Source organism: Haemorhous mexicanus, chromosome 20 (assembly GCF_027477595.1).
Source record: "Haemorhous mexicanus isolate bHaeMex1 chromosome 20, bHaeMex1.pri, whole genome shotgun sequence".
NCBI lineage: Eukaryota > Metazoa > Chordata > Aves > Passeriformes > Fringillidae > Haemorhous > Haemorhous mexicanus.
Window position 1 is genome coordinate 44,566 of NC_082360.1, and position 127,191 is coordinate 171,756.

The following is a 127,191-nucleotide window of genomic DNA, read 5'->3' on the forward strand; positions in this document are numbered from 1 at the left end:
ACAGCCAGATCTCTGCATTAAGTCTGTTGCTTGCAAGATTGCCTGCTCATTTCTGCAATGTACCTAAACAGCAGCTGCACATCCCAGCTGAGGAGCCATCTTTAACATACTCCAGGATGTTCAGGAGTGGTTGGGACCCGGGGGTTTTGGTCATGTCTATCTCTTGGTCCTGTAGGATCCTCCCATACCCATGTTCATTGGGGTTTTGATTTAAGTCTCTGTATAATGACTCCCAAGCAAGGATGGAAGATACGACAGCCTCCTTTTTAATGAGTGATGGACCTCAAATTAATATTCAGAGCATGAAAAGGAAGGACTCTTGAAAGAGTGTCTCATTCTTTTTGATGTCAAATGCTTACAGAAAAACCCAAGATCACAGAAGATTTGGGGAAAGTGAATGTAAAGTTGGGTTTGTGGGTGGTCCTTCATCAGTGGTCTGAGTGGGGAGGTGATTAGCTGAGAGTGCACAGTGATCTATCTGGGCTTTGACTAACTTGATGATGAGAATATGATAACCAACACCATGTCTATCTCACCTGTCACCCTTGCTATGTGCAATTTATCCACTGAAATTTAAATCAAGCAGAGATGCATTTTAACGTAATTTTGGACTTGGGGTGGCAGCTGTGGAAACAGTTAATTATCACTGATTTTCACTGAAATTCTGAACTGATTCAAAGTTCAGGATCCTTCTAGAAAATGAGGAAAATACTCAAAGCACCATCCTATTATTTCTAGTTGTAAAATTTTGATGGAACTGGACAGTTAATAAATGCATGAACCTAAACTCAGCAGCCTGTGAAACCAAAAGCTACTGAAATTTCACAAGCCTTGAAGAATAAAGTTTGATTTGGAAAGTTTTGATAAAGAAATGATTGAACTGATTCTTGCCAGGACAAAAAGCATTCCTGTGGTGCACATTTCACATGAAAAACAGCGAGGGTATCTGAGCTACCTGGCCCTGGAGCTGCAGTGATGTCGAGCTGCCCACATCCAAGAAGCATCACCTTTCTGCTCATTGGTCAACTCATATTCTAAATCTGAAATTTTCTGGTTGAGGCAAATTTAAGCCAAAAATATCTCTCTGACAATATGCAACAGATTTGGCAAAAAGTACTTCTGGCCAAATACAAAGAAAAAGCAAATATCTTCCATTTGGAAACTAAATACTCCAAATCTTCATTAGGCGAAGATTTTTAATACTTGAATTTACTTCCATTTATGTTTCTTTTAAAAAAATCATTTCAGGTTGGGCAAAATGACCCAAATTGATGTCTCTTTCTGGTATTTCATTTCTGAGCAGCTCAAATACCATTATCTGAGAAAGGATTTGTTTAATACACTGAAACAAAAGTCATACTTTCAAAGCTCTCTTTTGTGCCACAAGATGGGCTATAATAACCCATCATCCAGTAAAATGTCTGTAATTCACATCAGCACTAACAAAGTCAGGAAGTTCTTTCTGTCTCTGACAAACCTGTGCATTTCTCAGTAACTCTTCCTGCCTGGAAAGAAGTTACCAGCCTCAAAACTGCACTACTCGTCCTTTTCACTTACTTGTCAGAACATGATGGTTTTGGCATAAAACCCAGGACCCAAACCTCTGGAGACAGTGTGAGATTTCAGTGTGAGCTTCCCTCAGGTCAGGGAAGCTAACAAACTTTGCCAAGGCAATGGATAAACAACTTTGCCAAGTGCCAGAGCAGAGGACTGCGTATCTACATTTGCTGTGGCGTGGAGTGGGTGGTGGGGAGCACTGTTTATCCCAGTCCGATTCCTCCCTAGAGGGGCGGCAGAGGGGCTGCCCATGGCAGTGCTGGGTTTTCTGCAGCCACCCGGGCAGAAATCCCCCATGCCTCTGTTGGGAAGGCAGTTTGGGAAGGCACATTTGGAGTTTTGTTGCATACTAAATCAAGGCCATGGCAGGTGTGTAAAGCTGAGATTTCAGAGCCATTCAGACAGCTAATATATGTGGCAGTTGTTTATGCAAAGGAGTGACTGCTGAAATGAGGTCTGGAATGATTTGTTTTGGTTTTTAAATCCCCTTCTCTGAATTCATGTGATATTTGCACAGCCACGAGGGAACAACCTAGTAGAATTTTCTGAGATGTGCCATCTCACTACAGGAAAGTTGCTCTACAAATTCTTCTCTGAAGGCAGAAATGGTCTCAGTTTCTTCTCAAAGCCAGGTCACTCCATCATGCTCTTCAAGACCCAGACAGAAATTGCAAAGGAACTGAAATATTTTGAGGGAGAATTCTGGTAATGCATTCCTTTCAGAAAAGAAATTATATATTTGCAGTGTGAGCTGCCCATAGTCAGGCTGCCCTCAGTCACAGTCCCAGTTCCATTCCCTAATGCCACCTCAGTTATTCTATGTGCTCTCCAGTGACAGAAGCATTTTTGTGGTTGTTTTAAAAGCTGAGCAGACCAAGATGATGTCCTAGAGTATGATAATCCTCTCTAGGAAGAGACCTCAACTCATATGGTGGTTGTTTGTCTTCAAGGATCATGAGTTGGGACTGAGGGAGATTTTGATGATTGTTCTAATGAGACTGCATGTCTGAGGATTTGTTTGGCAGCTGCCTGGAGGCATCTGCTTTCTTGGCAGGCACACTTAATGGCATTTTCTGTGTTTTCTTTTTAAGAAGAAACAACTGAGACCAGCACAAACCAGCGACTTTTGTGCTTTCCAAAGTCTGGTCCTGTGTCTGTGTCAGTGATGCTACAGAAACAATGATAAGCTCTTGGCTTCACCAGTGTGGTTCTTAGAACCCTGGAGAATGAATGTCACTGTAAAGATAAGTGCAGCCATGAAAGAAGGCAAACTAGGAACAACACAATCTAATAGTGCATGCTCCTTTCCATCACCCCAACTTGTTTTCCTTTCCACAGCAGTAGCAGGTGCTCCTGTACTATTGCTTTGCTGTCTTTGTTCCCCTCGCTGCCTTAATGTGTGAAACCCACAGAGGGTGAATCACTAGCTGTGCTAAACTGGTGATTAAGAAGAAAACGGACTATTTCAAAAACTGTTACAATGCAAAAGCTATTGCTGGGTGACATCCGTGGAGCAGGCACATCTTACGATGACCAAGGCATTCACCTGAATAGGTCTGTGCTGGAAACTGTCTGTGGGGTCACACCTCAGCAGTGATGTACAGAAGGGCAGTGGGAGTGTGGGTGTCCAGGGTGAGCTGCTCAGAAATGTCCCTGCTGTTGACAGCCTTCACTCCTGTGACCTACTTGTATTGCACTCTGTGGGCATTAACAAACTGAATTTTAGAAAATTCAAGAGGTAAAGACCACTGTCCCTGCTCTAAATTGAAGCAGTAAAAGCAGACCGAAGTGCACATCAGCCACTTCCAGACACAGAAATTCCCTGTCTGTACTTTTGTAAATGCCTTGGGAATGCCATTCATTCTGTGAAAGTGTGTGATTATTTGGGGAAAGAAAAGCTATTGAAGACATACTGCCAGCATTTGGCTTCATTACAAATGCAGAAAGGAAACTGTCAAGTAACCGGTTGTGTTTTCAGATGTATCACATGTGATTGAGGCCATGTTAGAAAACATGATCCATCCCATGTAAATCATGAACCACTGAACAAAAGTCCTATTTGTAAATTTGAATATTGGCATCCAGCTTTCAAACTCTCTGTCTTGAAAATATTTCTGTGATACCTTGAGCAAGCACAGAAACGCAGTGGGACTTCACCAGATTGCCTAGACCTTGCAAAATTTTGACTCAAACCTTCTTTGCCTGCATAAACTAGGAGAAAAACCAGAGTAAGGACCCCAGACTTGGCTTGACATACACATGAAGCAAAATCTGGCTGTAGGAAAATTTATTCCAAACAATATAATCTGTCAGGCTTACCATATACTATAGTCTGTATACTGTAATTTTACAAGTCACTCTATCACTTTTGTAAATTATTCCTGTTAATTTGCCCATTTTGAGAACACATGAAAGAGAGCAACCCCATAAGTGAATTGAATGACAGCTTTTATAATGAGCGTTTTGAAAACCTCGTAATTCATCAGGCCTCTTAGTGTGGGCCAGAGGCTTAAGCAAAAAGGCTTCAAGCCAGAATACCATGTCCTGAGATAGCAGAACATCTACGGAGACTTTTTTTTATTTAGTGTTCTAGGAGCATACAAACTGAGAATTCAAACTGAAAGAAGAGAAATTTAGGTCAGATACAGAGAAGAAATTCTTCTCTGTGAGGATGATGAGGACCTGGCACAGGTTGCCCAGAGGGACTGTGGCTGCCCATCCTGGAAGGGTCCCAAGCCGGGTTGGACAGGGCTTGGAGAAACCTGTTGTAGTGGAAGGTGTCCTTGCCCATGGCAGGGGGTGGAACTGGATGAGCTTTAAGTTCCTTCTAACCCAAATCATTCTGTGTTTCTGATTCTGATCTGAACCCAGTGATTTCAGCACCCACCTGCCACTGCAGGCCTCTTACGAAGGTTTGGTTTTACTCTGGAAAGGAACAAAAGCAAGCTTTTATTCTTCAACCAGTTGTTATCCTCTGGGCAGAGCTACTCATCAAAAGGAGGATTAATATGGGCAAGCCAGCACTGAGCCATGAAAGTGTCACATCCCCAGCTCCAAGGATGAAAAGGATCCTTCCTGAACAATAAACCTCTTTCTAAAAATACAACTGAAGTAGGGATCACTGCTTTTTTCAGAGAGGCCTGTGATCTTGGATTCAGATTGCAGTGTGAAAGGTATAAGAATGCTGGGTCGTCACCCAAATTGCACCTTGCATGTAAACTTAAGCAAGTTATTTTTTCTCTCCATGCTGGTATTTATCCACGGAACTCTTGAAAGGTGTTAAAGTTTTCTACTTAGATGCGAAACCCATTTATTCCAAACTCCAAGTAATCTAATTTTGGAGATTTTTATTGAGCATAACTTTAAAGAAGCATTGCACAAACTTCAGCCAGGAGGGGGTTATTTCCATAATGCATAACCAGTAGCACCTAGGGGCTCCAGTGGCACTTGCTGAAAGAGGCCAGTTTTCTTTAGTGTATGGTGGTAGGGCTGGGCTTGAGACCCTGAATGCTGGGAGATTTGTTCTCTTCAGTAATTATTTGAGGTGTTTCTCTGGTTTTGAGTTTTTGAGTCTCTGGAGAGCTTTTGAATAATGAAGCAATTAAAAATCAACCTTGAAATATCTTAAGCTGACTTGATGGGCTCTTTATTTAACAAACTAATTAAACAGATCATTGAATAAGTTATCTACTCCAAGTTTCTTCCCCTTTCCTTTGGAGAATGTCACTTTGGCCAAGGACAGGGAGCATGATGAACCCATGGTTTGTCCTGTCCTGGTAATGCCTTGACCTCCAAATAACAAAGTATTCATTTTATAGTACAGAAATTCTTTTTATTGTCAGACTTTGTAGTTGCCAGGATAAATATTTCGTTCCTGGTAAACCTGCCAAGACCTGAAGGCAAGTGTGCTTTTATGTCTTTTTGCATGTGTAATAGAGTTTGTGAAATAAATGCGGATTATATTCTACTACTGTGGTGGAAGTGGCAATGATAACACCAGCAAGGCAGCCAATATGCCACTTCTCACCTGTTTTCAGTACCAGCCTTCCTCTCTCAGGCAGGTAAGGGTTTCTCTGATGTTATGAAGTCCCACAAGGCACCAAACCATCCCCAAAAAACCCCCACCAATCACTTTGAGATAAAGCTGAATTGAGTAACTAAGCTTTTCATCTGACATGAAAAGACCAGAAGCTACATTTGAAACAAAAGCTAAAAGTTTAACAAGTTACATTGATCAAAGAGTTTTCAAAGGAACATTCAATTATATCTGCAACACCTAAATGGAAGAGTTGTTCTTTTGCTTATTTATTTTGTGATAAAGAGGGTTATTAGGTCTTGTTATCTCTCTTCACTTTACTGCATTCTGCTGAAGCCCTCAGCAAAAAAAAAAAAAAAGAAAGCTTTGTTAACAGCAAAGTGACAAGTGAAAAAGAAAGACTAAAATTAGTTCAAGGATAAAAAAGAGTGTATATTTTACAGTCAACATCTCCTGGTTCAAGCATTGATGCATTCAAATTAAGAGAACAGATCTTTATTATGATGCTACTCCATCTTGCTGCACTGAGCGCCAGGCTGTGATCTTGCTGCAGACAACTAAAATGGCTTCAGAACTCAGAATTTTGGAAACAAAATCCCCAAACAACCCAGACCATACAAAAAGACTGCTTCTGGAATTGTCGTGTGCATCACATGAAAACCGAGAAGGTTGTGCCTGCTGGAACAAAACTGACAAGGGGAAACTTGGAATCATACATGTGGGAAGCTGAGATTTTCATTCCTGGGAAGATGCTGTATCCAGATGCCAGGTTATGGTTTAAAGTTACTGAGCAGTTGTGGTGAGAAGGTTCTCAAGTTTTACAGACCTTGGTTATAATCCTTTCCTACCTCCATATCTTTTTTTTCCGTGGACTCGTCTTATTAATCACAGTTTTTCACTCTTACAGCCTGATGCAAAGCCCAGGAAAATCAACGGAAAATTTTATGTTAACTTAGCTGATCTGTGGTTTAGACTTCGATAAGCTTTTAGTCTTTGACTCAGATGATGCTTACATGTTTTGCTAGCACAATTGTGAAAAAAATTCCTTCCCTAAATAAATATATGAATCTTAGGTTTGTTCTGTGTCTCTTTACATTGAAGCCTGAAAAGAAAAAGTTCTCTGACTCCAAACCAGAGGGTTCATATTCTGCTTTGCAGAGCCAAGTCTTCTCATAAAACGGAGTTTAGAGCAGCGTCACAGGCACACAGCACCCACAGCAATTCTATAGCTGCTTTCTACCAGCCTTTGTGATTTCCGTGGACTCCTCCAGGTGCCAGGAATACCTAAGCATGGACAACACAGCTGGTGAAGGGTCTGGAGCAGAAGTCTCATGAGCAGCAACTGAAGGACAGCTGGGGGCCTCAGCCTGAAGAAAAGGAGGCTCAGGGGAACCTTCTCACACCCCGCAACTCCCTGACAGGGGGTGCAGCCAGGTGGGGTTGGGGGGTCTGCTCGCACAAAACTAGGGACAGAACAAGAAGAAACAGCCTTGAGTTGTGCTAGGGGAGGTTTACATTGGACATTAGGGATTTTTTTTTAATTGAAAGAGTGGTCAGATAGTGACACAGGCTGCCCAGGACAGTGGTGGAATCACCATACCTAAAAGCGATCAAGAAACATTTAAATGTGGCACTTGGCTGTGCAATACAACACTTGGGGACATGGTTCAGTGGTGGACTTGGCAGTGCTGGGTCAAGGGTTGGATTCAGTGATCTTAGACATCTTTTCCAACCTAAATGATTCCATGGCTCTTTCCTGGAGGCTGAAATCCTCCAGGTGCTGGTCCTCTACCACTGCCAGTGATGCAGAAGCATCCAAGATGTTCACACAACCTCTCCTGCTGTATGTGTAAGAGCAAATGTTCCACAGGGCTACTATTTTTGGTGCTAGGTGAGGACAGCTGGTTTCTGGGGCCAAAACATTCCTCCAAAGCTCTATGACATTTCAGGGAGCAGAAGGGTGCTCCCCATACCACATTGTCCTTGCTTGGTGAGGACACTGCATCCTGTGAGATGATAAGCTCTCATGGTTTGAACTGTCCTTCCAGCTCACCAGAGGCCATGGCAGGTGGAAATATCACCCTTCAAATCACACATAGTCACAGCAACGTGGTTGCTGTTGTCTGTGTGAGCTTGGAAGGAGACGACATTGAGACATGGGAATAATGGCTGCGTTAAAAGGGAAAAAATGCTGCTCACTGCATTGATAGTTACACCTGATTTAGCTACTGAATAAAGAAGGAGAAGCCATGAAGACATTATACCTCTTATCATCCTGATGGAATGAAATTGAAAAGAAAAAGAACCTCAGTTATTTGGCAGCAAATGGGTTTATTAACTTTTAAAATGGTGTGTGTTTGAATGCGATAGGGAAAGCAGCATTTGTCAGTGTTCCCCACATCAAAAGACAAATTAATCCTTTGAAGAAAAGTAGCTTTTAAAAATCTCCCTCATTAAACAATCTATCAGGAGACTGAGCTGTGGAGCTAGACACTGGTTCCTGTGCAGGAAAAGGACCTACAGGTGACACATATGGCTGTCCTCCTGTGTCAGGGTTTTCTAGCTGAACCTTACAAACCACAATGCAGGACCCACTTACAGGCTGTGTTTTCCCTTCCAACTCTATCTTAACTCCTTTCCTGCTACAGCACCCACAGGGCTTAGGGAGTAGAGCCTAGGTGAGGTGGCATGAGGCATTTTGATGGCTTCCTCCCACCTCACCACCTCCCCATCACAGTCCCACCAGACTTCTCATGTCTCTGTCACCCTCTCCCTTTGGCAGCTGGTCAGAAATCACTGTTGGTGACTTTGTAAATATTCTTTGAAATACTTCAGTGAGTCATGTGTTGTAAAGGGCTCTCAATTTCCTCTAATAATAACGCTCGACAAGACTAACACAATTTTCTGTCATGGAAACTGGTGTTCTGGTTTCAGGTTTTTTTAGCTAAGATGCTCTGTTTTTCCAATTTGCTGCTTCCTTTGAGATGCCTTCTCCTCTCTGGAGCATTCCTCTGAAAGGCAGCCTTTGAGCAGCAGTGGCACAATACCCTCTGTCGCACTAAAAATGAAAAACATGAGTGACGTCTCTCCAGATGGGAAAGTAACATCAAATATTGTGTTAAGAGGAATTATGCAGAAACTAAAGATTTTGCTGCCTACTTCCTCTTGCCTCCTGGAAATCTCGTAGATACTTTCAGGCATCTTTCTATGCACTTATGGAGCTCCTCAGCTACCTCGACAGCTGCACTTTGTCTAAGACAGAGTCGTGACAGATAACACTAAAATCTCCACACCACAAAATGAGCTCATGCAGCCACTACTTTGCTGGCAGGTAAACCAGGCAAACGTCTGAGATCCTGGCATATGTCCACAGTGTATTGGATTTGCTGCAATTCCTGGTTGTTTCAAGGTATCTACACCTCTTTTAAATCCCTTCAGGAATTGTGACTCCACCTCTTCCCTGGGCAGCCTGTTCCAATGCCTGACAACCCTTTTGGTGAAGGTGTTCTTCGTAATATATAATCTAAACTGCCCCTGGCACAACTTGAGACCCTTTCCTCTTGTCCCATTGTTTGTTACTTGGGAGCAAACAAATGCCCTAGAGCCTTTGGTGGTGGCTGGGACACCCTACTGAGGCAAAGATTGTGTCCCTGCTGAAGACACATGTCCTCTGTTCGGAGAGGCACAGAACAACCTCTTACAGCTCAGGGTATCCTCATCCCTTGTTTGGCTGTATCTGACATTTGTCTGTAATTAGCACTCAGGTTTCAGATGATGAACAGTGTTTTGTCCAATGGGCCAGCAATGAGGACAGAGATACTACTGGACTGTTTTCTCAGGGCCAAATCTAAAGCTTGGCAAGGGTAAAAATATTCATTGTTCATCAGCTAAGCTTCCCTTTAGGCTGGAGGACAGGCAGTGGCTTCTCTTCCCATTTTACACATGTGCAGACAGGATGCACTGGAAAATGTAAAGGCAGAATTAGATCCCAATCCCATGAATTCCAGGCTTCAACTTCCAGACAGCTTTGCCAAGCATGGATAACAGGATAAGGCCACTCTTTTAGAAGAACTGCTGGGAGAAACAGATTTATCAGTTTTCTGAAGATAAGGTTCCAAAATGTTAAATCAGCTTTCCTTCTTTTCAGTGGGGGCTATTACAAAAAAATGAGGTCAAAACTGAAGCGTGTCCCTGTGGATGACATGGGACAGGGAGAGAGAAACAGCAAGCATTTCTCACAATGGCTTGTGAGAAATTTTAGGGAGTTGGAAAGATATCATAACCTGTTGACTATAAACAATTTGCAGGTGCTGTTTTTCTACCTTGTTTTTCTGTTTCTCTCAAGGACAGTGCATGAGAAAGATGTTTCTGTTAGTTAGCCAATAGAATAGAATTTATTGTACCAATCTAGAAAAACCGCGTGGTTCTTTCAAATAAAATTCTTCTTTGCCTTTGCTACAATCCTGCCTCTCGTCTGTTCCTGCCCCGACCCCGGTGCACGAATGTCATGTTCCCTTCCCCTATTTCTCACTTACTATGCATTGGAATGGCACAGGAGAAAAAACCCCAGAGTTAGTATCTCCAGCCTGGAAAGACCAGGAAGCCTTGAAGCCCTGGCAGTGCCAGAAGAGATTTGGGCACTGTGTTTTTCCTGGGTCCATCCAGGCACACAAACATTTCTGCAGGAGCTCAGCAGTATCTGGTTTCTGGGGTTTGAAATATTTTTCCCCTGCAGCCAAGGAAGAGAACAGCCCTTTGAAGAGGCTCTGAAATCCAAGTAGAGCGAGAGGGGGAGCATTTACTTTAAAGTACAATAATGTTTAGTTACAGACCCTAATTCCTGAGCCCTGTCCCAGCAGGGCGTCTCAAGGAAAAGGGCTTTCAGAGCATGGCCGGTTGCAAGTGTGACGCACGCAAAAGGCTCCCAGGGAAATGCTCTCACATTTTTCTGTGCAAAGATATTTTAAAAGCAAGAGCGAGATGTCTTGGGTGGGAGATACATCCTAACAGATTTGTAAGATCACTAAAGCTGATTCTAATATAATCTAAGCTGCAGTTTGGTGTATTAATGCTTTGTTTCTCTTTAAGCACAGATGTATATTTTTATTAGCATTACTTTGTTGAAGCGGCTTCTAGAAAGGTTAGTCCTGAGGGCAGATGTTTGTATATAGACAAAGTGTTTATGCTGGGGCAACTGATCAGAAAGGTGCAGCTTTTCTATGAAACTTCAATTAGAAAATTAAACCTTGTAAGCACAGGCAACTGGGATCTGCTGTTCAGTCCACGTGGCCAATTAGAATGAGTCACAAAAGCCCTTCCTCCACAAACCCATGCTTTGGGTTGGGTATCCTGGTCACCCTTGAGCTCTTCTGGGATTAACTCTGTGTCAGTGCTGTGAGAGGAGGGCTGGCAGTGAAATGGGGTGCTGAAGGTGCTGGGGAGCCAGGGAAGAACAGTAGATACTGGCAGAGGGATGGGTGCCCAGGGTCTTGGGTTTTTGGAACCTGTGATGTTATAATCAGGTACGTAATAGTTGGCTTTCGCTATAATGTATTTACTTTTGCAAGATATTATAAATTGTAATTGCCTGTAGATGATTATTGTTCATTGTATCTGGTTTTAAATAGATAGAATATATCGATATTTAGAATATAATTTGTAATCGCTTTTGCGGGTAGTGTAACTAAAGGTATGTATGAAGCAAGACCATCACAGGATGTAAATGGGTTTGCAAAAGATGTATTACAAGATAGGACTGCTTTGGTGAAGTGTTGTTGGGGGAACAAAATACCATAAAAGGAAAATACCGAGTCTAAAGTGGCATCAGAGGATCATCAGAGGACCACCCTGGACTGCCCCCCTGACGGATACTTGGACACTGCAACTGTGGACTTATGCTATGCTGTGGCAACCTGAGGCAGAGTTGTGGTAAACCAGCTTTGAAAATGCGCTAAGTCATTCGGTGAAATAATGCTACTGCAACAGTATAAAGAACTGCTTGCTAAAGAAGGGCATGTGGGGTGTGCCTCTGGCTGCTGCCATGCACCCAGCGTTGTTACTTTTCCTTTATTGATTTGTCCTTCATTATCCTGTAATAAACTCTGAAAATTTTAAAGGAGTAGGGTTTGTTTCTCACACGTGATTTTAGGGATGAACGCAGCTGATGCACAGCCCTGAGATGTGATAGGACTGGGACTACACAGAGATGAAGGGACTTAGTTGAACGTTCACACTGGAAAGAAATAGTAGAACTGCTCTTAAATACAGGGCAAACTGGCTTTTCACACCCACTGGTCTCTTCCGGAAATAGAACTCAAAATAAAATGTGCTGAAGGCACTTGTATTAGATCCAGACCCAGATGACTCGCTTTGCCAAGCATGGATAGCAGAGTCCAGACCCATGTGAGTCTGAGGTGGCTGCTTATTAAATTAGATCCTCAACTACAGATTGTTGGTAGTTTCCTCAGAGATTTCATTGTCCCTGTCTGAAGAGATAATACCTGCCCCGACCAGTGCAGTGGAAGACACCCTGAGCTTTCTCCAAGCCCGTGAAAAAGCCCCTAGTGCTGGTGATGGAAGAGCACAATCCTGATTTTGGCTACTCTTAGTGTGGCTTTCTCCTCTGCTTTGTCCCTGGGATCTGGGAAATGCCACAGCACCACCACATCTTCCCATGTAGGCTGGGACAGGAGGCAGTAACTCAGTTAGAAGGGAAGGAACAAGTCTAAGCTCTGGTTGTGTCATCCCAGTGTCTGAAGGAAAAGGCAGCTATTGCCCATTCTCAAGAGATTTTCTATTTTCTTTTTATTTTCTTTGCTTTTGCAAACATCTCCTAGGGTTTGAGACATGGCAGAAGCGGGAGGGCGAAACCCCTCAATAATGGATGATTTTGGGGAAGCTCAGTGGGAGAGAGGAAGAAGGTTGGGGGAAATCAATGAGCAAGGGTTAGAATATTTTGCCTGTCAGTCGCTCTTTACTTGAACCAGGTGATTATTAATTATCTCCATGCATTCACACAAGTTGTTAGTTTTCTGGGTAGGTGGGTCCTGTGCTTAGTCATCTCGGCATTTTTAAAAACAAATGAAGAATTACCCAGAATGAAGGGTCAGGAGTGAGAAAGATAAATAACACCAAGAAGCTGATCGCTGCCCATCTGTTATAAAATTTCATTAGTTTTGACAGCCTGTACATAAGCAATGAATGATTGCTAACTACATTTCCTTTGCATCTGCTTTTGCTCATATTGCTTACCTTGGAAAAAGAGCTGGCCAGACAAGCCTTGAGAATGAAAGGAGGTGCTGGATGATTCAACTGGATCAGGATGATTCTTAGAACAGGGATAGCAAGGCTATTATTTATTAGGCAATTCATTAGGCTTACTTTGCCAAGGGCATTTTTCACTAGGCACCACTAGAAGCAATAGATATTGGTCAGTGGAGGTATCCCAGAGGATGGTTCTCCTCAGAGTCCTGCAGGAGAATGAAGGAGTTGAGACCGTTTGTCATCTCAAAGCCAGATCTTTTGCTGCAGTAACACTTCCCCCAGATTGAAAACTTTGGGAAAATAAAGTCAGAGGGAAGGCAAACAGGACCTCAGCCATAGCCAGGTTTCATAATGGTGTGTTTCTATGTTCTTGGTCCATGCAAGAGCAGCTGGCCTGAAGCCCTGGCCTTTATCATCTATGCTTCAGGTGAAAAGTAACAATAGGTACCTGAGACTTTTCTGAAATATCCATCAGCCCCTCCTGTCAGAACTGCTCTTTATTTTGGGGCACGGAGACATATGAGACAAGTGAGGATTCTCCCAGCAGCTGTATGTAAGAGCTGCTGCTATCCTGTGCATCTTTGAGGTCCTTAGTAAATAAATATTACAACGTCTATAATAATGACATGGAATTAGATTTTTTTGATCATATTAATGTCTCAGGCTGTTGCAATACAGGATCACAAATCAGTGTTTCTCCTGTGACTGGCTCGGCCTCCCCGTGCACGTTTAAGCAGATGTGACCTTGATGAGCATAAATACGGGGGCTTTAGGAGAGCTTGCATGACAAATGAATGTGCTCTGGCAGATTTATGAGAAGCTATTCCTCATTGTAGAAAAATCTATCTACTTTCACCTAACTGCTCCTCCGAAAGTGACTTTTCCCATGTACAAAACATGAACAATCTGCAAAACTAGAGACAATGTCAAGAGGTCTTGAAGGAAAAATGTTTCTAGGGGCCTGGAGCAGAGAGGTGGCAAAGTGAAAACAGAGATGTGATCCATGCAGAACAAGGTGTCCTCATTCATTTATGGTAGTTTGCTCTCCCTGTAAATGAAATCCTGCTCGGACAATGTGGGTTCTTTCTTTTAATTTGTCTCTGCATGTGAAGAGATCTTGCAACTGAGACTCTTTCATTTCATGTCACCTTTCATCATGCCAAGAAAACCTGCACGAAAGGGGCATTTGTAAACATTTGTTTACTGAAACTACAGGTGAACCCTCCCACAGCTCTGTGTTTCAATTCTTCCTATTCTTAGGCAATGACGTCAGGCTTTTACTACTTCCTGATGGAATTAGCAACAAGAAACCCAAGCACTGAGGGTATGTGTGAGAGAGAACAAGACAGGAGATCTGCTTGGGACCAGGAAGAAAATGCTTTGCCTCTTTAACCTTCTGAAAAGAAAGAGCTGAAGTAAATCAGTAAATACAAATGATAGATAGGCCTAAGAATGACAATGCTTGTTGGCATATTTAAAAACTCTAATTAGCATCACTGCTGCTGGCATGTGAGTATTCCAGGGACCCATGTGGTTCTAAGGGCCTGGAGATACCCTCATAGACTTATGAAGGTCCAAACATTCAACAGGGCATGTTCTTCTGCCATGTTTCCCCTGGAGCCCCTGTCTCTATAAGCCTCATGCAGCAGCATGTCACAACTCCAGAGCCCATCTTTTGGAGTCATCTTTTAGGAGGTTGGTACATCCTCCTAGAGGTCAGTACTCACGTGGTCTCATAAACATTAAGGGGCCATTAGGATTATCCAGGACTTCTCTGGACTCATTCATGTCAGAACCACAGCATGCAAAAGCATTCTATCTGGACCTTAGAAATTCCAGTGATGGGAAAATCCATCTTAAGTTTTGAAAATTCTTCCAATACTTAATTACAGTCACTGCTAGAGATATTAAAAAAAAATCATCTTGGTTATAGTCTATTTTTTTTGTTGTTGCTTCAGCTTTCAGGTCGTCTGAGGAGAGTATTGATAAATGTCTCAGGGTAACTCTGGTTGAGAAGATTTTCTACCACTACCAGGTCCGAGAGGTTGAAACAAGTCATATTGGTCAGGTAACCTCTCCTTGAGAGGCCTAATTAAGATGATGGATGGGGTTATAAAAGGTTAAATCTCTGCAGGAGAAGATAGCCATCCTGGAGAGAGAAGCAGGGATTCCCTAGCTTGAGGGACTCTGGCACACAGCTTTGAATGGAGGGTGGCTGAGGTGTAGTTTTGAAAGAAGGTGTCAGAACTGGATATCTCTCTGAGGGGATGCAGTGAGGGCTTGTGCTAACGCACTCTGTATCAGCAGAGAGAGAGTAATGGAGGAAATTGGGCTGGGATTCAGCAAATGGGGTAGCCTGTGCTCTTAATTCATGGTGAGTCCTGCCTGCAGCTGCTGGGTAAAGGTGTTTCTATCTCAGCCCTTGAAAGCAGGGTATCTATGGCCAAGAGCAGCTGAAGGACCCCTGTCTGCTCCCCATCCCAGCTAGAGCACTCCCAGGGACACCAAGTGCTTTAGAGAGGGATTCAAGGACACAGAGAGACTCCATGTTGTTGATCACACAGATGTAGAAAACTCCCAACATTTGTAAACTGGAAACAAGACTGAAAAGAGCTACACTGATCTCACAAGGCAGGTGGGAGCAGCAGTTTCCCACTGCGTACAGTTTCTGTGGATTCTTGGTGCATGCTTACCAGTACCTGAACACAAGCTGGGCTGGCCCCAACCTCACTCTGCCAAGGCAGAGTAACAAAGGAACTCCTTGCACTTCATCTTGAGTGCAAAATAGACTTGGGTCCTGTGTTAATACACATGGATTCTGCCTGCAATTGTTGCATCCAGGTGTCTGGACCGGAAGGGAAGTTCTTTCCAAACACTTCTGTAATTTATTAACATATACATTACCACTGTAAGAAGCAATATCCCTTCTAAATCCTTGTTTAGAAGGATACTCTTTACTGTGCTATCTCAGGCTGATGTTAATTCACCCCACCTTTGATCAGAATCCTGAATAGTTCATTTTCTTGATCTTGTGGAAGACTTCCCCATGCTCTAATTCTACCATGTTACCTTATCCAGTGTAAGAAACAGCTGATTCTGATTATCAAAAAAAGTAGCCCAGCAAAAGTCAAAACAAGGTAGCACATTAGACAGGGTAGATTCATTGATTACCCAGTTTTGTCTTTAAACTGAAAATATCCCTAATTAACACTTTTCCACTCATGATGAATATCTTTTCCCTGACAGGCTTCAAGTTCATCAAGTAGGGGTAGTGACAGGGTCTTTCCTTATGATCACTGTACCTTCCATTAGCAAAAGTTTAATTATCAAAACAATAAGTTGTCCAATGTTGAAAAGCTGCAAGGAAAGAAAGAAAATATATTTACATTTGACTTTGGTCAATACATTTGACCTTGCTTCTGGGAGAGAAACTCCTGGCAGTCATTACAAGTCAACTGTGAAAGTACCAACGCGCTGATTTTAATGGATGCGTCTTAAGCGAATTCTTTCCAAGAGCCAACACTTTTCTGTCCTTCAACCCACACCAAAGGAACAGGGAAGGGAGGTTGTCTGCCACGGCAAAAGTCCTTTGCTTCCTTGGTTGTCTGAGAAGAGAGCAGAAGGATAAGTGGAAAGTAATTTATCAGACCTGCAGGGAAACAAAGTTCATCAGGATTTCCTCGCAATTGCAAAGACAGCAGCGATATATTAAAATGTGGTTAAATGACACACTCATTTTTCTCACTTAGGTCGTGGTTCTGGAAAACATCTCATAAAAAAGAATTTCTGTATGTGCTGATGTTTAAACCTGGGTGTGAACCCCATGCAGACTACTGAAACTCAAGCTTGTGCTTTACACATAAGCATGGATCCACTCAAGTGCTGTCCTCATTAGAGCTGGTGTTTAAGTGGCTCCTTGAGCTAGAGCCTCCAGTTTCGAAAAGGCTCTCCTATTCTTTGTGTGCAATGCAGAGAGAGCTAACTAAATACTTGCTTGTTTTCTATAGCACTGACCAGAACCACCTCAAGTGCCAGGGCAGCAGACATAAGCAGGAAAATTTACTCTGATCATCCCTGGAGTCATTTAACTAAAACACACATGTCAGTGGAGCCAAGTGTTCAGTGGAGCCAAATGCTTTTCAACTCCCATGGTGTCAAAACAATTAGCAGATCACAGTACCACTGATTCACTGGGGCTCCAAGAAAAGCATCTGGCCAACATATGGAAATTCAACACAAGCACTGAATAACCTCCTCCTTGCACCGTCAGCTGCCTGCAGGACAGAACCGTTAGGATGATTCTTATATCATAGGATTTGCAATTCAAGTTAGCCTTCTGAAAAGACATTACTGCAGAATTCCAATTACATATTTATATCATAAGCCTGCTTTCCATGCATTACCCCTGTAGAATTCAGAGAATATAAAATAGCCTGAGATGGAAGGAAACCCAAGAGGATAATAAAATCAAATTTATTTGTTTTGATTAAGTTGAGGATTTTGATTTAGATTAGATATTTGGAAGAAATTCTCCCCGTGAGGGACCCCTGGCACAGGCTGCCCAGAGAAGCTGTGGCTGCCCCATTCCTGGAAGTGCTCAAGACCAGGCTGGATGGGAGTTGGACCAATCTGGAATAGTGGAAGATGTCCCTGCCCATGCCAGGGGTTGGAATGAGATGATCTTCTAGGTCTCTTCCAATGCAAAATGTTCTGTGATGTTTCTAAATTCAAGACCTTCTGTTAATTTGTTATTGGTTACATCCCTACCCCACTTTGACAATTCCAGAAAGTATAATTTGGTACTAAAGCAATTAGTACTCTTGCTGACTGGTGAATGAGATCATGGCTGTCAGACTGGAAAAAAGCTGTAACACAATAATGAGCCTGATAATTTAAAAGGCAAAGGCAAGGAAGCAATCTCTGTGTGGATAGCAGGTAGCTTTGAGACAGTTATGCATCTGACATTATCATACAGAAACAGAAAAAACAAATGGGGATGTGGAGGATGCTTAGTGTTCTTGAGGGTCTTTCGTTAGGGAGGACTACAAACCCTGATGGTAGGATGGTCAGTGTATTTCCAGGTAATGTGCTTGTCCCCTTCAGTGGAACTACCATGTGTTCATCAAAGACATCCAAGGACCCCAGTGCTGCTACACAGGGGAATTACCCCAGAGTTCCCTGTGTTTCCAGCAAAAGGTGTCAGACGGGGTAAATGGCAGCACCAAATATGTTCCATGTATGGTTCTGTGAATAATATTCCCTCACAGTGAGAAGCAAAATGTATCTCATCTACTTTGGTGTAGTGTCTATTTCTTCTGATGCACAAATTATTATTCTAGCATGGGTGGAACAAACTGTCCGCACACCTTGCATCAACTGCTGGGTGACTTGCTACGTTGTTCCCATCTCCAAAGGGGATGAAAGGCTGCAAGTGACCTCCAGCATCTCCCATCAAGCCACTTATGAAAAAGGCCAACCAGTGAGCAGATCTTGTCAGACACATCCTAAAACGCTGAGCTGCAAATGCTTGCCTATCAGGAGTAGGACATGGATGGATTTTGAGATGATTATAAAAGTCCCATTCAGTCAGAAATGGATATCATTAATCAAATGCATTTTTTACATAGCTTCAGACCTGGATGAAAATGTTCCTTCTGATTTTATTTATTGGCATTTATTAACACAGCTATTAGCTATGTTAATGCAACCTCAGTGGTATTTTCATTGACTCCTAACAGACAGCTTTTGTGTATACCACATAGCAAATGTGACCAGAAGGAATTTGACACAACCAACCCTTCCTCTGGAATCAATGTGGGATCCAAAACAAACTTCTGGTGATCTCAGCATCACTGCCCAAGGAACGAGGCATCCTGCAAATAAATACTGAATTGCAAACCTGTGGCTAGTTGAGAATAAATCTGCTTCACTGGAAGTGGAAGACAACGCAGAGTTCAAGGCTGCTACTAAATTGGTGGCCAAATGCCAATACCATTCACTTTAGGGCAGTATAAAATCATTCATCTGACAGGCTGACCCTCCAGGCTGGGAAAATAGAGCCATGTAACTACCCTCTAAGTCTCACAATAGTGGTTCTATGCCCTGTTGAAAGGCAGCCATCTTTTTCCATGGGCAATTCACTCATGCAGAGCCCATGCAGGACCTCAGCAACACTTCCAAAATGCTGCTGTTTTTCAGTGTTGTTGGTGGGTTGTATTTCCACACCTCTTTCCTGTGTACTTCCTAGAGCCCCCTCATTGAGTCCGCAAGCTTCCTTGCTCACTTTCCCCATTGATATATACTGCTTCACTCAGATGCTTTTCAGACTGCTTTGGGTTTGGGTTTTTTACTTCCTTCTGTCCCGCACCATGCCCTGCCCCACAGCAGCAGCATGTGCCCATTAGCTCACCAGCAGCAAATGAACTAGCTCATAAAACATGCATGGGGAAGAAATTAATTACAAGATTATATGCCAAAACATTTCAGATCTGGATTTTTTTTTTTTTTTTTTAAGCCACACATGCAAGCACTGCAGTGCTATCTTTGCATGTAACTGCTATTTTTATCCCCTTCATTGTCCTTGTGGTAGGACATCTCTTGTCTTATCGCTAATTGTCCTCCCATGGTTTTAGCATCTCCCAAGAGCATCCTGCATCAATCAGATGTTTCTCTTTCTGGTATTCTCGTGATCCTTCAGTGTTCCCTGAGTTTTGCACCAATCACTGGCACCAATTTGCCCTATTTCAAGACCTTTGTTTGACTCATTCATCATCAGTGCAATAAGGTAATACCTTACAAATGGTGCATGGTGTGCTGGAAAAAATGCTGATATTGCAATTGGGACACCTACTAACATACTGGCACTGGCTTGGGTACCCACAGTCTTGTAGGACCCAGGTTTATTTAATCTTTCCCTTCACATAAATTTGTTAGCTCTTGAACATTGCATGTGTTCATGAAGGGTCACTGAAGGGAAAGTGAGACTGGGTTTTGCCAGTGCTCATTTTCAGGCCCTTTGGTACTTAGGCCTTCCTCTCTAAACTCCAGATAAAAAAATATTTGCGTTACTTTCTTTTGTCTAAATTGTCCGTTTAACATTAACATGGATGGACTTTTCAAGCCTTGGTACAGTACCTTGCCCACAGGTCCCATGTAGGGCTTCTGAGGCAACTTCAACATGAGTAACATTGTTTTCTTCCACATCACCCTCTTTGCAGACACCTTACATGTGTTTAAGGCATGAATTTGGGAGAAGAATTGATGTTTCCATGTTAGAGACCAGAAAAAATGGGGTGCTGGAAGGGATTTCCTCTGTATCAGCCATGAGATGCATGTGGCTATCAGAAATAGGACAAGAATAATTTATAGGACCACAAAATATTTCTTAACTGTGAGGGTGGTCAAACCCTGGAACAGGCTTCCCAGACAGCTGGTGGATGCTCCAAGCCTGTGAGTGTTTAAGAGGCATTTGGATAATGCTGTTAATAATATTCTCTAACTTTTGGCCAACTCTGAATGTTCAGACAGTTGGATTTGATGGACACTGAATGTCCCTTCCAACTGAAACAGTTCTATTCTATTCTATTCTAAATTTTCTTCACCATTTTTATTTGCTCACCTCCAAATCCTCCTTCCATCTTGAGCAGCTGTGCCAGACAGTCCCAGCGTTATGTTACCCTGGCAGAAGAGTGTTGGTTTGTCCTCATAGATTCTTTCAGCAGATTTTTAGTTTTCCCTCTGAGCTGCTTTCTTTGAGGTCTGCTCTTGCCTTTTGAAGCAGTTGATTCCTACAGTGCCTTTTCCTCAAAATGTCTTGAACAGCTTCAGAGTGTACTCTAGGGGGACACAGGAGCCAGCCCTGCTGTTTGGAGGAGCTGGTGCCCACAGGTGAGTGACAGCAGCACTGTGCAGTGCCCCAATACACCCACATCTGCAGCCCCATGGTGGCACATTCTTGTCAGTCCCTGCAAGACAGGCACGGGGATGGTTGGGCACAAATGTCTCCTGAGCCTTTTGGGATCTGCAGTTGAACAAGGACCCTATCTTCCTTCCATCCCTCTCCCATGCCATCTTGCACCTTTGAAGATGCCCTGTCATATGCCACTGATGCCCAGAGAATCCATCCTTTGCAGCTCCCTGGGCCTGCTGTATTGATTTTAGCATTACACCTCTGAAATACCCTCCAGATTTTGACACTCTCACTGTTCTTTACAATTCCCTTCTGCTTCTATTTTTATCTTTACAGCTGAAGGTTTTGCTGTTAATTTTTTAATTAACAGCAATGGCACCAGGTCAGATTTATCCCCAACAGAAGGTGTTTGTTCCTGATCTGTCCTTACAGCTCCTCTGTGCCCTGCCTGTATTCAGGTCATACTTTGCTGTTTTCCAGAAGTGCAACTGTTACTGTGTTGGATCAGACTGGAATCTGTCTAGCCCTAGCATCCTGTCTGTCACTGAAGGCTTTGTAGTTGCAAGAAACCCTAAGGTCAACATTTATAGGCCATCAACTCTCATCCCCCCAGTCTTGCCAGTGTCTCTGTCTCACTGCACTGCTATTTTTGCTCTGCAGTTCACACTGGCTCTAGTTCAATTTTAAATTCTGATCCTTTCAAAGAGAAGTACAGATGCAGTACTTCTCTTTGAAAAGATTTACTACTAATCTCTCTGGTGTCTGTGACAAAGGACGGTTTCTCAGCATTACCTCAAATGTTAAAATATTAATGAGGGAAGAGTCTGGTATCTGGCAAAGGTTGTCTGCTAGCACTGGAGATGGACTTAATGATCTCGTTGCCTTTGCTACTGAAAAATGAATATCTTACACAGGAGAGATTAGACAGACTTGACATCTTTAATAAAACAGGGCCTCTATTTCTACAGATGTATTTAAAGTCATTTTAATCCTTTAATGTTTTATGAAATAGCAAAGCTTTGAGTGAATCTATTTAGAATGGTCTCTAAGCAGTGTAGTAGGATTTTTTTGACCCAGCTCCCATTTGTAATGTGCTCACTCTTTATATCATATATATATAAAAATATATATATATATATATATATGTATATATATAATTCTTTTCTACCCAGATGACTTTTTGAAATGGATGTCCATAAAAAGTGCATGGTTGATAGAGCGACACACCAAGAGTTTGAAAACAGGCTGCCTGTGGGAATCTTAAATCTCCACTTATGAGCTGAAACAAGCAGTCTGGTTTTCCTGTACTCTTGGTATCAGTGATCCCACTGACCCCCATCTCTGCCAAGTGTCACCTTGTACCAGGACACAGCCACCGTGAGCACAGACATCTTTGAAGAGAGACTGGCCACATCCAGACAGTGCTTGGTGACCACTCTCAGCCTGAGTCAGTACCCAAAAAGGGTCCACAGGAGAGCCTGGAGGCCTTGCCTGAGTATCTGTACTGGTTTCCCTGGTTAGGGATGAGGATAAAGCTGCTGTGATTGAAAACTCTGAACATTCCCTCTATTTCAAAGAGGGAAGGCAAGGCAAGGTAAGCTTTAGGTTCCTTCTGGCATGTCCCTGCCAATCCTACAGTCAAAACACACTTTTGTTGGCACTGGGCTTCCACTGATTCTGCTACAACGTAATATGCCAGGAAGGTGGATCCTGCCCCTTAGGGAACACTGCTAACCTGTTCTTGAACGGAATAGAAACATTTCAGCCACTCACATAGAAAGTTGTGGCTCTGAAATGTCTCAACAAGCAAAGATGGGTCTGGAGCAGAGAAGCTGTCAACCACCTCCCTGTCCACAGGTCACCATCATCTCCATGCTGTGGGAGGAGAGCAAAGAGCGCTGCTGAGAAGGATGCTCACGTAAGCTCTCTGAGCTCGCTGCAGGGAGGTCATGGCTTTTTAATTCAAGGATTTTCCTTGTCCCAGCTGGGGTCCTGGTACAGTTTTCAACTGAAGAAGTGGAAAAGCCCATGCTTTGGGACAGGGAATAGGAGGGGAAGGCATTTACCTAGCATGCATTAAGGATAGGAGAGGTAAGAGTGAGGTCCTCACCCAGATGGTTTGACCTCTCCCTTGAGGAGGCAGGGGCTGTGTTGTCCCCACAGTGCAGAATGGTCCTGCATGGACGATCAGGGCTCAGCTCCATGGGCTGGCCTCAGTGAAAAAAACACTGACTGTGTAGCCCCACTGTGTATCACCAGGGGCTGTCTGTCCTCAGCCCTGAATTAAACACTCCTCAACCCTCTGCCCATGCAATACTGCGCTGGGTGGACATCTGTGAATAACCAATCTTTTAGTCAATGGCTAATTCTCAAAAAAAAGCCATCTAAAAGCTCTGTGGCTTCAGTTGCGTTCCCAGAATTCAAACATTTCTTCACAGAAAAGGAATATAATGTGCTCGAAAACCTGTGTGAAGGATGGGGACTCTCCCATTTCTCTGCAGCAGGTCAGGAACATGGGAGATTAAGTTCATTCCCACAACTGCCTGGTTACAATTTGAACGCTTTTCTCCCACAGTTTTCTCCCACAGTGAGTTAAAAAGGGCCGGCTGATATGTTGGGGCATTGTAGTGGGTCAAACAGCTTCTTGCTACATTTGTGTGAATGCTGCCATAAGGAAGGTTCTGCCATTTATTAGAAGCCATTCCCCTCATGCTGTCTTCAGAGGGTTCATCCCCAGCCACCTTGCTGTTTACTCCACATTGCCAATGTGTTTGTACCAGATTTGACATCAAATCTGATTGCAGCTGAATTTACTCGGCAAAGCTTTACCTAAGGAAAGGGTGGAAGTTTTTCACTTGAAGTGAGTAATTATACCTCGTAGGCCATTGCAGGTGGCAATTAAGAAACACAGGACTTGCCAAAAAATTATATCCCCCAGGGTCAGCACACGGCCACCTTGGACAGCTCAAAAGAGGCAGCAGTTTTTAGCTTCTGCTGATTTCCTATGGTATATTTGAATTCTACTTTGGAAAAGAAATCAGACTGGCATACTACTTCAGAACAGCGACTGAGTCCTGATCTACCAGAAGTACTAATTCACTTGTTCTTGGAAGCTTTAACTACTCCAAAACACTAGAATCAGGATGGTGGGAAGGTTTGGGGTTTTGATGTTTTTGATGTTTGTTTTTTTCACTTTTTCATTTCCATGCAGAGTTATTTACTGAGGGCAAGTATTTAATAACAGGGGAGTGTCATGTTTCAAGCTCTTGGTTGGTATCAGTAGACTTTGCTCCTGGTTGTGAGGTTTCTTTATTGAAGACCAAACTTTATACAGTACACAGAATCACACAATGGTTTGGGTTGGAAGGGACTTTAAAGCTCATCTCGTTTCACCCCCTGCCATGGGCAGAGAAACCTTCCACTAGACCAGATTATTCCAAGCCCCATCCAACCTGGCCTTTGATACTTCCTATGCTTCAATATTGGATTGATGTAAAAGCATCAGTGCATTACAATGCTGAATTGTAGAAAAACCCCAAAAACCCCAAAATCAATGGCAGTACAAGTGACTCAAAGAACTACTTAACTGATTATCAGAATCACTGGGAGTCTCTCAGCAAGAGAAGCTGTGACAAACTTTGACTCAAGATCTCAGGAAGGGTGTAACTGAGGCTCAATCAAGACGCCTTAAGCCATCAATCAACCTTCTATCATTAGAGTTTGGCCTGGCCTTTAATACTTCCTTAGCTCTTTCTATCTGTTATTTCTCTGTCTCTGATATTTTCAGAGTGCCCTTCAATTTGGACAACATTTCTTACTTTACATCTTGGGCCCCCAAAATCAAGCACAGTTGAGCTTCACCAAGTAATTGCTCTAAGCTCCAGCTTCCCCTGTGGTGGATTACTAGACTAAACACCAGTCTAAATTACTAAACACTAAACTAAACACTACAGTTTTGAAATGATCTGCAAAGGTAACCACAATAACAGCAGGATGCCATCTTATTTATTTTGCACTTCACTATCTGAAAGTACATCAAGTCTCTGTGGAGCTCTAACATCAATGCCACATTCTGTGAAGTAAGAAAAATAGAATATTGTTACAGTAGGTCTTTAAATAATTTTCTGACAACAAATGAATCTTACAAGAAGCCTTGTTGGTGTTATGCGTGAGATTTTGACATTAAAGTATAATAATAATTTGCCATCTCCACAAATTTGTCTTTTTGTGTGTCAAACTATTGCATTCTGCTGCTGAGATCTAATTAAACACCACCAATCAGATTTATGATAGTGCTAATAGGAAAAACGATCATATAAAGCTGTTAATATGTGCTCTATAATTAATATTAATGGCAGTTGTGTGGTTAAATGCCCCTTGCATCACCCTGAGAAGAAACCTGTAGGTGCAAAGTTTGTAATCAAGTGAAGCACTGCAGATGCCGAGCAACTGTCCATCTTGGCAACTAGCAAAATGTTAGAGATGCTTCAACAATTGTTCTGACCCACAATGGTGACCTTGGAGCCCTGTGACATGAAAGGAGAGTCCGACAACCCTCGTCCTGGTCCTGTGACAGAGGTACTGGGCTTTCATGAGCTAGATGGTGGGAGCTGAGTGGGGAGTGTGCTGGGAGCTCCCTGGAAGGCCCATGCTCCCCTTCTGTACTCCATAGTTCCTGGTGCTTTCTAGAGTATTTTCTGGTGGCAGCTCCTGTGGAATCAGCACTGTGCAGAGCCAAACCTTCAGCCAAAGCCTGTGGAGCCCGTTTGGGCTCAAATACAACTCTGACATATGGATACCTGTGTCCACTAAAATTCCTAAGGTTATATTATCTCTAGGAGTAGCTTTAGTGGTTCAACCCAAATGGGTATGTGACATTTTGTGCGACCTAAATCCTCATTATTGTCTCACAAGGAGGTATTGCTCTGTCTTGATGTCCATGGATAACATTCTCTTTAATTAGAAAAGTAGCATTATATCCCCTCTCTCCAGGGGTGCAATTTACTGCCCAAGTAAAAGACAATGAAAATCATTAAACCTTAAATCTCAGCTCTGACACTGAACACTCAATTACCTCAACCTTTTGCTCTCTGACCCAAGCTGCCCTAAAACCAACCAACCAACCAACCAACCAACCAACCAACCAACCAACCAACCAACCAACCAACCAACCATTCCAGCTCTCTAGGCAACTGTTGTATGTGTTTGCGGTCCGATGTTTTTTTTATTTTTGCAGGTGTAAATTTAAGGGCAGAAAAAAGGGCAAAAAGTAGAGAGGCAATATATATGCTCGGTGATGAGAACTTGAAGTAAAACTGGATCTTAATTGTAAGAAATGTGAAGTCCTAATTTCTCCCTAGCTCCCCAAATAGAAGGAAATAAACGCTTTGAAGAAGGATATTCTTAGTGAATTAGAGTGAGTGTTTTCATTTTATCTTCCTAATAATGATTTAAGATTACTTTTGCATGAATTTAAGCACTATAAAGATATGAAAGCCTGGGAGGAAGATGGTTCTGAGGGCAGGATGCAACAGGACAGCTGCAACAGCTCTTCAATATGACCCCCTGAAATGCATATTTTTAGCCAAGGAGTATAGAAACCAAACCTTCCATTTCAAAAATGACTTTAGAAACTAAATATGGTTTTTTTATATATAATCAAGCATTTGGTTCTTTAAAGCTTAGGTTCTTTTGGGAATGAGACTCCACAGAATTACAGCCGTGAATCATTTTTTATTAGCCCTCCCTTGGTTGTTTTACAAGGATTTTGCAATGTCCAAATGCACTCCTGGACACCCTCTTGCTGTGCCAGACACCACATCCTGGTCACAACTTTTTCCTGGGGATGAGCGTGGGGATGCAGCAGAGGGAACAGCCCCTGTGCCTGGCAGAGGCCGTGAGGAGGCTCCAGGCAGGACTCGGGGCACTTCTTCATGGGAAAGGTGACCGAGATCTCCCATCTGGCCCTAGCTTCCACGGAAAGCTGTCCCCTGTTGCTGTACCCCAAAAATGACACCCCGGTTCTTCACTCAGGCTCACTGGCTGGTTCGCTGAGTGAGAAACTGCTCTGGCACTTGTTCTTCAGGAGCAATCTCTCCCACATCTCCCTCCAAGAAGTGTTGTTCTTTGCCATATTAATTTTTTATAATAAAATGTCCTTAATTCAGTTTTGAAACTTTTTGTTTCATTGCTTGTTTCTCCATGGAAAAGGTGTGCTGACCACATAAAGTGTATAATGGTCATTTACATTTTCATCTCAGTGTTGATGATATATCTCATGCTTTGGACTTGCACAACTGACTTTGTTTGTACATCTAAATTTTCTTCCTCATTGTCTGGAGTGTTTTGTCCAGTTCTGTGCTCCTCAGAAGAAAAAAGACAAACTGCTGGAGAGGGTCCAGTGGAGACCACAGAGCTGACGAGGGGTCTGGAACATCTCCATGTGAGGAGAGATTATGGGAGCTGAGCCTGTTTAGTTTGGGGAAGGCTGAGGGGGAATCTCATTATGCATATAAATAGCTCCAAGGATGCCAAGAGGATGTTGCCAGACTCTTCTCAGTGGTGCCCAGTGACAGGACAAGGAGCAGTAGCCATGAACCAGAACACATGAAATTCCACCTCAACATGAAGAACTTCTTTCCATGGAGGGTGGCAGAGCCCTGGAACAGCTGCCCAGGGAGGGCCTGGAGTCTCCCTGTCTGGAGACATTCCAGTCCCACCTGGATGTGTTTCTGTGTCACCTGCTCTGGGTGACCCTGCCTTGGCAGGGGGCATTGGACCGGGTTATCTCCAGATCCAACCCAAACGGTTCTGGGAGTCTGTTTATTTTGTACTGCAAAAGCCTTTTGACTCCTTCCACGCCGCTTTTATAATTGGCCTCGGGAATTTCAAACTTCGGTATAAAAAAAAACCTCTAAGTACCTCGGAGCACGACCACCTCCCACGGGCAAGCAGCCCATGCACGGCGGCAGGACAGGGCGGACACGACCGCCCCCCTCGTCGGGACAGCCCCGGAATGGCCGCTCCGCCTCCGCGGCAGCGCCGACCCGGAAAGCGTTTGGAGGTCGCGCCGGGAAGATGGCGGCGCCCAGGCGGTGAGAGGAGAGCGGCGCAGCAGCCGCGGCCATGAGCGCCGCCCGCAGCTGCCGCCCGCCCCGGGCGCTCGCAGGTACCGCGGAGCCGTGGGACGAGAGGGCCGGTGTGCGGGCAGGGCCGGGGCGGCCCGGGGCTGCTCTGTGGAGCGGTCCCCGGAGCCTGCAAGGCTATGCGTGTGCGTGTCCCCGTGTGCGGGGCGTCCCCGTGTGCCACACTGCGCTGTGTGTCCTCCACACGTGTTTGACTTTAGTGCTTTTCTATGGCAGCTGCTTCCTCTCAGTGGTTGTTTGCCAAGATAATCTTGTCGATAGTGTATACAGTGGTGGAACAATACTATATTTTGCGGTGCTCCATCACCAAGGCTGCCTGAGCTCAAGCAGCGTTTGGACGACCCTTTCAAGGTCAGGGTGGGATTGTTGGGGTGTCCTGTGAAGGGCCAGGAATTGAATTCGATGACCCTTGTAGGTCTCTTCCAGCTTAGGATATTCTGTGAAAATGCGTTTTACTGGTGCTCAGGAATTTGGAAGAAACACCCAAAATTATTGGGACTTGCCTACAGTTCAGTTTTGGGCCCCTTAGGATGAGAAAGAAAATGAGGGGTTGGAATGTGTCCAGGGAAGGGAACGGAGCTCGGGAAGGGTCTGGAGCACCAGAAGCAGCTGAGGGAGCTGGGGGGCCTCAGCCTGAGGAAAAGGAGGCTCAGGGGAACTTCCGATTCTCCACGATTCCCTAACAGGAGAGTGCAGTTAGGTGGGGATTGGGCTCTGCTCCCAGGGAGCAAGGGACAGGATAAGAGGCAGCGGCCACAAGTTGGGCTAGGGGAGGTTTATTAGGCAACATTGTGTTGTATATTAGGCAACATTTCTTCTCTGAATGGGGGTCAGGCACTGGCACAAGCTGCCCAGGGCAGTGATAAGAGTCACCATCCCTGTAAGGGTTTAAAAAACCGTGTGGATGTAATACTTAGGGACATGGTTCAGTAGTGGACTTGGCCGTGCTGGGTTAATATTAAGACTTGATCTTAAAGGTATTTTCCATCTATAATGATTCTATGATTTTGCAGTGTCACGTCTTTCACCTGGAGCAACAAACGTTTTCCATTACCTGACCCTGGCTCCCATTTGTTAGGGTGTCCTCTGTCACAGCTGACAATAGGCACTGTAGTCTTAATTAGAAGCAAACTCAGTGGCAGAGAAGAAACTGGAATCTACTGTTACCTCTTTTTCTTGTTTCCTGTTAAACAGGATTATTTGTTTGGCGCCTGAGGAACGCTGGTGGACGGAAGATACCATGCCGGTTTGTGCACCTTTACCATGTGGCCAGCAACAGGTTGATTACCTTTCAGTACTTCAACTTTCTCAAACGAATGGTAAGTCGAGGAGTGTATCTCTCCCCTATTTCTCATTCATCCTATGTGATAAGTCAAAATGGAGATTAATTGATAAGAGTAATATTTTTCTTATCAGCCAAACTCAGCAAATTTAAGTGTCTCCATTTTTCACTAAATCAGAGTTAAAGCACTTGGTATCCTAAAACGTCTCAGGCTGCAGGAAACTTTTTGTAGCAAGGACAGTGCCTTGTGCTGCAAAGTCTCTGCTTGACAGGAGGCTTCTGTACCCTTGAAATAGGGCCCTCATCTTCTGTTGAGGAACTTGACATAACATTAATTTTAAATCATTATTTGTAAAAAAGTCACTTTTTATAATAAAGTCACATCTTGGCTAGCAGTCATACAAGTAATAGATGGAACTCACTTGTGGAGGTGGTGTGTTCTCAGTTAATTGGTTTATTTGAGTCAAAATTCCTGAGCTCATTAAGTTAATGGGTTACATTTACAGTGTGCTATTAGTTCTAGGTATTAAAAGAGCTGCAATTATCATTAAACCCCTTGAAATTACATCTTCTTCTTTGACCAGTTGTATCATATGTTGGTGGATGGTAGCAATTTTTTAAAATTGTGCTGCTGGTTTGAACTGTATTCACATTGCTCAGAGTTGCAGACCACTCTTCCTCATTGTAATTATTACTGTGTACTTGAAATCAGGATTGATTGAAAGTTCTCTCTTTCTATGCTTCTGAGCAAACAACTCTATCCTAATTTATTGTTCAATATATGTTCCTTTGAAATTTGTTGTCTAATTAATTAACAAAAAGTTTGGCATAAATAATAATAGACTAATATGTCAGATGATTTTATATCATAGGTGGTAGATTGTATTTTTTGGCATATTTTAAATTTTTTCATTTATTACATATGCATAAGTTTAGTACTTATGTTTGGAAGTTGAAGTTGTGTGGGCATTTGTATAATTCTCTGTTTAAAGGTGAATTTTGTTTGGTCAAAGGTTGGGCTGAATGACCTTGGAGATCATTCCAACCTTTATTATTCTGTGGAATTGATTCGTTGTAAGTCATGTTGTATTACCTGGTGGTTTTGAATATGAACAAAGAGTTTGCTGTTGTAGCTATTGAGGAAGAAGTAAACATTCAAATGGGATTCTCCAAGCTTACATGAACATTGATTCAGCTGTGAGTTGTAAAGCTGCTTTTGTAATATCTAAGCCAACTTCAGAAGTCTTTCTGTGTGTGAAATAAGTGTCTGAAATTCAGACTAACTCAGTTGTGTCATAGAAGTAATTCTCCTAACAAGAATAAAATAGTAATAATATTCTTGGTGTTAATAAAGGGAAATGACAGAAATATCTTTATCTATTTGTTTTAACATTTCTCATTGTATTTAGTATGTAACACAGTGCAACAAAGACCTCAGTCAACGAGCCAAACCCAAGTCCGATTCAATTGCATCTCCTTTTCATGAGCTTCAGCAATTGGATCAGGAAAAAAAGATTGTACACAAAATTAGCTCAGTTTCACCTGTTCATCAGTCGTGGTCTGAGATGGCAAGCAGAAATGAGTTGAGAGAAATGAAATCAGCTGCAGAAACTGAAGACTCAGTCATACCAGTGGGAGCTGAATTCAAGGAAGACAGACAATGGAAAGAAATGAAGCTACGGCTGGATGATTTGCCAGGAATTTTGGCACGCTTGTCCAAAATCAAGCTTACAGGTATTACTGGTAATTTTTTCTCATTTCTCTGCATTCTGCTTGAAGCAGAATTCTTTGGGATCTTACTGGTATGTTTTAGGTTTGCATGTGATAATTCCCACTTTACTGATGCTAAGTTGGATCAATTTCATCAAGTATGTGCTAGGAAAATTGTTTTATGGCAGCATTTAATAGTTTTCCCAATAATTTTGTTTAAAAACAATGAGAGGAGCTTGCATCCTGTTGTCAGCTAATTTCTGGGAAATAAGCAAGCGTTAATAAACAGACTACAGTGAAACTGGGTAAGGAAGTGAATTTACAAATAATGTGTTCGTATTTGAAGTTGCCTTGCTTAAGTTTTCCAGTATTTTGTCTTATTTACATACCTTTCACTGTAGTACTGCTGGTTGTGAAATTAGCACTAGAAGTCCCAACGGAAGGTAATCCAAGTGGTTTCCTATATTAGAAAGGAAAATGTTTGAGTCTGACCAATTAAATTTTGTAAAAGATCTGATTTACTTTTCAGTCAGTGATAGTGTTGTCTTTTCAGTGATAGTGTTGTTTTTTCAAACCAGCAATTGATTAAGCAATTGCCTTGCAGCCTTAACTACATTTTGTCTTGTTCAAGTAATAATACTTAATGACTTTAACTCCTTTGCCAATAGGAGCAACTATTAATTACCCCTTTGCCAATAGGTAGTGCTATGTATACGTATATTTCTAAAGAGGCTCTAATTATCTGACCAAAGCCTTGCATCTTGTCTATGATAAAAAGTCCAAGAACAGAAGTCCTTGCCTGGGTGCTCTCCAGTTGGTCAAGTGAATTCTTGATAACAAGACTGTTCCTTGCCCTAAAAATTTGTTAAAATGAATGTCCTGAATTCAGTTTACTTTTAAAAACCTTTTTTTGTCTTGCAATATGTGAGTTTTCATTGTTTGTTTTTCTGTGGAAAAATCTTGCTGACCACATAGAGTGTGTAATGATAATTTACATTTGCATCTGTGTTCCTGATAGATCTCGTGTTTTGGATTTGGCACAACTGATCTTGTTTGCGCATCCAAATTTTCTTCCTCATTGTTTTTAGAAAGCCTGAGGGCATTTATTTTGTGCTGATTAAGGGACCAGAGAGAGAAAATTGACTATTGTTGAAAGCACTTGAAATGGTTTTTTTATGTTTGCTGACGGGTAAGCTCATTGCTTGTACCACATCTCAGTGTTACTGGTGCTCCTTGAAATGGGAGTTTCAACAACTTCAGCAAGATGAGAGAGAGTCATTTTCAAGAGATATTTAATGAGATACTTTTTTATATGGCCTCAGAGTTGCTGCAAAACTCTTCAACAGTTCCTGGTAGCCTCTTTTAACTAGGCAAGCACCACTCTGGATTTAAAATAGGGTATAGAAGGCAAAGGTTAAGGAATTTCATTCCCTTCAGGACTGTTGTTTTCTATGACAGTGCCTTTTGAAGTGTAAGCTTGACTACTAATTTCTGAACAGCTGTACAATTTTTAATTGAGCTTGCATGCCTGTTGGGAAAGGGACTGTGATTTTAGTTTATCTCTGTCTTCTCCTGTGCTTGGAGGAGTTCTTGATCCTTGGTAAATGTGGTAAACTTTACCTATTGAGAAGGTATAGAGAGATACAGAAAAAATCTTACCTCTTTAGTCATTGATATCTTTATGTGTTTGGTGTGCAGATTTTTTGTAAGTGGAAAGTGTAAAAGAGTAAGTTGGATGAAGAAGACTTTGTAGAAGGGGAGTTCTATTTGTTGGTCTTCATCGGTCATGGGATAGGATAGGACATAAGCAGGAATAAGACTGCGTGTAATATGTAGAGCAAGGAAAATTTTTTGCAACCTATGTAATCATTTAGAAAAATTATATATTCTGTAAAGACTGTAGTGTTGTAGTTCTTTGATTTTTTTTTTTTTTAATAAATTCTCTGAGGTCAGTTTTTAAGTTGCAAATGTCATACAACTCAGTTCCTTTCACCCATGAAGTTGTGATAGGTCTCATATCCTGTGTGGTTTTTTTGGCAGACACTTTATTTATACTTTTTAGAGTATGAAATAACAAAAAAACAAACTCTGCATGATGCCAAAATGGGTCTTCCTTATCCTCTGTTCTTTTCCTGCTGCTGCTGGAAAGAGATTTTTTTTTTTTTTTTTTTTTTTTTTTTTTGTAGTATGAACTGTATTTCACCTTGGAAAGGAAATGAGTTTTGCTATTTCCATGCTACATGTAAACTGCAGCTTTTGTGACTCTGCCATTAGAAGCTCTGCCTTAAAAACAGGAATAGATTTTTGTTTATATTCTTTTGCCATAGAAAACAATTAGGGAACTTTTCATTAAATGTCACATAATCTACTTTTTTGGGTTAAATTTCCATCTATTCCCATCTCTGTGGTGTTTTATGTTGGCTGCTCTCTGAACAGCTGTATCCTACCACCCAGGCACTTGGAAAGCTAATGCATCTGTCTGATAGACTTTCAGAGTTATAAATGCATTGTTTTCAACTTGATCCTCAAGTTGCTGTGTAGCTGAAAATAGGAGAGAAACAAGGAAAGGTATGGGAATTAGAGGAAATTGTAATGATTTATAATGCGTGCACACAGTAGGAATTTCAGGTTGTCTCGTCTTCTTAAATTTAACTTCAAGTTTAGGTTTAAGTAATGTTTCCTCCAAGGATTACAGATAAAAACTCAGATGAACTATATCACAGGAAAACACAGGAAAATCAAAGTTCAGTTTTTAGTTTGGGCAAACTGAGGAAAGCATGATATGAAAAATGCTGAGTGTTCCCTTAGATAATGCTCTAGGGTTTGTGAACATTTCCTTGTTGTGGCTCCTGTAGCATGTTGGTCTTTCTGTGAGGACAAGCAGCTAAATTGGAATAGGCCGTTCCATCCCTGGAAATGTTCAAGGCCCGGTTTGATGGGGCTTGGAGCAGCCTGGGATAGATTCCCCCCCCCAGTAGGGGGTTAGAAGTAGATGATCTTCAAGGTCCCTTGCAACCTAAACGGTTCAGTGATTCTATGATTCTGTGATGTACAGCACCCTGTGTCTTTGAGAAAAGACTGAACATGGCGCTCAGTGCTCTAGTCTGATTGGCAGGGAGGTGATCAGTCAAAGGCTGGACTTGATGATCTTGGAGGTCTTTTCCAACCTACTTGAATCTGATTACATAGCACCTGTCTGAGATGTGGATCAACGTGTGCGGACAAATATGCTAATTTCTGAGCATTTTCAGTTTTGAAGACTAAACTAGAATTTTTTTTTCATGTATCTTGTTATAAGAAAATAATTCTGTTGTGTGTACTAGCAAACAGCTGGAATTTATTGGATGTATTGCTTCTGTAGGGATTTGTGTCTTTGGAATAGTGGTCCTCTAGCACAAATGTGCTGAACCTGAAACCAGAAACCTGAGATATTTGGTACTGATTAAAAGTGTGATTGTGAACATCCTGCTTCATCTCTTGTCTGTTGTGTATTGCTGACACGATGATGAAGATCCGGTTTTGCAGACTGACTCTTGACACTTACCAAACTGCAACAATGACTAAATAAGGGGCCTAGGTTGTGTTTGTAAGCTGAAAGTCTGGTAATAGCTGCTATAGTAAAAAAATGCATTTGCTTTAGTGGAGGTCTTATATGGTGCCAGTTGATTCTGGAATAATAGCATATATTCTTTAAATGAAAACTTCAGTATAGCCAGAAACTTTGAAAAATATTTCTTGGTTGTTGCTGTTCTGATTATTGCTAGTTTACCTTTATTAGCAGTTCTAAATATATTTAATGTACTCGTCAAAATAGTTCTTTTGTGATTATTAAACCAGTAACTATTATCCCATTAAAGAAACTAAAGCATTCTGGCAATTGGTTTTCCATGCTACAAGAAAAGCAAATGAAATAAAAAAAGCCATTTTTACAGTTCACTTTTAGCAAAGTACTTTAAAACTGTTTGATGGTAAGAGGTTATCTGCTCTGTTTGTAATATTGCACTTGAATTTTGTGTGATTTGGTGCAGACTTGTTTCAAATCATTGTCCCAAGTTTAAGTTTGCTTCAGGAGCATGGCCTTTATTAGTGGGCAGGTTATAATCTGTATCAAAACTTTGATGTGCCCAAACAAACCTGGGTTCACAAAGGACATGTTGGTTAGGTGGGAAGCACTAAATACTGCTGCTACAGTTGGCTTTCCAGAAACCGAAAGTGTGAAAACTCAGGAAGGAATATTTCATCAGCTTTTGGGAAGCAGCTTTCTTTAAAGGGCTATAGAAACTTTTGCAGTAAAGCAGTGAAATTGTTTGTTGAAAAAAAAGTAAAAATGCTTTTGCTTTTCTCCTTCTTTATGTACTGATATATCACCAGTACAGGAGTAGAAGGGAATTCTAGAGCAGGATTGATTTGCTTTGGCTTTCTGTGCTTTTTTTTGGCTTGGCTACTTTTTAATAATAGGTAAACAAAATATGGCATAATGATTCACGTGCTCTAAATACAAAGGATTTATAAAGGCAGAGCACATTGTGATGAAGTGGAAAAGGAATGTAAAGAACACACTAAACTTTTGGACTGTGTTTTTGTGCCAGAAACATTATAATTCACTCTTTGTCACCAATCCATTAGCATTTTCTTTTTCATCTACATTGACGTGGGAGACAAATGTCCCCTATTAATTTTTGTTAAAGCTAGAAATGTTTAAAAGACTGAAAATAAGGCTTAGGCTGAGATCATAAGTTAAATATTGGCCTCTTTTTGAAGAGCGTGTATAATGCCAGCTCCCATCAACAAGTCTTGAAAGGATCGATTTAATTTGTTGTGCAATAAGGTGAAGTTAATTTGGCCCCTAATGCACTAAACTAAGTGGGATTAAAAAACAAACAGAGTCAATGACCTCATTCCCTTGATGTGATCTCAATTAAATACACTTTTCCTACATGAGGGAAGTTGAAGAGTAAATGACTACTTCCGCAGTTAAAGAAAATAAACTTCCCAATCTAACGGGAGCATTTTCCTATTTACTGCTAATGTGCTGTATTGGAATATCTGGGTGATGAGGAAAGCAGGGGATGCCTGGTGAGCAAACCCTGCCCAAACAAGAAAAAGTACCTGCTTTAATGGGATAGGGGAGAGGATGTACTGGAGCCTTTTTAAATGAGATCCTGATAAGTCACGCTCAAATGACTGGCTAAAATTAATCTGGAGAAATCAATGGGGACTTTAATTAGTGCTGTAACTGTACAGTGTTAGAATTTCTTTGGGGTCAGGGTAGTGGTAATGTTACACTGACTGTTTGCCAATCCATTCCACCTTTCTTCTCCAGTAAATGAGTTGGTGTTTTCCCCTAATAAATTGGTGTAAAGTGCTCTCTAAGATAAGTTTTAATTAAATTCTTGTCTAGAAGCGAGCTTGTGATTTATTATGCAAAAGAAAATGAATGTAATCACTCTTGGAAATGCAAATACGACTGTTCACTGTCATTTTCAGTGGATTTTTTGAACTTTCTCAGTTGTACCAATGCATTTCATGTTTTCTTGTTCATTCCCAAGGAGGATTCAAGAGTCTGGAAACTAACATAGTGTTGTAATTATATAATAAATAAGATCTAGTCTTTCAGAATGACCAGTACCTTCATGTTCATTTGTCTGGCGAGGCAGCAGAATCTGTGATTCTTTCAGAGCTGCTCAGAAGGGTGAAGTTCTGTCATAGGTCCACTGTATTGTAGAAGAAGTAGCCTGTGAATCCATAACAAGGCTAAATAAGTAATACTTATTATAACATGCATGTTATTATAACAATATTCAGCTATCAATGGATTTTAATACTTAGAGAAAAGTTTTGATGAGCGGCAAGTTTTCTTCACTGTGTTTTCAGGATTAAATGCTAAGGTTCTTAGGCAGGCACAGTTCTTGAAATGAGCACTTTGCATGCGCATCCTTACTGGCAGGTCTCTGCCATGACATTTAGTATTTCATCTCAAGTAGTGCTGCTTAATAGATAGTCCTGGTATTTTCAGTCAGCAAAGATTATTTATTTGTCATTTAACTTCAGACAAAAATGAGACTTCGTAGGAATTAAGAAGATAAGAACATTTTGATGCTTTGATTTAAGATAGCTGAGGTCTGAAGCATGTAACTACATCAGAACATAATTTATATAACTTCTGTTTAATAACTAATAATTTCAGATTGTAAGGTTCAAGGTCATGAGCGAGATGTTCCATAAGTGTGCTCACTTTCATATTATTTGTCATATCATACTAGTTCTTGCCAAAAGTGAGGCTTTTGAGACCTATTATTTGGCTAATTACAATATTGGGATTAAAACTTGGGTAATTTTTATTTTAAGGATGTGATTTGCAGTACTGTACTAAAGTGACAATTTTGTATGACAAAACTTAAATGGATTTCTTATGAACCCACTCAAATTTTGAGGCCATTAAGTGTTGTTGGGTCTCTGTGATGATGTGATTGTTCTTTCAGCCCAAAGTGGGCACGTCAAATAGGAGCAGTGGGAACAGAGATTGTGCAGTGAAATTACTGTAGCTACATGCCCCAAATCTCTTTTTGACTCTGCACTGCTTAAATTCCTGCTATAATTTGATATAAAGCATGTATCTCAGTGTGGGATTTTTTTCTTACTGTTTTTTCTTCTGCGTTAGATTTTGCAGTGATGTGTGAGTTACTGGAACAAATATCTGAAGTGTGCATGTTGTGTAGGGCAGTTTGGTCCTGTAGCAAATCCATAAAATAGGGAATACAGAGACACGAATTGTATCCTCACATCTTCTGCTAATGTGCTGCTGCTTTTGTGTTTCTTATTTAATTTCTGGCAGTTCTCCTTCTCATTTTTGATTTTTTTATGTACAGTGTTTGTATTAATTGTACCCAGTTCCTGGAGCTAGTGTGAACCATAAAGATAGCAAAAAGTTAATCTGCACATGAGTTCTTTCAGGGTTTGAAAGCTATAACTCTGGTGTTATGTATGAAGATGGTTTCTTGTTGATGCTTTGAACTGTGCTCTCACTTGTGTTGCAGCGCTGGTTGTCAGCACCGCGTCTGCTGGCTTTGCCATGGCCCCGGTCCCTTTTGAGCTCACCTGTTTCCTGCTTGCCTCCCTTGGAACTGGCCTGGCATCCTGTGCTGCCAACTCCATCAATCAGGTCAGTCCATCTCTTCATCTGTACAGCAAACTGGTGTCGTCCTGGCTTCTGACATGCTGCCAGGAGTGTGACTGGATGGTCGGGAGTGCTGTGGCTTCAGCTGCTGCCTGAGCTCTGAGCTGCTAAAACTGACACCACAAAAGTAATATATGCCTGAGAATTCAAGTGGAGTTGCTAGACACAGTTTGTTTATATAGAATGGAGTTGATGAGGTTTTAAGCTTCCCAGTAATAATGTTTATCTTGGTAATACCCAAGCCTGGGTCCCTGGAAATGACAGGAAGAACTGGGTAATTGGAGTGTAAGAACAGTCTGTGGGGCTCCAGCCTTATGGGCTAGATTCTTTCATTGTGTTACTGTATGACCTTGTTGGATCTGTCTTAAGAGTGGCTCAGATCCACTTAAAACATTTGTAGTGGGACTTCAGTGGGATTTTGTCCAGGCTGGGATCATGGTATCTCCTGCACATCTGCAGAATGAACTGAGAACCTCCGTTTTGTGGAAGTTGTCCTATGCCAGAGATGTTCCAGGTGCCTGAACTTGAGCTTCCCTGTGTGTGTCAACATGCCTGTGGAGCTTGATGCTGATCTTGGCTCTCCTGCACTCAATTGTGAAGCACAGTGGCTCTTAGGCTCTCCCTACCTCCCAAAGGAAAGCCTAACTAGTGAATAGGTTGTAATATTTGTGGTGCTGAATGGTGTTTGAAAGTGTAATAGCTATGGTCACTTTCAGTTGTAAATGTGGCCTGGAAAAAGAAGGAGCAGCAGCAGTGCCACTATTGACAGCACTTCATGGTTTCAGCGACCGCTTGTGACTCCTGGGACTCTGGTAGTGGAGGTTTCCTGGGATCCACGCCCTGGAGTCAACTTGGTTGAGTTGGGCTCTTTGATGTTTACACTTTGTAACACCTCAGTTGAAGGCACATAATGGGTTTTTCGGAATTGCTCCCATCAGCACACATTTTGCTCAGCCTGAAGTAAGTCCTATTTACTGTTTTTACAGGTTTTAGTGTTTCTTTCACTGAGCTTAAAGCTGGGGCAGGCAGCTAACTGTTTTCTTTGCAAAATGGGAAGGACGATGCATGATTTTTAATTGCTTGGAAATGTTTAGGTAGCTTGCCTAACTTGGAAGCGCATAAGTAGCCTTGAAAAATAATTTTGAATAAGTCACGCTATTTTCTGAAGAATACACTTAGTTATCATGTACATATTTTTCACACAAAGGCTAGGAAGAAAGGCTGTCATAACTAAGGTGAAGTTTTTCTGGGTTTTGATACAATTTTAGATGTACCCTTCTTTCCTCCTTTTTTTCCTTAACTACCTTTTTAATATTAAAAAATAAATTTATGGGTTATCCTTTGAAATATTTTCTGTCATATATACCTTCACTTTTGATGTGGATACTACTGGACGAAGAGAATTAATGATGGCTTATCTAGACTCTTGTGCAACTTTTCTTGAGATCTTCTGAGAGGTGGCATTCCCACACAAGTAACTGATTGTCTTTGTCTTGCTCATTGTATTTTGTCCCAAAAGTAGGCACTTTTTAAACTCTTGGAAGCCATTTCTTAAACTCTTGAAGTACTCAGAACTACAGGAATTGTGTGCTGTAATTTGGAATTGGACACTTGGGATAGTAAAGGGGAGCTAAGAGGATGTTAAGAGGAGTTAAGAGGCATGCAGTAACTTTGTGCTGGGTCATGTAATTCACTCTTTACTCACTGCAAGTTACTCCAGCCTCACAGTGTGTCAAACTGCCTTTCACAATTTCAGCTGAACACTTTAAATTTTCACACTCGCTCATGTTGACGCACTTTCCTGTGTAGAGAGACCTTGAAAGCAGATTACTCCTACTAAAAAAAAAAAAAAAAAAAGGAGCAGAGTTGGTAAGGAAGCAAAAGGAAAGAGCTGTGCTTGGTGATCTATTGTTTATCAATGGATTCTTTCAGTCATTGAGTGTCTTTTTCCCGGTGTTACTGTGTCTGAATCGGCTGGGAATTTAATTTTCCGTAATTACTTAAAGCTTGGGTAATCCATCTTGACCATTGGGAAGGAGCACATTTGACTTGGAACTTCCTTTATTGCTACTTTGCTCTGTCCATTGCTCCCCATACACATCCACTTCTCTGGCAGCTCATGACTCATGTTTCCCCTGTTGCTCCTCTCTATCCCTTAAGGACCTTTTTTATATGATAACCGTCTTTCCGCTTCCCAAATTGCTATAAATCTGTACATCTTTAAGGGCAACTCATCTTTCCCACTCCTCGTTTCTCTGATAAATCTATGTGCACAATTTACAGTCCCCCGATATGTCATGGGAAGGTGAAGTGTGAATTGTGTAAGATTCTTCCCTGTTATTTGGGACAGGATATGAGGGGCCTGGTCCCGTGACAATGTAATGAAGATTCTGTAAAATTCATAAAAGTATTGATAGAAACTTGTAAGTGGTCAGGGTCTGAGGTTTGAGGGAGTTTTCCTTTTTTTTTTTTTTTTTTCCTTTTTCTCAAGTACTTGATTTTAACAATCTTGTAGGAGCTGAGACAGTTTTATCCCCAGTGAATTAAGCTGTATTAACTAAGTTGACTTAAATCCTTGGGTTGGAACCAGGCCAGGTCTAAATCATACACAGACACCAAAACATTGTGTTTTATTTCTTTACAAAGTTGGTCTGAAACAATCTTCTAATTGTCACTTCCTCCTTGTTTTCAGATAGTTATATGCCATACGTTAAACTTATTTTTTCCTTCCTGCAAGAGCCAGAAAGTTACAAAAGAGTGCTTAAGTGGAGATCCTTGCCTCACTTTCACTTTTTTTAACAAGAAAAAACATATTGAAGGTGCAGATTGACAACTTTGTATTTTTTCATTGTTTGTAGAAGTACAGTCTGAATATTTATCCAGCTGTGTGTTTAGAAAAAAGTTTCACAATTCACAAATTCTAAATTCTAGCATTGCTTTCCAAGGCAAATAGAAGGAATGCGTTTTGATGGTGATTCTGTGAAACTGGACAATGATTTTTTAAGGAGCTTGTGATTTATTGTTTTGTGACTTGAGAGTGGAAAAAGTTGTATTGGAAAATACAGACAAAAAATTAAAAAGGGAGATGTGGTGACTGCAGTACAACAAGGTCATTCTAGAGACATTTGTTTAGAAAATGTCAAGAAAAGTATCTTCGTATAATTTATGACAGACAGAAGAGAAACAGGAGAGAAACAGACTCGGGCTGGTGGAAAATGTTATGAATTCTGGGAATCTGGAATATCCGAGTGTCCTTGGGTTTTCCCGTGGAGTGTGTTGGGTCTGTGGGCTGTGAGGGAGGACTCTCCTGTGGGAAGGTGCCAGAAAACAGATAGTGTTTTATTTCTCTTGTCCTCTACCGGTGTTTCTGCCTCTGCCTCACTCCTTCCTATCACAATACTTCAGAGCTGTACCTCACACCTAATCCAGCATTGCAGTGGCTCTCAGAGCCAGTGCTCCCTGGTTCTCTTCCACATCATCCAACACCGCGTTATGTCCTCCGGCCCTTCGGAATTGTGCTGCAACATGTCACCACTTCTCAGTCCCACCTGCTAAAACAGCTTTCGTCTTTTTCCCCCTCTCTTTCTAACAGCATTCTTTCTTTTTTCCATCATTGAAGTAACTTAAAATTATTTCAGATGGGTGTTCTTTATTGGTGTTCTATCTTCTAAAAATGACTGTTATTTTACAGTGGGTTTTGATTTTAAAAAAATCACTTAATGTATTTATCAAGGAATGGATTGAGATACCTTGTGTCTGTAACATTACTAAGCTAGCCAAAACCTCCAGAAAATCTCATAAGAAGGAATCAGTCTTATTAGTTGCAGTTCTGGTAAGGAAATGGAAATATATTCTGGGGTTTTGTCTTGTAAACTGCATATTAATTTTGAATCAAACAAATAAATGCTTTAGTGTTGTTGCATTTAAGTTACAAATAGATTAAGTAAACCCTTAGTTTTCTGATTAGTGAAGACTAATTTTGCAACTTCTTTTTTGCAGTACTCCAGGCCATCATAGAAATGGAGTGGGAGAAATTTATATTTAGTTAATAATATTTTGCTTTTTTATAGCTCTGTTTTTTTTGATGATTTTTGGAAGCTCACTCAAGCTTCAAGGAGTAGAAGCTTACATTTATATTAGAAAGAAAACATGTCATTTTTGAGACTTCTAAGATAGTCACCTCTGATTTATGGTGAAGGAGATAAAACATGAAGAGATGTTTACAACACAATACACGGCATTAAAATGTTAAAGAAATCACACGCACGTTTTGTATGTCAAGTACATTCTTCTGTAACTGCAGCATGGTTAAAAAGTGGGAGAGAACTATAAAGATGAAAGCAGGATGTTTAAAGTGGCTTGAATTTAGTAACCAAGAGATAAAATGATGTGCTTGGGTTTGACTGATGGTACCTTGACAAGGAAGTACACTGCTCTGAATGTCTTAGCTGAGGTTAAAGAGCTGAAAATGAGGAATACTGTAAATATGTAACCCACCTTCACTCAATGCAGGCGGTTTTTGCTAACTTAACTCCTCAAAGTTCTTTCTTGCCCACTTTTGAAATCTCTGAAAATTTATTTTTTTGCTCCTTCCCCTCACAGATAACTGCACTGTCATGTTGGAATGAGAGAACTCATTTTAAATGCCAACAAGATTTGCTCCATACAATGTATATGAAAATGATGTAGTTGAATGGTTGAAGTGATTTAGAAATAGTCCAAAATTACTTTCCAAGGTTTTTTCTTTAGCACGTTTCCCCTCCTGCCTCTGGAATGATCCCACTGGCAGGCACTTACTCTTTTCATGGGAATGACACTCACAGTGTCAGTCAACTCAGTCAGGCTGCACTCCCACACTCCCAGTTGCTCATTTGGGATTCACACCTGATGGATCTCTGTCTCTCTCTGAAGTCCCTTTGTTTTGACGGAACCGATAGCCTGCAGGAGCTGCCTGGCCTTTCATCTGCCCCTCCTCCGCATTCCCACCAGTGATCAAACAACTGGCAGGAAGGGTTATTAAAACCTGGTGTTGAACTCCACACTTCAGGACTGTCAGTGGCAGAGGCAGCCTGGGATGTAATTTACAGTGGATAATAAATATAAGAAAAGTCCAACACTGGAAGTCTGTCTCATGCTCTAAAGTGTGTTGGTATATGCTGCTTTGATATTTTAACTGCTAGGCAGTTTTCAATAGTGGTCATTGAAGATCATAACTTACAGCTCCAACAAATGATTCATAATTGCAATGGTTGAATCAAGTTAGCATGGTGGAATCGTTGATACGGAGTAGGACTAGCTCAGCTTGCGAGGATGTATTTCATGAGTAGTGAGAATGATGAGCAATACGGAGAACCAACCTCTGAAGGACTGATAAATTTTAAATGCAAAGATTATCTTTGCAAAACATGAATCATTTGACCTACAACTGAAGCTTGATAAAAGGTCTTAGAAACATACTATAAATTAATGCATATGATGGTTGAAAGGAATTCTCTTTGCTCACATGCATGTTGTGTGAGTATGGTAGGCAAAGGGTCCTAAAGTGGATGGATTCACATGACCCTTCAGGACTTAGACCCCAGTCACCACTGTGATGTTTAGCAGAGACAATGAGAATGAGTATAATGACACCTTTTTTACTACTTTCCTGCCCTCTGTGGCTCTCACTATTAGTATAAAGCTTCATATTTTAGGAGAGTTGTAGTCTTACCCTTGTGTTGCATCTCATATATATTAAAATCCAACAATGACATAAACAGTGGATAAAAAAATGAATTTATTGTTGTGCCCCCTTTTTATGGATCATCCTTCTCCTGATTTGATAAAGATGGTTTTCTGTGGATGCACAAAGTAAGTATGTGCCATTGTTAACAGGGCAGACTTGCTTTCTCTCCCTGGTTGCATTTCTGATGAGCAGCTGATTTCCTAAATGAACACTGGCAACGTGTTAGGGTGGTAAAGGGAAATTTTTGGAGATGTCTGTGTAGGGACTGCAGTCCCCTTTGTCCTGCTGGGACAGAGCAAGGGCAATGGCCTCATGGTCCTCTGTTTTCTCTCCATCTGAAACCGTCCTTTCATCTGCACAGGTGTTGATGATAGACATGGGCTGGGAGTAAACAGACTCCTGTTATTCTGAAATACCTATGTGATGGACTGGAGCTTTTGGGTGCCAGCTTCAGAAGCCTGTTAACTTCTGTGCATCCAGAGATCCTCAAGATATGATGCATTTGAATGCAGCAGGATCATTAGCACCACACTCACAGGTTCTGTGGAAATACTGGGTGCAAGCAAAGTAGAGGGTAAGAAAGAAATCGTTTATTAAGTGATGAATTGTCAGGAATATTTCAGTGACATGGGGTTCCCTTTAGATCCAATGCCAGGTTTTCCCCGGAAACCCTGATCACAGGCAGAACAAAGGAATTTCAAAGGGCTGAAATGAAGGAATGTGAAAAGAGGACTAGACAAAAGGGAAAACCTAGTACTTAATGAGATTTATCTGGCCTTTTTGATCCATAGGGGCATTGCCTTTATAAGCTTAGAAGAGTGAAAATAGCTATTATTTTTTTGCTAGTCTATGTTTTGACATGCTAGTACATGTTTTGACATTTTCAAATAGCTCAGAATTCCTTTAGCAGTGCAAGTACTAAATTCTAACCTTATTAGATAAGTAGTGAAATGTAATTTTCTTTTTGTAATTTAAATGGTGCCATATTCAGCCTGTTTATTGCCTTGAATTAGACTCCTAACAGTTTCGGAAACAGCAATAGAGGACCTAGTGTACTGTGCTGTACGAAAAATAGCAACGATGTGGCAAAGTATGACTCAGACCGGTTAAGGAGAATTATTTCCTGATTCCCTGAAACAGCCTACCGATACCATTTCTTTGGGAAATAGCTTATTGAAACACAAATCCAGAGCATTCTTGTAGTCTTTTTCCTTTTGAACTGTTTTCAAATTTCCATAGTTAAAAAATACTACATAAATACCACGAGTTCAGATTCTACTTTGTCATCTTAGGAAAGGACTTACGTGCAGTAAAACCGAGTAAAAGTCCTCTTGCTTTAATTTTCCATGACTGCTGTCTCTCTTAACATAAAGTTTCATTCTGCTCTGACTTTTAACTGTGTTCCACACTCTAGTTGTCAACTGCCTGTGAAGTGTTGACCTGCCTAGGAGAGAGCTGATTGTGCTTTGCTGCAAGCCTGGGCTGGAGCAAGCACTTGAATGCTCATTTGTATGGGCTGCAAGAAGTTTAGTTATCTTGTGTGGCTTTTGACTTATTTTTTCCAAAGCTGCAAGGCTTTACAGGAAGGTGTAGTGCAGTGTTGGCTTTTCTGACCTGATCTGCCACAGCTTGGGACAGGCAGGTGTCCCAGTCATCCCTTTCTCTGCTGTAGCTTGTAATAGAGAGAAGTTAGAAGAGGTACCTCTAGGGTATGAGAAAAGGAACAGGGGGGGTCTTGGCACACCATGTTGTAGGAAAGAGGGATTATAACACTGGTATGAATAGAAAGCTGAAGTAATTTTTTTTTTTTAATTTATTTGTAGTGTTGAATAGGCATTTACCATTAAGTGGCTTTTTAAGAGGATTCTAAGCATAAGCTCTTTATTGAACAAGTGAACCACATCTCTGGGCAGCAATCCATTTCTTCTGGCTTTTATGAGATCTGTATGGAAACTGAAGAAGGAGGTTAGTTTTCAATACCAAAATCATTAGGTACATCATCCAGATTGAAAAGCTCAGGACATGTTGGAAGTATCATTAAACTAGGACAAGAAATAAAATGGGACACGTGGATGGAGATGTAAGAGTTATAGCAGCTTAATAATATAAGCTTTGACTTTAAACCAGATGTGTCTGCAAATCTCGGAGGTTTGGTATTCTTAGGTCACTAAAGGCTAACTCTGCCTGGATCTGTATAGATTATGTAAATTTTTGAAGTAATCCAGAAGATGAAAATCTGTCCCTATAATTCTCCTTTTAAGACTTCTTATTACAGTTGAGATTTATGTTGGTGCTCCCAACAGAGACATGACAATCTGTTGTAACTTCAGAGAGTCCTATAAAGGTGCTGGCATTTGAGAACAGGCTAGATAGTTCGGCCTCAAACTCATTTTTGTGTTCTGAAGTTAGATACTTTAACAAATAATAACCTTTTACAAGCTGCTTAAAGGCTTGGAATGCCTTGTGTTTATTAAAGGGCATTAAAAGCAAAATATTATCTTTGAGGGCCATCCATTATAAAAGTGTTTATCTGAAATGGCCTTAGGCAGCAAGGGAGCAGAATTGGGAGTAGAAAATAAAGTTACAGTGAAGGGAAGTCTCTGCTGTGTTTCTCTTGCTGCTTGTGCTGGTTGCAGCCTGATTGCCAAAGTTTTTTTACCATGATTCTTGGCCTCTTCCTGGCAGCAGGAGTGTGCAGCAGAGCCAGCCCTGCTTCAGACAGGCTTCTTCTTCTCACCCGGGTTTTCGTCAGCGAGGAAGGTTCTTGTTGGTGTGAGGGTAAGTAGCAGATCTTCGTCTGGAAGGGACAGATGGAGAATATCACCTGGCAGAGTTCCAGCTGTAATGGGAAGATGTTGAACTGTGATCTGTGTGTTGAGTTCATGTTCTTCATCCCTGATTAAAGTCTGCAGGGCAAGGACCACTCCTTGGGGAAATCATTTGTGTCTCCCCTGTAAAATGATGGTTGACTTCAACTCCCTACTGATCTGGATGTTTCTAAAGTTTCTTTTGAAGTGGGGCCAAGAGGTGATGCAGGGGCTTAAGAGCAGTGCAAGTTTTGTAGGGAGATTTCAAGCATTTTATTAGAGATACTGCTAGAGTCAGAGAAAATGAATAACCTGTAAAGCACAAACTTTGTTCAAGTCGTCATGCAGATGTGATTCCATAGCTCTGGTCATATCTGGGATTAACTTGGACTAGAGTTGAAGTAGAGTTGGTTTTGTGCCAGGACTGTTCAAGAATAAATCAGTAGTATTATTACAATGTCATAATTAATTTCTGAGTAGCATTAAGTAGGTGACAGTGAGGCAGAGTGTCACGAAGGGCTGTAAAAACACAACTGGCTGGGAGGTGATGTTTAGGACATGGTTATTTAGTGTCTCTTAAAAACAAGAATGAGAAAATTTAGGAAAAGGCAAGTTAGAAATGAACAAAAGAGCGTAGTTGGGCACTAAACAGGCTTCCCAGGGAATGGTCATGGCCCCAAGGCTGCCAGAGCTCCAGGAGTGCTAGGACAACATCTCAGGCATGGAGTGGGATTGTTGGGGTGTTTGTGCAGGGCCAGGGCTCCATGATTCTTGTGTCTCCCTTCCAACTCAGGAAATTTTGTGACTGCGATTCTTCAGACAGTGCAGTTACACTGCAAGTCCTCGCTCCGAGAGGTTTGGATGTTCAAGGTTTTGAACACCACCAGGTGGTGGTGCTTATGTCTCATTTGATATCTTTGGGATTTGCTTTGTTTATTTTTCAGTTTCCATTTCATTACTGACCACTTGAATTACATTGAGACAGAAAAACTGAACACAAGATCTAGGAAAACAATCCCTAACAACCCCCAACAGATACTGAAACCCCCAACAAATCCCACCCCTAACAAAGTGCTACTGAAAATTAAAGTTAATAGACAGCAAATAGCTTTTCTATCCAAAGATCTAGCCACTGCAGTCACTTGACTCTCAAAATCTTTACTTTTGCTGCTGTCACTGCTAACCTTTTGTTAGGTTAGCTTGGAAAACTGTAACTTTTCTTTTTAAGTCTGGATTTTGCTACAAGTGCTTGGGTGGCTTTTTTTGTCTCTTCTATTACAGGTTGTGCAACTTTTGTTGGTTTTTTGTGGTTGAAAAGAGAGGTAGGAAAGGCTGATTTTAAGTATTTGTCCCATAGAGAGAAATAGAACAAAGAGCCAAATGCTTAACTGCTTTGAAATGAAACATACTTATCACAAATGGCTCCTTATGTTACTGGAGAATAGGAAGAAGTGGTACTTGGGGATGCTTTTGGAAGATCTGCCCTATTCAGTGGAATCTAGAGCAGAAGGATGAGTAGAAATTATTGGTTACATCTAAAAGTAGAGTTTGTTTCTGTTTCACATTTAATTCTCTGTTACTGCTGAGAATATAAAATTTTAATCATGCTTCAGGCAGTCATAAAAGCTTCCCCCTTACTGCTTTGCTGCTCTTTCCAAGAAGATCTGTCCATAGAGGCCAAACTTGCAGAGTATTTCCTTAAGCCACTGTCTCCCTGGATCAGTCTGTTCTTCTGCTGCTTTGGTGATACAGATTCCATGTGTAATTGTGACTTCCTGCAACACTTTCAAAGAAACCCCTCAAATAAGTTATCCCATGACCTATTCATTGTATAATTTTGCTGACTTTGAATTTGCAGCTCAAGTGCAGAAGATTTTTTTTCTATGTCTCCAGACACTGGAGATATACTGGACACATATCCTTGGATATATTTTTTTAAATGCCTGTGAGTTCTGTGTGAGCATTCTTTCTGCAGGTGTCAGTCATTGTATTTCAGAAAGTGGCATTAATTGTGATAATGTAGCATAGAGCTCCTCTTTGTGAAATTCAAGTCTTTTTAACATCACCACCTTCAAAGACAATAAAAATTCCAGTCTACATTTATCTATTCCCATGTGAGGAGTTACTGCACTGTATATTGTATCATTCCATATGAAATTCTTCTGCTTAATAGTCTCATTTATACACAGTTGTCTGAGGTCAGTTTTCCATTTTGCAGTTGTCAAACAGCTGTCAAATTAAGAGACCAGATCCCAAAGTTCATTTACATTTTATGCCATTCTTTGGGTGCCTGTTTCATATCTTAATATAACTAATGATTTATCTACATATCTTTGTTTTCTCTCTGCACTTGCTCTTCACAGATGTTCACATCCTCTCTTTCTTCAAGAGCAGCCCTTAAAATAAAACTTGTGTAACATTTCATTTGGGGAGGCTTAGTTATACAGCAAAAGGAGGACAATTCTGTATCTTCAGTGTAGGCAATGAAAATGAAAACAGTTTAAATTCTGCCTCATATTATGATAATTTGAATTCTGAACTGAGAAATGGAACAATAAAAAGAAAGTTTTGAAATGTGCTGCTAGAAATTACAAAAGGGAAAATCTCTGTTTCATTCATTTATTGTTGGTTTTGGCTAATAATTAGCCCAGCTATCGATTTCCTCCTTTAACTTTAGATTTCTTGTTCTTCAGTGGGAAACCAAAGTAAAAAGGGCTTTGTTCGCAAATCATCTTTGTAGTAAAATGTACTCATTTTTCATCATGGGGAATATCAAAGGCTATCGCATGAGTGAGAACACAGAGACTGAATTGAATACTATTTGTGGTTTTGTGGTATGATGATTCTTACATTGGTGAGTTCCAAGCATAAATTTTTATGGTGAAGATTTAGAGGTTGTTTTCTTATTTATTTCCAGTGGTGTAATGATCAAAGGAATATCTCTATACATGCCACTGATGTCTTACTACAAAGTACTTAAATAGCCCGAGGTAGCCATCTACTTTATAAAAATTCCTTAAAGACAGGTAGGACCCTTGGGTGTTAAACGTATACTTTTGAGCTCGCTGTGTTGTCAGGGGAGGAAGGCAAGAGAGGTTGTAGTACGAGCCTCAGCATTTTTCCATAGCACTGAGATTTAAAGAGCTGTTTTAAAATGTTGCCTTAAATTATGGTCACTTGGGAAAGTTTGTCTGGGATATGCTGGGCTAGAGAATGTTCCTGTGCCATTTCAACATCATTCACTAACGTATTCAAGCAGTGTAACTTGATTAACTCTTTCCAGGTTTGGGGGGAAACATTCTGGTCCACACATATGTATTTGTAGCTGCTTTCCATTCTAGAAACAGACCGTTTCAAGGCTGTCGATCCTTCTTTGTGCCAGCCGCCTCAAGATGCTGTGCTTTGCTAAGGAAAGGGAAACAATATCCGCACTATTTGCTGCATTTCATAGGCAATTATTAGTCTTTTCAGTTGATGGGATCCGCATTGGGATTGTAATAAAACACAAGTCAATGTGAAATTGGATGCAGACTAGGAGAGAAGATAAAACCAAGTGAAAATTAATGACAGATGTAAAAGTTAGTGGTAATAACATAGTCATCTTCTTACAATCTTTTTCCAAACTATATTTTATTTCAGCAGATGTCACTTGAAATCTTCAGAGTAAATCATCTCTTTGATATTGATTATGATCTTCAATACTGAAAGTAGCTTAATTGTGATGGGTTCCGACTTATTTATGAGCAGGTTTTTACATTTGAGGGCAGCTGCTGAGTTGTTCTGAATGGCAGGATGCAGAGTGCTCCAGTGACCGTCTGTAAGTCTCTTTTAATGGCTTCAGGTACCACTAGTGTAAACTCCAGAGTCCGCAGAGCATCTCTGAAGCTGGGCATCTGTAATTGTCATAGCTGGGGTGTGGGGAGTGGTAGGGCTGATTTGCCTAATGTTCCCTAAGAAAAATTTGGGAAAGCTCAACTTTTTGGTACTTGTTCAGCACTAAGCATAAACAGCTCTTCTATAGGTAACTGCAGAAAGCCTTCCCTACTTGTTTTAAATCGTAAGCAAGCTTTGTTTTCTTAGTTTCTCACATAAGAAAGACCATCCTAGGGATGGTGAAGCCAAAGGCTGTCTGGTGCAAGGATTCTCTATTCAGCAGGATTCATGGATGACTCTCTGTCTCAGACCCATTGGGTCTTCTCATTAATCTCTTCCTGGCCCTGTTGCCTGTTGGCAACACTGGAAGGAGGATTCTGGGCATAGGAGCTCCTAGAAGCTGAGAATTTCTTCTTGTCCTCCACGAAACATAACTGGGCAGCTCCCACCCGCTCCCTGGGTGCCTGCAGGGATAGTGGGAATTCTTGAGGAGTGAGAGCCTAGGAAAGTCTGGTTGGTGTCTCCAGATCTTCCCTGCTTCTGCACTGTTGAGGTTCCTCCTCCTTTTCATTGTCCCTTGAGCTTACCCTGCAACACTTGTTTGGAGTTGAGATGGAAAAGGGTATTTTTCTTTAGAAGGTGAAATTCCATAACAAAATTGTATGGTAGTAGATACTTAAGATGTGTACAGACATGAGGGGAGAAGTCTCCAGAAGGCTTTCCAGCAGGTCTTTTGTCAGAGACAGCGGTGGTGTCTGTATCTGTGCAAACTTCCCTCCATGGATTTGTCCAGTTCCCCTGTTTAGCACTGCGAGGGGCAATGTCCACTCACGTCCCAGTTGGTTCTCCATGCCTTTTATGATTTTGTGGACATCTCTTGTATTCTTCCTCTCTTGTCCTTTTCCAGGCTGAGGAAAGCTGCTCTCTCTTGGTTCTCCTATATGGAGCTGTTCTGTACCTGTGCTTGTCTTCCTCTTTGCTTGGTTTATGAGCTTCTCTTTGGGAAAGGTGGACCCAACCTGCATTCCCAGAGGGTGGAGGCTCAGATACAGGATGGTGCAGGAGGGGAAAATAGCATATCCATTGGTGACCTCGTTGACAGAGCAAAAAAGTGTAAACATCAAAAAAGCTTAGGCATGTTAGATAGATTGGCTCTATTTGTTATGGTTAATTACTGAAATTAAAGGTATTAGAAAGGCAGGAACATTTTTCTCTCATGATTCATTTGGTTTGGCCCTGAAAATCCATGCTACAAACTGGATGCTGATAAATTATTTTTGCACAGATCAAAAAATTAACAGTATATTAAAAGGTATAAATTAGAGTGTTCAAATGTTATTTTTATGGCATATTAGGTTGAATTATTTTAATGTAAATGGTTTATGTCAAGGAAACTGTGAAATTGATAAATAAATCTACTCTGTTCAAGTGCCAAACATGTGAAATGTAATCTTCTTGAGTCTTACATCCCCAGGCCCACATCCTTGTGTTTGGAGTAGGATGTAGGTGCTACTAATGTGTGCAACAGGTGCATGTAATTTAGCTGTGGAACTAGTCAAAATACCTTTAGTCAGTTAATGTTAAGTCAAACCATATGTGTCCAGGCTGTTTTTCTCATGTTCTCCCGTCAGTGCTTTTGTGGCTCAGCGTCCTGCATCATCCAGCAGTAGGATGGAGGAATGACCTGGTTGCTGAAATTTTAATCTTTGTGCTCCAAAGTAACAGCTGTAGGTTCTAGAAGTACACAGTGATCTGTTTCAACTTTTTTGCTTTTATGTAGGCACTAGTTTGGGAAACTGCAGGGTTGTGAGTGATGCCCTGAGGAGCACAAAGACCAGCGTGTTTCTGGGACTGGGGAGCTGTTAAAGATGTTTCAGCAGCAGTCTGTGTGAGAAAAGTAGCTGAGACTTGAATGTGGAGAGAACAGGATGTTCGTATGGTCAGTCGCTTTCAACACCAAGTTTCTGGAGTATTTTAAAACAGATGCAGTGAAAACAAAGCATAAATATCATGGAAGATGGAACCACTCACCAAACAGGCTTTTCCTGCAGTGGAACAGCTTAGCAACCAGAAAAGAGCTTCAGTGCTTATCCGAGGCATGGATATGTTTTTATGCATGTAAAAGGCAAGTTGCTTTCTCAGTGTGGAATATTATTTTTGCCAAAGACCATTTCAACTGGGACAGAAACAGATTTGCTGCTGGACTGGGGTAGTGTGACCATCTGACAGCACTGAGAAGTAAGTGCGTCTAGTTTGTCCTTTTTGCAGTTGATGCATTTCTGCTTGAAATTATTTGCAAGGATTTAATTTTTCAGGCAGTGTATTTGGTGTGTGTATTCCCTGTTACCTGGTGCTACTGGAAGAGAGGTGTTCAATGGAATTGTCTTTCTGGGTGGTCCTTCCAAAGCCGTAATCAACGTATGCGCGACGGGTCTTGTCAGTGTGGGACTCAGCGCCACAGATTTGTCATGTAAGATAGCACCAGCCAGAGCATGTGGCCAAGGAGCTGTTCAAGGATCCTGTCTATAATTAATAAAACTAACTTTTGAAGTGACCTTTTTCTTTCATTTTATTAAAACAATTGGGAACATCAAGTTTTCCCTTTAAAGTTGAATTTCATCAGCTGTGCTAGTGGCCTTTATTTCTGTGGATCACAGATTCAGAAAAATCATATGATAAATTTACTCCTGAGATGTTTGTAGAATTTTTTTTCTGGAAAACTAACCTTAATTAACATTTAGCTTCATCTTTAGAGTCCCTCAGCAACTAGGTGCAAGCAAATGCGCACAAATAAAATGTTCCTTTTACAGGTATTTAAAATAGCCATGGTAGTAAGTACAGCATTAAACACAAAAATACTGTCAAAAATTTTTAAAGGCCATTTTTATACTATTTTTAATCCTTTTGCTTACAGGAAGTATTTTCAAGTCATTAATTTAATTACTTCCTCTTTTTTTCTGTTAATACAGTCTAAAAAGCAAATGTTGGTTACTGTTATTAAACTATTTTCAGAAAACTAACTTGGGAAGCTTGAGAAAATATATAAGATGGCATACTTAGGCAGGATCAGAGAGACACAAAATCATAAAATAATTTTGATTAAACAACTACCGGAAAATAGCTTTTGTTGCTGGTTATAGTAAAGAAAAAACAAGCCAACCCAGGAGAAAACAAGGCTGAACTGTACTACAGGGTGTGTGTGCAAGGATATTGGCATTTCTTTTATGCCCCTAGTGAAAAGATTTCATCTTCATTCTCTGCCCTCTGAGAAGACTTCAGCTCTAATGTTCTGGGTAGCAGAAGACATCTGCACTACTTTCAGCTTTTAAAGCATGCTCAGCACTTAAGTTGGGTAGACAGCAGCACTAATCACATTAAGCGCCGTCTCCGAAGGCCGGGCGAATGCAGAATTAATGCATTGTTTTAGGGTGTGGGGCTGGGGCGCAGGGCAGAGTGTGCAGCTCCCTGCCAGCGCCGGCCCAGCCCGGAGCTCCCTAAATCTTGTTGGTTACACCTCGAGCAGGAGCCAAGCCGTCAAGGAGCCCCCATTCAAGTGTTTGCCACACTGGGCTCTGGGGTAGTAAATGCTAATTTGATGTCAATTAGAAAAATGCCAGTGACCAGTGACGGGGGACACTGCGCTTAATCAGAGGTCCTTCTGTTAATTCCTGGGTAGGTGGGTTTATTCCCACTCCCTGTATTTTGTGCATCTCTCACCACTTTGCTTTTTCAGTTTTAAGCAACATCAGTACATTTTGTTATTTCATCTCTGTTGTAGACATTACTCCAGGTTTACTTTAAGCAGTATGTCCTTTAGTCTCCTAATGTAGTAGATGGTTGTACGCCCTCTGTTTAACCATTAAATGGCAGTATAACCCTTGTATCTGAGGGTTGTTTATGGTTGTTTTTTGAAGTCAATTACAGGATTGAATGTTAAAAAATGTGTGGCAGACTGTGATACATGAACGTGTGGGTACTTTGCTGATAAATTTACTCCAGAGTGAATCCTGGTTTGGCCTTTTATCCCCACCTTAACTTTCAAAAAGTTTAAAATGTATGTTGCAGATACATGGTTGCAGTCTGGTGTTTTTGATTTTTTTTTTTTTTTTTAAACATTTCTGTGACAACATTGTTTCTCCAAGTTAGCCAAGTGTTAACCTCAAAAATATTAGTTTTATGGGCAGTGTTGCCCTCATAAAAAAGAAATGAATGGTTAACACTTTAAAGAAAGTCTGCAGAGGAAAAGGAGTTTGAAATAACATTCAGCTCTGGATTTCTTGACTAATTTAAACTACCGTTATATTTTTGGTTAAAGGTTAATGTTCCTTTAATTGGCCTTTTAATCGGACATCTGTGTTTGGCTGGGGGGGGGGGGGGGGGGGAAATCACATTGAACGTGCCCTTACCGTTCCCATTTCTCCCTAGAAATCTCGAGGGATTCTCCAGCCTTTCTGAAGAGTGCTAACAGAACTAATTGCCTCCATGCCTGGAACAGTTTCTGCCAACAAATAGGATAATATTTTAGAAACTAGAAAAATTCTAGCATTGACTAGAATTTGAATAGCATATGTCTGAGCTTTCAGATGCTCTTTGGAATGATTTGGAGAAGGGGAATATAAAAGAAACTACTTTTAGTTAGCAAAATAAAATTTTAATAAAAAGTAACCTATGTATTTGATTGTATCATATGAAAGGTCTGAGAATTATTTTTTTTTATGTTTGAAGTTTATTTATGCCTTGTGTAGTTCTCTATTCTCTTGCTCAGAGTAGTGTTAGTTTATTGTATTTGCATTTACTTTAGTCAAAGTCTGTTTGGACAGAAATCAGTGGAAGATTTATGCTGCATTTAACAGGCATAGGATTGATCCTACAGAGCTAAATAGGAATATTGTTATGTGCCGCTTGAAAACAGGAGGGCAGTGAACCTCAAAAGGAGACATCTCATAGTGAAAGCATATTTAATTCATCCACCCATTGGCATCACTGCAAACACGGGAATGGCTTTGATTTTGTAATTGGAGTAATCAAAAGTGCTAGGAGACAGTCAACTTAATTTAATTTTTTTTATTTTATGTAGATCTCTGAATACTGATGTGCTTGGTGTGTAGCCAATTTCAGTTTCCTATTGAGAAGTATGTACTGTATTTTTCATTTGATTGTGTAGGCCTTTCTTTCGTTAATAGAGGACAGAGAAAGTTGGAAAAGAAATGATACATGTTAGCAGGGAGTCTCAGTAATTTTGTAATGCCTGAAATAACTTCTAACTGACTTAATGCTATTTATCTGTCCAGAATAATAATCTCTCTGTAGCATAATTAAAATGTGAATTAAATCATTGCTTGTCCAAAAAGATGGAAAACTTGTGAAAACTCTCTGGTAATTGCTAGAACTAGAGCTTTTAATTATAAAAAAATACTTTGGGGTGCCTGTATTTTTATGCCTGGTAAACACCAAGTACTTTTTGGTTTTGAAAACCTGAATGGTTCTGCTTTGTCTCACAGATTTATGATTTGCATTATGCCTATGCTCTGCATTTCTTATCGGAATAATGATTTGTTTATTCTAGTGAATATGGGGGCCTGGAAAATAAAAAGTTATCGTCAGTGTTATAAATAGTAATAGGGAGAAAGATGCAAATCAAAGACCTGGTCCAAAGCTCTTAAAATTTTCCTCTACACTACCATGGACAAATACAGCTCTATGTGAGTATTTTTTGCCCCCACTGAAAAATCTGCTTTGTGCCATGTGGGGCTGTGATTTCATACTACATGTTTTTTCTGTCCATGGCACCACGTACCTGACAGTGGCTGAAAGTCCTGTTCTGGGTTAGTTTATTACCAATTCACTACTGTGTAGTGTCTGATTTTTCTCCAGTGCCAGAACAGCCTCCAGGAAGCCACATTAAAGTTCAGTTCCTCTTCCCACGAGTGTTCTTAATACATTCCTAAGTCACATTTCTAATAGTGGTCTAAAGCTCCGGCGCTGTGTGTGGTTTTGGAATTACAGCAGCAAACCACAAAGACAAAAAGCTCCCAGCCCAGATCCTGCCGTTCCTGGATGTAAAGCTGACTGGCTTCCCTCCTTTTCTGTAGCGGAGAACTTTAAAAAGATTCTGTCAAAATAATTTAGGATCGTAGTCTAGATTGTGGAGTGCGGTGGAGGAAGAAGTGATTTCCTGAATAGTTTGGAAAACTTGGTTAAATAACTGCTGTAAGTCACTGGGGTGTGTTGTCCTCTATTACCTGCGCTGTAAGTGTGCAGAGGTTTGTGGAGGTGCCCACACAGCTGTTGCTGTCTGGAGCTGGTGGGGTGCATGTTGTGCTTGCACAAGCTGGATCCAGGCTAGAGCTTACTTCAAACTGAGAGAACTGCCCTGGATCCAAAATCCAGGGATTTTGGAGAAAAGTCAGGGCTTCTAGCAGTGTTTTCCCTATTTGTGTTAAAATACTCATACACATTCTACACACACTGCCAGAAACACTCTGTTGAGTATTTAATGTCTGGGGTTTCTCAGTATATTTTAAAACTTAAAGTACATTTCAAGATTATTTTTTTTGAAATTAACACTTGCTCCTTCTGGGAAAGTGTGCATCTACTGCTTAAACTTCATCCTGTACTGCTAGAAAGCCTCTGCTGGAAAAGGTAGCATAACTTTATTATTTCAGCAGTAAGAAGTAGTTGTTACCTGATCAGGAGAACTTGGCATGTAGGATACTACACATTTAGAAAACTTATGAAGATTTTTTTTTTTTTAAGTCTTAAAGTTATTTTTATTAACAAATTCATCTTAGAAGTGAGTTTTTTTCATGTATATAGTGGCTTGTTAGAACTATGACAGAGCTGTACTTAGCAGATGAAATTTGTTTATTCTTGCTGTAGTACCTCAAGCTGGCACTGCTGTGATCCCCACGGAGCCCACATTGAGGGGAAAGCTGCAGTATCCAATCCTGGGAATTTGTCCTCTCCCATCCCGGATATCTCTTGCTGAGCTTGCAGCAGGGCAGACACCAGTATCAGGATAGGTTCAGGGATATTTTGCTCTAGCAATGTGAGATCTTGAATCCATTCCTATGTATTTTTTCTTTAGCAGCCCCTTTGCCTTTTGTGGTGACACTGACAACTGTGCAAACCAGCCTCTCTCATGTGCACTTTGATACCATTCACCGATTTAAATCTGAGTGAGCACTGGAGGAAGAAAATCATGAGCTGCCTGGGTTAGAATACCAAAGCTGTTGCTCTACAGGGTGATGATGCCTGTGTCCTACACCTCCGGTGTTGTGGCAGGGCTGGGGGCCTGGGCACAGGGAACGAGTGCCAGGGAACGTGAGCGAGACACGCTGCTCTGGGCAATTATCCTGCTGTTGGGTGGTGTCAGCTTTTAATTCAAGTTAACAGGGTTCTTGCATGACAGTTGCAAAGTTATATTTAGACCACACTGGTGTATATTGCTTACAGGACTTCATTTTTCTATTTTAATTTATAGAAGTTCTCATCTTCACATATGGTAACATTTTCTCATTTTCCAGTAATATAGCCGTTTTGACTGTTACATTATACAGGGTATTATGGATTATGTACTTTTAGTTGATACCTTTCGTAAGAGCCAGGATTTCTGCACTGACTCTGACTGCTTTGAATGGTTAATTTGTGTGTGTTTTTAAGATTACAGCAAACCCTTAAATCATAGGTAGCTCCATACAGAATGAAGTGCTCAGCTTAAATTAACCATGTTAATTATCAGCTTCAGAAGAGAAAGTTCTTTGGTCTTAGCTCTGACTTCTTTTATGAAGTTCCTTTTCTTATGTGAGAGATAGTATTTTAATGGATAAAAGATGCAACAAAGTATTTACCATTCAGGCTTCTGTGGTTTTGCTTCACTGGCTGCTCGCTGAAACAGGACTGAATTTTAGATGAGAGCTGGGTACTCACCCATATTTCTTTACAACAGCCTTGGTGTAGGATTAAAAACAGACCACCTTTTTTATATCATTATATCAGCTCAGTTTATTAAATCCTTATGAGTTTTAATTTACAAATATTTAGGAATTCAGTCATTTAATCACAGAGGATGAAAGGAGAAATTCTGAAAATGGTTTAAAGGAGATTTTAAGGAAGCAGGATGTGTCTGTGTAAATACTTGGGTGTATGTCATAGGAGATCCATATGTGTGGGATACAGGACAAGGTTTCCCTTTGGCTTCAGGTGAACACACATTCACCTGCCTACTGAAGGACCAGAATGTTGTTCATCTTCTTTCTTTCATATCAACTCTTCTAAGGGATTGTCTGGACTGGGAAACTGGATCCCAGCTGGAAAATGTTCTAGATTTTAGGGGTGCCCAGGCAGAGTCACTCATGATTGACCCCTGGAAGGACAGTGGTGGCAGGAGTTGAGGTCCTTCAGCGTGTCTTCCCTGGAGCCTGTCCCAACTTCTCATGTGTTGTGCCAACATAAACTTTCCCCACCTATTTTACAAAGGGAGAATATTAAGTAACTTGGGGTTCATTGCAAACTTTTCAAAACAACCTTGAAGTTTCATGGGTGTGGTTCAACACTGAGGTCCAGTGACAGTTTTGGTCCAGTGACAATTTTGAAATTAATCCTTTAGAAAACTTCTTCATTTTAAGTAACTTCTACCGAATTTTTGCTCTTTCCCTTAAATCTCTTTCACATCCTGGCTTGATGTCTCTGGCTTGTGGACAGTGAAACCTCCACCTCTGCTTTGTGTAATTTCTAGTGAGAAAATGAATCTACTTATGGAAGAACTCTGCAGAGAGAAGGTGTAGGGATTGGTGAAGTTAATGTTTATTTAGTTTTTGCACTTTAATAATTGCTTTAAAAATGAATTTGCTGCAGATTTTAAAGAACTTTATAAACTAAGCTCACATCTTCTTGGCAAGGAGGCAGTTATCTGGATTGTGTTGCTCATCACAGAGTGGGTTTTTTCCTTGGTGTTTTTTTTTCTCATTTGGGAAGAATTATTTGTTAAGCATGAAATTTCATTTAAGCTGAGAAATGTTTCTTAGAATTAGCTTAAAAATGTGTGAATATGTTAGTGTTTTTTAAAGGATGGCATTATAGCATTTTTAGTTAATGTAAAAGATGCATCCTATAACTCAGAATGCTGTATGGAGACTTCAGGTTCTGACATCTGTAAAATATACAGAAATGGCATTTAATCAACCTCAGCTCTATTCTGTATGAACATCTCTCTGGAAAATGGGTTTTGTTCTTCTGCAGCCATAGGCTGGGAGGTGTTGTTGTTTATGCAATCTCCTGCTAGAAGTTTATAAGAAGTAAGATTTAAGCATGAAGGGGCTTGCTTGGAGCAGTCCTATGGTGAGCAACCACAGGTCTTGTATTTCCCCTTGATTAAGCAGTGTCAAGATCAGTTAAGCAGAACGACTTCTGAATTTTCAGAGTGCTGACCTAGCATTGGATGCCTAACTTCCACACCTCCACCAGACAGGAGCCTTTTTCATACTTGGTCTGTAGTCCATTGAAAATTGGGGATGGAAATCCTGCTGGGCTTCAGGGAGCTTGGAGAGCATGTCCTTTGTCATGTCCCATCGTGTGTGTGCAGGGAAGTGTGAGCTGAAGGTTTCTGAGAGGGAGTGGTGTTGAAAAAGTGTTTCTTGGCTGTCCAGCAATGGAGATGAAAAGCCAGTTCCTCTCCCAGACATAGTTTCCAAGCACAGTGGGGCTCTGCAGGGAGCCTGGGTTTGGTTTCTATGTGCCACAGGTGCATTCAGCCCTGGAAAAGGAATGCGGCTGCACCCAGGATGGCATCAAGTTTGAGGAACCTCTTGGTGCTGTACCTAGGGATGAGTTTAAAAAATTCGACAAGCTTAAAGCTCTGAAAACCAGCTCTGAATATAATCACCTGCGGCTTAAGAATGGAAAAGTATGTTCTCAGTGGCAATTTGATGGCTAAAGTAATTTTGCATCCCTGGGGCGTAAAAGGTGCAGTGCTGAGGGACCTGTGCTGCTTTTTTATCATTCAGGAGGAAAAGATGTGTCTAAAATCCAGATAATCATGTTCATAGCTACTAGCATTTCATAATTTAAAAGTTTAACCCTATAGCTGTGACCTGGGTAAAAGAGTTTCAGTCACAGAGCTGCTGTGGCAGCCCTGGTTTGTCAGCCCAGATGTGTTTGTCACACCTGGAATAACGCACAGCCATGCATGAGCTTCTCTGCAGTTTTAGGTACAAGTATTTTAATCACAGCTAATATGCTATTGTGCTTCAATTACTCTCCTTGGAAGCTTTTGTTACTGCTCTGGAGTAATAAGGAATTTTCAACTCCATTCCTGAAGTAATGCATTTATGACATTAGGTGGAGGCATTTGAGTAATGCAGCTATTCAACAATATGTTTTAATCACCGAAATCTCAATTTTTGCAATCAATCCTCTTATCCTTGCTTTCTGTTGGATTGATGTAGCTGTTACTTTGGGTACTGGAAGCAGAGGAGTTATCTTTTGGGTAGACAAGTGATTGATTTTAGGCATTAGACATTCAGAGCGAAGTTATAAATATTTACCTCTTCCTACTTCTACTTCGAAGTGAACTAGACGCTTTCCCAAACAGGTTAGTTGCCTCAAAAAGCTACTAAAACCATCTTTATACTTTCTTTGCCATAATATTTTTGAAGCAGGGTGGCTGGGCAGTTAGCTGTTTGGAGTAACTTTTCCTGTTCACCATATGTGCATAGCTCTCATTATACTCCTAGGAGAACTGCATGTGCATTGAGGAGAAAAATAGGTCCCGGGTGTCAGCGCTGTCAGGAATTTTTTCTTCCACTACATTGCTTTGCTTTCTTTCTACCTACAGGAACTTTGCAGCTTTTGCACCTTGTTATCTGCTGCCAGTCAAATGTCACATTTTCTAATTTCTTATTCTGAGCTACCATGGTGCTATGAAGGTTTCAGGAGGATTTCTCAACCATGTGTATGTTGCTCTGAAAATCCTGCACCACAACACAGAATTTCAGCTGTAATAGGAGAGAGATAAGTCAGAAACACAGGAAATACAACATTATAATTTGGTCTTTCCTATTCTGATATGACATACCTTTCTGATGCCCGCCTGACACCAAATGTGAGCAGCAGAGCTTCGTTTCCTCTCCTCTTTGTTTAAAAATGTGACACATAAAAATCTAAGCTATAAATAAAAATCATCTCTCCTACAATGTTTTAAGAGCTATTTTAAACACTCATATAAATAAAAACCAATCTGGTGTTTATTTAGCATCTTTGCCCTCGTAAGAACATTGGGGTCTTTTCAGAGAATCGTGCATTTGTGGAGGCAAGCAGAGATAAGTTTCAGAAAAATATTTGGCTCGGTGAGGTTCAAGATTCAGTAGGAAAAATGAAGCTTGACAGAAGAGGAGAAATATGTTTCTGTGACTGGAGGTTCAGTAAGAGCATTTTGTAATGCACCAAATTCTAAATATTTTTTTCAATAGATCTGGATTCATTTTTTTAAGGAAATGTGAGTTGTGGAAATCAGAGCTTTCCTTCTGTTGTCACTTTGCTCCATTCTGCTTAAAAAGATTGTTAATATGTCCGACACAACTTTCATATTATTCTCTCTTGCTTTCTTTGTTTCTTCTTGCTTTTCTTTGAGAAAGGTGAAATATGATTGGTTAATAAAATATATAATATTGATAACTGTTCACATTGCCTAGGAGAGTTCAATAACTTTGGTGGTTGTGCTGTTCGCTCTGGTGACCTTGGTCGACAAAAATGCAGTGGTTACTTTTAAAATATCTTTATCTGGTTTTGCTGATTTGACTTTGGATTTTTGGGACTTAGGTGATGGACATGAAAGGTTTTTCTTTCTTTCTTTCTTTCACCAGTAGCTGTGATTGCCTTTGGAGACATGAAACCACCATATCTTCAGTTAAATGCACTATGTGGCTTGTAAAAGAATTCCTCTCATTTGGAAATGGAGAAAAAAATCAGTTCTTAGTGGTTATCCAGGGCTTGGACTCAATTAGGGATGGGGCATAAGGTGTTGTTTATTAAATGCTTACTGAGTTTTGAGCTTTGCATTAGTATGACTTAATCCTGCTTTTTGTCTGATTTAACTCTAAGCTTTTACACTGACCGTTTAGCTTCCAAATCAGTTCTAAAATGTGGCTATAGTTTTATTGGGGAGAGAAGTGCAGGTCCTGCTTTTCATGGCAAGATTGTCTAGACCTGCCCTATGTGTGTGTTTCTGGCAGTACTGGTGCCCATTTCTAGCAATAGACACCTAAATGAGCAGTGTAAATTTAACTTCTGGATTTCTGCAAGGAATCAATGGTAGCACAGCTTTGTGTTGTATAAAGTATTCCTGGGGAAGCTGAGGTTCCTTGGGTAGTAATCAGGGTAAGGAGCACCATTCTGCATGGTGAGATAGCTGCAGGCAATTGAGCTAACAGAAAAATCAATACAATTTCTGGCCCCTAATGATGGTTTGCAAAGATGAGAGGTGCCCCCCTGTGCAATTGTGCTAATTGCTGCAGAGAGAGTCTGCATTAATGTTCTGCAAGTAAGCGGTATTGAGGGGGGAGTAAATCTGACAGGAGGTTTTATGGAAATACAGCAATTTCATACATACAAAATGTTGGGATTTTTTTGTGTGTGTGATAGTGTTGTAAGACTATATTTTCAGTGCTGAGGATTTGTCAGGCAGGTCATGGCAGAGGGTAACCCTGCCTGCAGAGAACAGCTCTGTATGCTCATCCCTGAGTGCTTGCAGGATAGAGTGCCACAAAGGTAATATCTTAAAGCCACTGTCAGATCCCACCAAGTTTTGGTGGTTTTATTTAGAAGTTAAATATGTGTGTTACTCACACATCCTCTTACATGTGAGATTTCCTTTAGGTTTTACTACCCATTGTTTATTCCGATGTTTTGCAAACACCTAGAAAACACAAATACGTCTTTTCATGTTTGATTCCCAAAAGTTTGCATAAGAAACTAGATAATGAATAAAACGGCTTAAGCTACCTTCCCAGTCTGACTAATATAAGATGATTTCTATTGGTTTTCACTAATACAAAACTTGAAAATTGTAGGTTCTGTATCTCAGGGTAAAAAAGCCGATAGTGTAACTTCAGCAGAACCTTTCCTGTCATCTGTTTTTCTACTTCTCTCTTTTCTATCAAGGCATGGCTTAAGAAATTCCAGGAAGAAAGCACGGATGTGAGGTATAAAAATGTTTGCTACATCAGTGATATCTGTAAAATTTATAATCTTGAAAAATCAATGACATTCAACCCAGAAATATTAGCAGATTACAAGCTAAATGAATTTACTGAGCGGAAGGAAGCGTACTACTACTGTCTCTTCTAGGCAGTGATTGAAAACTGTGAGCAAAGTTTTATTTTAAGGCTTGGGTTCTTAGAGTGTACAAAGCTCTTGAAATCAAGAGTTTTTGTTGCCTGCAGTTGAATCACCTGTCATGCAGCATTAGATGAGTTAAATTGATAGCCAAAATCCTATATTGTGGTGTAATTTAATTAGAATTGTAAATAATTTGGTCAAAATTATAATTCATTATCAGTTCATTAGTGTATGTGCTTGTATGAAAAATGTCTTTAGTTAAAGTTTTTTTAAATAAACCAAAACCTTTTTGTTGAGCAAGAGCTCTGGGAATTCCATTAGCTAACAGGAGAATCTTGTTCTATCTTCTCTGTCAGCAACTTGCAGCGTTTCTCAAAAATATGTGAAAAGCTACTGTTCCTATTAACATCTGCCACTTAATGTTTCTCATGCTCTGCTGTGTTATAAATAATTTATTATATTTGTGTATTTTTATTTCACTGTATTGATTGTATGCAGGGGATTATACTGTGAAGTTGCTATGTGGTGCAGTAGTGGAGGGGGTTTGGATTTCTAGGATTTGTAATAGTATTGTAGGGCATAAATCCCAATCCAAGTGGAGTCCAGAGTGATCTTTTAATTTACTTTTGAACTGATATTTTAATTGCCTCCTGTTAGCTTTGAATCATTTTATAAAAGATCATATATTATTGATAACTCTTGGTTCTACATAATTTCATTGTCGGTCTGTAACTATTTGCAGTTTTCTACAAGAAAGAATTGCTTCATGTGTAAGCTGCTGTGGTTCTCCCATATTATTTCTTGCAATGGCCAGTTTTTTCTTTGGGGTGTGCCATGTTGAACATAACTCCTTTTTAGGTTGAAACCAAGGTTTAAAACTATTGCAGTACCTATGACTGAAAAATTTCATTCATCCTTTCCCCTCTCCTCATAAAACTATTTAAGAAACCACAAAGACTTGGCCAAGAACTTTAAAATGACAAAATTGATTGCACGATTAGTGAATTTATAGAAATCTACATGTTGATTTTTAATACTCCTCAATTAGATCCATCTCCTTGTATTTACAAAGAGAAATCTCCTTCCTCACCAAAGCCTTGGCTGTAAATCACTTTCCATCTGTGTGGCCAACACTTGATTGCACATGCCATCACTGGGAAGATTTCAGCACTGTTCTTCATTATTTAATGATTGAAATACTTTTTTTACCTGCTCCCAAGGGCCAGAGGATTTATAATCTTTCGGGGACCTCTGGAACGACAATATTTCCTTTCACAGTTCCTCCTACTCTGATTGAGAATGGTACTTGCAGGGTAACTCATAGCATTTCTTCCTCCTCCTCCTACACTTTCCTGAAGCCATCAGATTTGTTTGTTTGCTCTTATGTGCTCTTGCAAGGCACTCTACAGCTCTGGTTTCTTGACTGACCAGATTTCACATACTTCCAGTTTGAGGGAAATGCCAGCATGGATTGGGTTTAGAGACAGTGCTCCCTCTTTATCCTAAAACCTTTGTTTCCTGTGCTACCTTCTATTGGAGTGGAATGGAATGTGCAAAGTATCCTTGAATAATGTCATGGAGTAAATCAAAAGTCACTAGCAAATTGTCCTTATATGTGTGATCCTTTAGTATCTTGTATGTGATACTGGAAATTTTATGAGTCTTTCTTCACTGCAGTTGAAAATTGTGAATCTGACGAGCACAATAATAATTGTGTTTTATGATTGTCTTTAATGAAATACCTACACAGCTTTGCATTAAGTAATCTTCAGCACTTGAATCAAATAATGCTTTTCACTCACTACAGTACCTGCGAATAATATACTAAAAATATTTGTAGCAGCTTCTGGTCACAATCATCAAATATTTTAGCAATCCTCTGAGGATTCCTGTTCCTTAACATTGTGTGCTCTTTGCATTTTTCTAAAGTCTTTCAAAATGACAATGAGAAAAAAGAAAATGGAGAAAATATGAAGAAAAGTAATATAAAGTATTGTGTTCAACTTGGAGATTATTTCTGGGAATGAAGCATCACCTCTTGGAAAACTTCATGAGATCAATGAAATTATGCAGAGTTGAACATCTTAGGTGAAGCATTTTAGGAAAATAAGTGCCAAAGAAATCCTTGTTTTAGCTGAACAACCAATGAGATGTCCTTTAAAAACATCTATAATCGTCATCTCAATGGTTGAACACCAAAATATGTTATCCGTAAGCTGAGATTGTTTTGAATGCACAGGAGTGGATTTAAGAGTGTGTGGTACTTGATTTCAGGATATGGGAAATCATGTGTCTGTAATAAGGAAAAAAAATCAACATCATGTTTTGTATATCATAAACATATCATGTTTTCTTGAAGGAATGAGCTTTCACAAAAAGGCATTGTGAATTCAATCTCTTTTTCCTTCTGCATCATCAAGAAACATTATTGTTAGAATCCTTAATCTTGTATATTTGTCTAGTGCTGTTTTACTCTTCTTTTTAGTTCACTTTTCAACTTGAGTGGTAGTGCACATACATTTCATTCATTTTTAGTATTTTATCACTCTCAAAATCTGTTCTGTTCTCCTTCCTTCCACATTGTGACACTGATCCAACCTCAGCCTCAGTCTTCTGGGTTTTTTAATTTGATTTGGATTTGAAAAACTGGAGTTCTAAATATTATTTTGGGTAACTGGATGTCATAAAAAGCGTAACTTATTAAGCACTTCCCTTCCTTAAATTTTTACACTAATATATAGGATTTAATGTGTTTTTTCCTGTGTATTTTTTCCACTATTTACAAATTTAAGCTTTAGTATATGGTACAGATTCCATTTCCTCATAACTTTTATGGATTTAATTATATTTGGGCTTAATTTGGTTTAAAAAACCCTGGTTTCCTCACTTGTGGAAACAGAGGATAAACAATTTTTTGCAGTTTCTGCTCCTTGTCTAAACTATCATGGTACACAAGGAGACTTCCTAAAATCCCACTGAACCTTTAACCTGGTGCTTTTGAGTGTCTTCGTCGTAGCAGAGGATAGGGGCAGAGACGCGGCAGTGGGTAACCAGAGCACGAGGTGCATGTGGCTAAGAGTAGCTTTTCCAGTTCCAGCAGAATTGAAAGTTTGAATCAAATATTTGGGATCTTGAATGTGAAAACTGGTCCCCAGTTTTTTCAGAACATGATTTGCTTTATTTGGGAATGGCAGGGAAAGGGCTGCTGCAACTTGGGTGAGGCTGTTGGATTGGGAAGGGCAAATGCCAGTACTCCCCTTGAAAAGCTGAATTCAGTTTTGTTTGTTTGAATTGGTTTTTTATTTAAGTTCTGTTCCAATCCATTATGAGAATCTGAAAAGCTTTATATTTTTCTATTGGTGCTGCTCAAATCCTGAAGTGTCTATGAAAATTCACGGATTCTTGAAGTTGTTTTGGTTATTAGATTTCAGGCAGTAAACTGCTGGCTGCCGCTGATAATTCTGTTCATTGTTTTGAGTTTGTATTTTAACTCGTATACATGGTATTAAATAAAAAGTGGCTATGCCTTATTTTGAGGCACTAAAAAGCTCAGCAGGTGACCCCAAGATCTGATCCATGCCAGTCGCATCAGGACTGGTGCATCCTTTACTTGGGCAGGTCTCACTGCAAATGAAACAACCCTTCCCCTGCCCTCCCTCTTTTTTTCCCATTATTGTGGAAGATGGTAACATATAACCGACTCTTTCAAAACACAGAACCTGTTCTGATACCACATCATAGAATTTCACAGGGATTTTTTTTTTTTTCTTCTTTTCCTCATTTTTTGAGAAGCAGGCATCAAGTACTACACAGGCCAGCTAAAATACTGGGAAAATACTCAGCATCCTATTCATTATGCATGGCAAGTGTCCTTCATGCTGTGGGACATATCAGCAATTTTAGACCTTTCAGCAGCTCCTCCTGTGGTCCCAGTCCTGCCCGTCTGTCACGCAGGCTACCAAGGTTGCCCCATCTCTCAATCATTTGATATGGGCTGAGAATGACAGGCAGGGGAGCGAGGGTGGCCACAGGCAGGCGGTGGGACTCTGAGTACAGCTGCTGAAAGCTGTCAGAATCTTGCCAGCTCATCCCCTAAATGAAGATCTTCCATTATGATCTTTCTCTGTGGCTAGAGACTTTTCCAAACCCACTGTGCTTTTCCAGAAGCCCTGAACAGAAGTTGCTGTTTGTAGGGATGAAAAGCATGGCAGAGATTTTCCCTTTTGTGCCTTCAGCATTCAAAGGCATCTTAGCCCTCTCATCCCCACACACCCTGGTGTTGTTCAAAGCCACCTTTGTGTGTCCCTTTACATCATGTTACCACAGTTTGCTTTTCCGTTGTTTATTTCATGTCATCCCTTACATTCTGGAAAGCTTCCCCAGTGCTGTTGGACAGCCACACCCTTTCTCTTTTCCCCCATCTCCCCTCGTCTCCCCAGACTTCTTTTTCTCAAAGTACAATTTGAAGTGAACTATAGCATTCCCCCATATCCTGCTCCCATTTTGCCTTACCCTGTTTTGCCTGTTAGGGCAAAGCCCTCCTCCTTTTTAATAACAAGCAGAATGCTGTCAATTAGAAACTTTTCCGTGTTGCCAAGAGTCAGGGGATTAGTTTATAAACCACTCTGTCAAAAAATAAAAATTAAAAGAAGTAGTTTGTGTTGATGTAGCATTAGAAATATATATTGTTATTTACGTCATAATCCAAGGCAGTAGTGGCTGGCTCCCACTCTGCAGTTTCCTTTTAAGCTTATGATAAAGGCACAGGACTTTTGAGTTGGAAAAAAAGCCTAAGGAAAGGCCCCCAAAATACCCAGCCTACTTGGTGTGGTGGGAGTGTTAGTGGGGCACCCTGTAACAGGGTGAACCCAGACCTCACATACCCATAGAAAGAAATATCTTGTCCCAAAACATTCATTCATTAAACTGTGTTTATCCTGCCTCCCCTACTCACCCTGCAGACTAAACTACTACAAAAGTAGTCCTATTTTTAATAGGAACATTCATAAATAAATTAGCCTCAGGGGAGGCCAGGAAGAGGTTACATCTGCAGTTATAGATGGAACAGCTCCACAAGGCCAGGATGATATTATTTACTGCTTGGTTCTGTATTTCTGCTTACGGCTTTGAAATGCACAAAAGTCACAACGACTTTAGCGCTGAGGGTGGCTTGATTTGCAGCTGGAAATCCTGATTTAAAATAGCGTCAGTACAAGTCCTGCATTTTGCTGGAAAATGGGCACTTGGTTGAGCTTTTTTCTTCCCTGGGTGCCCCAAGGAGGTAATGCTTGTGCTGATGATAAACCCAACAGGTGCCAGGGTTGGTGGGTACTGGAGCCAGTTGGCTTTGTGCCGGCAGCGCACAGTGGCTATATTGTGTCTCTAGGTTTTTGTGTGCTTCCATGTCCTTATGAGGGATGGTATAACCCAGTTGAAATACATACTTAAACTCCTGAGGGATTAAGTGTGTTTCCTTTGCTTTACAGTTCAGAATTTTACAGTTTCTTTGTTTGGGGGTTCTCAGATTGCTTAATGATTTTTTTCCTCCCGGTTTTGCCCAGATGTGTATAATAGCAGTATTTGAACCTTACTAGGTTTGCCAATTTTATTACTCAACATATGGTATATCCTTTTATTTTTGTCTAGTATATCATTCTTCTGCTGAGAAATCCCTTGGTGCAGGCTTTTTCCTTACTATTTTTCAATGGTTCAGTTTGTGACTTGTCTGTACTCCAAAATTCAGCTTTTTGCTAGTTATTCAAGGAGACAAAATGTCAGATGTTTTGCTTCTGTCTGAAAAGTATTGTTTAAGCTGTCACTTACTAGAAATACCATGGTCAATTATTGTTAAAAGAGCCCTTTTTCCCACCTCCCTGGGAAGCTGTTGCTCTGTGACATAGGAGAAGCATCAGGAGAGGGCCTGAGATGATGTGGGTGCTGCGGTGCTGCATCAGCTCAGGAGCACAGGTTGCATCCCAAGCCCACGAGTGGCTCCTCTGTGGGTCTGCTGTTGGCTGTGCTGGAGAGCCCAAACTTCCTAGTGAGGAGGATGAGCCCACATGGGTCTGCTCAGCCAAGGCTGCTGGTGTTTCAGATGCACCATCAGCCCCAGCCTAGATTCTTGCAGAGGTTTGGGAAATCAGTGTTTATTTCCACTTCTAAAGCATTCCCAAAACCAGACTCTTATCTGTTCTTCTCTTGGCCTTATGGGGAGGTTAGAAATGTGACTGACATGGGCAAGTTGGTTTCCCATGGTACAAAGATACATTCATTGCTCCAAGCATTATATCTGCACTTATGAGCACATTATAGTCCATCCAAATCCCTGTATCTGTGGCTCATCCCTACATATTTATTCTGTATTTATAGTCACCAGCATTTGCAGAGAATGTGAGCAGGGATTGTTTTCCTAGTAGGCTTGGGAGCAGATTCTTTTGCAGTTTACATCTCTATAACGCAATTAAATGGCATTAGGATATTCTTACATCAGCTGAGTTCTCTGCCCGGAGTCAAAGTATAATTCTTAATAATGATTTTTAAAAAAAATTTATTAGTGTTTTCTTCTGAGCAGTTTCTTAATCTTTTCTTCCTTTGTAGCAAAGTCTGTGTGTAAGAGACTTCAAACTATTTTGGTTGAGAGTCAGAGACTCAGAATAATTTGTGGTCTGCTGAAACTATCCCCAATATCCTATCTGCATAACTCTTGTATAAGCTTCCCAATTCAGTTGTAAAGGCACAGATCACTTGAATTCTAGAATTTGTTTCCTGTGCAATAGAAATAACACGTGGCTTTCTCTTGACAAATTGTTAAAGTTTGTATCTGAGTTTGAAAATTATAAATTGCTGTCTGGTGCTAATTGCTAACTGCCAATAATAATAATAATAATAATAATAATAATAATAATAGTAGCCACTGCTCAAGTAATCTTCCATATAATGAGAAATAAAAATTATTTCCTTAAATCATGCCTGATATTCACAGTGGAGTAGTATATGTCGTTTGAGAAAAGGAATAAAATTCTGCAGCTACCAAATACGTCAGTCATGTATCAGACAGGAAGACCCAGTTAGAAAAATCCTTTTCTTTTCAATTTCTTTAAAGAACAGGCAGAAAAAGTTGTGTTTTGTCGTTAAATGATATATTTTTCAAAGCACTAATAATATCTGGCCTTCCCTTGCCTGGCTCTCAACTGTTGACTTCCCATTAAGTCCAGTTATTTGGAAGCTGATGCCCAAACCACTGAGCTGACATTCCAGCATAATTATTTCCTAACCTTTCATCATGATTTGGTTGGCCGAGCTTTTGATTGCTGTACTGGGGTTATCCTACTGGTGATACGTATTGGGATGTCTGCTGGCTCTTTCTGCAGTTATTCTCACAGCAGACACTTGGGGTTAGGTTTTTTGCCAGACTTTTCTTTCCTACAGGCATTTAAATTAGTAACTGTGAATGAGGGTGAATACTGAAGACGAGATGAGACATAGAGACAAGTGGTAGGGAGCTGGACAGCTCTTTTTTTTAGCCATATTTCAGGGCAATGTGTTGTTAAGGCAGACAACTGGAGTCCGGAGTGTATTTTAAAATCAAGTAGGTCTTTCACAAAGGCACAAAGCTCGGGCAGTGTGACTGTGAAATACAGGGTTTGTAGGAGTGATAAGGAAGATGGATCAGGATCAGCCATTTCCTTCACTAAAACATTGTGTTGAAATTTCTCCTTAAGCTTCTTTCTCAACATTCCTGCCATTGTGAGAATTTTTTTTATCATTAGAAAGATACCCAGCATGTGTTGCAGTTGTACCAGGTACTGTGCTGCTGGAGCTGGGCAGAGCTGCTGGCTCTACCTCATGCTGCTCCCACCAGGAATTCGTCGGCATCTCCAGTCTGGGCTGAGGATGGGATTGAACCCACTGTTACAGCTGAAGCAGCATGGCATGAATAGCACACAGGATACATTTTTGCTCCAATGATAAGATCAAAAAATCTTTTGATATGTGTTCTGTTTTTAACGTGTCATTTGGAAGTCCTCCTGCCCAGCTCTGTGAGTGGGGAAGGTTTTTCCAGCTCAGATTCTTGGGAAGGCTCATCTTCAGGTGCTGGTACAAGTGCCAGCAAAACCTTGGGCAATCCCACAGCTCCTTGCTGTCTATTGCCACTCAGCTTGTGTTTTAAATGACTTAAAAAACCTCAAAGTGTTAGCTCTTAAAACTTTATCTATTCAGAAGTGCTTCTATTTAGTATAATTGTACATCTCATACTATTATATTTTTAATTAGCAGTATTAGAGACTGCATTTGGTGGAGACCTAGAGTTTCAGTTGTCTGAATTCTGGGGGTTTGTGTGTTTGTGGCTAAAATACAACCTTATGTGAGTGATGGTAGTGCTGCACTCTCCTAGGAGACATTAAATTCCCATCTGGATATTTGGCAGAACATAATTTGTCTCTGATAAACTGTTCAAGGCCAGCTGGGTGTTGCTCTGGGCAACTTGGTCTAGTGGAAGGTGTCCCTGCCCATGGCAGGGGTTGGCATGAGATGATTTTTAAGTTTCCTTCTAACCCAAACCATTCTGTGATACTGCAATTACTAATAATGCTTAGATCTCCTGTGCCCTATGGCAAGTCCAGAAGGATTGGTTTCCTCTCCTCAATATACATTTGGATGAGGTTTTTTTCTAGTGCTGAGGGTTTTTTTAACTTTTTGCGTATTTCGTTGTGATGACTGACTGACTATTATCTTGTATAATTTGTAAAAACTTCTGAAGAATATCCAAGAAGATCATCCTCTCTTCACAATTTCATTTTTATGGTGGGACAGCATGCTGGGAGCTTGGAGTAATCCTGACTAAAACTGTCCCTATCTCTTCTGGTTTTACAGCAGACATTGCAAAGTTCTCAGTGGATTTCTATCTCCCCAAATCCAGCTTGCCTTCTGATTTTCAGTAAATCTCACAGCCACTGCAGTCCCCAGTCCCCCAAAGGTTGCTCAGTAATGGACATTTATGGAAACATTCTCAAAAATAACAGAAAACTTGCAAGGTCCTGGAAGTGCCTTTGAATTTTGCTATAATTCAGTGAGCCATTAGCAGCTTGCTTTTTATTTACTAATATCACCCTATTTACATATACTTGTGTGGCTGTGCATTAAAATACATGTCTTTCCAAACAATGACAAACCAGGAAAATAATTGAGAGCTAGATTCATGAAACTTTCAAGCTTGGAAGGCATGAGGATTTTTTTAGCCACAGGCAGAATTGATTTAAGGCACTGGTGTAATTTAGATTAAGAGGTGATGCTTGGCCTCAGTGAGTTCTGCATTTAAATAGGTAAGTGTGGGAATGAAAAAATAAGAACATTAAATGACTTCTTCAGGATCATTCTGTGGGTATTAACACGTAACCTGGGTTAAAAGCCAGGTTTTTCCTTTTTAGTTCAGAGTTTTATCTACTCTTGGATCAAGCCTGAAGGTTTCTCAGGCAGAAGGAACAGAAAAGGAAAAAAAAACAATCTCCTTTTCTTAGAGCATCACTGTGCAGTAGTGCGAAAAAGGCAAATGCAATCTTGACTCAAGCAAGGCATTTCTACAGAGGCTGGGAACCATTAATGCCATTAGCAGATAGCCATCTGTAAAACTGCACTATTCTGGTCTCCCATATGCAAGAAAAATTAATTCAAATGGGGACAGGTGCTGGAAAGTACTTGCTGGGATGTGGGAGGGAACAAGGAGACAGACTTACAAGAGGCGGCTGAAAGAGCTTGGCTTGTGTGGCCTGGCAAGACTAAAGCTGCTGTGGATCTGATTGCTCCATAAATATATCCAGGGTAAGTACCAGGAGGAAAAGGACCTTGCTGTGGGTGGAGAGCAGTGTTGGCAAAAGAATTAGTGGGTTGAAATTAGCTGTGTGTAAATTTAAGCTGGAAATGGGATGTAGTTTTCCAGTTATCATAAACTTCTCTAGCGATTTATGAACCAGTGATCCCTTCTGTATCATGTAGTTCCCTGTGTTCTAGAGGCAGTGTGGCCCCATCCCCTTATTTAGCACTTTGTTCACTCTCGCTTTGTTCAGCCTCCACAGCAAGGTTGAGTAACATGCTCAAGCTTTACACCCAGCTGTTTAAAAAAAAAAAACTAACTCCCATAAAAGTGTAGCTTATTGTCTTGAATTTGATGAAATTACCAAAAAAGTATGAAAGTTGTTTAATAGGTCCATTATTTGCCTGTTTATTCCTCTAAGAAGGACTCATTCCATTTGGAAATCTAGTTTCTGGGGATTTTTTTTTCCCTGTGAGTGGCCCTGGACTGAATTAAAAATGTTATATATTTGCATCATACAGAGCAATAGCTATTCCAAACAGCTAAAATCTGTCATGCTTCTTCAGTCCAAAGAGCTGATGCATCTGCCTGGACCAAGAGAATTATCTAGATAAAAACTGGGAGCCTGGGGAAGCTTCCTTTGAGCCCCTTTCTTGGGGGCTTGAGGTTTGAGGTTGTGGGGTTTGCACACCTTCCAGATCATCACAACTGCTGTGTGTGAGGAGCCCTGCTCCCTGGCAGAGCTCGGAGCTACCGTCTCGTCCATCCCCAGGGTATCCCTGGTGCCTCCTCCACAGGCGCCACGGCAGCTGCTTGCAGAGACCCGAGTGATTGATGGTGCCACCTAATTTTAAATTGCAATTGAAGCCTTGTTAGTCTGTGATTGCTAATCAGAATTAAAGTTGTTTTTTGTTGGCTTTTATTACTCATTCCACTTTGTCCATATTAGTTACAGGCATAATATGATTTCTGCTCTGCTTTGCTGATGCATGGCATTCCCAAGGGATCCCCTTCACTAAAATCTAGATTTCTCTTTACAGCTTGACAAGTTGCTGTTACAGCCATAGAATGCTTTTCAATACTTTATAGCTCTCAATGCAAAGAAACTTTATGTTGTTTTCATAGGTGAGGGTGACATAAATGTTGAAATGCCTCCTGTTATTTGATATTTAATTATGAAAGCATCCGCTGGAAAAATAGTATGAGCCTGCTGTAATCAGCACTGGGGTAGCCCTGCTAATCTTTTCATTTGGTCTAGACATCAAGGATGCTTTGTACTAGTCTGGCTATAGCCTGATAATCTAAGACCTTCTGGACTAAATGTTTCGGTACTCTTTATGAAGGGAAAAACTCCTCCATAAAACCCCTTAGGTTTGCGTGTTCCTCAGGCTGATAAATGCCTGTTTGATTAGTTCATGGAAAAGTTATTTGGATGAACCTGACCATGGAGGCAGCTTGGCTCTGTGTTAGTGCCTTGATGTCTGGGAGAGCAGCAGCCCCTGGGTGTCAGGACAAGGGTGCTGCTCCTGCTTCTCATGCCTCTTTGAACTCAGATAATTTTGACTAGACAGCATTTCCACGTTACTTAGAAAATATTTTTGTAATTAGTTACATTCCTAAAGAGATCCACAATTCCTGACAATTGTTAGGAAGTAACAAATGGGTTTCCTTGCTCTTGTCTTCTCTTTCTGTTGTTAAGTAGCAACAATTCTTCTTACCTATTTTAAACCAATTCAATGATTCTAAATAAACACCAGAATAATTGCCAACAGTCTGTTTTCCAAGACCTATCCACATATCCACATTCTTATGTATCACAGTCCAGTTTTAATCTGTAACATGGTTTATGTCAGACCTCTGCATCTTTAATTAGGAGTGGATGGGAGGGCAGCAGCTGGAACCCCCTTCACCTGTGAGATGCATTGGGAAAGTCATTCAGGGTCAAAACAAAGAAATTCTGTCTCAACAGTGGCCAGAACTGAATGCCCGAGGAGGAGTATCATAACAGAAATGAGGTCTTGTGTTTTTGATGAGTATTTTAGTTCTTTGCATGGAAAAAATTAGATTTTATCTAGCCTGGAAGAATTCCAGTACTGTCAAAGGAAAACTCACTGTCTGAATAAAACCACAGTCTGGTCTGGCACATTGCTGGGAAGAGCTGGTGTGGCTCCTCTTTGGGGAAGTGGTGATGATGTGAGTGCTGGGATGGGTGAAACACGATGTGCCTGAACTCGCCTTTGCTGGGCAGGAGCAGGAGCAGCTCCTGGTGTGCCCGTGCCAGTTGCGCTGACCTGCCCCAGCCAGTTTGTATTGAGATAAAACCCAAGTCCCCTGTAAGCTGATGTTACTCTAGAAATAGAGAAGTGTGACTTCAGGGAAGTACAAGCTGGGAATGCATAGTGGGATTACTTTTTGTCCTCTGGATAGGAAGGCAAAGCCTGGCTGTGGCATTTCTGCAAATCTGTCACCATGGACTGTGCCCAGTGTGGAAACCCAAGCGAGGAAAGAGTTGGAACCCCACAGGGTGAGACAGAGCTACATTACCAACTTTGCTGGTTCATACTTGGTTTGATTTTGTGCTGCTTTCCTGTAGTACCATGGCTTGGTGGTGGTGGAAATACCAGTGTTCTGTGTTCAGAGAGTTCTGTGTTCATTTTTCTGTGTTCAGAGAGGTTCAGGGAAGGTGCAGATACACATAGGCACTCCTGGTCCCACTTGCCTATTTTCCTCTCCCAAAAGGGTATCTTCTGTAAAATGCAGATCATAATCTACTTATTTGTGGGGAGGAAAGACAAGAGGATACTGCAAAATTAAATAATGGTGGTTTTTTGTCTTTGCCTTGTTTTAAACAGTGAAGCAGGAGAAACAGCCCGTCTGAAATATATTTATATAGAGATGGTGAGGCCCTGGCACATGCTTCCCAGAGAGGCTGTGGACTTCCCAGCCCTGGAAGTGTCCAAGGCCGGGTTGGTTGAGGCTTGGAGCAACCTTGTTTAGAGGTAGGTGTCCCTGCCCATGGTAGGGTTGGAACAAGACTGGGCTTTAAGGTTCTTTCCAAACCATGCTATGAGTCTACAATTCTGTATCTGTAAAAATGGTTTCTTTTCCAGTCTATAACTTCTTGGAGCAACATTATCTTTTTTTAATCAAAGGCTGTGTTTGCTAAGAACCAAGTGGTGTTGGGCAACGGGATGGTTGACTAAGGTGAGGTTTGACTGAAGTACTCTGGAATGAGAGGAGAAACACCTCAAGCAAGGACTCAGAGCTTGACTAGGTCTTTCTGTGGCATCTCAGTATTTGCAGGACATCCTGCCTCTCCCTCTCCTCTTTCTCTCCTCTCTTTTCCTCTTCTTCTCTCTTATCAGATCTCAGTGCCAGATTATCTCCCTGCCAGGTTTTAGAAGCTCGGCTTAGTTGTCAGCAGCTTGTCTGCTAATAGGCACAACTGTTCTCCATCAGGGCTGTCTGAGCAAAGCATCTGGAAATGTGGAGATTGAAAAGAAATATCGCTGGTGAAACCCAACAGAGAAAACCTGTGCAGGTTTGGAGAGGAAGCTGCCAAGCTATGAATATTTATATACTAAATGCATATGCTGGTGTGTAAATGAAGTGCTTGTAAAGCCTATGAGCAATCTTCCAAACCTGCCTTGGGTATGGTTTAGTTCAGAAAATATATTTTAAACCTTTATTTGTATGAGCATATGTTTAGACAGACGCTGCCAAGGAGTGTGACAGCAGTAGGTGCCCAGCTCAAGACACGTGGAACAAAGTTCCTTTTTCCTCATGGCAGTTTTTGTTTTTCTAGTTGCTGGTCCTGGGATCACAATTGCAGCTATTTTGTAATTTCTGATTGTTTTTCAAAACTGGAATTTTTTTACATAGTGAAAGTGAGTTTACCCCAACTTTTTAGACAAGTGCCTAAGGATAGAGCTAATAAAAAAATTGTGTTTACTAAATCACACATTTCTGTGAGTTATTTTCCTGATTTGTTCAGTGTTTAAATGACTTGTAAAATGCACTTAGATGTCTTTCTAATTTTAATACTTCAGTTAAGTAAGTAGGTGGGCTTAGCATTACCTTTTGCAGCAGTTTGGATAATATAAATATCTGTGCCCAGATATTTATAATTTTCAATTATTATTTTAATTTTTTTCCCCAGTATAACATACAGATATAGTAACCATGTGCTTTGATCATTTTATTTCATGCTTCCTCAATAAATCTTCGTTCATAAGGCGCATTACTGAATGTTGCAATTCATTTCACCACTTCATATTTAATAATTATCATGTAAGAGCATCTTGGGACTTGTCTACACAGGAACTACAACGTAATTAAATGGGGGGATACATTTAGGGACTTGCCTAATAGGGAAATTAATTTGAATTTTAATATGATGTGAATTTTTAAGCATATTGTTTTTTCTTGGGATGTATTTTATGGGCATTCTTATTTTGGAGTAAGAACTTCTTGTTACAAGCTTGTTTTGGAATTGCAAATCTAGTGTTTCTCACACACTTTCATCACTGAAGAACTTGAAATCTGGTCAAAAATAGATGTTTCACCCTGTATTTTTGGTTGTAGAAGTATGGCAATATTTATTTGAGGATCAGTTTGTAATGTTGGTGGGGTTTTTTTAATTTTGAGAGTTTCCATTGGAGCAAACAATTTGGTTTTGCACTTCTTTTTTCAGAGGACCTAATAGCTTTTTATATTTTAATTTTTGTAAATTTTCCTTTTTCATAGGTGCGTAAATGTGTTGGGTGGTACCACATATGGATCTGAGCTTGGGGTTAAGCAAATTAAATTCTTTGTTTTATTGTCTACTTGTCAGCAATGATCAGTGTAACCTTGATGCTGGACTTCCAGTACTTTGTTTTCTTCTTCTTATGCAGAATCTCAGGATGGTTTGGGTTGGAATGCACCATAAAGCTCATCCAGTTTTACCTCCTGCCATGGTGGGGGACACCTTCCACTATCCTAGGTTGCTCCAAGCCCCATCCAACCTGGCCTTGGACACTTTCAGGGATGGGGCAGCTGCAACTTCTCTGGGCAGCCTGTGCCAGGGCCTCTTCACCCTCACAGAGAAGGATTTTTTCCTAATATCCCAGGTGAGCCTGCCCTCTGGCAGTGGGAAGCCATTTCCCCTTGTCCTGTCACTCCATGTCCTTGGATGAAGTCCCTGTCTGTCTTTATGTATTTATCCTTACTTGCCTAAATAGAAAGTTTGATCCAGGGTTAGATACTATAATGCACTTCCATTACCACAAAAAGATTTTTCATGATTCTGGGTTTAGTTTCATGGAAAGTGAGCACAATGTCCAAAACTCCCATGGTGCAGTCTGGCTTTAATGCCTTGCACAAAGAGCCTTAGTCAAGTGTCCTGCTGAATCCAGAAGATTTTTTTCCCTTTTTTTCTTGTGATTGAACAAAGCACTAGTCCCAACCATTCAGCTTTAGCAAGACCTATGTAGTCAAAGCTTCCACATCCCTGTGGTGGAACCAACAGGAAGGAGTTGGAAATACTCCCCCCAGAAGCTCTCGGATGGATGGATACTGGCACCTGAAAGAAATCAGGCCACTGAGGTGCAAGGTTGGTTGTTTTTTTTTCCCAGTAGATACTCAGAAAACTTCATATTGGGCTAACACTTAGCAAACAAAGGTGACATTTGAGGCACCTGGAAGACAAATCTGACAAGAGTGGCATTTCCGTGTCAATATTAAAAACTGCTGGGAGTTCACTGCTCTGGTAATATCCATGGCATGAGCTGTAGGAGCTTGAGCCCTTTGGCTGGGCAGGGAGTTCCTGCTTTAATAACCCTTTTCTTGTGTGCAGTTTTGGACACTTGCTTTGATATGGAAAAGTGCTGCTGTAACAGCACTTGTGAGCAAGAAGCTGCAGTGGGGCAGAAGGGAACAAAAGCTACCCCCGGTTCATGTGGAAAGCACTAATTTATTCCAACATATTGATGCTCATGCAGTGCTTAGAACAAGTCTTGCTTATATGTCATTATGTTTCTTATTTTGCTTCTATTTTAAGAATGGCCTTCTAAGATAGAGAGAGTTATCCTGTTTTGTCCATATCTTTGAATGCCTTTTGGCAAAAATCTTCCTGTTGCCAGAAGTCAGATTAAAATTAATGATGTTTAAACTTGTAAGGCTTTTGAAAGGATCAGTGGCACAAAATAAATAAATTTATGCAAGTGAATAGGCCATTATACCTTAAAAAGAGGGGAGGTAATTTGATTTTGGTTTCTTAATTGGTTTCCAAGCTAAAATTAATAGTTTGTGGAATCCCTCTTAGTAACATGACTCAGAACTATTTATTTTTCAATTCCTCTTTTCAGATTGATGGGTGTGTTATCTTAGCATTTGAGAGATGCAAGCAGTACTGGAATGACAAACATTTCTCGACAGCTTTAGAAAGATGGATGGTGTGATGACCCTGCAACAGGTTTGGGTGTTTGTGCTTTCCAGTGGATCATTGTGAGACTCTTGCTTACTTTCATTCTTAATGAGGGGGGAAGAAAAGGTGAGACCTAATTATGGATTTGAGATGTCTTTTTTAATCTGACTTCTCAGTGTACAGGTTTGTCATCCAGCCCTCAGCAGAAGAGCATAGTGATGGTCATCCTCAGTTCATGGTCCCAGTTGGTGCATTTTGCTTTTAGGAAAGAAGATGGTTACTGGATTTTAAAGCTGGTGCTAAGTGATTAGCTACACCTTGGATATTTGTTATTGTATTGTTATTGCAGTGTTACTTTATTTGGCAGTTCTACACATTCTGCATAAAATCATGTTTTAATGAAGAAAAATACCTTACCAAAACTAACCTATGATAGGTAAAATCCTTAGGCTTGACCAGGATCTTTAGATGTCTCCTGTGTCTTATAATCTGCAGAGTTGTGATAGCCTTAGGAGGAGAGAAAATGCTTTGAAAATACAACGCATGTGGTCTGCCACATCAAATATTTGTGAAATTATAAGAGAAAAAATACCTTATTAATATATTGATAGCTTTCCGGTAAGTTCTATACAGATGGAAGAGAGTGATTTCCTTTAATTTGCTTTATTGCCAAGATTTAAAACTAAATGGAACCATTGTCATACAAATGAAGTTACAACATTGCACTCATCAATGTGCCTGTGATATTCTCCCCTAAACAATAAAACTCTTCAGTGTATTAGAAACTGGTCTCCTTTTGGCTCTGGGAGCACACAGTGGAGGGAAGCAATGAGGCTGTTCTGCCAGTGCAGTGTAAATCCTGAAATGCCCCTCAGAGTTCCTTTGCTCTCTTTTTAGATCAGAGAGCAGATCAGACTTAGAGCAACAGGAGAAAGTTTGGTTTAAATTTTTTTGTAAACTCTCTCCTATAGTCTTGATCGGTTCCTTAAGTGTGCTGTGTATAAAAATATGACTTGAAGTTCTCCTTGATATCATCTCCTAATATTTAAAAGTAGTAATTACTGAGGAATTATTTTATTAGTAGGTTTGAGCTGTGGGTAAGTGGAGCAGGTCAGCTCTGTGACATTTGGACAATGTTGGCATGCTGCATTGCTCAGGCGCGTCAGTAAAGCCTATGCTACTTCACACCCTTTTTCACATTTAAACTTTTTTACTGATTCTGTAGCAGCATTCCTTCATTTCATCCATTGTGGGGTTTGGGGCTTTGAGTTTTTTAATATTTTGGCCAGAAGGAGCTGTAGATTTTCATTTTGCTAAATATGGCCAGGCCAAAGCAAATTCTCTTTCACCAATGCCAGGAACTTCAAGTATAAAAACTAATTTATTTCTGAAATGAAAAGATATTTTGTACAAGCAGTTTATATGTTTACATCTACTGAAATAACCTCTGCCTCTCCAAAAGCAGACAAGCCTGCTGCTGTATGTACAATGCTACTTTTGTCTGTCTTGTAAGAAGAAAAGCCTCACTAATAGGATGTGTCAGCCATGAGCAGTTTAAACTGACACATCTCCGTGTCATATAAGAAAGAAGTTTATGGATTAATATTCAGGTTCCTGGCAGGAAGCACATTGTGATGGATTAGTATTCTCATCATTTCAGTGACAATTTTTAAAAAGCTGCTTAAAATGACCTGGATCTGGGACACATGGGTTGGAGCCAGGAGATGTGTGGAAGTGATTTAAATCTCACCTTCCTACTTCCCTGCTCTAATCTCCTGGGCAAGAGCAGAGCACAGTGTGGCTGCTTGATTTGATAGCTCTCTAGTAGTCACAGGGGCCTGAAAGCAGCTGATACTGATGGTCTGGAGGGCTCTTGAGTGGTCTGCTCCTACATCTGCCCTGCCTAAATCCAGGAGCGCAGGATCCTGCTGTAGTTACTAGCAGAAATAAAGTCTTCACAGCTCCTGCTTCTGTTCTCACTCCTCTGGAGGAGATTTGTGTCTCCTGGTTGACTCGGGATCTCCTGCTTGACTTAAGCACTGCATTGAGCAGCAGAAATACTTCCCCAAGAGCTCCTCAGTAACAACTTTATTCCACCACAGGAATTTGTCTAAGCCATCTTCAGTGTCAGATTTTATCTGCAGTGTTGCTCAAAGCAGCTGCACTGTGTCCAGAGGACCTGGCCTGGTGTATTTTAGGACATATAGTAACTTAAACCAGATACTGACCTTGTGCAATACTATCTTCAACAAAGAGATTGTTATTTGAAGTTTTGTTTGTTTTTTAAATTATACGTTGCACTCATGGCATGCAGACATTGTGACAAATATGATTTAATGCAAAAGAATCTCTTGAAGAAAAAGTCTTTGCAAAGTGATTGAGGGGATATTTTGGTAAGGCATAAAGGTGGTTTGCCTTACCAAATAATGGTTCCTACTAATGGTTGCCCCTAATAATGGTTCCTAAAGTACATAGTAATAAAATAGTTCCTGAAGAAAGCACATTACAGATGTCACTTTCTTCTGACATCTATTTAGTGATGATAATTCTTCATTAAAAACTTGCAGGGGTAGGGAACAGATGTGGGGTGATCAGAGCTCGGTTGTGGAAGTGTTTGTGGGGAGGTGAAGTTTTCCTTTTTATTCCAGGGCAGCATAACGCAGATAAATGTTGAAACCCATTTTTTAGCAGTTTTCATTTTAAGTTGAAAAGGGAGAGCCTGACAGCAACAAAATCCGAAATGATGGAAAGATATTCAGTGCAGCGTGTCCTGCCCTTGGAAATTGCCTCCTTTGATCAAGAAGGAAAAAAGCATTGATGGGCAAGTGTCCTCCTGGAAGAGGGGCTCAAGAAAGGCTTGGAGAAAGGAGCTTTGTTTGTGGATGCATTAATTGTGTGCTAAATAAAAAGGACTTGGTGGTGGTAAATGTATAATATTATTAGGCTTTAGCAGCTGGCCAGAAAGCAGTATTCCTTCCCATGGAGGTTATTTCTCCAATGTGGATCACATGAGGTGGAGCCTGTCTGTGGTATCCAGCTTTCGTTTCCCCTGAAGCTGTGGCCTCCATGAGGCCTTGGGTATACACTAGTTAAGTGGCTCGCAAAGTCAGCAGTTTTCAAGATGGACCAGCTTATAAGGGCCTGCTTTTATTTTTAATATTTCATTTTTGTTACACTATCTTCCTAGCAAAATATGATTTTAATGAGAAGGGCCAGGCTCATCGGTGGTCACCTGACCTGCTTCTCATTTACTAAACCAGGAGATTAATGTCTTTTCTCCTATTTCAAGCTTTGGGCATCAGGTGCATTGAAAACGTTAGGTTAAATGAGCTAGTTTTTCATGCATTGGTACTAGAAAACTTGATTCAAAGATGAAGACAAGAAAATTTTTTTATGTGGAGTAAAGTAGATAAAGAATTTTGGTACAAATGCCATGTTATCTAATGTAATTGCTGTTAATTTTTAGCTCCTTGCAGTAGGCTTGGACACAGCAGGCCCGGGGTCTTTCCTTCTATCCTCACTGCTCTTCCTCAAGTGAGTGCTGCAAGCACATCCACGCCTGCAGAGCCCGTGGTTTGTCCCACTGGGCTTCCCTAGTTACCAGCAGTGCATTTCAGGATGTGTCCATCATCCTCTCCTCTGTCCCAACCCCTCATCACTGTGACAAGCCCCACAGATGCAGCAGCGTTAGGAGCATGTTGCTGTGACACTCCACATTATCACAGCTGCGAGCTTTTCAAGCTCCTTGTAATGGCAGTTGTGGTCTCAGCAAAGGATGTTGTTTGGCCAAAGTGCTGAGGAAGAGGCCCAAGCTGCAAGAACTCAGTGACCACTTGTTTTGTTGGTCAGAGCCACTAAAAGGCTATGGTTGAGCTGAAAACAAACATGGAGCACTGTGCCAGGCATGCCAGCAGCTCCAGCTGCTGTTGCCAGTTAAGGATACTGAAATACTAAATGCCATGTAAAGCCTAAAATGCCCAAATCTGGATACAGTGTCTCTGGGAATCCTTGGAAAGCCACACTTGTGAGTGGTCAAGAGAATAACAGCATCACCTCTTGAGCACTCAAAAGCAGAGCTGGCAGGACAGGTCGTTAGTCCAATGGGTCAGACAGGTGTATACCAGTGAGTCTGCCGTCTCCATGCTGAAAAACCTCTCAAGTCACAAGTACCAACATTTTCTTAGCAATTTCCTTCTGTTTCCCTGGACAGAGCAACGGGCTTTTAAATGCTGCTAATAATAGGAATGTGTATTTTGTGTGGGAAAAGAAAAAAGAAACTGTGTCAGATCCTTTATGTGGCAGACCTTTCCAGTTTTGTGGGACATGACAGTCTGGGGTTTAGCTGCCCTCCTCTGTGAGTAAGATTGTTCAGGCTTGCATTGATCTCGTTTTTAATTAGAATCCTCTTTGAGATGGAAAATATCAGAGCAGATCTATAGTAAGACTGGGAACTTCACTGCCAGAGGGTTTTCAGATACAGCCTTAAAAAAAAGAAAAAGAAAAGAAAAAAAAGCTATTTCTAATCCTTAAAATATTTGCCTTGCTTTATTTTCATATCTTGAAGACAAACAGGTGCTGTGTGCCCTTTATGGTTCTCAAATATACAATCTCCAAGACAGCAGTCTCCAAAGCCTTCCCTTGTTTGTACAATTAGTGTGGGATTTTCAGAATCACTCAGTGTTGGTCTGTCTCTGCTCTCATTGAAGTCAAACTGCCATTGACTTCAGTGAGAATCGTGTTAGATCAGCACGAGTGCTTTTGAAAATCCTCCCCTCCACTTTGTTTTTAGTCACATCTGTGTACAATTGAGTAAAAAGACTTTTGTAATATGCTTTAATTATTCTTTGTCGTTTTCATATAAAAGTGATTGAAAAGAAACCAGAAGGCAACCTAAAATAATCTTGACTTTGATCTTATTCACCGTGAATTATATGTTATGTTTTTCTTCTCCTTTTATGTAATTATGTATTACTTTATGACAATGTAAGATAAATCACTGAAAACTTGAGCAATAGAAATAATTAGGTAACACAGAGAGGAGGAACAGTCTCAGAGGAAAGTACTTGGCGCTTCGTGGTCTGGTGGGTTTCCAGTGTTGCTTGAAGCTACTTTCTTTTGGCTGCATGGGAAAAGCAGACTTCATGTGAAAGGCTGGGGCTGAAACCTGATGATTTGGAGGCTGCATGGCCGGCTGCGAGGAATGACTTTCTGGAAGTCACCTTCCCAGGAAACTGCAGATTATTGCCCAGGTATCCACAATCTGCTCTGCCACTGTGCTTTCCGCACAGTTTTGGTCCACCTGCTCCTTCTTGGTTCATGTACCTTTTTGGTTTCCAGCGTGTTTCAGTGGTGTTTCTGGTTAACTATTTGCTCTTGGGCAATACCAAAGAAAGCCATAGAGAATCAGAGCTTTCTGTAGCTCCGGGGAATTGGGAGAACCGCAGAAACACCTAATTCAACAAGATCAATATTTGCAAGGCTTGCCCTATACAGCCCAGCTTCACCTCTGGCTGTAGATATTCATTGAAGTGCTCTAGTGGGGCATCCAGCTGAAGTGGTGTTTATCTGTTTGCTTGGATCCATAGCAAGAGTTTTTAGCTGAGGAGGAGCTTTGCTCGTCACCTATAGCTCATCTCCACCTCTCGATGTGGTACAAATCAGGGGGGATTTTGGAGACCAGCAGGAAGAGGTGACTGCTTCACTCATTAGTGCTGAAAATTTACCTGAACTGCCCTTCTGGGAGTCTTTGAAGAGAAATATGTAGATCCAGAGGGTAATTCTGTTGGTAAAGAACACAGGGAAGCCTCCTTGGATTCAGGGGCGGTTTTGCAGTGGGAGGACCTCAGAGTTACCTTGAATTAAATTGTCTGCTAATGGCAGGGTTCCATTTCATCTTTAGATTCCTGGGATTATCAGTTCTGCTGTAAATATGTGTTTAGCATTAGAGTAAATGTTATGTCAGTACATGGCATACTGGTTGCCTGTTTCAGCTGCCACTGTTTCCACCACGTCACTGATTAGAGCTGAGCCAGCAGCCAGGCTGGTCCTTGATACACTTGAAATGCAACGTAGTCTATGAAAGATGTTTGTTAGCTGAAGTGTGGCTGATCTCTTTGATAAACTCTACAGCATATTGGTCCTCTTAGTGCACTTTGTTGGTGTTTTCATGTGAACAGGAGTAAAGGTGTTGAACTGTTGTAATTCAGTAGATGTGATCTCTCTTGCAGGACCATGGATGGCAAATGCAGCATGTGCTCAGGGCTCCACTGGCCTAATTAACTGAAAATTGTCAGGCCACTGTCTTGGGAAGCTAAATTGGTGGTCTTGGTGTTCAACACCCAGAGGGTGTTGAGGCACTGAACAGCCGTGGAGGCTCCCCAGGGAGTGATGACAGCCCAAGGCAGCCATAGCTCAAGGAGTGTTAGGACAACAATCTCAGGCACAGAGAAGGGTTCTTGGGATGTCTGTGCAGACGCAGCAGTTGGACTTGATACTCGTTGTGGGTCCCTTCCCACTCAGGACAGTCTGTGATTCTATGAACTGATGGAAGGAGCAGAAGTCGCCTGCAGAGGCCCTGGACACACTGTCCTCTTTCACTATCAATAGTCCTGAAACTGCCACCATCATGTAATCCGCAGCTGCAAGGTGTTGTTACAGAAATCTTGGCATAGTCTTAATAAAACTATTAGTCTGTGAGCCCTCTGGAAGGTCTGAGTGCTCAGCCACCCTTTGCAGGCACTTCTGGTTCCAAGAGGTAGCTTGAGATTAAGCATTCTTTAACATTTCACATATAAACAAAGTGGAAACCACTGTGAAGAAGCTGAAGGACAGAAAGGCCATGGGTGTAAACAGCTCTGAGCAGTAATGTGATAGCTATGCTAGGAATGGTGAGATGCTTAAGATATAATTACTCTGTATTAATGAGATGAGATCTGCACAAAAAGCATGATGAACTTGCCAGAGAAATAAACCACAGAGTACTGGGTAGCCTGATTTTTTTTTTTTTTTTGCCTTCATCATGTTTTAAATAAATGTTCATTCATACTGATTAAAATTTAGGTTAGATTCTTGAGAGCTGTTGCCCCATTTTGTCACTCAGGGCTTTTTAGGTGGTGTAGATTTAACCCTCAGTCTGCCCTTTTGGTGGCCAGTTTCCTAGATACTGAGGGCAAATAATATTCTGCCATGTCCAGCTGAACTGATGCATTCAGACTTCCTGGGGAAAAAGCCTCTTGAGTGCTTCTAAAGTATTTATTTTTCTAGGCTTCATCTTACTGAATTTACTGTTTGCTGAAACAGGCAGGACTCTGTTGGCCTGGCATGAGATAATATGTTTGACTTCACTCTTTCATTCTTATGGAATGATATTTGAGATGCATGGCTTTTTTCATTTTTTCAAGAATATCAGGGGAAAATAATTTCAAACGGAGAGAGAATTTTTCTGAACATCTGGGAGCAAAATGGGGAAAGTTTGATAAATGACATCTTGCTGACATGGAATAGCAGCTAGCTCAGTGAAGGAATCTAGGGCATTGCAAGTAAAAGGATTTTTTAAAATTTAGTTCCATTGGAAGTGTAGCACCATGCTGTATACATGCGCTTGACAGTAACGGATTATTCAAATTGTCAGATTTAAAAAAGCAAAAGAATTCAGTCTGAAGTCATGCAGTAGTCTTAATTTCAGGAGCAGCCGTGTCTTTATGCAATAGAAACAGACATTTTTTGACTACTTAAGTCAGCAGAGGAGATTGTTGTTCAAATTTTATACTCTGTTCAGAGGTTGATTGCTGTATTAAATATATGGAAATATTTGATACACTAAGCATAGGATCATCAGCTTATATTGATAACTCAACTGCATAAGTTTAAATTCTTTCAGGTCTTGACTGTTCAACTGTTCTTCATTTTAGCCATTTTGTGTCTGAGACACATTGAGTTTAAAACTTGTACACTATTTTGATTTTTTCCATTGCACACAGATACCTGTATGTATAAGCCTAAATACTGTCAAATAAGCAAAAATATCTTCACCTGCACCATTTTAAACTGGAAGTAACTCAAGGCAGTCACATCTTTGCAAGTAGAAATAAAACCTGTGACTTAAAAAAAAAAAGTAATCGTAGCCCAGATATTTTCTGGAGAACAGACTTTAGCCCTATAGAATTTTTTTTCCCCTTGTATTGCTCTACCAGTCTGATGTCAAATGTCTTTTTTTCCTCCATGTACTGTAATTGCCTCTGAAATACAACAATGAAACAAAACATTAGCAAAACACTGAGCTGTCAGAAGCAATCACTGGTTTCAGATCCAAATGGGGTGCTTTACTTGATCCGAAGAAACTTGAGTCTGTATCCTATAGAGGTTCTTTGTGAAACATCCAACACTTCCAGGTTAGTGTTGAAGTTGAGAAGATCTGACCTGTCAATCCAGCATGAATTTTCCCATAGGCCATGTTTAAAGTCAGATTGGGTTGTGACATTAAATAACGCTGTATGGTGTGTTCACTCCTCCTGCTCCAACTGGAGGCTCAGAGCAGTTCCAGTAGCGTTTTACAAGAGTTGAGTGATTTTGGGGTGGGTTATAGGTTCTGGCAAGGTAGGTGATCTTGGAAAAACCTCAGTATTTGTCTTTTAAAGAACAGAAGGTCTTCAAAGAACAATTTGCAAGGACAATTTGTATTAATAAAGAACTGCAATCTATATCATTTTCTGGAGAAAATGAGTCTCAGGGGGGGACCTTCTGGCTCTGCACAGCTCCCTGACAGGAGGGTGCAGCCAGGTGAGGATTTGGCTCTGCTCTCAGGGAACAAAGGATAGGGTGAGAGGAAACAGCCTCAACTGGTGCCGGGGAAGGTTTCGGTTGGGCATTAAGGAAAATGTCTTCATTGAAAGGCTTGTCAGGCATTGGGAGGGGCTGCCCAGGGAAGGTGGTGGAGTCACCATACCTGGAAGTGTTCAGGAAACCTGTGGATGTGACATTTGAGAATGTGGTTTAATGGTGAACACAGTGGTGGTACTGGTTAGACTGGATGATCCTAAAGATCTTCTCCAGCCATAACGATTCCATGATTTCCATGTGTGTATGCAAATGTAATTGTGTATGTCTAAAAGATGTGTCAGACCTGTTGAGAAAAGAACTTGGAATCAAACTGTACTTCAAATGATGGACTTTTGGGGTCTTGTGCAAAATATTTTTGTCCTCTGGGTGATTTTCTTTCTAAGGGGATACCAAAAGCATCAATGAGAGCTCCATAAAACCCATTTACCATTTTTGTTGTATCCTTGAACCTTCAAAAGGAGAGACTAAAGCACCTGCAAATGCAGACAGGACATTCCATGCATGGCATGTTTTTCAGTATCCTTTCATTCTGATTCTTCCTTTCTTTTTTTTTAATTACAGTTCTTTGAGGTTCCATTTGACTCAAATATGAACAGGACTAAAAACAGACCACTGGTGCGAGGACAGATCAGGTAAGGCAATATACACCTGCTCTGGCTAAGGAGGAGTAAATCTTTTATCTATTTCCAAGTTTCTCTCCCTCTTCAGATGATAAAAAGTAGCACTTTGAGACAAAACATTTAAGAGAAATGCACCTCTCTGTTCCTTGCTATTTCTTCATGTTTATAACTTCCGTGTGAGCAGTTTGGGCCCTCACAGCTGTAAAATACTGCATTTCTCAATACAGTAGAATTTCCCCTCATATTACATATTTCTTCATGTCTGATGACTCTGTGTATGGTGTGGCAGCATGCAGTTATGTTCCACTGAACTTTTGTTTTGTAATAATAAATCCTAAAATTTTCCCATCTAAGAACAAACACAAAAATGTGTGTTGCTTCTACATCTTTAGCTGGTTGAAAACTCATTGTGGCATCTTAGGAAATTGATTTAAAAATTTGTTATCATGAAGTTTATCATCATCTACAAGTAAATTCCTCCCCCCACCAAAAAAAGTCATTCATTAGCGTAGGAATTTCCTTTAAAAAGGTCCTCCTCCATTCCCTCTCTTTTCTGGATGATGTATCAGTTCAATTTCTCAAAGGCTGTTTGGCAACTAAAAAAGCAAAGTGAAAAAGAACGTAAAGAAAAATCCTCTAACATATTTGCAAACTGAAACTGAAGGCCCAATTCATAAATGATTCAACAAACAATTTTAGTATTGCATTTCCATGATTTGTGCCAAAGAGTATTTATTACAAAATTATGTTTTCCCTTAGGCTTCTGTGAACAGTTGGTCCTATTTATTTCTGTTATTTATTATCCATCACCTTTGGAGGACTGAAAAAAAACATGATAGATGAAACTACAAGAAAATTGAGACAAAATACTCAAGTGAACCTTGGGGGTAAATTCACTTTTGTGGTAGATAGTTAGAGCACTTCAATAAACTTGTTCTGATTTGTTTTCAAAGGTGGTGCTAACTGCAGATTTCCAAGTTAATTTTACTTAAAAAGATGTTTTAGGGACCACTGCAGTGAGGGCATCTGTGGCTGCCCCAACCCTGGCAGTGTCCAGGGCCAGATTGGACAGGGCTTAGAGCACCCTGGGATAGTGGAAGGTGTCCCTACCCATGGCAGGGGGGTGGAAAGAGATGAGCTTTATGGTCCCTTCCATTCCAAACTATCTTGGGATTCTATGATAAAACTAACATGCTGTGGAATTTATTGTTATTCTCCTTATGCAGATTATTTGTACTCAAGCTACTTTTCTATACACATGTAAGAGATTTAAGTATATTAAAATGGCAGAAGGTGGCACAACACAGCTAATGGCTTGAAAGCTTCAACAAAAATAAATCTTTGTGTTGTTTGATGAATATTTGTTCCAAGAATCCCATTAACCTTTTCCCTTAGCAATGCACAAGGAGCTGTGTTCTGTCTGTGAGCTTTCCACTTCTCATGTTCACAGTTGATGTTTTCTGCAGTTAATGGAGATAGTAACACTTCTACTTATTGATATTTCTGAGTGGAGTGTTGACTTGGCTCAGTTTGAACTGTAAGCCAAACTGTTGAAGAATCAGACCAAAAAGGGCTCCTCCTTTTTCTCACCAGTGGCTTATATTTGTGAATTGTAGTCACAATTGCAGATATGGAAGTTGGATGTTCGTGAACTAATAGAAAACTGCAACATGTGAAATTTTATTTAAGCACATTGTGACTCTAGACTATTTCTATATAATGTGGAGTTTTCCACTCTGATGTCTGTAGCATACCTACTATTACAGGTGTAACAAAAACAGTTCACACTGAAAAAAAGTGTGCATTTTTAAAAAAAAATTCTCCTGTAATCACTGTGGATAACTCAGGGTAATTAGCTTGTTTCTTTGCTTAACGTTAATGTAAATCAAGAACGTTCCTACTGAGGTTAGTGGAGCTGCATGGATGTAAAGTGAAGGTAAATCAATGTCCTAGGCTTACGCTGAGACCTGCGTTAAGGGTTTTGCTAGCTGTGGTTAAGCCAGAGATTTAAAACCTCCCCAGGGGTCTTGGTACAACTTTGGGTCCCCTTTAGAGCTCAGCCCCTGCTTAGCTGGTGGCTCTGCTCCCTTGGGTGGTCATTTCAGACAGGTTTCATTCTACTTAATTTAAAACAAATAAAACAAAAACTCCATAAATCTACAGTTCTTCAAGAATAATAATTTTTAGAGATCAGATGCTTATTCCCTGCAGGGGAACATTCTGATGCTTTGTTTAGAAAATACCTCATTTTAAAGGGACTGCCCTGAGATCTTTTTGAATGATAAAAATGTTTCTTTTTTCAGTGGGAGGCTTTCCTCTTGTTTAAACAGGGCACAATTCAAAGCAGACACCATCACAGCAGCCTTTTCAAGAATTTCTTATCCTGCTTGTATTCAGGCTTTATTAGTTAAAAACAAGTAAATGCATTCCTTCCCCACCACCACCCTTCTGCCTTCATTTTTTTCTACCGTGTGTTTTCCAGGAGCTGTCATTGACTGTGTTTGGTAAACAAGAAATTAAAAAGGCAGCTTTATATTTTTGACATGCACAATTGCTTGTAAAAATGCACTTCTTGCCTTTTGAACAGCGGGGTATTTTAAATTTTTTTTTCTGTCACGGTCATGTCACAGAGAGGTTTGGGGGGAGAAACCTTGGGGCTAAAGTATAGTTTAATGAGAATAAGACCCACATCAAAGGATGGTCTCATGCAATGATATAATACTTACTGTGTCTCTTTCCCAAAGGGGATATGGATGACAGTACTTATATTTCAATTATCTATTCACTGCATGGGATGTTCATTAAATGGTTCTAAAGTATTAGAGGCCTTTTGTAGAATGCACAGAAAAATGGTGATACTGCACATTCTCCTCAGATCAAAATGTGTGTTAGGAGGAAATTATATGGCTCTAACTGCATATAGATTTTGTTTCTTAGGGCAATAAAGAGGGTTGTTTTATTAACTCCACATTTAAATTTGTTTCAGTTGAAATGAAGCAATCACTGGTTCTCCAGCTAACTCCTGCCCAGGCTTCATTCTGTCACAGCTCCACCCAGACATTCCCTTGCATGCAGCTCTGTTTGGTAAATATAAATCCTGCAGAAACAGTTGACCCCTCATGCCTTGCTGCTTTTCAGCTCAGTCGATGGGTCTTTACCCCCAAATTATTTATCTGAATCTTTAATTGCATGCGGGGCAGTTGATAAATCAGAATACATTGTGCCTTGCCTCACATTAGGAAACATCCCACATGCTCATGTATAAAGCTGGAGTCACGGTGCATTTGGCTAAATAACTGCTCCATCTGCTTGTGGAGGACACTGCAGAGAAGTGATATGGGCTCCTAATGGAGTTGTCTTATCCTCTCATGTCAGCTCCTCGCTGTGGGGCTAGAGCCGCAGGAGCTGGAGGGAGCCGAGCCATTGTGTGCTAACCCTGCCATCTCTGTGTCTAATATGAATGGGCCTCTTGGACATTGATTGCAGCCATTGTCACTTTTCTTTAATTGACTAGCAATGAGTAATTTTCTCCAAAGGTGATGTTAAAGTGAGTTTTTACAAACAATATTTAAGATTGAAGCCCAAGATCCTTTCCCCATCTTGGGGGAAATGTTCTCCTGATGTCTTTTCTTCCAATATCTGTCAAACATTTCAGGTTCATGTTTGTAAATTCTGGCTTAATGTAGTCAAAACCCCAGCACTTTGTTCCTTGTATTACCATTGAACCTTGTCTGGTTTAACCACAACAGCATTATCATTCACCCTGTGCCAAGTGCCAAGTAGGAAATGTCACTGCTCAACAAGTTCATTATGGAGCTGCCTCTGATTAGAAGCTGCTATGGCCTGAGATCTGTGTACAGCGAGTCATGTTGGAAGTGCATTTCCCTCTGTGAAGGACAGAGTTTATCATGTCTTGTACAAGTTATAACTTACATGCTATCAGCTTCGCAAGTCAGATATCAAAAGTTTTTCTTGCACTTTAATTAGCTGTGTGAACACAGATGCTTGCTCTCTGGTCTCTATGACTAGAAAAGCTGCATTCCTGAGGTTGAGATATGTGGAGAACTGCTTTGATATGTTTTATTTAGTTATTTTTTTGCTAGGGATGTAAAATCACAAGGAATATAAAATTATGATTCATGCTGAAAAGGAGCCACAGGGACTCCTAGTGCTGCCTGTGTGACAATAATTATGTTCTATTCATGCACTGATAGTATATGAAGAGGTTTTCATTTTGTTTTTCCACTAAAAAAAGCTGTAACTCCAGATGGTAACTGTAGATAATCTACCTAGATAGTAATACATGAATCCTAAAATACAGCCATCCTCATCCTCTTCACCTCTCAGATGGGACTTGGCAGCTAAGACTTCTCTACAGAGTGTTCCCATGCTTTGGGTGTCAGAGGCATGTTTGCCGTGGTGCAGGGGAATCTGCAGATGGGCAGAAAGGATCTGGCTGAACTTGAAATTTGTCAGGCTCAATCTGCTTCATTGCTCTTCCACTGGCTGGTGTCTAGAGACTGATCCTCTTCCCATGGCAGACCTTTGCTTCTTGTCGGGCTCTGTTTTGCTGTAGGGAATAACTTAATTCCTTCATTTTCATTGCTTCTGGAAATGCATTTGGAAGCAGTGTTTAGAACCTCTGCTGAGATGACTGGACTATCTTCTCTCTCCTGTTTTTTGAAGAGCAGGTTGATAAATACCCTAGAACATCAGTTTTCCCTGTCTGAATGGGACTGAGATCTGTCCTGAGACTTCTTTACCACTGCTTTCCAAATCTTGGCTAAGGGCTCAGCAGAAGCACATGTTATATTTAATAATTTTAAATCAGAAAAATATTTCTGGAGAAACCAAATTATCCATCCTGTTAGTTAGGTGGTATCTGGCTCTTAAAGAGGGAACTGAGATTTTGAAGTAGAATAAATGGATCACTTAACTGCCACACTCTAAGGTTAGATCAAAGAGGAGGATTTTGTTTAAATATTATGGGGGACATTTTTCAGATTTACTGTAGGTTTGTCTTGTAAGCACTTAAAAAAATATTTACATTTTCATGACTGTGGGGAAGCTGTGAATGTTATTAGTCACCCTTTCACTCCTACCTAACAAAGCCATATACCAAAAGTGTGTTGACGCTCCACAGGGTTGCTCAGGGTTGTTATGATTAACATTCTGGTGTGGATCTCAAGTGTAATAAGAGCATAAACATTTTGTAAGTATAGGTCCTTTTCATTTGTACCTTTTATTTCCAAGTGAAGTGATGAGGTCCAGTTGGAGTGTCTGCTTAATAACAAAGGGAAGCATACTTTTGTCTGAACTACAAGTCTCCCTATGGTGCACTGAGACGTGGGCTCAGACCTCAGGGCAGGCTCATAAAAGCATGAAAAAACAGATCCTGGTATCATTTGCAGAGAGTTAAACTGGTTAAACTGAGAGCAGGAGATTTATAGAAGAAAGCTCGATGCTGAGGGTGGGACTCTTGATCTCCTTCTTTGGCTGAGTTAAAATTCTTGCATCACCTTCAGCAAAATCAATCAAGCCAATTTTGATTTGCTCAAGCATAAAAAAGAGAGATGTGTCCCTTTCAGGATGAAATTAGTCTTTTAAATCAGCCATGTTTGTTTATGATACTTTTAAAGCACCTTGTTCTAGCAGGGGAGACAGAACATCTGCAGCTTGGATTCTTGAGGAGTGAGGGGAACAAATTGCCCCCACTTTGTGTAAATTACTGTGTTGATCATGCTTTTGTACAGTGATACACACCTGTGACAGGGTGGCCTGGGCTACATACTTGGTCTGTTTCTTCTTTGGGAGAGAAATGAATTGATGCAGAAGGGCAGTATGTTATCCTAGTCCGTGTTTATTTACACTAAATGCACTTCTGAGCAAGAATATTTGATGGCAAAGCCAGAGCTGGTGACAATTGAGAGGCAAAACTCAAAAAGGCAACTCCATGATGAGACTTAGCCAGTGATACATGTTTATCCATCACTGAACTCCGTTTATGCCAAGTTCTCACTGTATGACATTTCTTGGGAGACTTAGACATCACTCACTGAATCGTTCCTTGTTTCCCTGTGGATTGTCCAGCTGTCATTCAAAATCACTTCCAGGTTGGTGCTAATGGGCCTGGCTGGGCCCTGTGGACAAAGGAAAAGTATTAGGGGTGATTCCTCTGAGAGTGATTTGAATTTTAAAGACGTGTACTTGAGGATTGTGTCTGTAAACTCTTTCTGTGCAGACATAATTGTTGTGGTGTTTAAGTGTGCTTAAATGCTACCAGTTAACCCAGCTCCTTAGGTTTTTGGGGAGCATCTGCCACTCTCATACTTCCTCTTAACACTGAATTCTTCCTCAGCTCAGATTTTATATTACAAGTTAGGTTTAGAACTTTTCCATTATTTTCCTCATTTTTTTTTTCCCCATTTGGGGAAAAGTACTGTCCAGTCTGAGATTAGCAACATCTTTATCATAGTCATAACCAGAAATCAGATGACAAAAAAGACACTTACAAAAACACAGGTGGGCAGAATTGCAACAAGTGTTTTCTGGCAGTCTTAAAAATCATGGTACACTCAGTTAAAGGGGATTTGATATAAATTTGGTATAAAATTCAATACTCATAGTACTTGTTGACCACAGCAACATGTTTTTGGGGATGAAATACCAGGCACTGACAGAATGTAGATACTATTTCTTAACCTGTGAAGACAAAATTAAATAATTAACTAAGAAAAAAAAGAACTTGACAAAGCTCCCCGTTTGTTTGTCTATCTTCGGTGTTAAATGATAGACAAGCTGTATTCTGATATTTGCAGTTGATGGAGAAAAATTGAATTCCCGATTAAAAGTGCAGTTTACTCTCACGCTTTAGTTTTAAACTGCATCATCCTTCATCCCTTGTCATGATTCATAAACTTTCTTGCATGACCGAAAGAGAATAAATGAATATCTATTAAGATCTTCCTCAACATTTTCTCCCTTAAAATAGTACCATTTTAGCTCATTGATATATATAGCTCTGTTTAATATAAGTCTGATTGTTCTGTTTAATATAACTCCGGTACTTTGCTAGTTTAAGCTTCAATCAGCAGGTTCTTGGGCTTTTCATAATATTCAGCCACAACGTACCTGTAAAAGAGAATATCAAAAGTGAGAGCATGAATTGCCTGTGTTAAGTAAAGCTTCTGACTGGTGCTGAATTGGAACTACATGAAAGAAATAGAGGTCTGGCAGTATGTCCATTCTGCCAGTGTTACAGCTATTTTTTTTTTTTTGTTTGTTTTAATTGGAAAGAAATCATTCCTTGAGACTAATCCAATCTATAATTGAAAGTTCTAGTTGAATCTAAAAATATTTTACTTTGAGTCCTTAAAAACCACAGCCTCCACACTATACTAATTAGAGGTCATGATGTATTAAAGAATCCCAGAAAGGTTTCTCTTGGGAGGGACCTTAAAGACCTTCTAATTCCACCCCCTCTGCCATGGACAGTAATGCCACCCACTAGATCAGGTCATCATGTAACCACTCTGATTCAAAATCTTACATCTGAATGTGGATATTTTTCTATCAGGTACGTCCTCAGTCTGTAGAGCTCTTTGAGAGTTTTATCTAAATTTTTTTGTAAAAAAAATTTATAATCATTTTAGTAAAGTCATCAGCAACGAAGCTACTGATCCATGGAAGTTAGTAGTGTTGTTACTATGATAGAACTTTTACTGCTGACAGTGGTCATGGATATGTTTTTTATTACTAAATATATAAATACACAGCCTGAAAGGATTTGTGTGGAAAGTTAAAATTTAATTTCAGAGTTGGTAGATTGCCATCATTCAGCATTCTGCTATGATTACTGATTTCTTTTGAATGCTCTGGGCCTTACCTTGAACATAGAAAACTGTGTGAGGCGATTTTTTAACTTTCCATCAAAAATAATTTCAGGGATGCTGCCATTGCTATCTGGGGCAAAATGTCCTTTTCCAGCCTTCTGGCTCCTTTCTTGCAGTCGGCTGAGTTATCGGCACTCACTCCAGTAGACGACCCAGTTCCAGGCATCTGTCCATCGAGGAGGCAGGGCTGGAAATGACACAAATTCAGTCCAGATGTGTGCTTGAAGGAGATGGGCCTGCATCCCCCTTACCTCAGCTGTGGGACCAGGAAGGGTTCTGACAGTCTTCATAACACCCTTTTCTGTCTTCTCCAGATGGGATGGGGTTGCCTGCTCTAACTCCTGTTTTTGATCGCCTTTTCCAGTTTTTCTGGTGGATCTCTAAAAGTTGCCGAGGAGAGTTCAGCAGTTCTTGGGTGCTGATCTTAAAGAAAGTTAAAAATCTTAACTTAAATCTTAAATCTTAAATACAAGTTAAAAAAAATACTTTTGGCTGATGCTCCTCCCACTGAGGGAGGTGACCAAGCCATAGCCCAATACTGTAGGACAGTCATGCTGTCTACAGGCACAGCTCCTGCCCTGGGGCTTGTTTTCAGCAACTCTTAGTGTTGCCTGGCTGCAGGAATTGAGAAGATGCCAGAAGATGAGCAAAACTAAATCAGCAGCTAAGGAGAAGTATGGTTTTCTGCATGGATGTAGGTAGAAATCTCCATTGACATCCTTTCCCCTTCATGACTGTGGGCTTCTGCAGCCACAGAAACCATCAAAGGGGTGGCACTTGAATTTCTGTTTGTGTAACCTCTCATTGCTGTTGGAAAAGGGTGAAACCTGCAGACTGATGCTTTTGTCTGAATTTGTAAGTGGCTTCAGAAGCCTTAAGAACTTATTGCTGACCTGGAAAAAATTAAGGAAAAGAGGAGGGGGCTTTCTCCAGCAGCTTTGTACTGACGAGTAGTCTGGGGACATTTTTAGTACCTAGAGATTCCAGAAATAGTAAGCAGCTTATGATGCTTCCTCCTGAAATCTGATTTTAATTATGGTTTTGGAGCAGCACTGGACTCGTATCTCGGCTTGTGATGGTGAAATGTGGTTGCAGATGAGGGTCACACTTGTGGTCTTTGTCTTCCAAAATACCTTCTCTTGAGCTTCTGCTATTTTCAGCCCATCTGTGCAGGAACCTGGTTCAGGCTGTCCCTCTTCCTATTACAACAAATTGTTTTGACACTATAATATACAGATAGAATTTGGGCCCAGAGTAGCAATATTTAAATTAATTTAATCCATCAGTCTCACCTCTGTTGTCTCAGCGTTGTTTGCCTGCCACCATGGAAGATGCTGAAGTCAGGTGTAATTTAGTACCATTTCTGTGGGTGAGCAAGGGGAAGAAGCACAGTGGTCTTACTGAACCTCTGTCTTGGATGACACAGAAAAATTACCAAAACCCAAACCCAGTTTTTGTCTCATCAAAAAGTAGGTAAATTGCAGTTTATTTAAAGGGCAGAGTCTGTGCAGAGTATTGTTCCATACAGAGGAACACAAGGGTAAGTATTTGGCTTCATTTGGATATGGAAATTACTCTAAATAAAGTTTCTTCTCTTTCCACCCTCCTTGTCTCACAAGCCCATGCCTGGATTCTTCCTCCACCATCCCTGTTCTGCTTATTTTAGAGCATCACCCTGCATTTGGCAGAACAAATCCATGGAACTGTGGCATGAGGGACAGTTGTCAATACTAATGAGTTCTAATTCAGAATAATCAATTGGGAATTTAAATGTTCCAAATCTGTTAAGGTACTCCAGGCATGCTGCAGCTAAATAAAAGAGCATTGTTGTTTGGGTTTTTTTTAGTTTACCCTTTTAGAAGTGAGTGACATATTTATGAAGGATTTTTGACAGACAGGGAGATGACAGGATATATTACTTTTTGTATTAGGCCTTGAATCTAATTTTTATATATATGCACTTTTACTTCACCTACTTTTTATGTATGTTTGTTGTGCCCAGTTTCCCACTGACAAATGGTCACAAATTAAGTTTCTTGTGTATTTACATAACATCTGAATGTGAATGGCATAGTACTGCTGATTGAATGAGTACACCTATTCAGGATTCATATGTGCTTTGTGTCTGCACTTGTATGGGAGTGTCAGTCTATTCACAGGAGTAGGTCAAAGCATTAGATGCTGAGGAATTTTCCATAATTTCAAGTACTCCTAGGTTTTAAGAGGGAATTGTGTTTTGCTCTTTGTTGGTTTTTTGATTTTTAAAAAAATTCATTAAACTTTTGCCCCATTTTTAACACTGTTTTTTTAGATTGTAGTTCAAACTCTGCTTTGATAGTCACCATCACAAAATGTTTTGGCAAAGACAGCACAGAAAAGCCTGTGTAAGTAGTCCCACTGTTAATCATTATAGACATGAAGCTTGCTAATGCTGCTGTGAAATAGGTAAAATACTACATTAATTTTATAGGTGGGCAAATGCTTTAATTTGTTTTCACCCCCTAATTTTTCCAAATAAGGCTGTGTGTCAGTAAGTACTATGATCCGTGGTTCCGGATCCTGTTAAATAAACTTATTTTCTGCACACGTGTGTAAGCTCATTATTTGCATATAACCAGAACATCTGTAAGTGGCAACTAGTTTAGGGATTGTATTATTGCACATGAATTAAAATACACTGCTGCATCATCCAAAGCCTCCTCACTCCTCTGGATGAGGGTTCACATGGATGTCTCGTGGTCATGTGTGTAGGAGATACCTGAAGAGCACCCATGTGGAATTCCTCCTGCCTGTTCCCCTTCCCTCCAGCAGCCCTGAGCTGTCCTTGAGCAATCCTCCCCAGCCCTACCAACAGCATGTCTCCAGAGTTGAATGAGGAGAATGTGGGCCTCATCTTTCTCCTGCTTCTCGTTCTCCTCTTGGATGCTCTCAGCGGAGTGTGACTGGGGTGGAGCCATCTTGGGTGAAATCCCTGGGAAAAGAAATGACAACACATTTCCTTTGCATCAGGAAAAGTTTGATTATTCACTAGTCAAGCTGAAATTCTAAAAAGCTTTTAGTTTAAGGTGGATGTGTTTTAGCACTTTTATTAGGTAGATTTTAGTGTATTTGTTGTCAGTGGAAGAGAGAAGAGGGACAAGGCACAACTACTAGGTTTTGGTTTGCCTTTAGGAGGTGCCCTATGTGGTGACATACTGGGTATTTTAGAGTTGAAATTTGAAGAGAACTCATATGACACTTGCAGTATTTTTCCAAAGCCTGATTTTAATCAGCCAAATAACTGAAACCAACTCCTCCCAAGAATCCATCATAAAACCTAGTTTCTTACTCAAGATGTTTGCTTTCTGAGCTAGCTCCTTAGCCAGTTTTCCAATGGAAGATTGCCTTTTTTCCCATGGGAGTGACTCCCTCAGCAAACATGAACGCCCAAGTGAAATGAGGCCTATGTACCAGCATCTGTCACCAGCCTGCACTTACTGCATGGGATGTTTTATGGATGAAGAAGACCATCAGAGACCCCTCAGCCACTTTTGAGCACTGTGTGAGAATTTTGTGGCATTGGGTTGCCCAAGGCTGACATGGGCAGCATGGTGGCATGAGGCTGTAGTGGGAGGAACTGTGTGAACATCAGGTGGTGGGGTAAATTCAGTGACAACTCAGTGTCTCAGCCTTTCTCCTGCTCCAGGACGATCTGATCTCCTATGGGCCCTTGATGAGATGTGGGGCAGCCTGGCAAAGGAGAGTGCACCCCACGTACCTGAGTACTAACAAGCAACATGAGTGTGGACATGCACACTGGTCCCTAGAAGACATAAACTAGTGGAAATCAGAATACCCTTTAAACCTAGGCTCAGTATTGTCTTAAAATCTGCAGTGTCACTGAAGCAGAAGGAGCTTCACCAGTGACTGAAATCTCTCTACGTTTTCTTCAAATATTTTCTTTTTTGCAGTGAGGAGTTGCTTATACTTCTCCTAAACCTTATAAACATGACAAGTTTACATGAGAATGAGCTGAATTCTCTTCTACCTCATTATCCACCATGAAAGAAAAGTCCTGATTTCTCATTGCAGTGTCTCTGTGATGTGAAATAGTATTTTAAGAGGCAGAAATAGCAAAGCTGAGTCATCAGATCACAGTATGACCTTCTAATCTCAATTGGAGTTTTAGCAACAGGCCTTTGTAAGTCAGACAATTAACCTTCTTTGTTGAGGAAACACTAGAGAGAAATAGAAAATGTGATGCTCTCAGGATGTCTGAAAGTGAACTGGTTCAGATGCTTAAGAAGAACCACCCCACTGACTTTATGCCCTCACCTGAGAACATTAGGACAATTATAGACACTGATCAAACTGCCTCAAATTGCCCAGAGAAGTTGTGGCTGCCCCACCCCTGGAAGTGTTCAAGGCCAGGCTGGATGAGTCTTTGAGCAACCTGGTTTAGTGGAAGATGTCCTTGCCTTTCAGAGAGGGGTTGAAACAGGGTGGGCTTTAATGTCCCTTTCAACACAAACTTCTGTGGTTACATACTGTGCCTCCAGGAACTTCCCTTAAAGAGGCAAAAAGGAATAAACTGAAAAACAAAAATGTGTTCTCATCTACCAGGATCACAGCAAATCTTTTGAAGGTCTCAGCCACTTAACTTCACTCCTCCCTTTTGATAAAGCCTTATTTTTTAAAGGTATTTTTCTGATCATTTGGTTGGAAATGAAGGCAGCAGACGCCTGGGATCAGGGCTGGCACTGAGGGCTGTTGTGCTGCAGGGAAACAATGAGGCAAAACAGGGTTCATCCATGCAGGAGGGCTTTACACTCCCACCCTTTGGCCTCCTGTCTGAGAAGAGACAGAAAGGGCTGGTGCCTGCTCATGGAGGGTAGTGTTCGTTTAAACTGGAGACACGTAGATAAGTCTTCACTCCTTATTAGTGAGAAAAGTGCTTGTTGCTTTAGATCAAACTGTACCCTCATTTATTTCTGTGAGCCCTGTGGGGTAGATGTGGGCAGCCCAGCCTCATAGGATCACACTGGTCTTTCGTTGCCTCTAGAGTGAGTATTGTGTGAATCTGGTGTTTACTGTCTGACTGTATTTTATTCAAGAATCAGTCAAGATAGATTTGTTTAACCAGGCCTGGTCAGACTTTTACTACAGAGGGGCAACATCTACAAAAAGTACTCTGGCATTTCTGGTCATCATTGGGACCGTTTGGCTGTACAGATTGTGTTTTGCACAGGGGCAAAGGAGCTCCAGCACAGAAGCACCACAAGCTGCAGAACCAGAGGGCACAGCTCTGTATGGCTCCTTTCCTGAAAACAGCCTCAAATTTTATACATCATATTGTCAGTGAAAGGCAGTGACATACCCTCCCTTGACTCCTGCTGTATTGGTAACACCAGGGCTGACAATGCTGAGTAGAAATGTGTTCTGTGCACGCTGCATTGCCTAAAATCTCTTTGATAGTTTAGAAAAGCTGGATAAACTTACTTAGTCAATTTAAATTGAAGGCAGCTCTTTAGCATAAGATTTGCTCATTTTAGTTCTTCCAGGTATTTAGGATCTCTGTACTGTATTGGTCTAACAAAGATCTTAAATATAAAAATTTGACTGGTAGGAATTTTTGCTGATAAAACTCCCATAAAATTCATCCCCACCAGCAAATTTTTCCTATGAGGGTCGGAGCGGTGCTTGCAACACCTATTTTAGGGTTAAGGATTTGACCAGAGGGCAGAGTGGATCATAGAACACAAAGGCTGCATGGTTTTCAATTAGACAAAAGGTGTAAAGCTAAACTCCGTGCAGAGACCTTCATTTTTTTTGCAAGCACACATATTTTCTGGTTTTACATGGATGACTGTGAGTGTGTATTTAGCCACATGGGTTATTAAATACAGCTAATGTAATGGCATTTGCCTCCTTTCCAGAGGTTACCCACACCACATTATTTCTCAGGGGCTTTTAGTTCTCTCTTCCTATTATTCAAAACACCTCAAACAAGCACTCGAGAGCAGATCCCCACCAGCAGCAAAAATGTTGATCAGCACAAGGACCACAGCTAAAGCTTCCTTAGGGTTGTGGCATCTTTCTGCCTGTCAGGTGTGGTTCTGGTAGCCAAACAAAAAATCCTTGTTCATCCTATTTGAATGTTCGTTGTGGAATTTATTAGCAAAATTTTACATAGCTCTAGCCACTTTCTGACAGATTATAATATGAGTTTCCAACCTTCTCTGAGCTCTCATCTGATGCACAGTAGAAATACACTGAGTTAATGTGCTCCACTGTTGTTTGCTGCTTTTGACCAAACCTAAAATATCTTCAGTTAATTTCAGTCATGCTTACAAGATAGCCACTTTTGATTCTGCTGCCAGCATTGTTTTGTTGTGCTGCCTCTGCTTGGTACAGTGCATCAGATAAATGGAGGTGTAGAACGTTCAGATTTTTTCAGTGAAGTCAAAGAATACTTTATACCAATTGATGTAATTTCAGAATGATTGAATGTACTCCGTTTCTCATAAATGCCTATTAATTTTGTGTCTAACCCTGTTGCGTTTTGAATGATCCGTTGCATAACTGCAATCAGTTAAAACTCTGACAAACTGCAACCATTTTAATTTACTCTAAACTCCGAGTGCTTTTTCCAGTGGTTTAAATTCATTAAAATTAAAATGAAGGAGGAAGATCTGCTGAAAACAGCAGTTCTCCATAAGGGAGAACAGTTCTCCATTACTTCCAGAGCTTGAGTTTATTTGGTGGACACAGCGATCACAAGATTAGGAATCACCTCCATTGCAGAGCTGTAGCAAGATTGTCTTCACATTTTGGAAAGGCTTTTGTTAGGATGGGGGGTCAGACAGGAAAATTTAGGATGGCTGAGTAAAACAGTAACAAAAATTCAATCTTAATTTTGGGGTGGAGACCAAAGGGAGGGAACAACAGCCATTCTCTAAGGCCATCTCCTGCTCAGCATGTGCCACATGTCTCCCCACAGCCCCCTGCTCGCTGTCTGCTTTGCTGCCTCCTGTGGAATCCCAGGAATTGCCCTGCTCACACTGGGAGTGAACCCTCTCACCGGGGCCCTGGGGGCCTTCAACATCTTCCTCTACACGTGCTGTTACACACCTCTGAAGAGAATGAGCATTGCCAACACGTGGGTGGGAGCTGTTGTCGGGGCCATTCCCCCCATCATGGGCTGGACTGCAGCTACTGGGAGTCTGGATGCTGGTGAGTATAAAACCCTTTCATTGGGGTGAGTGGTTGTCAGGGTAACGAACCTACTCAAAAGGCAGTAAACTTTGTTCTTTATGTTCTTGACCTGACTAGGCCAGGTTGGAGCAGCTTGCAGCAGCCTGGTTTATTTGAAGTTGTCCCTGCCCATGGAAGAGGGTGGAAAGAGATGATCTTTAAGATCCCTTCCAACCTAAACCATTCTGTAATCCTGTGTAAGGCTTCGAAAGCAGCTAATTTTGGTAACATTTTCCTTACACAGGTATTTCTGGGCAAAACTGAGCTGATAAAGCAGCATGACCTATTTAGTATGTGTTCTGACCATCTTAAAAAAATCCAGAAGGCAAGTAGCATACTTGGTGTTCACATAGGAGAAAATGTTATATAATTTCAGGATTGAAACCATGTTCAGGATTAAAACCATATCCAGTAAGATCCAACTTGCAAGGGACTTGCAGTCAGAAAATTCCTAGATGTGTTTTACTGTCTTTCCACAAGCCAGAAAATATCCTGGGATGATTATTTTATTGGTGTATTTCTTAATTACCCATTGCTAAACTCTGAGTTACAAATGCTCCTTCACCCCTCCTTAAAAAGCAAACGAAGATTTCTATTTTAGTAGCTGTGAACCATTTTTACATCCCTTGTAAAACACTGATGTCTTCAGCAGCTCAACTCTGACACAATCAGGCCTTGTTTTTCCTGCCAGCTAGAAAATTAAGAATCAAAGTGGCTCCACAAACTTATAGTCTGAAGCAACTAATGAAGTGCAATTAATAGGTCTGTTAAGAGTTGTTTTAGTGCACACTCATCTCACAGGGGGGCATATTTAAGTCTTGAATAATACTTTCAACAACAAGGCTTTTAACCAGAAATTATCAGAATTTGTGCAAAATCTGTTCTTTATGCACTTCCTAATAAAAGTCAGTTTGAGCTGGCTTTGTGTCCACATGTTCCCACACAGATCTAAACCAGAGCAAGGATGGAAGGTGTTGTGGGTTTTTTTTCATTGTGTGCTGCTTCTATACAAATATTTGCTTCTCTGAAAGTTACTTGGACCTAGAAATTTTATGTAAGAGTATGTATAGTGTCTTGTGCTAAGGCCTGCATAACAGACATAGTTTGCAGCTCTGTACTTAAGAAGAGAAGAGGGAACATGACAGAAAAGGCATTGAGGGGATGGAGCTTGTCCGGGGAGAGGAACAGAGATGGGGAAGGGGCTGGAGCAGCTGAGGGAGCTAGGTGGGGGGCTCAGCCTGGAGAAAAGGAAGCTCAGGAGGGACCTTCTGGCTCTGCACAACTCCCTGACAGGAGGGGGCAGCCAGGTGGGGGGCAGGCTCTGCCCCCAGGAAACAAGGGACACGATGAGAGGAGATAATTTCATATCATTCTGACTGCAGATACTTAGACCTTGACATTTTGGGGGGATTTCTGTGATGGTTTTACCACTTTATTGCGGAGTTGGTGTCCAAAAATGACTCTCATGTGCCTGTGCTTTGCCTGCACAGTTCAGCCTGGAGGAGCTGGAGTGCAGAGCTGCATGTCTCCAAAAGCCCTTGCTGTAGAGGCCAGTGAAAGCCCAGCAGGTTAAACTGGCACTGATTGTCATTATCTTTAATTTGTCAACTTGCTCTTTGAGACCTATTTCGCAAAGAGCAAAGCTGTCCCTGAACAGCAGCAGAGAGGGCAGCAGGGAACCCCACTGGTGGCCAAGTAATTTCTTCCTCTCTAACTTGCAGCTAAAATGTGGTTATGTGTCCCTGTGCCAGCTCTGCTGTGAAGGCAATGATGCCACCAGTGGAAGATGCTAACTTTAAACCACCCGAGCAGAATTTGTCAGAACACCATAATCTGGTACATAGTGTGTTATGTATAGCTAAAACTTTTAAAATCACCTCCCAGTCTGTGTCAGGGAGGCCAGGCGGCTTATCTAATAGAGAAATAAATGTTATTGAGCTGATACTGGGGTTTGTAATGAAGCACACTGGGGTAGAGTCCTGAAAACAGGGACTGGAATGTAATATTTTAGTGCATTTCAGTATCAAATGAAAACAAAAAAAAAACACAACACAAACCCTACAAACACTTTAACAGAGAAAAGAAATAACTAGAAGAAAATGATGGCATTGTAGACTGTGATTTTCAGTGTAAAACATTCTACTTTTGCAATAAGTGAGTTCAGCCCCCTGGCAGCATCGTGTGGAGTACAGGCATGCATCCGTACACAATGTGCAGACCTGTGTCCCTTCCCTAACCAGCCTGGTCTCAGTTGTTGAACTCATTATTAATGTGTAATTAATGTGGAGACTTAACCTAGTTCTAGGTAGAGGTGTGAAAATGCCTTTGCACCTCATTTTAAAAAAATCATTCTACTTGATAACAAAGAGGAATGTGAAGGAAGGGAGGCAGGAAACTAATGGGAAGGAAAGTTCTCACCGCTGAAGTGGTGGGTTTTTGAGTTTACATTTTCCTGTGGATTTCCTCTCCTTGTAATCTTTTCACAGCAGCCACATTGTTGTACATGTTGCTGGTTATAGGGAAAACAAAATTTAAGTGTAGCCCTTTCATTACCATTTGTGGGGGGAGCTAAGTGTTAAACTGTTGTTTGTAACGGTTAGGACAGTCGTGTCTGCTTCCTTCAGGAGTTTAGTGACATGGGTGCTGTGAGATATCTTGGCCTTTGGGAGAGTTGGGGATGGTGCCTTAGAGAGTTGAAGATGGTTCCTTGTTTCCAATTCCAGAGCTAATAACAAAGTATCTCAGAGTGGAGCAGCCTTGTTTTAATTTGTCCTCATTTTGTTTATGACTTTTAAAGATGAATACCTTCTCAGTTTCTTGCACCAGGAAAAAAATACTGTGTATTTACAGATAGAAATCTGGGACCCTGATATTTCCAGTGATGCAAATACTTGGTGTAATTTATAGAATAATCATAGAATCATAGGATGTCTTGGGTTCATAAGGAACCTTAAGGACCATTGTGTTCCAATCCCCTGCCATGGGCAGGGACACCTTCCACTAGACAAGGGTGCTCCAAGACTCATCCATCCTGGCCTTGGGCACTTCCAGTGATGGGGTAGGCCACAGCTGCTCTGGGCAGCCTGTGCCAGAGCCTCACTGCCCTCTGAGCAATTTCTTACACTATACATCTTTGCAGATCTCCTGGTACTTCCCAGGAATGTTTGGTTTCATTTCTGCCCCAATAGGTAACTTCAACTGTATGCTCCTAAGGCTAATTGAACATCCCACCCCCATCCCTGGATTTTGTGCCAAAGTAATGTAGGGAAAACCTCCCATTTCAAAAGCAAAAGATAAGATTATCTCTGGGAAGATGTGGAATTCTTTGTTGTGGGTTTGGAGGGGGTTGTGTTTTTATAATGGCAGCTGTTTGAAACTGATGAAAGATGGGGAATGTTAACATTTCCTCGCTGGGGGAGTGAGTGCAGGTGAGATGGTCAGAAGTGCATGATAAATGTAATTTATCACAAGAATATCACTGCCACATATCTGGGGTATTTATGCAGAACTTAACTGCCAGCCTGTGATCTGCAGTAACACGTCTGCTTCCTTGAAAGCAGATTTCATTGCTCCTCCTTGGGACTATTTGTTTCTGAAGAGATTTGTTTTTCTAGTAAATCAAGATACCTTGAAATTATTTTGCAAGGGAAGGACTAGCAGGAAAATAATGACATTCACTTAAAACCTTAAGTGATAGCACAGAGACAGGAAGATAAGTCAAACTTGGCAGTGTCCCCTGTTCTGTGCCAGATCCCCCTCCTGCATGGGATCCACAAACTGAAGAGCTCCTGGCTGTGCCACAATGCTGCTGAGCTTGTGTGCAGAAAGAAAGAAACAGAGCTGTTTATTTTGGTTGTAAGAGCGCATACATGCTTTAAATTATCCTCACACTGCTGTTCTCCCTTGACTAATGTCCATTTAAACTTGTTATTTTTAGTTAACAGAACACTGAATCTGGAGTAGATTCAAATGCCACAGCCAGGAATTTCTTCCTAATATCAAATCTAAATTTCCCCTCTCTCAGTTTGAATCCGTTCCCCCTTGTCCTGTCACTACATTTCCTGATATAGAGTTGTTCTCAGGCTTCCTTGTAGCCCCTTCAACCCTGGAAGCTGCTGTGATGCCTCCACACATCTTTCTCTTCTCCAGCGTGAACAGCCCCAGTTCTCTCAGCCTGTCCCCATAGGGAAGATGCTTCAGTCTCCTTATCAACTTTGTGGATTCCTTTGGTCTTGCTCCAAAGGACATGGTCCCATGTCCTTGTTATGCTGGGGGCCCAGGAACTTTTGTGCTTCTTCCACTGACCGTGCTCCGCTCAGGCTGGATCCCGCCGGTGAGCAGGATGGGTGTCGCGGAGCGGAGCAATTTGGTGCCACGGAGTTCATACAAACCACCCAGTGAGATGGAAGTGACAAGCAGGGCTCCTCTACCTAATGTGCTTATCAGCTAAAGAGATTTATTCTGAATAGGTGGTGGCAGAGCAGATAAGGGCCCTGACAGTGCAGCAGACATTGCAGAGCCGCAGTGGCCCAGGAGCCATAGGTATTACTGCACCAAAGAATGTTTATCCAGAGAGACTGTTTAGTTTATCAGATGCTCCACTCCTGGTCTCGTTCCCCTGAAAGACATCTTGTACTGATTTTCATTCATTTTTGGAAATTTAAATAATTCCTCAGGGTATGGAATTTATAGACTCAGTATCAATTGTAATCATGTGGAGGCTGATTTTTAAATTGCCTTTACTTTGTAATTCAAATTGTGTTGTATGGTAGACATTAATTATGTCAGCCAGCATCTATTTACAAAAGGGGATTTAAAAATGGGCAGTTCTTATCAGCTAGTGACATTTGGCAGATGGATGGTTTCAGTAACAAAAAAAGGAGAATAGGAAAGAGGGGGGGCCTGTGCCCAACCTGCCAAAGGCTGGAGTCTCTCATACTTTCCCTGGTGTAGCAATGGTCTGCCAGTAGGAAGGAGAGCAAAACAACAGCTTAATTGCACACAAAATTAGCTTGAAGATCTTTGTGTCCCTTCCAGTTAAGCACTTGGAGCTTTCAGAGCCTCTTGATGTGGGAGCAGGTCTGGGAGCCAGCCGCCAGAGCAGGGCAGCTCCAGCATCCACTGCCGGAGGAGAGGAGGCTCCGGCTATAAACTCCCACTGGTAAACTCAGCTTTTCAGGGTTTCACTTCCCAGATGAAAGAGCAGAATTTGTGGTCTGTTCCAGAGGAAACTGAGATATTCATGTCACTGACATTTGAGACTTGGAGCTGGGGGCCCAGGAGTATGCTTTGTGGGGGTAAAAACTGTAAAAATGAGGCAGAGGGACAATACTAGAGAGCAGCTGGTCTGAATTTAGGACAAAAGCCAGTGGGCTATTTTTTTCTTCCTTTACATCTTCATAAGACACAAAAGAAATGGCAGGTCCACTGCTGGGGCACCTGGGGACTGATCCCACAAGTTCACAGTCAGTGTGCCCTTTGCCTGGTTCTCTACCCCATATGTGGCTGAAGGGGTAGCCCTGAGCCCCTGGGTATGAAACACAACACCCACAGAGAAATCAGGATGGGGGCATCTGCAGGAGCAACTCCCACCCTTGGGCTAGTGACAGCCCTGCCAGAGCCTGAAAGAGGTGGCTGATGAAGAGCCCCTGCATGGCTCTGCAGATTTGCAATTCTCTGCTGAGTCTGGTCCTTTGGTAAATGCTTCCTAAATGTATTTGCAAAGGACTGTATTTTCATCTTACCCAACAGGCTCTTCTTTTATGGCATCTATTGCTGGGGTTAACTAAGGCAAGTTATATATGGTGTTGTTTTCTCAGCCTTGCCTGTGTAATGAAAGGTGTTTCCCTGTGAGGCTTTTGGCTGCAATAACCTGTTGAGTGTCACACAAGAAATGCACATGCCTGTGTGTATCCATACACACACAGCTTTTTTCTATGTGGCGAGCATACCTGAGGACATCTGGCTTCCTTCTGTTAAAGGCAGAAGCCAGGAACACTCTCTCAAGGTGAAAAATCCCACAGGCAACCTCATTTCCTATTCCTGGTGGATGCTGAGGATCCTTTAGTTTTGCAAGCCAAACACACGGCCAACACCCCCTTCTCTTTCAGTGCTGCTGCAGAGGAGTCCATTGCAGCCCCTAGATGCTCCTGCTCCATAGGCCTTTTGTGCCATCCTTCAAAAGAAACAGCTATTGAAACCCCTGACCGTGAAGCTTTTGAGTTTTCCTCGTCGCCCTTGGTTTCCACAACGGTGTAACCTTGGAGGGGCACAATGTGGGCTGGGCCATGCATCCCACAGTGACAGCCGGGACCATTGTCCCAGCCCAGGGACCTTGTGTGCAGCTTTAGAAGTGATACTTTCTCTTTCTCCTCTCAAGGCTGCTTCGCCACTCTAGTGACATCCAGCACAAGCAGTAGCATCTACTTTTGTTTTCCAGTGGAAGCAAAAGTGCTGATTGTTGTCTTGCTGTGGTGCTGATGTGGGTAAAGTAGAGGGAAATGGCATAAGTTTGGTTAGGGTTAGTGTCTAGGTAATTCCCAAATGTCTTGATGTTTGAGAAGGCTGCTTAATTGCAAATTAGGATGTAAATTTTGACAAGCTAATCCTGTTCCTAATTCTAAAGACAGTGGGAAGAATTAAGTGGCTGGTAGCATTTCTCTTCAGAAGGGGTGATATCAGGACAGTATCTTGAACACTTGTAACTGGAGATCCGTTGATTTAACAGTTATTTTCCATCACCAAAACAAGCTGAAGCACAGGCAGTAATGATTATACCTTCCAGCTCTCCTTCACAAACAGAAAATGCAACCAAGAGCTGAACAAACCAGTCCTTCTGGATCAGGACATCACAGTGTGTTCTGGGCATGACTCTCCAAACCACTGTGCATCTTTGTACCAATACTCCCAAACAAATCTGTAAGGTTGCGTTGAACCTGAAGTGGGCAACTAGGCTTTGACAAGATTTTAAAATCTTTCTTTACCCCCAGAATTGCTCACAGTTGCAAATCTCCAGGGAAGACTACTGTGTTAAACTTTTGAATGAGCACAAAAGAAAAGACAGAAAATAAAGGGTTTGGACGTGTATTCTCTACATTTCTTGTGAATGTAACATCCTGTGAAACTTACATAGGACCGTGGTAAAGAGTTTGGGACAGGTTATGTTAAAATTTCTTGTAGAAAAGGTGGAAAAGGCCGCCTGAGACAGCACGGGTGCTTGCAAGCAGGTGGATACAGCTGGACCAAGTCAAATCTCTGAGCTCTAATCTACCTTGTCTGGGTTAAAGAGGAGTAATTTGTTCAACATCTTTTAAGGGAAGAGAGCCAGTTGTGTGCTATCAAGTAAAACGGTGTGTGGTTGTTTCCTGACTATGATCCATTAAGAGGCTGAGCTTACACTGCCAAAGCCTTCCCCTCCCTACAGCAGCCAAACCCATACCCGTTTCCTAGAGACAAAAGGCCAGTGCTTTCCTCTCTTAAGTCACAGCTACCAGTGTCTGGAAGTAATTTTAAAATTCCTTCACATTATTCAAGGCAGAAGAATTACTAAAATTGTGCTTTAAGCAAAACAGCATTCTTAGGTTGCCAAGGCAGTAAACACCAGCTTTGGGAAATGCAGTTAAGATTTCAACATCTGTTTTGGAGCTGATATTTAACTATTCCATGTTTATTTTAATGCCTGGTTGGCCACTTTCCTGTTATACATATGCAGCACCAGAGCAAAGACAGAAGGAGCAAGTCTGTTCTTGAACTGATGCTACAGGTAGCTCCCGTTCGTTATTTTTTTTGTTTAATTGATTAAGTGAATAGGTGTTTGTCCTGTCTGCAACCTGAACATGATCTGAGAGCTTTGCAGAACCCTGTGAAGTGGGAAAGCACTGTGTGTTCTTTACAGTACAATGAGAAGGGCAAGAAGAGAGCACATGCTGTTCCTCTGCAATGTGTTTTCAGGAACATGGTGTTGATACAGCAGTCCCTGCAGATAATCTGGGATGTTTGTCCTGACTTGTGTGGACAGGCCCATGTTCACCTGCTTTTCCAGGCTGGCTGGACTCTAGCTGATCCTGCTCCTGAGTCTGGAGGTTCCACCAACACACACTGTGCTCCAGCCTGTGCCCTCCTGTAGTTCAAGGAATTTTCTTTGCTGGAAAAACCTGTCTTCAGAAATTTTTTGAGAGTTTCAGCTGGACCAATTGCAAAGTGTTGTGCCTCATTTAAGCTGAAATAATCCATCTCTGGGTGAAACCATCTAGTTGGCACATGTGGCTCCATGTGCCAACTGGACAGGTATAAAGCTCTTTGATGATGAAAAGCATTGCCAGCATTAAAGAGGCATGTTTCAAATCATTGCTTAAGAAAGTGGCATCCTCAACATGAGACAGGCAGAATTCAAACATTATTTCTGCCCTTTAGTGGTTAAGAAGGTAAGTTTGCAGTCCTCAGGTTGCTCAGTTTGCTCACAGTTATGTTGGCACTGATAACTCAGCAGCTGTATGCACTTACTCTTTCTTGAGTAGATGTTGTATGCACTTGAACACTGTCCTTTATGGGACATGAGAAGTTTGGGCAACAGGCATTTGATCTGGAGCTTTTAATCACTGTGTCACTAATGTTGGTATGAGCCCAGGGTGGGCAGGACAAGGAGCTGTTGGTACCTGAATGCTCTACTCTCCCCTCCAGATGTTAACCAGTGGTCAGAGCCCATATTCTGCAACGACTTACACCTAAAAAACCATTTTCCAGCCTCCTCCTCTTAGGGGCTTTTGCTGCCCAGAGACTTAGTCTGGCTCCTGCACTGACATTGCTCTCTCATCTGAGATTTGGACAATCCAGCAAATGAGTTTACCATAAACTGCTCTAGAAGGAACAAACCATGAAGTTTGAATCAAGATTTATGAAGAGTCACATGGCCTTCTTAACACCTAAAAGAGCAGAACTTCAGAAGGGTGTGCTTCTTCCTCTTGTAGTTCTGAAAATTAGACTGTCAGCTGCTGCAGTTTGCAAACCCAAAGTGACTAGTTGTTTTTGGAAGTCTCATCTCACAATTTTTTCGAAATCTTACCCAAATTTATTGAACTGTAAAACATCCAAGTGGTTGCTGAATGACTGAAATTTAGTGTCCTGTTTGTTTTAGGAAGAGTGCAATTTATAAAACTTCAGTATTTCACTAGATGAAAATATATTTACAGAGAGAAAGAACCATTTTCTACCTTCTTCAGTGCCAGCTGACATTTTTGCTCTATCTTACATATTAAAATAAAATAAAAATCTCAGCTTGTTCTTGTTTATTATAAAGGAGGTCTATTACTATTTAAATAAATCACGAAGAAGAATTTAAGAAAAGAAATAATAGCTTAACCTTAAAATTCATGAGGAATAATAAAACCTGTTATTTATCTTGAGCTCTTTGTGTGCTTTAGGACCTACCTGGTTCTCTGCGATCCTGGAACTTTTGAGAGGATTTAAGACAGTGAAAAGAGATGAAGGAATAGGAACTCAGGAAGAAGATATTTTATTCCTGTTTTGCACACAAGAGTGAAAGAGTTCTGGACACCTGGGCCTTGTTTTTTTTAGGTGGCCATTTTTTTCCAAAATCAAACAGGACTGATCTGACAACTTACGGGGATTTCTAAGTGTCTGCTGCATCTGTCCCTGGTTCTCACACTCAGAGAAAATAATTGGTCAATAAATGGGCTCAATTGCAGCAATTAAAAATTTGGTCAAAAAAGACTAGGGAGTTTGGGATACACACAAGTCAGCAAGGTACTTTTGGTCTTGCAGTTTATGAGCCGTTGCAGAAAAGCACACCGATCTGAGTTCCTGACAGTCTGCCTGTTCTCAGATGTCCACAAGCTGTGGAGGACCAAGAGACCCCAAGGTGCTGGATGTCCCTGCGTGTCCCTGGGTCTCCCTGGGTCTCCCTGGGTGCTGGCTGTCTCCCGCTGCCCAAGCAATGACTCTGCTCTGACAACCAGCTTTGCTTTTGTGAACCCTGTGCCAGGTCCATGTGTTCCAGTTGGGAACAACCTTGTCGGAAACTCTGTAGAGAAAAGGGAGATTTGCAATGATTAAGCTGAGTTCCCAAACTGTTGGGAACAGCACAGAGGCCATAGAGTAGATCAGCTCTGTTTAGAACCAGATTAGTCTCCAGAGTTTGTCTCACTGTAATATTGCTTAAAAACACTGCTGACTTAATTATGACATAGTTAACATTCATCTAGTAATTAAGGAGTATTACAGTGTCTGCTCTGGGCTTGACAGGATTCCTACTGTGAGCTCATTTGATTCTGAGTTGTACTGTACCATGTGTCGTGCTTTGTAAGTCATCAGTCTTACATGGCACTTAAAAATCTCTGACAACCCGACAATCTCCACCTAGGTCAAGGAAATTACAGGATGTCCCAGCACATGGGAACCAAACAAAAAGATTGGGTCAGTTAAAGTCCTCATAAAGGGCTATTAAATTGTTTCACTGTTCAGCTTCTCTGTAAAATATCAATTATCTCAATGGTTGTAATGTAATCAGAGTAATTAAATTCCAAAGGCTTGCATGTGAAAACCAGAGCTTTGTAAATGGGAATCCAGCCTCAAGTATTTTAGTTGGTCTGTTTGTGTTTAAAAGTTTCTCCAGATGACTTTTTTTAATGGTGTCATAGTTAGGGAACTGTTAAAGGCCTTTGTGTGTTTGAGGTTTAGGGTGTGTTTTGAGCTCGGATGCGCACAACATTTGAACAACTGTATAAGCAAAACCTGCGTTGGAGCCGAAACACAGGGACAGGCACGGGTCTGGAGCCGTGGGAAGCAGGGACAGCCTCTGCTCCATGTCTTAGGCCCTGGCTTCATCTGCCTAAGAGTTGTTAGCTGATGGGTAATTGTAGCTTACCTTTACCTAAGTTCTGAACAATGACAAGCTAGTGTCTCTAAAGCACTTCAGATGTGATACTTGAAAAATACTGCTCTCTTAGGTGTAGCACATTCAGGATCTTGCCTCCATTAATGTGGTTTACAAGAATAGGAAAAAGCTACAGAGTGACTTATGACAAGAACATTTTCCCTGTTGTGTCTCTGGATGTAGAGAGAACTGCTCCTACAGTAAGTTTAATTTTGGTTTATTTCAGCAGAGCTGCTCCCTCAGGTTTCAGCAGAACTGAATCAAATACTGTTATCCTAGGGCCAAATTGACTTTTCTGGCTATGATATTCTGAAATTATTGGTAATTTTGGGGTACATCATTTTCAGCTGTCTTAAACTGTTCCAATTGGGAAAAGGTGCTAACATCCACATCCAAAAAAAAAATCTACTTTAGAAGGATTGTGTAGCTGGATTTGAAGCATTTTGGGCCACAGACCAGGAAATGGAGTAACCTTATTGTGGCCTTCCAGTACCAGACGGGGCCTAAAAGAAACGTGGAAAGAGACTATTTACACGGGTCTGGAGTCGCAAGGGGAAATGGCTTCACACTGACAGAGAGCAGGTTTAGATTAGATGCGAGGAAGAAATTCTTCCCTGTGAGGGTGGGCAGGCCCTGGCACAGGGTGCCCAGAGAAGCTGTGGCTGCTCCATCCCTGGAAATATCCGAGGCCAGGTTGGAAAGGGCTTGAAGCACCCTGGTCTAGTGGAAGGCGTCCCTTCTCATTGCAGGGGGTGGAATGAGATGATCTTTGAGTTCCCTTCCAAACCATCCTGTGATTCCCATGAAATCACCCGGAATTTGTGGCAGACAATGTTGTTGTGAAAGCTGCACACCCAAGATATGTGTGTCTATCTTTGTGCTTCATGTAATCAATTTCCAGAGGTACATACTCACTTCAAGGAGTATTTGTTACTCGTTTGAAAAAGCAGTGAGATGTGTCTTTTGCACCACTTCTGCGTTTATAAGCTACTGGTAACCTGCATGAAGTCTAATGGAGAGTTCCTTCACTGGTGATAAGGGAGGGAGAAAAAAAAGGCAATTTTGCAAACCGAGATTATTACTATTTGCATGACAGCACCAGTGTGAGTTGTGCTGTTAGAGACAAGAACTAGGCATGCACAGCTCCAAGAAATAGATGGAGAGGAAATCTGATCCATGAAGCTGTTCAGAGGACACAGTGACTTGGGCTCTGTCAGAATTGCTGGAGAAGAATTTGCTGCTTCTCTCAGGTCATTAAGGTAACTCTGGATGCATGGCTCCATTTGGAGAAGAAGTTTCCATAGAGAATGAGTTCATGGAGGCAGGCAGCTACAAAGCATTTTAATGCTAGAGCAGAGGCTTTGGGAGCTGGGTAAACAAAAGGAAAACCCGGGAATACCCATAACATTGCAGCAGCCTTGGGGGATTTCTTTTGTGTCTTCAGATAAAATTAGTGAAGGGAGCTTGGTCTGAGGTCCTCCTGGAGGCTCACTAAAATTAGCGCATGAGCTGCTTCTGCTTCAATAAACCCTGTACTGTGTTCCAGGAAGAGCTGTGGAAATGTGGTGCTTCCATAGCTCCTTTTTAAATGTGAAAGTATTAAATTGGTGTGAATAGGGTTACTTGATCAAACTGATTAGAAGTTTCTGCAATTGGTTTGAAGGAGTAAGTTCTCCATCTACTGATAGTTCACTAATAGCTTCTGCCAGTTCTGCCCCTTGCCCAGGTCCATGATGGAGCTTGTGCTCTGCCAGGAGCAGTTCCCTCCCCCATGCAGTGGGCAGACAGAGGGCTTGGCCTAGCTCCAGCCTACCAGGGTGTGGTGTTCCCCAGGTCTCAGGGGCAGCAGTTTGTCCTCCCTGTCCTCTGTCACTGAACTGGGCTCTCTGTGTCTGGTTGATGCAACCACTGCTCTGCCCACTAGCTTTTTTCTTCTCTGGACACACCAATTCAGGAACCTGAGAGTAGAATCCAGAGGCTCCCAGGAATACAGTCTCTTGCCCAATTTCGCTTCATTCCCACCGGTCTTCCCTCAGGTAGAGACAGTTGGTGCAGGAACCAATTAGCAGTAGTTCTTTAGAAGGAAGTGACTTACTGAAATGCTTTTCAAATTAAGTGCTCCAAAACCAGATTAACCACCAAGCTCCAACCCTGTGTGAATGCCATGAAAACCAGAGGTTCCTTATCTCATGGGGCTGCCGTGTCCCTGTACAGAGCAGTGCCATCAGTGTGCAGTGTCACTGGTGTCACAGGTGAGTAGCACTGCCCTCCTGCAAACAGGGTGTGACATCTGAGATCTGTGTGTGGCACTTTCTGCAGGGACCATCTAACACTCTCTCTCCCACTGCAGGTGCATTACTCTTAGGAGGGATCCTCTATTCCTGGCAGTTCCCTCACTTCAATGCCCTCAGCTGGGGTCTGCGGGAAGATTACTCCCGAGGAGGATACTGTATGATGTCTGTCACTCACCCAGGGCTGTGCAGGCGCGTGGCTCTGCGGCACTGCTTGGCCTTAATTGGACTCTCAATGGTGGCTCCTGTCCTCAACATCACCACATGGACTTTCCCCGTCATTTCACTCCCTATCAACCTCTACATCTCCTACCTCGGCTTTCGGTTCTACAGGGATGCTGACCGCAGCAGCTCCAGGAAGCTCTTCTTCTGCAGTTTGTGGCACTTGCCAATGCTGCTGCTTGTCATGTTCACCTGCAAGAAATCAGTCCTGGAGAAGGAAGACAAAGGTGATCTACGTGGGGGAAGTCATGAGATGGCTATGGAAATTAGATTGCCTTAAATGTCAATACCTGTCATTCTCATGACATATCAAGTAGTATATTTTAGTGATTGCAAGGGGGAATCCTGTGGCAATCTGTTTGAAGAAGAATCATTGTGCCTAGCAACCACTTCATGTGATAATTTCTGGGGTTTTTTTAAAAGGGAATAGTTAGGAGAGCTTAAAGCATTCAGAGTCTTAGGCCCCTTAATTCATCACAGGTTATGATTTAGCCTATGCCAGAAGCACATCACTTTGGGATGGCTTTCCTAAGTCCCTGTGAGTCATGGTCTCTGTCTTCATGGGTAGTTGAGGTAGTTAAGTTAGGAAATCACATGTGCACGTGTGCTGCCATCAGCACTGGCAGCCTTGGTGAAGCCATCAGGAAGTGACCAATGAATGATTTCTCACCATTCTCCCCAAGCACCCTTTCCTTTAATTGAAACTTTGAAGGACATGCAAGGGTGAACTCTTCTTCTCTGAATCTGTGCCATCCCTGTACTGGTATTACACCAAAGCCCTCAGTTTTGGGGGCTGTTTTCAATCAGCTAGCTGCTCTTCCCAAGGTTCCCATTCACCTCAGTAGATTTTTAGCTCTCATGCACCTGGCACAGTGCTAAAGGAGTGAAGAAAACTGTCTTTCAGCACAACACACACAAGCATTTAAACAGCTGTCCTGTAGCATATCCCTTGGATACACTGAGCCATTCTACTGTATTTCCATCACAGGGAACTTCTGACTCCCGTGTGGTTTTATGTCATTAGTGTTTGAACCCTGTGTGTCAGATCTTCAGCTGGTAAAAACCACCATCACTGTTTATGGCAGAGAGGCTGTGAGTTGTGGAGGAGGTGAGAAGCATATCCCAGAGCTGGGTGGTTGTAAGGCTTTTCCATGTTAATATGTCTCATGCCAGCCCATTGAGTCGCAGCATCCTTAGACGCGCTGTGGACTGGCACCAAGAGCTTGAGCTGTGTTTAATGTCACAGTGTGGGTGGCAGCTAGGAAGGGCTTCGCTTTGGGGGTGATTGATAGGTAAAGAAACACATTTTACAGAAAAAGGGCTGGGGATTTTAATCTTAACAGAATGTTCACTTGCTGATGCAGCCAGTGTCTCTCCAAAGCAATTATTGTGGATGGTCTCCCGAGAAGAGTGCATTATCCCTGTTAAATGATACACTGAAGAACATTTCTGGTCACAGTTTAACATGCTTTTGATCCTGCTGCTCAGCTGTGGATTGCCCTCATCTTGCCTGGAGCTGACTGTGACCTCCTGGTGTGCTCCCAAACAGAGCAACATCTGGGGCAGGCAGAGACAGTGGTGATAGTTCATTGTGGTAGTGCCTGTTATGACTTGATGTGTTTTCACGCCAGGATTTCTTTCCCATGTGTAGAGGGACTGGACAGCAGGATGAGCACTGATCCAAAGGTACAGCAATACCTGAAAAGGAAGACACTGTCTCGAGCTTGTTCTCAAATAAAGCCCCTCAGGAGATGTCACAAATCTTTCACCACAGGTGTGTCACACTGACATAAAACCTTCCCGGGCTGCTCTCATGGACCAAGCCTGGCTCTTGGTCTCAGTTATGCTGGTGTAACTCAGGAGTGACAGTTTAACCTCTGTTTTCTGGCAGAGGTGCTTGCAGGAGCAGGGCCACCTGTTTCCATGGCTCTTAAACAATTGCCTGCAAGATTTGGTGACTTGAGTGATTGCAGGTGACAAGATGGAGCTCCCTCACTGTCTGACAGACTCCGTTGTGCTCTGCGTTGTCCTCTGTGGGGGACACTTTGTGGAACTGTATGGAAACTGTGCAACTCCTGAATTTGTTTTAAAAATGCATCCAGTTTTCTCTGCAATAAAGTGCATACTGTCCAAAAAGAGATGAGTGCTCCAAATCTGTTATTAACTATTCACTTCTTGTTGAAACTCTGTTTGAGTTCAGTTAATTGCAAAGGTATTTGGTAGTTTTGGGGCACTTCTCACAGCAGCAATGTTCTTGACCACTGAAAGAGTAAGGACAGCTTGTGAAATACTGATTTATTGTGCAAGCAGCACACTGAAAATAAATCACATGGGAGTGAATGGGGTTTGTGCGAAACCAAAGAATTTGGTCAACCTTTAGGTGGGAGATGAGCCTAAAAAGAGCAGATGGCTCACAAAAATCACCGATTTTCCTCCCAGAGGCAGGAAGTGGTGTTGAGACAGGAGGGTTGTGGGTTTCTCCTAAGTCATTATAGAGCCAGGCTTCAGATGGCCAGCAATTCTTGGGTGCTGCTGAGGAATTCCATTCTGATTAAAGGTCTCAAGGACATGCCTGTGGTTGTGTTCTGAAGAGAGTAATCTTCATTTCTTGGGCCAAAATGTGTAACATTCACAGGGTTCAGGGCTGTGTAATAATCACTGTTTAGGAGCTTAGTAATAATCACGGAATGTCTGTAAAATGCAGGTCACTGGGTTGCACCAGGATCTCCACACCCAGTGGGTCTGGCCTTGAGGGAAAGCATGGCTTTAGAATCAGTGTATCTGATTTAAATATAATATCTTATTTAAATTTCTTATTTAAAAAGAAGTACTTTCTTTACCTAGAAAGTATTCTCAGCCCTGCTGCACATTGGCCATGTGTCAGGTGTTCATATGCTGCCATTTTACTGCCTTTAGGAAATTTTGCTGTTGCATGTGCTTTGCAAACAGGCACCTTGCCAAAGTGAAGGCTTAGGAGACGGATATTGCAGTAGGTGCTCTCAGGTCTCTTTTTCAGTATTGCTGGTGCCACTATGGAAAATGAAAAATCCTGAACTCCAGTCTGCCATCACCCAAGGGTGCTTGTGGTCCCTGTGATCCCCCAGGATGGACTAATGCCAGCCATTCCCCCTCCAGCACTGCTGATATTGCTGCCCAAATTCTGCAGGGAAGGAGGCTGGTGAGGTGCATGAGGTGCCTTGCTGGGATGGCTTTGCACAGGAGATAAACCTGGGCTTTCTGCATTTCTGTGCTGGGCTGTGCAAACATCAGGCTTTGAGGACTCCTTGAACCTGGAACAGCAGTAGAAATGCAATGTTGTTTTTCCCTTATCCCATTTGGATAATTTGAATATGGTTGGTTGTCACCTTTATCCTGGTTACTCAGGAACTCCCAATGAACTGGTCCTGCAGAATCACAGAATGGTTTGGGTTTAAAGGAGCCTTAAAGACCATCTTGTTCCAACCCCCAGCCATGGAATACCTGTTCTTTATGTGGTAGTGAAAAAAACGGCAGTGGTGTGTGGTATCCCTCCTGGCCCTTGGTCTGCTGGTAGCTGAGAGGGTCCCATCTTGGTGTTACTGTCACAGGAGGCAACTCTGCACCACCAGAAGCCTGTACTGTAGCTCATGGAGGAATCTGAACCAGTGACTCAAGAGGACGAAGCTGGGTTTTGTCTATTTGGACTTTAAATATTTTGTGTGGTTTTGTAGATAAAACAGTAGCCCTGAGGCTCAGGAGATCTTCATTCTTTCCAGATCTCTGTAGAAGAAATGCACTCCAGCTGTAAAATAGCTGACCTGAGCTGTTCCCTCCTCCTCTTGTTGGAGGAGGGAACAGCTCAGGTCTCTGTCAGCCCACACCCATTGCTTTGAACAGCCCTGCAAGGTGAGTGCTGGGTAAGGCTTTGAGGAGTTGCATGGAGGCTGGGTCCCCTCCTCTCTCCTTTGCCCTGACATTCAGCAGATCATGGAGCACAGCAGTGGCCTGGCAGGGTGGTGTGGGGAGCTGAGTTATGTGCCTGGGAGTTGCCCTGTACTCTCAGGTTCACAAGGAGCCCCAGGCCTTGTGTGAGCTGTGTGTGGTACCTCAGCAGAGCAGGTATCCTGGTACCCCTGCCAGGGAGGCATCCCAGCACAGCAGGCATCCCAGCACAGTAGGCAGTTGCTGGTACAAAACGCTCTGCTCTTTGTTCCAGCATGAGTGAAGAAACCCAATCCCTGTGCTCACAGCACTTTTCTTTCTCATTTCCCCCACTGGGCTTCCTTTTTCTCACTTCCTGTATCAATCTCTGATATAATCTGCCCCAGCAGAGTCACACATTCACACTCTCCTGGCTCCAGCAGCATTTCCCACTCAGCCAGGCCATGGCATTTCAAGGCTTACACAAAACACATGTCCTTTTCAGTTTTGACAGTCCCAGAAGAGTAGGAATGGAAACAGTGATACTGTTAGAAATCATTATCATTACAGATAGAAAGCATGTTGTCCTAGTTGCTCTCCAGAGTTGATTAGATAGTTCCTCTTCCTTGGAAATTCAGGGTGTCTACAGAACACTTTGCTATTAAAACAGAGATATCAGCACTGTTTTCCTCCAAGCAGCTCTGCTGGAGGTGGTAATTCTATATGGTCCATTGCAGTCTGTCCCCAATGGCATTTTGAGTCATGGAATTTCTTAACCAGGCAAAGAGCCAGTCCCAGTGAGGGCTCAAGGGATGCAGGATGCCACTTGTGCTGTCTGTGAGACCTTGAGTCAATTATTTGCCTCTTGGTGCTGCAATTCCTTCTTCCCATCATGGCAAGACCAGTGCTGGAGGGCAGGGCTTGTCCCCCAGGAGAACGTGTCCAGTACTTGGCCTCCCCCAAGATAAGTCAGAGTCTGCTTCTAATGTTCGTCATCTCCCAAATAGGGTTTGGGAGGGTTAACATGGGGTTAGTTTGGAGTCAAAGGCCTCATCTGTGCTGGGAGTTCAGAAGTGTCATCAGTGGTGACCCTCCTCCCTGAGATCCCTCAGACTGTACCCTTCTGGATGATTCCGTTGATGTTTTTTAGTCCTCTCTGAAATAAAAGTACTACGGGATTCTGTGGCTCCAACAGGAGGTCTAGTGAGCTGCCTTCCGAACCCTTCTTTCTGTTCACAGAATCTCAGAATAGCTGAGGTTGGAAGAGACCTCTGGAGATCATCTCATCCAATGCCCTGCCAAGGCAGGGTCACCCAGAGCAGGTGACACAGAAATGTGACCAGGTGGGATTGGAATGTCTCCAGATAAGGAGACTCCACACCTTCCCTGGGAGTTCCAGTGCTCTGCCACCCTCAGTGGAAGTAAGTTCTTTCTCATATTGAAGTGGAACTTCTTGTGTTTTAGTTTATGGCCACTGCTCCTTGTGCTGTCACTGGGCTCTACTGAAGAGTCTGACACCATCATCCGTCACCTCTGTTTTTTCTGCTTCCAGACTTTACCTGTTTGTGCTGAAGATTTTCCAGATTGGGTCAGCACTTTGGGCTACTTTCCAGTATTTCAAAAAAGTACAGTTCATCTGTTTCACAGAACGGAGTTGGCAAAACAAGCTGTTTTCCCACAACGTGGAGATGTTTTCCTACCGTTCCTTACCAGTTCTGGCACCCCCAGGTCTTGGAGCGAGAACTGATGATTTGGCAGCAGGCTCAAGTTGGCGCATTAAACCATTCTGGGAAGGTGCTGGGTGTTTTTCCCGGTGCCTGAAATGCTGTGGCTCCCAGATGCTTGTTTGAGCATTGCTGACCCTTCCTAAGAGATGCTTTGCGTGTGGTGGGCATGGACTGTACTGGGGAGCTGGTGAGGAGCTGCAGCCATGGTGCATGTGCTTTGGGAGAGAACAAGGACTCAGAAAAAGTGCTAGAAAGGAGGATGCCTGACTCTCACCACAAGTGCTGGAACAGCTCTAAATTCATGCCTGTATTCTCATTTTTGTAGGACACGTGACTCAGCCTTGCCCACTGAGTAAGTGGGGTACCCAAAGAGAGGTTTCCATGTGTCTCCAAAGTGTGGGCAGCCCTCAGGACTGGGGCTATTTGGCGGTTGAGGTTTTTCCCCTGGTTTTGCTGTCCCAGATGCATCCCATGGTCCTTTCTGCCCCCTGCTCCCCTTTTTAACACTTTCTATTGTAATTACAGATTCCTTTGCATACATTTTTTTCATGGAATGTGTGCTGTAACGCACATTGCCTGTGCCCCTCAAAACTAGTAACACACATTGCCTGTGCCCCTCAAAACTAGTTGTAGTCAGAGCCAGACTCTCTGTTCTTCAACAGAAATGCAGACTTTGGGGAATTACCCTGGGTGATTGGAAAGAGCAGAGATCTGATCTCCCACACTGACCTAACTGTCCCTAGCTGGGATGACTGGGAACATCTTGCATATCTTCCTCACCCATAAAGCAAGTAGGAAGAAGAGGGAAAGAGTCATACCTGCGAGTAAGGTGCACAGAGACCAGACCATGCTGCCAGGGGATCTCCCAGCATGGCAGGACAGGCTCCAGCACTGAACTTCTTCAGGCACTCAAACCTCATTTGCAAAGAAGTGTCTGGCCCGGAGATCCATCTTTTGGTAGTAATTAAGGCATTTCCGCAGTGCTTCCAGGGAAGCTGCTGGACAGCATCCAGACTGGGAAAAGGAACCGCCTGAGTTTATCAGCTGAATTCCAAGGTTTGGATGGATATTCCTGCTGCCAAGTTGCCAAGGCCATCCCTGTACTGAACCACACCCAACAGCACTGAAGGGGAATTCAGGCATGCCAGGGGTAAGCAGGATGGCTGGGACCACACAGTCACCCAGCAACAGAGAGCAATATTATTTAGGTCTCTTCTCCCTCGTCTGATTGCTCTGGCCTGGTTGTTGCGTTGCACTTGACTTTCAGCAGGGGCAAGGACTGGCAGGAGCTATCAATAGGTTGGGAGTGAGGCTGATTAACCCTCCTCGCTTCAAAAATGAGGATTGGGAAGAGTGTAGTGGAAGCATCTGCAGGCAGATGTTCCCATGCCATCCTATGCTGCTCAGAGCTCTGCACAGGGTGTCGGTCGACCTCCACCCTGTGGGACCCCATGGACCTTGGCTGGACCAGGCAGAGTCTCCAGGGCTGTCGACTGACAAACGCTTCTGTTTTGGGGTGGGAGGGAGTCTGTCCCCTGCGGTGTAACTGCTGCCCGGCGGGTCTGGTCCCCTGGAATCAGCCGGCACTGCGTCCCACGCTCCTGCCGGGAGCAGCATCGCTGGGCTTCCTGCAGGGATGGCTCCGTGGGGTGTCTGGAAGGTGCCCGTGGGGGAGGTGAGGAGCCATCAGGAAGTGCAGCGGAGCGAGGTACCTGCAGACCTGAGCCTTGGTGGTCTCTGTCTCTGGAGCCGTGACAGTGCCAGAGCCGCTGTCGGACTACAGAGCTCAGAGCTCTGGAGACGGTCCAGAGCCTCCCGCCGCTTGTGTGCCTTTCTCACAGTGGGGACTGCAGGAGGGCCGCGCTGGACAGACGGACAGAGGGACAGGGATTGCTCCGCGCGGCTGTCGGGATGTGCGGCCGAGTCTCGCTTGGCCGCGGTGACGGGCACTCCCTCTGTCGACTTCTCCCGAAGTTGCATCCTTTCATCCAGCAGTGTCCCTGGCTCTGGTAATAAATAGCACCTTCCCTAATGTCTGTAGCCCTCACTAAACCACAGACCAGACTGATTATTGCTGCTTTTGTAGCCTTTGCAGAGCTGTTTTTATTTATAATTGCACCCCGCTGGTCTGTTCATAATGATTTTCCCGGCTGCATCCCATGCGGTCCACTGCTGCAAAGCCACATTTTCATAGAGGCTGTTGTTGGTTTTAATCGCTTGTTATTTGGATGATATATTAATAGCAGTATCTCTGTGAAGCTTTAGAGTGTTTTCTTTTCCAAAACATTTACAATAGAATCTAAGTGTTAGCCCTAAGAGCACATGTGTTTCCTTTGGCTACCTCCTCCAGCGATGAATCCAATTAACTGTGTGCTCAGTGGAGAGCCTGTCTCGCCCCGTCCTGTCCTGCCTTGTCCCCAGAGCCTCTCCTGAACCTCTGTTTAAAAGGTGTTTGGGACCCCAGTGGGAATAAGGGTGCTTGAAAGGCACCGTATGGTTGGAGGAGCGTGAACTTGTAATTGCCCATGTGCAGACTGTAGGAGGCTGTAATAATCCCAACTGTACTTTGCAGATGTTCATTTGTGTCTTGTGTTCTCCTAAACCCCAAATAACCCACCACACTTTATTTCCCAGAGAGGAAGGGTGATGAGGCTGGGTGGTTTGATGCTCTTGGGATGAGAAAGCACTAGTGAAAACAGAAGTAAAACCAGAGCTGTTGCCTCCTGAGTATCCTGAGTCTGTGGGTGGGGAGGAGTGGGGTGATGCTCTTTATTTTAGCCATTTATGGGGGAAACCACCCCCCCAGCAAAACTTGTCTTTGCTGGAAGTGGTTTAAATGGAACACTTAACGCACTGGGACTGGTGCCTTTAATTTCATTCAGAAAGCGACTGTGAATGGATTCTTCACTCACTTCAAAAGGCTGTGGCAGTGTGTCCACTGTGGTGCAGATCATTCATGGACACTACAGGAGATGTTTTCACATCTGCTAGGTCCATGCCTGCTCCTTTCAGTACAGTTACTCCCCTTGCTAATAATTGTCTGTGTTCTGTCATCTAGAAAGGGACCTTGTGTTCCTCCCAGGTATTCTAATGCTAATTTGTTTAGTTAAAAAGAAGAGGCTAAACAGATGTGAACCATTTGGTTAGGATGTAGTTCATTTGTTAGGAAGTGCAAAGGATTCTTGGCAGGATATTAAATATTACCTTGGCTGATCACAAACACTTCATATTTCAAGAGAGGAAGGGAGGTAGGGACTCCACTCCATAAATCAGCCTTTTCAAAGAAACAGAAAAAGGCAAACATTTGATAAATCTGTGTCATTATACTTAGAGATCAAAGGGGGTTTTACATATGTATTTATGCAACTGGCAACCCAGGAGACAATAATAACAAACATAGATCTCTGACAGCTTTACAAAAATAAAAATTAGCCGGTTCTAATCTGTAATTATCTGGGAACTGTGTGAGGTAGGAGGTTGCTCGCACTAGAGCTTTGCTGAGACAGTGAGCAAATGTTAAGTCATTCATAAATACATCAGG

The 127,191-nt window shown here is 41.6% G+C and overlaps 1 protein-coding gene across 3 annotated transcripts; it reads left to right on the forward strand.

Moving 5' to 3' along the window:
- Positions 1-27,792: 27,792 nt before the first annotated feature.
- On the forward strand, positions 27,793-120,159 carry LOC132336796 (protoheme IX farnesyltransferase, mitochondrial). 3 transcript variants are annotated; one of them, XM_059864667.1, is made up of 8 exons: positions 27,793-27,933; positions 29,105-29,229; positions 30,602-30,926; positions 37,940-38,064; positions 46,493-46,582; positions 89,436-89,506; positions 104,366-104,598; positions 117,861-120,159. In XM_059864667.1, exons 1-8 carry the CDS (start codon positions 27,891-27,893, stop codon positions 118,301-118,303), a joined length of 1,455 nt encoding a protein of 484 aa, XP_059720650.1. In that variant the 5' UTR covers positions 27,793-27,890; the 3' UTR covers positions 118,304-120,159. The 3 variants fall into 3 exon arrangements, with proteins under 3 accessions (XP_059720650.1, XP_059720649.1, XP_059720651.1); XM_059864666.1 differs by lacking the exon at positions 46,493-46,582 and adding an exon at positions 78,526-78,741; XM_059864668.1 differs by lacking the exon at positions 46,493-46,582.
- The last annotated feature ends 7,032 nt before the right edge of the window (positions 120,160-127,191 follow it).

Excerpts from the sequence above, each read along its gene's own strand:
- LOC132336796 (XM_059864666.1), top strand. The coding sequence starts at position 27,891 with ATGAGCGCCGCCCGCAGCTGCCGCCCGCCCCGGGCGCTCGCAG. Across the intron at positions 27,934-29,104 it reads CCCGCCCCGGGCGCTCGCAG|GATTATTTGTTTGGCGCCTG; the intron begins GTACCGCGGAGC and ends CCTGTTAAACAG. Across the intron at positions 78,742-89,435 it reads ATTTTTTCCTAATATCCCAG|TTCTTTGAGGTTCCATTTGA; the intron begins GTGAGCCTGCCC and ends TTTTAATTACAG.